This window comes from Melanostigma gelatinosum (assembly GCF_949748355.1).
Source record: "Melanostigma gelatinosum genome assembly, chromosome: 11".
NCBI classification, from domain to species: Eukaryota; Metazoa; Chordata; class Actinopteri; order Perciformes; family Zoarcidae; genus Melanostigma; species Melanostigma gelatinosum.
In genome coordinates this window covers 8,676,198-8,820,376 of record NC_136644.1, presented here as the reverse complement: position 1 = coordinate 8,820,376, position 144,179 = coordinate 8,676,198, and the positions used below count along the sequence as shown (strand labels likewise).

The 144,179-nt window shown below is 43.0% G+C and overlaps 3 protein-coding genes across 12 annotated transcripts; 2 read left to right on the top strand and 1 right to left on the bottom strand.

Moving 5' to 3' along the window:
• Positions 1-5,113: 5,113 nt before the first annotated feature.
• On the top strand, positions 5,114-6,288 carry cxcl8a (chemokine (C-X-C motif) ligand 8a). Its single transcript, XM_079279370.1, has 4 exons — positions 5,114-5,337; positions 5,445-5,577; positions 5,697-5,783; positions 5,894-6,288. The coding sequence occupies exons 1-4, from the start codon at positions 5,271-5,273 to the stop codon at positions 5,904-5,906; spliced, it is 300 nt and encodes a 99-aa protein (XP_079135496.1). The 5' UTR covers positions 5,114-5,270; the 3' UTR covers positions 5,907-6,288.
• A 1,151-nt stretch (positions 6,289-7,439) lies between these two features.
• camk2d2 (calcium/calmodulin-dependent protein kinase (CaM kinase) II delta 2) lies at positions 7,440-43,979 on the top strand. Of its 8 annotated transcripts, none has more exons than XM_079278877.1 (21): positions 7,440-7,894; positions 10,484-10,578; positions 26,200-26,259; positions 28,266-28,320; positions 29,730-29,795; positions 30,437-30,509; positions 32,098-32,200; positions 32,381-32,464; positions 32,664-32,758; positions 33,692-33,814; positions 34,099-34,182; positions 34,436-34,478; positions 35,669-35,706; positions 36,494-36,553; positions 37,842-37,886; positions 38,242-38,290; positions 39,164-39,239; positions 39,334-39,428; positions 41,221-41,449; positions 41,634-41,723; positions 42,318-43,978. In XM_079278877.1, the coding sequence occupies exons 1-20, from the start codon at positions 7,833-7,835 to the stop codon at positions 41,653-41,655; spliced, it is 1,557 nt and encodes a 518-aa protein (XP_079135003.1). In that variant the 5' UTR covers positions 7,440-7,832; the 3' UTR covers positions 41,656-41,723; positions 42,318-43,978. The 8 variants fall into 8 exon arrangements, with proteins under 8 accessions (XP_079135003.1, XP_079135002.1, XP_079135007.1 ...); XM_079278876.1 differs by having other exon boundaries at positions 35,666-35,706; XM_079278881.1 differs by lacking the exon at positions 36,494-36,553 and having other exon boundaries at positions 42,318-43,979.
• A 3,365-nt stretch (positions 43,980-47,344) lies between these two features.
• Positions 47,345-137,746, bottom strand: ank2a (ankyrin 2a, neuronal). 3 transcript variants are annotated; one of them, XM_079278452.1, is made up of 48 exons: positions 137,539-137,746; positions 136,621-136,719; positions 135,710-135,808; positions 135,486-135,584; positions 135,214-135,399; positions 134,796-134,819; positions 133,645-133,746; positions 133,126-133,224; positions 132,206-132,304; positions 131,884-132,081; positions 131,481-131,579; positions 131,259-131,357; positions 129,269-129,367; positions 128,875-129,072; positions 128,664-128,762; positions 128,389-128,487; positions 127,916-128,113; positions 127,556-127,654; positions 127,032-127,130; positions 126,847-126,945; positions 126,623-126,721; positions 126,417-126,489; positions 125,781-125,907; positions 125,563-125,641; positions 125,371-125,474; positions 124,964-124,999; positions 123,824-124,048; positions 122,985-123,139; positions 122,509-122,720; positions 122,203-122,410; positions 121,825-121,921; positions 121,506-121,734; positions 120,836-120,961; positions 120,588-120,710; positions 120,447-120,479; positions 120,316-120,337; positions 108,389-108,466; positions 108,077-108,208; positions 107,751-107,891; positions 107,432-107,639; positions 107,033-107,111; positions 53,057-54,871; positions 52,439-52,528; positions 51,891-51,974; positions 50,766-50,930; positions 50,486-50,659; positions 50,245-50,336; positions 47,345-49,323 (listed from the first exon to the last, which is right to left on the bottom strand). In XM_079278452.1, exons 1-48 carry the CDS (start codon positions 137,557-137,559, stop codon positions 49,122-49,124), a joined length of 7,422 nt encoding a protein of 2,473 aa, XP_079134578.1. In that variant the 5' UTR covers positions 137,560-137,746; the 3' UTR covers positions 47,345-49,121. The 3 variants fall into 3 exon arrangements, with proteins under 3 accessions (XP_079134578.1, XP_079134579.1, XP_079134580.1); XM_079278453.1 differs by lacking the exon at positions 129,269-129,367; XM_079278454.1 differs by lacking the exon at positions 134,796-134,819 and having other exon boundaries at positions 133,645-133,743.
• Between the last annotated feature and the right edge of the window lie 6,433 nt (positions 137,747-144,179).

The following is a 144,179-nucleotide window of genomic DNA, read 5'->3' as shown; positions in this document are numbered from 1 at the left end:
TCCTTCGTTCCTCTGTCCATTCATCATCGTAGTTGCAATGCTGTTTTCTTGTTTGCCTGCCTGCCAGACCTACTGCCATTTGCTGTGTGTTTAGCTCGGTTGGCTGTATTCGCCCTGTAAGCTCTGTTAGCCAAACTCACCACAGGACTCTGCTGCCCACCAGCTGCTAACGGATAACAAGCTCCACTCCTACTAACATGAGAAGTTGTAATCTGCCCTCGGTTCAGTTTGTCATTTGCTAAGCAATAGATATATACGTATACATAAAATGGTCTTACCGAGGCATGCAAATCAAGAGAGGAGCAATTCGTAAACTGCAGCGGAAACAAGAGTCCAAACTGAAGCCGATGTTTATCACTTGCAGCCCCTACCGGCTGGTTAAGTGTAATGAGGATTCAGCAGTTCATGACCTTAGAAAGGTCAATAGAAATGTGTCAATCCCTTCACCCACAAAAGGTCCTTGTGCATACGGTCATAAATGAGCACTAAAAATATTAGGCTGATGAAACGAGAGATTAGTCGTGGACAGACAGTCATAGGGAAGTGCACGCAGGCACCTCGGCTGAATACATGATCTCCTGGCGAAGATAAACAATCACTGAATTCATCCTGCCGCCTCCAACTCTGTCAGCATTTGGGTCCAATCTCTGTTGTCCTGCATTACCAACCGTGACAAAATTATATTCTGTGTACAACCACATGTAGATAATGGGTATATAATCTTATCAAAGAACACGAATAAGATAGTTTGTGAATTATTACTTTCAGTGTGAATGAGGTTGAAAGGCACAATCGGCTGTCATGCCATGTCATGCCGCCAAACTTGTCCTGGCATGATGTCAGAGATGCACATGTAGAATGTAAACTCCTGCAGGGTCACCCACCCACAGATAAATACCCCAACTCAAAGTTTTGTGTGAGGGGGATAAAAAAAGCAGTCAGTCTTCAACCCTTCCATGCTGTTTGTAAATCACAAAAAGTCCCTGACACTTCCTGGAGTCCCCAGAAACTGGCTGCCTCTGAGTCTTTGAGATTATCACTTCCTCATGTTCAACATTAACCTCAGTCCAATTCCTGAAACTAATTATTTGCTATTGTAAGCATGTTACAATGGAGCGAGCTTTCTCCAAAGTAATGCTTGAGCACACATAAGACTAAGAGCTTAACTCGGACACCAACGGGAAAAAAAGAAGTTCATGATTCATTCCTGGTTTTCCCAGCTCCTGCGGTTTGTATTCCGTATCAGTTTCGGTGTGTGGTGTCTTGTGTGCCTGTGTTTAGGTTGTAAACCATACTATGATAAGGCGGCGATAGTGAATGTTATCAGGCAGAATGCCATTCAAGATGGAGTGGGCAGTATTATACTCTATATCTGCTGTGTTACAGAATGCTGTGAAATGCCGTACCATTGCTGAAGAAGGTAATCTGTGCCAAAGACTTGACTTAACAAGACTTAAGGCCCTCTCTTCATGCCAGCACAAAGCCAGTGGTACAGCAGCAATTTTAGTTGTTGCTTTTATTTGGTATTTTCCTGGCTCTAAACCCACTTGTGCCACAGTGGGTTTAGTGGTGCAGCTGGTGTTCATATTGCTGTTTTGTTCTTTCAACTTTTTAATGCTAACACTGAAATAAAAGACATTCTGTGCATTCCAATACGCATACTACCCTACTTTTTAATATGCCAGAAAACAAGATTTAGCATGTCCCAATAGTATGTCAAATGCAGTATGCCAAAAATATCAGGATGTTCTACTACATGTGGTCGCATCATGCTGTATGCAAGCCAGCATGCTTCTCTGGCTATCCTGACCCACAATCCTTGTGAAGGGAAGTGAAAGGAAAAAGTATGCAATTTGCAATGCAGTTTAAGTCGGAGAACCCTGAATATGTGTACCAAATAGATGTAGAGATGTTGCCCTGAACCCACTGGTGGGGCTCGAGGAAGATCAGGGGATCCCCGTTGGGATTCATCCTCTGGAGATCCTGAATATCTTTTCATAATCTATTGTTTACCATTCATCCAATATTTACCAGCTGCTACAGCGACACTGGTATTTAGCAGGAACTACCACAGAAGCGGATTGCCAGGGGTTTATTTCTGTAGACAGATTTTGTCCCCGCGATAGCTTCGCAACCATCCAACACTTCACGCCCCTGTCCTGATTTGGCACCACGGCGATATCCCATTGGAAGATGGTCTCTAGATGTTTCAGTCTGGACCAAAGCGGTGTACCAACCTACCAGCCGATAATAGCCATCTCTTAACTGCTCCCTCCTTAGATTTAATAGAACATGCTATTCCACTAAATGATATATCCTCGATCACGTTGCAGGGTTCGTTGTGTCGTATTGGCTGAAGTCTGAAGTCATTTTAACCACACCTTTTCCCAAATGAAAGTTAAGCCGAGGCCAAGGGGAAGTTTTGCAATATCCAAACATCACATGCGTTGAATTTCGTCCTACTTCCTCTGTGATCCCTACAGACCCTACAGGGGGGGGGGGGGGGGGTGGGGGGGGGGGGGGGTGCGCGCGTTTGTGTGTGTGACTGATAATTCTCTTCAAAATGATCGGTTAATGGAATGAATGTCAATAAAATTAGTCAATAAAAACCACTGCCATGAATGCACCCTTCCCAAGCGCTTCTCTCTTCCCTTTATTAAAAAGTAGAAATGATCAGATTCTTAGCACTCAGCCCACACTGATCACAGGGTAAACTTGATAGATGAGAAATGGTCACATGTGTCCTAACTTATGTTGGTCAGGTGCTGCCTGTCACCTGTCTCCACACATCCACTGACGATAAATCCGAAACTTTCCAGCTAAATTCCTCACATCCTCATCAAATGTGATTCACATCTGCTTTTCATTTCTGTGTGGTCTGAGGAGAGATGACCATAAGAGGTCATGTACAATTCAGCATGAGATCTGAGCTTTTCATCAGTGGTGGAAAGTTACTTAAGCCGTGTACTTAATAACAAATTAGAGGTACTTTACTTATATTAAATAAAAGTAAATCAAATCATCTGGAAAAAGTAAATCAAATCAGCTGGAAAATGCTTCGTCACGAAGCTGGAAACAGAGCTGTTTTCCTGAGCTCATGAAAAGCTGACGTGATTCTCACAGGACAGAGGTGCTATAAACATGATCATCTTCTAGAATATGCTGCATTGCTGCAGATTAAACTAGCCAACAGTTTAGAAAGGTGTAAAAACGGGCACAACCTTAAACATCTACAGCAGTAAAATGCAACAGACACATTAATGCAGCAGCAATATTAATCGAAAAACATCATATATATATAATAGTAAAACAATGACGGGGAACATTTTACTGCACAACAAATACTCTTGGTACAATCTGCTGATAAGACATGCATACTGTTACTGAAGTAAGGTTTTGAAAGCAGGACTTGTGTGCAGTGGAGTGTTTTCAGTGTGAAGTTAGTTAAGTAAATGTTCTGCATACTTTTATTTTGTTAAAATAAAAATGGTTATACTCTGAAGAGACTCAATCAGCACGTATTGTTTGAGTGAGGCAACAATTGCAGCATTAGTGTGTCAAACATTAGCCCCCTTTGTTCAGAAGCCAGTCACATCCTTCACCTTAAGAAGAGTGACTGGAGTGACGTCGGGCAGATGTGTCTCAGCCTGTTGAAATTACATCAGACCTCATTCCCATGGAGGTTTTTGGCACATTGCCGGAGGCCTCTTCAGGAATGTCACACATTTCTTTGTATTTCTTGTCGCTGTATTTTTCCACCTGGTGGATTTTGTGCCTCTGTTTTGAAAAAGAGTTGAGAAGGAAACCTCTCTTTCTAAATCCGAAAAAAAATAAAATGCTTCATTAAGTTCTGGGAAGCATTTTGCTTCAACAGCTGCAGTGCATTCAGCTCAGTGTTTGGAAATTCTTGTTATTGTGTTTAAGTGGCTGTCCAGCTGCTGACATTTACACAAGTCGGTATATGCACTTACACAAAGGTCTTGAATGGACTCTTGCTACAACAAAGTCCACTTTCTCGAAGTAAAACTTTAGATGACTAAGCCAGGGATACATTCGTCAGCCGCTTATTAACGAGCACTATGTATTTTATGACACGCTTATCTGTGATTCAGCTGTATATGAGCAGCGGTGCATCACACTGTTAACGATCGAGTCTAACTCTCAACGAATTTCTGTCAAGCACACTCATCACATCACTGTGGTTTTCCAAACACTTCACGCCCCTGTCCTGATTTGGCACCACGGCGATATCCCATTGGAAGATGGTCTCTAGATGTTTCAGTCTGGACCAAAGCGGTGTACCAACCTACCAGCCGATAATAGCCATCTCTTAACTGCTCCCTCCTTAGATTTAATAGAACATGCTATTCCACTAAATGATATATCCTCGATCACGTTGCAGGGTTCGTTGTGTCGTATTGGCTGAAGTCTGAAGTCATTTTAACCACACCTTTTCCCAAATGAAAGTTAAGCCGAGGCCAAGGGGAAGTTTTGCAATATCCAAACATCACGTGCGTTGAATTTCGTCCTACTTCCTCTGTGATCCCTACAGACCCGTGTGTGACCCTCTTTTGAAGGGTGTGTGTGTGTGTGTGTGTGTGTGTGTGGTGGGGGGGGGGGGGGGGGGGGGTGCGCGCGTTTGTGTGTGTGACTGATAATTCTCTTCAAAATGATCGGTTAATGGAATGAATGTTTATTAGTCAATAAAAACCACTGCCATGAATGCACCCTTCCCAAGCACTTCTCTCTTCCCTTTATTAAAAAGTAGAAATGATCAGATTCTTAGCACTCAGCCCACACTGATCACAGGGTAAACTTGATAGATGAGAAATGGTCACATGTGTCCTAACTTATGTTGGTCAGGTGCTGCCTGTCACCTGTCTCCACACATCCACTGACGATCCACTATAATCCACTATAACTCTGCATTATTGACAAATGTCGACTCAAGTGCCCTCTTGATAAATCAGAGATATCAATCATCGAAAATTCCCGCTCGGCAGCAGACAGTCCCAGTTTGCGCAACATGCCCGAGCAAGGGAAGTGAGTCATCTCCGGGAGGCTATAAAGGGAGACGCGCTCCTCTCCACCGCCAGATTCAAACAGCCGAGGACAGAAGGAACTGAGCAGGATAAGAATTCAGTCGATTTTAAAAAACCTCCTCTACTTTTTTTTTCTTCACATTCAAACTTCATCGGACGGCCTTCTCAAAAGATCTACTGCGTCTTTAGTGTTAATCGTTGCAGTATTTTAAACAAAAAGAAAGAAAAATGATGAGCACCAAAGTCATTGCCTTGTCCGTCGGGCTGCTCCTGGCCTGCCTGGTCGTCAGTGAAGGTAAGATTCTTTCCTTATTCAGCAATTGGAACGTAACAGTATTTGCCGTGCAACATTCTCGTACTTGTGCACTTTGTGACCACCTGTGACTCCTTGTCTCCTCGCAGGGATGAGTTTGAGAAGCCTGGGATTGGAGCTGCACTGCCGCTGCATCGGTACAGAGAGCAAACCCATCGGCCGCCACATCGAGAAGCTGGAGCTGATTCCCGCCAACTCCCACTGCGACGAGACCGAGATCATGTAAGACCTCATCTCGAAGGCCTTCGCCTCCCATCTAGAGAGCGACGATGCTGACACATTGAGATTTGTTTCCATTGACACTTGTTCACTCTCTCTTTTTTTTTCGCTTGGTGTTGCAGTGCCACTCTGAAAAAGACCGGCCAAGAGGTTTGCCTGGACCCTGAAGCTCCCTGGGTGAAAAGAGTGATTAAGAGAATCATGTCCAAGTGAGTGCAGGTCAATCACATACAGTGCAACGGAACCAGCAGTCATGATTTAACTGCGTCACTTTTGATGCACAAAATAATCCTCTTCTCTCCTTCCTTTTCCTCTGCAGCAGAAGACGCTGAACAGACCGGCAGAGATGAGCTTCCCCGAGTCTGAGCCGTCACAAATGGAAAGTCCCGAAAAGTATTTGTTGTCATCGCCTCATTTTAACCGCGGCGGGCCACTGAATTCAACCACTACGGTTATGTTTGTATCAAACACGTTATTTATGAACGAGCCACGTGCTTGTTTATGTGTTACTTGTGCGTTGGAGTCATTTCCGCTCTGATGTCACTTGGCAAGTTGATGTTGATGGCAAGTGTAGCAGCCTGTGGTTTATAAAACTGCATAACTGTTGTTCAACATATTTATGGATGTATTTATGGAACGTTAATGTATTTTGGATTCAGGTGTGTAGCTATGCGGACTCACCTGTTTAATTAAAAGATTTTACACAAAATTCAAGATGGAATTTGTTTGTTCTTTTTTAAAATATGTATATTATTAGTTAGTCTTTCCTGCTGGGTCTCTTGTAAGGCTTCAGTCATTGGATGAGCTTTGACTTCAGGAACTAACACTTTCTGTGACGCAAGCTACTGTCGTGCATGATTCATTATTGATTGTCATTCAAATGTTCATGTTTTTCTTTAAGTACGGTGAAAAATATAATGAAATCCAAGCAGAGGAACAACACAGCATTAATCACTTATATCATATAATAATGTATCATAACGGTTATTATTATGCATCAGTCAAATATAATGATTTACGACTATGGGAATTATAATGTAATTCACTGATGATCCTTGCAAAAAAAGACATAATATAACTCATGAAATATTGTACTTGACCTGATGAGTCGTTATAAACTGCTTGATAATGTTTTATGATTATCAATGTCAACCATTATGGATATTTATGAGTGCTTAGAACTATTCTTATTCAGTGCTATGGGGCAGATGAACCACAAATAACCAACTACGTGCACAGTCGTTACAACAACGCAGGCTTGACAAACTGAAGGAAACGTTTACTTTAACTTTAATAGTTGTAAACCGTGGCTCCGGAGAGACCTTTGTCAACTGTGGATGAACAACCCTGATGACGTCATCCCGGTTATTCCGCCTTGGCCTCGAAGGTTTAAAAAAAAAAAAGAGAAAAAAAGGTTGCATTACAAACGAGCTGAAACCATCAATTATTTGCATTGTCGATTAGTCTGCAGATTATTTGGATTAAGGTAAAGTTTTGTGTATTCTCCCCATCTACGTGCCATACACTGAGATTACTAAGAACCAACTTTACATAAGAAAATATTGTCAGGCAAGAAACCAACAACTCCAATTGAAAACATGTAATAAACTGATTATTAACATTACATTAAAGGTAGGGGTATGTATAAAAAACGCATGGCACTGTTGTTAATATTGACATGATATAATACAATTAGTATTATTATTCATAATATTATTATTATTATCATCATATATTATTCTTTGTTTGTTATTGGCCTGTGTGAGGATGCAGGCAAAGGGGCGGGACTGAGCGCACAGCCGGTGGTAGGTGCGGTAGTGCGGCGTCTGATTGCGCGCAGAGCGACGACACTCACAGCGCTGGACGGGGACACACGCTCTCTCACACACTCACACACACATATACACACAAACGCGCCCCAGAGCTAACCGGAATGCACACAAAATGCTGCGTCTACGAGCTGTGACAAGCTGCTGCATGTGAAGACGATAGAGACACCGCGAACACCGGAAGCTCCCTTCTCCAGATTGAAGCTCAGACGCGCGCACGGGGCAGCCGTATTTGCCGCAGAAATCCTCCCCACCAGAGCGCTCTCTCCCTCCCGCCGATGCGCTTCGGCTGTGCATGAATCCCTCCGTTTGGCTTGCAGGGTCCAGGAGAAAAACCGGCGTTGACGACCGAGTGCGGCGGACAGCCATTCCGTTTGTGAGTGCACCTCATCCCGCGGCTCCGCGCACCCGTTTGGCACCTCCTTCAGGATGGCGTTAACGATCTGCACGAGATTTACCGACGAATATCAGCTGTTCGAGGAGCTGGGGAAGTAAGGAAGCATATATATTTGCCATCATCTGGCATCATCCCTGTAGCAAATGTCAGCCTGTTATGTAATGGGCCGCTTGGCTTATAGGGGACGCGGATTCCGGGCTCTCTGTGTGTCTGTCCCGTTTTTGGAGCCTGTGTGTGAGTGTGCGTGTATGCGCGGCTGATGGTGTACAAATAAAACCTGTGATGCAGGAGGGGGGGGGGGGGGGTGAATACGCTATCATGCATGTATGTGCAATGGCATCCTGTTTGTTGTAATCCTTCATTTGAAGCCCTGTTTACTAAACCGACCGAGCCTGTCGTCATTTGCCTCCATCCCGATCCCGTGTTGCATTTGGACCTCTGGTGGTGCCAGAAGCCCCCCATGTTGTAAACTGAACCGGGGTGAAATGCATCGGGGGTGTGTAAAACTGGTGACATTTTGTAACAACACCACTCTCTCTCGAGCTCCATCTCCCCAAATCATCCTCATCCTCATCCTCATCCTCCCCGCGTGACGGAAATACACGCTGGGTAATGCGACAGCAGACCATGTCGTTGGCGATGACACATTCCCTGAGCCGAGCACCGAGCTGCGGTCAATTATCAGACACAGACCAAGGGGATTCCTCACCCCCTGAGAGAGGGAGACATATTGAGAGAGAGAGAGAAGCGCGTACATGCGCGTGTGTTTGTTGGCGCACGCGCTGCGTGGTCATGACCCGCAGTCTGCCCAGCACCCCCAGTGGTTTAGCGCACACAAGTCAGTGAGATATATCTAGCCAAAAGCACAGAGAGAACTAGAAATGCCCTCCCAGTTACCCAGCTGTTCTCCTTCTAACTGGAGGAGTTCATCTCCTGCACCATCTGTTCGTTAATAATGCAGACATATGACTTTTATAGTAGCCTACCTTTTAGCTCACCTGATCCCTTTAATGTGAGCACCAACACACACACACTGACAGCTGTAAACTAGCTGGTAGGGATGAAGTGAATAGATCACACTTTTGTTTTTGAGTAGTCTGCTTTCAGCTGCGTAAGGGCCTTCGTTGCTCTGATTGGTGCTTCCCAATCAATACGGCACTGTTAATCAATACAATGATTGTAAATGACAGATACTGACTAGAGTTTCAAGAGTCTGCTAATAGTTTTTAATATTATATTGGAATTGTTTGGATTTTCAGTGAAATGAAAGAAGAAAAATAAAATCATTGACATTTCTAAAGGAGCTTCATCAGAGCAAACATGAAGCTCCTTTCGAGCAAAAGCTAAAATAAAGTGTACTCTGCAAAGATTCTATCAGTTTGTTGATACTTCCAGCACCTTATTTAAGATAAAGCCGAGTGGAGCGGTGGTTGCATGAAACCAATGTCTTGAAACTGTATACCATACTTCGTCTCATCATGTTTTTAAGTTTATGTGACCTTTGGTCGCCCATAAACGGCGTCTTCACCTCACTGCGCAAATATGTTGTCATCTTTGCGAAGCATTTTATTAAAATCCTTCCATAATTAGACGATCCAAGCTACAGTCATGCGCAGTGTTTTCCAAAACAAACACAACCACAGAATCGTCATAGTTCGGCCGCCAACCTGGAACCCGGTTTCATCAGCCCAGCTGGCCTCCTATTTGACCTTCCAATGCAAAAGCACACCGTGCAGCCACTGTACACACATTGTATCACGTAGCACTGTGCAGACTCAGCTAACAGACACAGTGAGCAGATGCACTTCTCAGTGCCGCGCTACCCAGCTATGCAGCGTACTCAAGTCAAATTCTTACATAACATGTTATGCTGTGATTTCCTTTACCAAATCCTCTATAAATTCGAGGTAAGCTTTAGTGGCAAGCTGCTCATTCCGGAAGATGTTAGATAACGTGTTTATGCTGCACATCATCTTGTATGCTCAGCAGCGATTGCATAGGCTCAAAGCTTCAGTTGTTGCACTGACTATACTACAACACAGTTGTCAGCCATTAGAAGTACAGTAAGTGAAAGAACGGGGGTTCATTTGCGGCAATGAGTGTCCTCACGTCTCTCCGGTGTCTGTGTCTCAGTGTGTCTTCACTGTTTTGCTGTATCTCTGATGTTGTTTTGATGCCAGACAGGAGACGAGAGCAGATTTGTTATTTGAAAGAAGAAAAAAAAGGCGTGCACGGACAGAGATGGAGGCTGAACAGCAGAGCGGCCTGCGTGGCTGCAGAGTCGAGGCGGATGCAGCACTCTGCTCTTCTCCTCCCTCAAATATAGCTGACCTAGTTTTTTGATCTTCATACATTGTGTACATTTGTGTACTTCAACGATACATTGGGACTGTAAAACTTCAAGTTGAGCACAGGCATGTTTGTTAATATTCACTTAGGACATGTGAGGGCTGTTTCAAGCTCCAAGGCATCAGAACTCGTCTTGTAAAGCGCTCTGAATTGCATTCAATCTGTGTGAAAGGCGCTACATAAATAAGATTGATTGATTGATTGATTTCATAAAGAAAAACGATCAGTTGAATCAGGTGTATTTCCATACATTTTGCTTATTTTCTTTATCATCACATGTTACTTTGAGATTTTTTTTCACCATTACGTATTTCTGCGTGTGTGTTACTTTCAGGGGCGCGTTCTCTGTGGTCCGGAGGTGTGTGAAGATCTCATCTGGACAGGAATTTGCTGCCAAAATCATCAACACCAAGAAGCTCTCTGCCAGAGGTAGGAACACATGAACATATGTACAGAAACAGGCAACGTGCACGTAGGCAAACACACACACACACACACACACACACGCCGCCCGCCACCGGCAGAGAAAGCACGCCCCAAAGTGTCACTGAGTTCCACGTGGGTGAGCTGTGATCGTAGCTGGCCCTCGAAACAGGCTTTGGGGCTGTGAGAGGAAAAACGTTTGTGAGAGTGAAAGTCAGTGAGTGAGAGACAGACGACCACACAGGGGCAGAGACTCATCTGGATCTTCATTTGCTTACGTTTTCAACGTGCGCAGAACAAAACAGCAAATGTTTCAAGTAAATGCTGTAGCTGCGTTTGCCCACTTGCACTTTTCTCTTTGTTATTTTGTGTTATTCATATCTGTCCTTTTGGTTTCTATGTAAATGTTTGCCACATACAACCTTGTGCGCTTTGTGTGCATGTGCACTGTATTGATTCAGGGGGCTCTGGCTGGTTTTGTCTTCCCAGGGGCAGCTCTCTTTGCGAAGCCGACCCAGTTCTTTCACATCCGTCACTGTAATTGTAGCCGTTGGCCTGGTTGCTGCGGGCTTGGGACACACACACACACACACACACATTCGCACGCACGCTCACACGTACCATGCCCGCACAAGCACGCATGTGACCCAGGAACCGCCAACAGCGTGTTCGTGATTACTAACCAATGGAGAGTTGTGCTTTTTGCTGTGGCCCTCTTCCCCTCAACCAATGGTGTGTTTTGTCACAGCTTGCTTGCCCGCGATGACCAATGAACTGCTGTCATACCACACAAGCAGTCGGGCCCCCGTAGATGTGAGCCGAGCCGTCTAATTTCAATTGTAATATTTTACTCGAAGTGACCTTGACTGTTGTTGTGCACTCGTTATGCCACTGCCTGTCGTTTCATTGTGTTAATACACATATATGTGTCTTATAGTGTTGTAGTATGTGAGTATTAACAAGCAGCTCCCTCCCACTCTTTGCAGTATTTTACCTTTTATTCCTTTCCAGCAGCTTCCTCCTCCCTCTGCATGTCCTCTGCTCCTTGGCATTTACTCTTCTTCGCTATTTTGCATTTTCTTTTTCTCCCTTTTTTTCATGTCGTCTCTCTCGCTCTCTTTTTCATTTACAATATGCTGTCATACTCCACATCAGGTTCCTCTTCCCGCCCCCTCCTTCCTGCACATTTTCCTACCTCACCCCCTCTCCTCCGCCATCGCTTCATTTCTTATCTCTCATCTTCCTTGCCCCCTTCATGCCGCTCCTCTCTTTTCTTTCTTTCTTTCTTTCTTTCTTTCTCTCTTCTTCCACCGATGCTGTCTCTCCTGCCCATGTTGACCCCTCCCGCTCGCTGAGCGCAGTGTTGGTAATAGACACCTTGGCAGACGGATCAGTGTCTCACCGCTTGCATGCTGGGACAGAGTTTCCAAAAATACTGCAAAGGGTTATCTCACCTTCTATGCATGAGGATCTGCGGGTGTGCACAGATGTGTGTGTGTGTTTGTGTATATAGAGGTTTACGTACCGGGCATGCTGTCGTGCCAGATATGGTCTTACCCTCTTTCCGCTATAAGCCCTAGCATTGCAACTCTGATTCCCTTCTCTCTGGCAGGACCATGACCTCCCCCCAACCCCACTCCACCACTGTGCGTTAGCCTATGCAAGAGAATGTGCATGAGTGTCAAATTGAAAAGGGTTTAGAGCAGAGCAATGCACAGTGTGTGTGTGTGTGTGTGTGTGTGTGTTTGGTGTTGCGTACACACATGTGCGGCGGGCCTATAGGACCAGTCAAAGTCCTGCAATCTGCAATCCTGATTATGCAGCATTTCATTAAGAGCAGCAGATGAGTGAATGAGAGGAAGCAGCGGAGAGAGAACGAGAGGAAGAGAGGGGGAAGAAAAGGATAGGAAGCAGAAGGGGGGGAGACGGATAATCAGAGAAAGAAAGAGAGAACGGAAAGTCAACATTGAAGTGTGTGTGTGTGGGTGTTAGTGCACGCCGTATCCCTCACAGCAGTTGAATATTTGCCCTCTCTCTTCATGCATGCGTCAGTGTCCTGTCACGATGACTCTGTCTGCTCTCTTTTGCCACTTTGTATTTGCTTGTGTGCATTGTTCTAGTTTGTGTGTCCGCGCACTGGCTTCATCTCCCACGCTGTGACCCTGTCAGCATGTCTGAACAGTTGGGTAGTTTTGAATCCAAATAGCAATAAAGATATTTTGAATTTTTTAGAAAAACAAAATATCTGCTCGTCTCGCTTTGTAAATATTGCATTGCATTGTGGGATTTAGGAAGCAGATAGAGTGACGAAATAGATTTCGTCACATTTACAAGGAGGGAGGAATCAAAAGAATCTGTAATTTGTGTGTTAAAACAGCTTTTTTTTTTTTTTTTTTTAAACGTTATTCTTATCCTTGCACTTCAATTTATTGGTAGTGTACCATGTCAATAAAGTCCAGTCGTTCGGTCCACCGGTCCAAACTGATTCATAGTGGACAGCTCCTGTGGCGAAAGCTGTTGTTATTTTTTTCATGTGGAAATGTCATGGAAACAGAGATGATAGCTGTTGCTGAGGTGTAAGCCAGTCTGCCTCTGTGGTGTGTGTACATCTATATATATATATATGTATTGTACATATACATATATTAATAATATGCATGTTTTCTTTTTGCATATCGAGAGTTTTCCCTCATTCGACGAGATAAAGATTTACCTTCCCTCCCTCCCTCTCTCATAGGTCTTTATTCCTGTGCTCCTTTCGGTGTCACTGTGACTCTGTTTCACCTCACGGGAGGGAGGAGAGGGAGAGGATGTGATTGTGGGAGAGAGAGAAAGATAAGGGGAGAGACAGAAAGATGGGAGGGGAGGAAAGGAAGGAGGGATGGGGAGAAGGGGGGGGGGACCACATGACTCACTGGGTGCTAAAAATAAATGTTGGTCATTCTCTCACTCTCAGTGTCTCTATCTCACACACACACACACACACACACACACACACACACACACACACACACACACACACACAGTATTGAAAATATTCCATCCTTTGAAAGGAGCTGTTGGTTTCAGTCGATGCTCACCTGTATAAGAACCACAAAATGCACGAGGCTCAGCCTGAGACAACTGTAACTGTGTTTTCGAATGGGTTTTTAAATTGTTTTGGTGTTAAGACCTCAGGGATGGACAATATGGGGAACCTGTCTTTACGTTTGTTGGACCGTTAATGCAAAAGTTAAACCTGCAATGACTGGTGTGGGCCACGTGGGATAAAATTGTCAAATAGTTTGTTCCGATTTTTTTTTTAAGGTCAAGAATGAAGCTGACAGGACAAGCTACCTCACAGGCCTAAAATAATGATATTATCTGATTAAAGGTTAAACGTAGAGATTCTGATTGCTTGCTCACAACCTTGATTCCTACCTATTCAGCTGTTACCTGCAGTAACTGTCTGAAAACGATGCTAGATTATTAAAGTAAAGACCCGTCCCTCTGTTGGTCGTATTGAACAGCGCGAAGACAGAGCCTTATCTATATTTCAAAAGGTCAAAATGATACAGAGGGGCGTGTCTTTCCTCGACGAAAACCACCTTAGGCCGATAGATACAGTAGATAAATAGTATTGAGTTGCAAAGAGCACACGAACCAGACCTCAGCCTAGTTTCATTTGCTTATTAGTTGCAGCTGTATACATTTTAGATGACAGTTTCAGATAAAATGTTAAAATGTCATTAATAATGTAAACCATACTCAAAACTGCAGCTCTTGCGTTTCTTAAATGTCCGGATTTTGATATAAGACGATCGGTCGCTCAGCCCAGAAAGAACCTACAGTATGATGACGACCAAGAGTAATGGACTCTGTAAAGAGAAAGCGAGGGCGGTCATAATTACAGAGCACTGCATCTCCTTCTCTCTCTCTCTCTCTCTCTCTCTCTCTCTCTCTCTCTCTCTGCCTCTGTCCTTTTCAACCTTTGTTTGATTTACCCTCCCCCCCAACAATTCCTCTCTGTCCTCCCTCTTCTTCTTCCTGCCTCACACGTTCCCTGCCAGCGTATTGCTTTAGTCTCAAGTGCTTCGAACCAAGAAATGGCGGTGAAACGGAGTGATGTTATAACATATTAACAGAAAGAGTCCACAGATAATAATGGCATCATTATTATTTATTCCCCGCAGAACCACATCGAGACTGGAGTATGTGCACTTAAGGAGGCATTAAAGTGACATCCACATTAAAAACACTTAATAACGAATGTGCCTCATTCATTCAAGCAGATGGAGATGGATATAGCACTGCTGCCAGGAAGTTGCAGAAACTTTTCCCATTCCTAAAACTTGTCAGTACTTGTCAGTAGCCCTCCACATGTTCCGTTTTGCATTTCGATGCTCCGGAATCTTGTAGACCAAAATCAAAAGCAGAAGATGGCAGAGATACCACTTTTTTTCTTCTTCTGACAAGCAGTAGGTCTGGAATGCAGTGTGTCTGCAAAACATCTGACATCTATTTGGAAGATCTGTGGATAAATGCAACAAGAACTTTGCTCCAGGACATGTAGAAAATGTGGAAAGTTCCTTTCAGTATTAAAAACAGAGGTGTGTAGGCTTGTATGTTGGTACTGTTTCAAAGTTTGCATCGGTGACCTTGCCTTGCATCCTTTGCTGGTTGCTATGCCAGCTCTTTTGGTAACCATGGAGCTACCTAATGATCTGCCCTCTTTTCTTTTTTATTAAGCAAAGGAACATTTACAAAGATGCTTTTATTACTGCTGTTTAAATAGCAGAAATGATATTCCCACGAAGACTCCTTTGTAATGTGATTAAATGCATTATTTTGGTACCGTTTTGCAACCAGTGTTCTTAAGCAGCGCTACTTCTTACATGACCGATGTAGCCATTATCGTAGTAAAAGCATTCACTGAGCCGTGGGGCTTCATTGCTGCATTTAAATCTGCAACTTTTTGTGTCAACGTATGCGTGATTATAAATGTGAGTTTGTGTCCCTCCTCGTAAAGGATTCATCCAGACCGCCACCCTCAGATTAAACCACTTTGACATATTAGTCTAATGTGTGCGCGGCTGCATTACGCCGGGTAAGATAAAGGCAGACATTACTCTACGTCACGAGGCTCCCGGCAATACTCCGGGGGCACTTTTATCTCTGACACCAGCCACCTTTTGTTTCTCCTCAGAAGAGGAAGCAAGGGAGTTATCAGTCTCATAATTCTACTTCTCTTGGGAACCAGCGGAGGTTGACGTGTCTCAGCATCCTGGATGGTTTCATTAGACCCTCGGGGTTCTGCAGGGGGGGGGGGGGGGGGGGGACTACTTAGCTGCTGTCCGCAGAGGATGTTACTTTCACCCCGCTACATCTTTTCAATTAAAACTCCTAATTAAACTGTTATAGCACCCTGTTGTGGTGTGTGTGTGTGTGGCAGGTCGATTTGTGCGCATGCATTAGGGTTAGGACTTCAATTCAACTTTATTTTCATGATCGATTGAATTGATTGTTCAAACTGATTCACTGAATTATGCCCATCATCATAATTTCCCAGAGGACGTTTTCAAACTGCTCATTTTGTCTGACCAGCAATCCAAAAATACCCAAAGCTATTAAATTGACAACGACGCAAGAAAGAGTCGATGTGAGACGCTGTAACAAGCAAAACGTTGGTATTTTTGACTTCTCAGACATGTTATTTAATTAATAATTTCCTATTTTGATGGAAAACGTAATCCGGCCAGCATTGTTGCCTTTAAACATATTTAGTTATATTAACAATACATAAATAATAATATTAATAAATGATTTGTTGCAGTCGAGGAGGGGCCACAGTATACAGCTTAACCGACCTGTCAACCTCAAGCATACAAGCTCGTTTTTAGCAGCATGTTTATTGTTGGCAAAATTGTCTGTATTATCATAATACTGCAAGAAGATTGTAGTGAACAGCAAAGTCGATGGTAACACATTTACCGTAGGTCTAAAAAAGCAACCTGGAGTCAAGCTATGCAATCCCAATGATATATTTGACAATGAGTTTGAACCAGTGTTTATATTAGTTATCAGAAAAAGAAATTGCATCCAGTTGTCAGTATGAGACCAAAATAACGTGTGTGTGTGTGTGTGTGTGTGTGTGTGTGACTTTTCAGTGAAGTGAAATTGTCATGTGGATCTGATTGATACAAGAGGCCAGAAATCAGATGACCACCATAACTTTGTCAATCAGACTGCAGATGTACACAGAGGACAGGAGGTTTAAAGTGTAAACACCACGCCACACGTTGCCCCCTTTGTCCGTCTCTTCCTTTTTGTGTATTTGACCAGCTTGTCTCTGTCAGGTGTTTGTTCTGTCTCTATTTCTGTCCCTTGCTTCTTTCTCCTCTCCTGCTTTCTATGACTTAGCTGTGTCTTCTCCGGCTGTCCCTAAATCTGGTATAGTTTTAGACTTACAGGACGACAAACTACAAAAGGCAAAAGAAAACGCACGCAGTACACACAGTATAGCAGTAAATGCTCTGCTGCAGTGCGGTTGCGGACGCGACACATCAGAAACTCACTGAAAGAGAAACAAGCAGCAGTGGAGAGAGACAGAGAGGAAGATAGAGGTGAGAGAGCTTGATGGGGTCTGGTTCGCTAATCTGCAATACTACACAAATGCAAGGCTAACGCGTCTCCTCGATTCCTTTCCTCGCTTCAAGGAGACGCAAGGAGAGAGGAGTTAAGGCAACAGCCATTTAACAAAATGAGACATCCTCGCCTCAGAGCCGTCATTTTAAAGAGATGACAATTAAATAAGACGTGTGACACAGCTGCATCGGCTGTCCACTGTTTTGTTATACCTCTGTATCTGATCATTTCTGACAGATGAGCATAAAAGTGTTCATAACTTATTCATATTTTTATTTAACGCACACATATATGTATATACACTACAAATGTTTGTTTGAAAAGTACTGTACAAATCAAGAGTGACGTATGATTCATGATAATATATTGTATACAAACAAACAACCCTGTCTATATGACATTATGAGAATAAAGCAGAGAATGAAGGTATATGCCTGTATATGCCAGTATATGCCTGCCATTTTGACATCAACATCCTCGAGAGCTTTTGGTGGTTATTTTGCAATAAGGACCACTTCCCTGTTGGCCTACAGCACATTTCCCTCTCCATATTCTTTCGTCATAGTAACATAGATTTTACAACATATTGTGTCACCCTTAAGCACATATGCAGATGTTCTTTAAGGTCTTAAATGTTTGCTTTTTATCATCCATTTTCTGACTTGCACACGCAGCACGGCTCTCTTGGTGTTACGTCTTTTTCTAATTAGTGGTTTATGACAGCAGGAAATTGCAGCATATCACACCATATGCTGCGTTCAGCAGCTTTTTAAAAACATTTTTTTAAACAGGACAAGTTTACAAGAAAAGTTGCCATTGCAATAGCAACTTTGCATTCCTCAAAAAAGAGAGCCAGTGCAAAGTAATGTGGTACATTTGTTCAGGACTTAACAAGGAAATGCAGTTCACCACAGTGTGGTACTGGCAGTTGACCTTTGACAATCATGTTTCTACAAGCCATGAAGGTTTACCATGACAAGTCACACAAAAGGATTGTCTCAAACGAGGTTTGAGTAACTCCTGTGGCAAGTTGATGCCTGTAGACTCTTAGCTAATCCTCGAGTCATAAATGTCTGTTGCTGAGACAAAAGAGAGATAAAGGAAGCTCCACTGCTGCTGCCGTCGACGAACCAACAAGGACGTAAATGACAACTAAGCCGTCCTAAATATGGTTAGAAGTGTGAAATCGTAATCTGGGCAGGGCGGAGGCTACATGTGTGCAATGCTGATGCTAAGGAATAGATTGTTTTCGACAAGACGGTTTATGATGCGACAAATGCTGGAGCTCAGAGTCCTGCAGACAGCGAAGCAGCTGACTGCCACACAGCGACCCGGCTGTGTGTAAATGAGAGCTGTGTGTTCATGCAGAGTTTGTCCATTTAAATGTGCTGCATCCATTATATAGATATATATCTGTGGTAATTAAATATTGATACATATATATATATATATATATATATATCGCAATATGTCTCTGCTAAATATATCTGCAGATATATATCTGCAGATATATATCTGCAGATATATATATATATATATATATATATATATATATATATATATATATATATATATATATATATATATATATATATATATATATATATGTATCAATATTTAATTACCACAGAAGCTTTTGAGACACTTTTGTGATTGCCGTAAACAAACTTCTTCCCGCCTCTTGTGGCTGCTGCACCGCATCGTAAGTTAGATTCCACATCTGTTCCAGATCTGTTGGATTGTTTTAGCAGAGACATATTGCGATATATTTTTTGGATTTAAAAGCAGAGTAACAATTAAAAACAACAACTTCCAACATGTTTATCTTTGTCAAAAAATGGAAAGAAAACAACTGAGACTGAAGGAAAATAAAGAACATCTACGATAACAGGAACTGCTCGCTATTCATAGTTTTCCTTACCACGGGTTGCTACGATATATTTCTGAATAGTTATTCTCTGCTCGACAGAGTAGCATACACACAGAATGCCTGAATGATAACAGCTGACTGGGGTGCCTTCACATTCGTCTCCATAATTACATCTGCTTCACACTGTGCAGAAATGCTGCTGTCAGTTATAACTATGTAAGCAAAAGGCCTCTCACCAGTGGCTGTGGCAGCAGGGCTCAAGCTTGCACACACACACACACACACACACACACACACACACACACACACACACACACACACACACACACACACACACACACACACACACACACACACACACACACGCTTGCACAGGTACATTGAAGTAACAATTTTGTCAGCCAGTCAGAACTCATTGTTGTCAGTCTGAGACTCTGCAGCGCCAGTCGCTTCAGGTATGGGTGTAAAATGTGATTTTCCACTCCATTCAAATGTAAAAAACGCTCCGTCAGGCGGAAATATGGACAGTCATACCCCTACTCGCACATGTGGGCATTTTTGTGCTCCAATCCAGTTGACTTGTATATCTTTGAATCAGGGAGAAGTTGCAATCTCCACACCAGGCAGCACCCTTATGACGCAATAGTGCTAAAACCAGAACAGACCTCAGCCAAAAAAAATGCATTAGAACTCGGGCTGAACCATTCTGAAAAGAAAATCGAAATGTCATCATTTTGACTGATATTGTAGTTGCGTTATGATTCGTGATATCAGAGGGAATGATCATTTTTACATCATTATTTTCATTTGTCATTGAAAAACATATTAAATGTGATCACGCTGTGATTTTTGCGGGGTACCGAACAAAGATGTTTTGTTAAGTAGGCCAGGACATCTCTGCAGCACCACAATGTTTCACTTAAAAATATTTCCACGACCATTTCGCCTTTGACAAATACTGTGCAACCTGCAATTTGAAAAATTGCAGTTTATGCCATTTTCATTTGATCAAATTCGAGTCATTGTGCGGCCCTAATTAAATCATTATCAAAGTTATTGACACATTGTCCAACAGAGCTAGGACACTAAAATTGTTACATTTCACAGCGACGGTGTCTATTTACTCTTTAAAATTACAGCATAAAAACAGTCGTGACATGTTTAAGTTTAGCAGAGCTTTCGGCAGCCTCCTGTATTCCACAACAACCGCATCATCTTTGCTGTCCAATGCATCTCGCAGAGGGCTAAAATTCAAAGTTGCTATTTTAACGTCATGCATGAGCAACTCTTGACTGTGGGCACACATTGCGTATGGGTTTTGCTATTCATTATAGTGCACTGTGTGCTCTTTTAACCATCTTGTAACTGTTGCAATTCATCTGCAAAGTTCCCTTTTCTACTTTGCATGTCCACAGTGTGCGCGAGATGGTTTGATGTTTCAGAGGAGATGTGTTCAAAGACGTGCATTTCATGAGTTGCGTGTGAACTCTTGATGTCGGCCATTTGCATGCAAGGCTGGTTCCACTGCAGAGGAGAGGAGAGGCCCCGACGCTCTGATTGGTGCAGGAGTTGCTAGACAACAGATGTCCAGCCGGCTGAGAGGTGGACTACCTGTGGAGGAGAGAGAGAGAGAGAGAGAGAGAGAGGAAAGTGGAGGTGGGAAATGATGGAGAGAGCGAGCTACGTGACAGACATTTACAGTGTTCAGTGAGTTGCAGCGCAAAATTAGAACCAACCTATCGTGACCGCCTTTGTATGTACCTTTAAGGCAGCGTTTGCATGATATTCTTTTATTGCTTTAAGGAAAGAATTATGTCATGAAGTATTAATATTATTATCTAGTAGTCTTCCTCCTGTAGACCTAAAACAACTAAAAATATTACTTATCGTGATACTCACATTTGATATAACTCACAAATATTCTGCGACAGATAAAAGCAATTATTGTTTTCAAACTTGTCAGTGACTGATAGATGGTGTAATACTGAGGGTCGGCTGCAAAACTTCATTATAACGATAGACTGTACAAACGGGATAACTGTTGATCTGAACGTCTACGTAAGTAAGTAATAATACCTAAATAAGCAAATCTGGATCAGTGAACCGCAAACTCAAAGTAATAAATACCTCAATACATATATGAATCTGTACCTGAACATCAAGGTCAAAGTAATTATTGGTAGGGATGGGTCATGATTGTCAAATTTGCAAATCGTCATTAAATTATAAAAAAAGGAAATAGTTTATGCAACTATCGTCTTATCTTTAAGCCAAGTTCTGGAGGACTTAAATATATTTTTAACACTTTCAAACACATCGCCAGAGAACACGATACAAATAAACAAATAAAAACACTTTTTTTGGGTGTGTGATGAGTGATGCATCTGTGTGGGATGCCAGATCTATTTTACAGTACGTAGGAGAACAGCTGGGGGCTAAACATGTGGACCGGCCTAACTTAAGCACAGTAGCTACTGTATGCTTTCTAGAAATGAGTCCGCTGAAGAATGCTGTCATGATGAATTATGAAGCGCAGCTTTTTCATGTCAGCCAGTGAGGAAGTGTTAAATGAACACACGGGATCTGATTGTTTACATACAACAAGACAAGATTGCGACGAATTATTGGTGTTTTCATCCATTTTTATGAATGTATTATGTATATTCGTATCCATACAAACCTCTTGTATAAATTATAGTATGCATTGGGGTGCTTCAACAATGCAATGCAATTTAATACTAGTAGAGTGAAAAAATGATTGATATACAACCAAAAACAAAAAAGTGACATAAAAATGAAAATGCTATGTTGAGAAAAAATGGCGTTTAGATTAAATACGAATGAAAAGATTGTGTGTCTTTCAGTGACACGGTGAGATGGAGAGATTGGTGACCTTGCCGATTTCAAGTTTTGAAATATATGTTTATCATTCGTGGTCCCTGTTAAATTAACTTGTAAACAAAACAAAAGGGTCCTGCTAACCATGAATTAATGGCCGCGCTGCCCTTGATTCTGGCTCTGCCTGTCAGGATGCCTTTCTGCCTCTCCGATATGCCGCCAGTCTGGAATCCTGGCACTTTACTTCAGACACAATCGAAATTGGCGTGTTCTCACAGGCAACATGGCGGGCTTGCGGCCACACGAAAGAGCAGCGTCGGTTTGTTGCAGCGCGTGCAGTCCTCTTTTCAGACCTGTTCACCCAGTCTTCTTCGCCACCCCTGAAGGTGGTTTACACTACCGTGGGATTAATTGTGCTCCACATTGTGGCTCGGGGGGGGGGGGGGGGGGTGCACGTCTCCAGTTTGTTTGCTGTTTATTTAAATCCTTTGTCACCTCTTATAGCATTGTGTTGTATGCTGTACTGATTTTACAGCACCCTTGAAGGAAATTTGTGGTATTGGGCTACAAAGAAAAAACTTGTTTCAGTAGATCATGAAAGTGACTGGCACACATCTACCTCTTCGTCCATGGTTTAGGGACTGATCATCTCCTTTTCTGGATGTTTTGTTGTGCTTGTAACTAACTGTACCAGGGCAGGTTTCGTCCTCCTGTATTTGTAGCTTTATCTGTAGTGCAGCCACCGCTCATCCTGCATTTGTTTTGCATTTCACTGTTGGGGTTTCATCCTGGCTTCCTCTCTTTCACTGCGACTGATAAACTCCACCCTCTGGTGGCATTGAACACACTGTACCGTGCTGGCATTTATTTTTGCCTGAGCATTTGAGAGCACACCAAGTTTTATTTTTGCTTAAAACACTGCCGCCCCAAGTTTGTCTGTGCGCCTGCTTGTGGATGCACCACAGCGACACACAACAAAGAGATACTTGTTTCTATAATGGGAACAGGCTGCCTGGTGTTCTTTGCTGGTCTTCAGTCCACAGTTTCCATAGCATCAAGAAGAGCAGAGGAAGGAGACACGGATGAGAGTGAAAAATAGGCGCCCTATTTTATTTGAAGAAAAAAAAGTTGAACCCGCTGCTCTTCTTTCTCTCCTTCGCTTTCTCTCTCTCCCTTACGCTCTCTTGTGTCCCGAGGCAACGCTGAAATGGGTCGCCTCAGCGCCGTGCTGCAACACTCCTGATAGCGACTGCTGCTATTACTCAGTTGTTCCGAATCAGAGTCACTGGACTTTGGCGTCTTCTGACAGGGAGATTTGAGAGTCCCTGCTTGTCTCGCCAGGTCAGATAGAATCCGTCTGGTGTCATGGAGGAGAGATGTGAGATTCTCTCTTGAGTCGGCGGTCAAATGGAAGGAGCATTAACCCTAATACCTGGTGTCCTTTCTATCTCTCCTTGAAGACGGGGTTGTTGTTCAGCTCATGAAGGTTTTTCTCTTCAGACGCATGCATTATAGATTCAAATAAGTAGAATATACAGTTTAGATTAAATACCCACTGCTGATATAAGCCCACAATTCTCACTACTCATGGTGTGTAGGTTAAAAAAGACATTTTAGACATTAGCCGACATTTTTCCAGTTTTGTTGCGCTCTTGCCACTCTAATAGTGTTGTTTTCAGCTTCAGTAAGCAGCTGTTTTCAGTAAAAAAAAAGCTTAAAAAAAACATTGTACGCTACTTGCTCAGCACCAAAGTGCAGAGACACATAGTTAGCAACTAACTGCTGAACATAGTGGAGCATTTAGCAGCTAAAGAGCCAGAGGTTGGTGGAGACCAAAAACAGAGCTAAAACAAGGGTGATTATGTCAGTGTTGTGTTCACAGCTTGTTGCGGCCAAAAAAACCCGAGTCATTGCAGGTTTCATGGTTTGTCTTTGGCTCACTGAATGAAATACCCGAGCAATCAAGAGCCTTCATCATGTGATGGATACAAAAATCCTTTCATGCAGTGACAATATTGTCATTTAGCAACCCGTTGCTTTGTAACTACAGTCTCTGTTTCGGTGTATATTATGACATCACCCATTCACTCTGCTGTAAGCGAGCGATGAAATATTTAGATCTAATGCTCTTTACATTGAAGTTGTGGATTTGGCTTTCGGAGATGTGGGATTAAATTCCATTTGCAGCCTTGCAAGTTCATTTTGTTCTCAGGGCTGCAAAAGCAACCTGCAAGCACATTGCGGGAGCTCATCTTAAGCCTGACACTGGAGGTCAGTATGAACCCACTGTGGCTGCTCCCTCTGTGTGCTGTCCACTGTTGCCGGCCTGTTTGTGGCACACCACCAGTGGTGTATAGTAACGAAGTAGAAATACTTCGTTACTGTACTTAAGTCGTTTTTTTGGATATCTGTACTTTACTTTGCTATTCATATTTCTGTTGACTTTTACTTTTACTTCATTACATTTTGCAAAGAAAACTGATACTTTTACTCCGATACATTTCCCCTGAAACCTTCGTTACTCGCTACAAAATCAAATCTATCTTTAGAAACAAAATGAATCATGAGAGCAGCGTCGGGGACTGTGGTGGAACACAGACTGCAAGCAAGCAGGTTTGGTGAATCAGTGGTCCTAGCAGCAAGTTAAATCATTGGTTAATCACGTTAATGCGCAATTGCAAACAAGTGCTCTCAAAGCCGCGGTGTTTTGATTCCCAGTGATGCTACATGCTATAGCATATAGCATCCTGGGCTAGCGAGCGACAACATGACGGGTGGGATGAGGAGAGGTGGATGGGTCAAACAAACACTGGTGTTTCCTCCAGGAGGCCGCAGTTTGTGCCGTGTGTGAAACGAGAAGCCAATGTTGATTTATTTGTGACGTAACTTCCGTACTTAAGCAACGCCACTTCCGTAGACTTCCGTAACGCAAACCACGATCTTTTCCTAAACCTAACTAAGTAGTAAACCTCAGTTGTTTCCTGTAAAGATGGAAGTTTATTTTGAAAAGACAGTATGCATGTAACAAGCGAAAACAGACTCATGTTGCTGGACTTTTGCAGGAAAAATGCACGAAAAATGAGGAGTAACTTTTCGTAAGATATTAATAAAACGGGGATGAATTTATATCATTGTATAAAGAGAGTGACATGAGAAGATCAATCTCATGTCTGTAAGTTAAATCAGCTATAATCATTCTTTTAAAGTGATTAGTGACTCGTCTAAAACATTTAAAAAAGGAATAACTTCAATAGAATCATTCTATACACTGTAGCTTCTTTACATTCTAATAGAATGTAAAGAAGTTACATTCTAATACAATGTAACTTCTTTACATTCTAATAGAATGTAAAGAAGATTCAGCTTGAGCAAAACCTTTGCCTATTGTACAAATCAGGCCCATAGGAGTTTACAAGGCAGGTGTCCTTTCTCAAAACACTGACCTGATGCATCAAGTGGATATGTTTTGCTGAACATAATATTATGCATTGGCCTCTACATCCTCTAGTCGGAATGAGCATTCTTATAAACGCACTGTTACAACTCCTTCATAGTGTCATATTGCTTTTCGGAGAAGTATGATGATAAGTTCATAGTAGATGCAAAAGTATACTTATGTACAACATATTATGTTGAACATTGTTGATCCTGAATGGATCACAGCTGACCCAATTATGTTCAACACAGCTCCATGTCCTTAGTCATGGTGCCACAGCACTTAAAAGAATAAACTTCATAATTCTCAAAATTCTGACCCTTTGCTTTTTTATTAACATCATTTTCTTGTACTTTTACTTTCAATACTTAAGTACATTTAATATCAGAAAATTACTTTTGATACTTAAGTCCAATAAATATCAGATACTTTAAGACTTTTACTCAAGTAGTATTCTAATAGGTGACTTTTACTTTTACTGGAGTCGTTTTCCAGTAAGGTATCTTTACTTTTACTCAAGTATGGCTTTTGGGTACTTTATACACCACTGCACACCACCAATACGTATCGGGTCACATTATTTTTGTCAAGCATTTCAGATCTGATAGGGAAAAGGACAGGGCCGACACAAAGCCAACACACACGCGCACACTTACATACTGTACATACAGAAGTGTGAATGTCAAGTACACAAACACACTCTGACGCTGACAACGTCCTCCACTGAGTCAAAACTAACTTGCAGCCAACTTCATGTTGGATGATTCAGAAAGCCAATCATAGCAGGGGATAATGAAGAGCATTAAAAATAACCTGTCTCTGTTTCTGTGTGTTTGTGTCTCGCGTTTCTTTCTTTCAGATCATCAAAAGCTGGAGAGAGAGGCGAGGATTTGTCGTTTACTGAAGCACACCAACATCGGTGAGATGCGAGTCCTCGATCTTAGAATACGCACGCACAAGTATACACACTAATACAAACACGTGCACACAAGTTGTTCAGGTCTCTGGTGAATCCTGCCACGGCTATTCATCTTCAAGACACAGTTATGAGGGAGACAAGTGTGTGTGTGTGTGTGTGTGTGTGTGTGTGTGTGTGTGTGTACACGGGTACAAACGTATCTAATGATGATGTATCTGTGTGCTCTCCCAGCTGAATCGTCAGAAATCCCTCTCTCTAAACTACTGACCCTTTAGCTCTCTCCTCCTCATTATACCTCGGATAGAATCCGTCTCTCCTCTTTTTTCAGTTCTGCAGTACAGCTGCCGTTTAGTTTTCCAAGATAACTTCTGCCCCTATAAAGTCTGAGGACAACATTTGACTCCCTGGCTTTGAAATCTTAAGGCGTTACATTACGGGCAAAAACATTGCTTTTCATGCACTGGTCCATTTTTAGATTTGGAACTGTTTTGATCCCTTGATGTCTTTTTCCGAAATGCACTTTTCAGGCGTCAATTCTACTACTTTGTCTATTTGTGTCTGTAGATTTCTCCTAAATTCACCAAAGGTTGCCGTCAGATAATGCCTCATTTGCACATTTAAACTTAAAATTGAGAAAACCTGTGATACAAAAAATAGTTGTCTTAATGTAAGTAATCAACTGAGGGAGTTTGATGCTGCTGTCCATTGGTTACATGTTCACCTGTGTCACACCTGTTCACCTGTGTCTTCAAAATGTATGTCATTTTACAATCCATACATTTAAAGGCCGTTTTCTCTAAATTAGTTGTTTTTTTTCACTTCAGTAGCACTTACATCCATCACACTCTCCAGTTGCATTCCTATCTTTATTCTGAAGGATTTCATAGAGGGATTCATTGATATGTCATTCATAGCCTGAATAATTTAATATTTTATTGCTAAACATATGGCAAAAATAGTTTTCTATTATTTTCCGATTTATGGAGCGATAAAACAAACATATCCATAGTGTAATTGGTTCTCAGGTTTCAACAAAATTCAACAATAATTTTAAACCTGGCTTGGTCCAATGTTCAGATTTCTGTTCTGGAAATAAAAGCACATATTTCAAAAGATAAAGCTTCATTTGAATACATAAACTTGTCTTAATGTAAGTAATCACTTGGGAAAGTTTCATGGTGGTATCTATCTATTAGTTACAACTTTTAGGTATTCACTTGTAGTGTCTCCTCTAAAATAACATGTTACAAATTGGAAAAAGGCAATCTATAATATATTGGAGATACTACAAAGAAATGACTTCGGATAATTCGCAAGTTTTAGGAGCCAAATGCTCAGTGGGCTTTGAGGGCATTGTTGACTTTCTAATGTCACGACTACGTATTGTGTATGTTAAGACCTTGGATTAAAAGAGCACATCTGGAAGGATCAAGGACCAAAGTGGCAGCCAGCACACTTTCCTTTTAAATATCTAAATGTTTGAGTGGATTCAAAGAGCTCTCACTGTGTTTAAATCAAATAGTTAATCAGCATGAAACATGTTTGATCATACACATTTTCCCCACACATAGGATTTTAATTGATATTCCTTTATAATACATGTTGAGCAGATGCTAGTTCAGATGTCAAAACAATGATGTACAAATCATTAACCCTGAAAATGTAATCTTAATGGTCCCAGGCTGGTTGTGTGAGTACAGGTTTGTGACAGCGGTTTGGTTTCATAAGCCAAACTTCTGTAGCCTAGCGTGTAGCTGAGGCTTTGTTATCTGCAAATAACGATGTATTGCTTGATTGACACTCCTTTGCATATTACTACTGTATTACTGATGACAACCTAACTCTGCGGCATTGCAGCACAAAGGAAAGTGTAAATATGGGTTTAAAATGAGTAATGGCAGTATTGGTATTGAGGTATTGACTGCTTGGTCTTTCATTTGGCTGTTTCTTATGTCTCTTTACCTTTTCCGTCCTGTGTTTCTGTTCCTACTAAATCTCCTCGACAGTACGACTCCATGACAGCATATCAGAAGAGGGTTTCCACTATCTGGTGTTTGATCTGTGAGTAATATTCTATCTCTCTCTCTCACACACACACACACACACACACACACACACACGTTCTCCCTTTCAATTGTAACCACCAATTACACATGTTTCTGCTTGTTTTACTTTCCCTTCTAACTGGTGTATTTGGGTACGTTCTGTGTGTAAAGTCCTTCCTATGTAGGTGGTTCAAGATGTACGATGTCAGGTTGCAAAACCAAAGGAATGTCTCGTAAAGACTTTGTCTGCATCCAAAATCGCATATTATGCACTTCATACTCAACAAGTGTGCTGTCGTTCAATATACTTATGTGTAAATAAACGGTAGTGTTTATCTTTTTGGACGCAAAAATGATTTGTGAGACTTATAAAGTCTGAACTGATTTAAAAAAGGAATTACGTAGCATATTACGTAATGTATTATGTCTGATAGTTTTCTGATAGAAAATTGTTGTTACTACCTCATTGTGGGATATTTATGCATCCACAGTGTCCAGTGTTTGCGTCCTGTAATATTTTACCAGAAATAGTATGTCATTTAACTAAAACATAATATTAATACAACATTTTCACGGATACTTTAGCGTACTAAATAGCATCTTTGTATGGAATTTCAACATTTATAAGACGTTATCTTAATCTGTTGCTTGGAAACATCTGTAGCTCTGTTCAACAAAAGCAACCGACTAGACAGGAAGTCACTGCAGCATCACAAGCTGTAACATAACGACCAAATATAATTGTTTCAGGGGGCCAAGTGATCGCTTGGCGTTTTTTAAATATAGGTATTACTTTGTTTTTTCGTTTCTATTTACACATGAACAACATTGGAGTGGGTGGGAAATAACGCTTTGTAATTCAAGTACTGTATCATGTTATTTCGGTGAAATGTTATTTAAAATCCCCCAGGCTTACATCATAATTCAACGGTATTTTGATTAAGGGTCAAGTAGGATGTGTGAACCATATTTCCTATTCATTAACAATACCTCTTTTATTCTCCAGCAAGATAAGGTTGTGTCACTTAGTTAGTTTGGTTAGCTAAGATTACACACCAGTTACACCTGGAAGTAACAACTAGCCTCTGCATACGAGCGAGCTGGTGTGATGCTCCCTGTTTTAATTTAAAAAATGCATTCATCTCGGCTACAACCAGGATATGGTACTTATAAAGAGCAAGTGTTATCGGCTCCTGACCTATATCCCCTTTCCTGCATGTGTGTGGTGGAGGATGTGTGTGTTTGTAGAAAGCTCTTTCGGCAAATCTGTGCCCAAATAAACCTTGATGAGATATGCGCACATGTAATGACTTTATGGTGTGTGTGTAAGGCTCTCTATCAATACAAGGAAAGTATTGTTTTAGTCATCGATACAGAGAGAAAGAAACATTCACTATGACGTGCACAATCTCTGTCCCTCCACAGGGTGACAGGAGGAGAGCTGTTTGAGGACATCGTAGCCAGGGAGTACTACAGTGAGGCTGATGCAAGGTAACACACACACACACACACACACACACACACACACACACACACACACACATGCGCACACACTGCTGAGAACAGCAGCTATTATCTCTGTCTGTTACTGGTGTGGGTGTGTGCTATATTTGTGCCTTTCACATGTGGTCTTCTTAGAGGGTGTGATACAGCTGCCTTGTCTCCAAAGCATGTCTTACAGTTATTTATAAAAGTGATTCACGACATATAGCCTGCGGTATTAATCATACACAGCCTAACTTACACTGCCAGCGTTGTGTTGAATTACTTCCTCCCCAGAGTGAGCGAGAGAGAGAGAGAGAGTGAGCGAGAGAGAGAGAGAGTTTTCTCGTCATACACACTGTATCACGGTGGTTTGTCTATATGGTGTAATACATCAAATCTTGTGAAAAATGACTTACCTTCACGGGACTTAATGTTACCCGTCAAGAACGCAGCATCACACATAAGAAGCCTAATGAGAGGCATGTGATACATAGTTATTGGGACTGTTTCCTCTTCTCTTCCCCCCCCCCCCTCGATTCATTTCCCTTGTCTTCTCTTCTGTCTCCTTTCTTCCTTTTCCGATCCTGCCTCCCCTTCCATTTGTGTTATCACAACCCTGTGCCTGTTCACCGCTCTCCCGCCCTCAGCCACTGCATCCAGCAGATCGTCGAGAGCGTCCACCACTGCCACGTTAATGGGATCGTCCACAGGGATCTGAAGGTTTGCGCGACCGCAGCCATGGATGCAGCCCATGTTCAGTCCTGACTCTGTGCGACAGATGGCAACATTCAGAAAGGCCCCGTGACTCCCCTCGCAGTCCTTACCCTTTGCATCCACACACTTTTTTCTTTTGTTTTTACGACATAAAACTGAAATCGATAATTGTCTTTTCATGTGAGAGCAAAAATACCGTCATTTGTCACATGATTCCACTCTCTTGTTTAAGCTTTAAAAAGCTCTGAAAAATTGCTGGAATCTGACCACAGCTATGAAATTTGCTGCAGTTCTGGTGTGCAGAACCAGATTGAAACACACCAAACTGCAGAGGCGGAGGAGGCTTGGCTGCTACATTGTTGCAGTAAAATCTTGTTGAGTTTAATTACCCATCCTGCCAATGTCAGGATGAAGGGTCCTCCTCTTAACACTTCCCCTGATGTTGCAGAGAGCTCGCTAGCATCTTAAGGTGCGTGTGTGATTGTGCAGCACTCCGAGTGTAGCGCTATGGTGACGGGAAAAGGAACAATCACGAGCCAGAACCTGAGGAGTGATCACCATTTGCATAATTTTGTAAAAATTATGTTGAGATGTGAAAGATTTCCCAGGTCATGAATATTCCAATGGTAGTCTGTAGCGTTTTTATGGGGAGGTATAGCATGAGAGTGAACATGTAACTGCACCATAAGAAACATTGAATGCAGAAATAACCAGAATAACCACTGTGGTTTATGAGATTTCTAATCCATGGACTTCATTAGAGTAGACATCCTCTTCTGAGGGGATTTTAAGTTTTCGGATGCTTCATAATCAGGAAGATTTATTCATTGCGATGGAGATGATTATGTAAATGTTGTCCAGTTGTCAGTTAGTGTCTTGTAGAGTCATATGTCTGCCATGAACTGACTGCTCACAGGTCATCTGCGTTTAGAGTCTCTAAATGTTAGGAAATGTATTATTCATTGGAGCACAATGTCTAACTGGCCTTAGGTCAGCAAAGACCTTTCTGCACCTGCGTGTGTCCGTGTGTGTGTGTTTGAGAGAGTGTGTGGCCGTGTGCTTGCTGATGTGCTTGCATATATTTGCGATTGTGCTAAACTGTGTCTGTGTGCGGCGTGCATTTTGTCTTTACCCATATGTGGCTGAGTCTCTTGTTTTCACAACCACGTCTCCCGTTACGCCACACCTCCCCTCCTGTATCCTTCTCCCACGCCGTGTGCACTTTGTTCCCACTCATGGATTTTAACAGCAGTTGTCATTGCGGATGGGGGCACACGGTGTCTGCTACCAATGAACTCTCTCACAATCCATGAGACCTGGGGGAACAAGTCCACAGCTCCAGCGGGGAGAAGTGTCCTTTGTCACATAGAGATTTGGTCCCGTGCCCATTTTATTATGTTTCTCTGTCATTTGTGTGGCAGAAAGGGAGTTGCCTCAGACACTGATTTAAGAGCAGTTTAGCATTGTTGACCCCTAATAGCTTGGATTAGGATTTGGTTTGGCTAACCTGGTTTTAGATCTGTGTCTGTGGGCGGCTTTTTCCCAGAGCGTGTGACCTCTCACCTCTAACCTGTTTGACTCCGCCCCCCCCCAGCCTGAGAACCTTCTGTTGGCCAGTAAGCTGAAGGGGGCGGCGGTCAAGTTGGCTGACTTTGGGCTGGCTATCGAGGTGCAGGGGGACCAGCAGGCATGGTTTGGTGAGTATTCATCCATCCATTTCTTCAACCTGAACCGGTTGGTCAATCAAGCAACCAACCAATAAGTCGATCAATCAATCAATCGCACTTTTAGTTCGTCGAGAAACATCCTCGTCACTGAATCGCCCACTCCTGCCTACCATTCCACATCTCCTCCCGCCCTCCATATCACTCCTCCAGGTTTTGCCGGCACCCCGGGCTACTTGTCTCCAGAGGTCCTGAGGAAAGACCCATATGGGAAGCCTGTTGACATGTGGGCCTGTGGTAAATAACGTTCAAATTCTCTCACCGCAACTGTTTGAATGAACTTGAAGAAGAGTGTTCTGCAACAACACTGCAGCGTCATGTTGTTTAAAGTGTTTAATCGTAAAGAATGCGATATCTTTTCTTATCACCATACTTTTCTATAGTATGTTGGTCCTTTCTGTTTACATGCTGAACTTACCATGTCTCTTCTCTGCAGGTGTGATTTTGTACATCCTGCTGGTGGGCTACCCTCCATTCTGGGATGAGGACCAGCACCGCCTTTACCAACAAATCAAGGCTGGGGCCTATGATGTAAGCGCTCACACGCATACAGTACAAACTAGGCCCAATCCTAGAATGTGTTGTAGAACGTTGTATTATTATTATTATTAACAGGCAATTTAGGATGTGTTGTCATGGTGACATCACTTGTAACTTGTAGTTACTGAATAAAAACTACTTTTGGAACGGGGGTATAGCAAGAGCACGTGGACAGCTGCTTCGTCCTTACTTGGTCCACTTTTAAAGTCCATCTCAACAAATTTGATACATCACCACATATCATCATATCACTCCAACCTTAACCAGTACTACAATCACAGCCAAAGTGCACCATGGCATGTTATGTAGTTCCCTGTCTAAATAAAAAACAAAAAACAGCATTCGTTAAATGATGCAAATAGTATTATTATAATATTATATATCTTATATTATGCAATAATAGACCTAAGAAGGTAATCTGTCAAATTTATCTTCACAAAAATAAGTCTCGTCTGACATTACCATGAGGCAGTGGCATTTCTAAATGTCGGCAAACAGCCTTACCTTTAGCCATTTGGTCATGTGTGGTGTCAAATCCAAAATGGTTCCACAAATTGCTTCTCAGATGGTTCGATGTCATGACTATTGTTAAGTGTGGCCCGCTCTACTGTGAATTTGGAATTTGGAAAATTAAGAACTATGTTTCCTCATCTGAATCAGCCAAAACCATTGCAATTGTAATTGTAAAAGGAACCTAATCTTCTTTGTGTACCTTGCAGTGAAAATCACACATCAACCATATTTGTAGCAAAAAATATGATAAAATCTAAATTGAATACACATATTGAGAGGATCGATGTTTCACTCATTTTCTGTATTTTCATTGATGTTTTCACTTTCCTTTTTCGTTCCTCTCTGATGATTTCGGCCCAATTACCGTTGTCTGTTACAATGCGTTTGACACTCTTTTTGTTTTTCTGACAGTTCCCGTCCCCAGAGTGGGACACTGTAACTCCTGATGCCAAAGATCTGATCAACAAGATGCTAACCATCAACCCCAGTAAACGCATCACTGCCACCGAGGCCCTCAAACATCCCTGGATCTGTGTATGTGACACACACACACACACACACACACACACACACCACAGACATGCAGAAACGCACACATAAACTCATATACAGACACAGAAGACACAAAAAGATAAAGACCCACACACTGACACTGATGAACTATTATAGATAACAGAGTGCCTCAGTAGCATCAGTTGTGCCATCAGATCCAACTTGTGAGAACACACAGTCGCCCACACATGCACATGCATACATTCCTCCCATCCATTATTTCTATTATCCCTTAATCCTCAAATCCTCTCATCTTCTTCCTGCAGCAACGGTCCACTGTAGCCTCCATGATGCACAGGCAGGAGACGGTGGAGTGCCTGAAGAAATTCAACGCCAGGAGGAAACTCAAGGTGGGACGTCTGGCAATCCTTCACGGTTCTATTCATACAGAACAAGCCATCCAGCCATCTCTCCTTCCCCACTCTAGACTTTGCACGCTAGAAATGATGACTTTGTTCTCTAAAACCTTCAAGTTGCCCTTTTGATGCTCTCCTCTTTCTTGCCGTGACCTTATAATCAATCTTCCTATTTCTGTCTCTCCGTTCCTGTCTCCCTTTCTTCCTTCCATCATCATTATTACTTCCCTCTTCTCCATCACTGCAGGGAGCCATTTTGACCACTTTGCTGGTCACAAGAAACTTCTCAGGTATGTCTCTCTCGGCCTGGTGTCCAAGACCTGGGTTACCCAAACATATCTTATGAACTTAAACCGCTTATGTTTGAAATAATCTGGAGGCTTGATACTTCTGGGCCTTAAATATTGGTGGTAGTCTGGTTAGGTTCGCTATGAAAAATGCATCTTCTAGTCATGAGGAGAACAGATCAGAGGCACCACACAGAAGGTAAAAAGGTGCAATTAATCTTGAACTTTTATATAGAATAGCAACCTTTTGAACCTATTTCTGAATGCCTTCGGTCTGTTTTCCTGTAGAACAAAGGCAAACAGAGCCATCGCTCTTTATCTCTCCAGCTGTAGCTCTTTCACTTTATCTCGATTTTGCGCTCTGCCATACCTTTCTTTTTGTTGACCTATCTCTTATTTTGTCATTTGTCATTTGTCATTTACCAGCCTGCTTTCTCTCTTCATTCTACAGTAAAATGCATCAGTGCATTTGTGTCTCTTTTTATTCATCATTTTCTTCCTTTTTCAAATTCCTTTCCTTCTTTTGTTTGGATTGTGGTTTCTGTTTTGAGGTAAGAGCTTTTTTTGGAATGACAGGGAAATATGCGGGTTTGGGCTCAACGAAATGATGTATTTAGGCCTTACTTAACTCTTATAAGAGCCAATCACATGTGCATGAAGATGAGATGTTTGGTATTTAAAAAAAAAAGCACAATTAAAGCTCACGCTTGCAAGAATGTCAAGATGAGATCAGAATGAAATGCAGACAAGGATACAGCATGCATTTTGAAATGCAATCTAGTGTGTTTGGATTATTCTATTCCGTGAGAAATGTGATGATGAGTGGCAGGATTGTGTGTGTGTGTGTGTGTGCTAGTTGTTAAGTGCATGTGTGCAAATGTCCATTTTAGAATGCTGTGTGGGTCTGATAGGTAGATTACCCCTTTCATCACTTGCTAAATACACACCCAATCCCCAATCAACCTCCAGCCCTTCACATGAGAAACAGTGTGTAGTCGGGAGAAACAACCAATCAATGAAGATGCCACTCTGAGCGTCTGTTGCATTGCATTATGGATCTTGCAGTTGGATTTTGCACCTGGAGTTTGAAGATAAGCGCATCTGACTGATATGCTTGCTTGCACGTTAGTGTAGCCTCAGGACTCTGTTTGAGATCCCTCACGCTGAAGTCTCTTTCTGTCCTTCTGCAGCAGCCAAGAGTTTGCTGAACAAGAAGGCGGATGGCGTTAAGGTGAGTCGCTTTGCACCGTGAAGAAACAATGCTTTGTTTACTTGCATTCGTTGTCTGGAACGTTCAGTGTCTGAGGAGCCTTCTGGATGATTGTTACGCATTGTGCACTCAGCAACATCATCATTCAGGGACAGTCACACCAAGCAGTGGGCAATGGTTGTTATTTCTTAGCTTGATCCCACAGCTCCTTCAATAGATGGTCAGACCAGTAAACATCTACAGTTATATACTGTAGATAGAAAGTTTTGTATTTTATTATTGGTCGGTCATTAAGCAAATGTTTTCTTTCCTGTTACTATATATCGGACCGGATGGGTGTTCAGAATGACAGATTATAACTCCTGATATCCTCCATGTTGTTACTAACAGCCTCCTTTGTGTTCTGCTGAGTCTAGCACTTTAGAATTAAATACAAATTTGCTCCCTGATAAAGGATTTTGGTTTTAGGAACATAAGCAGTTTCCCTCTGACTGACTGCTTTTTGATATGTGCTCCCTACTGTCAGCACAGCCTAGTTTAACTGACCTCTTCTGCTTCACTCGAAAGTGGAGCTTTCCTCAATGCATTCACCTTCCTGACTTAGTGCACTTCATAAAACCCACAGAGTTCATAAAAAGGTCTGGTTGGTAACAGTTTAACACTCAGTTACATCACACGAGTTGAGATGATCTCTTTGGAGTGGGCCGTAGCCAGAGTATGTGTGTCTGTGTGTGTGTGTGTGTGAGCACAAATGTGGGTCTGAAAAGTGTGCACGTGTGTCATGTCCCCTTTACACTGCCCCCTGCAGGTCAACAACAAAGCCAACACAGTGACCAGTCCCAAAGACACTGGCCCTGCCCCTGTGCTGGTATAAACACAAAACTTCTCCCACACCTGCACCTTCATCCTCAAAACCCTCTTTGACACCATCTCACCTCACATCCCCCCCCCCCCCCCCCCACTGCGGAGGAGGTACAGGTTCACCCTTTCACATCGGCTCAGATCATTTCCTGTGTGATGTCAGCCCTGCTTCTTGTGATTTAAAATTCTGAACCGGGTGTATAAGAACAGAGAGACGTGTGAAACGGATGTCTAGCTCAGTGTTAGGCTATCCCTGAATGACACAGCGTGTAAAAGCTTTTGTGGCCGCGGAAGCGTGTCACAGCTCCCAGCATATTAGATGAAAAATAAACGATTCATAATTCATTCTGAATTAGCATACGCCGTTTACACACGTTTGGATTTGACGAGTGTAGTTTAAAATCTGCAGTTAAGGGCGACCTCTACCTCATCAGCCACCCTCTTTCCCATTTTCATTTGCTTGAACCCTTCCCCTCTCCTCCTCCTTTACACACCTACACCAAGCATGTGCTCCTATCATGGACTGTACAACTGTACATGATCACTTTTGCACTTGATTTTTAAACGTAGCACGGATGTGTTATGCAGGTCTAGTTTGCCTGTGCATGGCTGGAGTGAGAGGATGTCGCCTCCTTAGGCTCATTATGACGCTACACCCCCCCTCCCCCCCCCCCCTCCCGTGATTTGGCTGTCACTCATTGGCTCAAGCATGGTGTGTGCTGACTGGCTATCTGAGTCAGGCCACATGACTGTTGCTCTGCATGATGTCAAAGCCCCCCCCCACTCTCTCTTTCTCTCTCTCTTTCTCTCTCCGTCATCATGTACAGACACACTTACACACACACACACACACACACACATAGATGCAGGCTGCTGATGTTATAATCTAGTGTAATCGGGGTGAGTGATTAGAGTGACTGATCTGGTCATCAAGATCGATTCCACAAAAGCCCGGACATCTGACTGCCGAGGCGAGGCGCTGCAGTGGGCTGGTGGGAGAAAAGCAGATAGAGGAAAGACATTGAGCAACAATGTCATGCGGGATGGGAGATAGAAGCATGAATGGTAGAAAAACACAAGTGGACACTTGCAATTCAATAATTGGAGGTTTATTTTGGCAGATGCATTGTGACAAATAGATGTAAAGATAAATAAATGTAGATAGATAGACAGACAGACAGATTCTGTAAATACACACATATACATTTCCTTTATCAGTGTCTGTGCCATCACACCTTTTCTGTCCTTCGATAGTTATTTCTTCCAACAGGTTCTCTGTCATTTGTTCTCTTTAGGAACCACAGACAACTGTGATCCACAACCCCATAGATGGAAATAAGGTATTGCAATTCGTAGTAATTGTCATTGTTGCTTGTATTTAATGAATTGAAGCAGTTCCTGTACGTCAGGCCTTGTCATTCTCCAATTTCAATTAATAAGAACAGTGTGTCTTTCCACCAACTGCCCTTATATTGTAGTGTTATATAATCAACTCGCAATAAATTATGTTCATATATATATATAGGGGTTTAAGACCCTAACCTTGTAATCTGGTTTAAGCCTAGCCGGGGACTTTTGTTGCATGTCGTCCCTCCGCTCTCGTATAACACAGAGCATTTTAAGCGTTTTATTTCAACACTCAGATATTACAAACATAAATTATACTGTATACAAACTGTTGTCATTCTCTGTCAGGAGTCCATTGAGAGCGGCAACACCACCATTGAGGACGAGGACGTAAAAGGTAAGGAAACTTGTGCTTGTGTCCACTCACAGTCCTCATCTGCGCTGCGAGGTCACATCAGTCGGTCCTCGCCGTGTCAACAGTCAGGCTGTTCGCTCTTGATTTTTCCTCGGTCTGTTTTCCTCTCCTGTTTACGGTTTGAGATTGTCCGTCCTCGCAATGCACCAACCATCGCTCCTCCAGTGAGATTAAACCTCCGTTTTTGATCCTTTTAATATTCTGCTCCCTCCATCCGATTTATTCCTCTGTATTTGAATTTGGAAGTAGGTGCTCTCCTGCTGTGTATTCGTGTCTTGTAGACACAGATGCTCTTTTCACTCCTCTCTTTGCCCTCTGTTCTGACTCACCCACACATCCACGCACACAGCAAAAAGCTGACTCGTACACGCACTCATGTACACACACGGTGTCGTGGCGTACGGCGGTGGCTTACTTATTTGACATGTCTTTTTGTTGCACAAATTAAGTGATTTTTTTTAACATCCCCCAGCCTGCACCAATAACCATAAAGGTAACTGTCAACATTACTTAGTTGAAACTGCTTTTGTAGCGAATACTTGCATTGGTCTGTTTTTGTTTCTTTTGAGCTTTGTCGGGTGAAAGGAATCGTGTCATCTTGCATTTTGCTGCCTGATATCACCATTAGTCATGGGAGGCTTTCTTGTCGTTTTGATACAACAAACATTTTGTCAAACACTTTTCTTGAGCGCCTTCCATTTCTAATAACTTTGAATTCCTGCAGACTAGAACCCATTAGAAGCTGATCTGATGTCCGGTTTTCCTTATCTGCACTTTGCCTGAAATGCAGTCACCACTACCCACTTTTGACATGCGTTCGTGTCGTTGATGATGTTCTCTGATCTTGTGTTGTAGCTCGCAAACAGGAAATTATCAAAGTCACTGAGCAGTTGATTGAGTCTATCAACAATGGAGACTTTGATGCCTATGCGTAAGTTGTATTCGCACTGTAACTGTCTAAATGGTTATACTGCTTTGCTTACATCTATGTCTGACTCTGTATCCTTTTTTTCCCGGTGCAACAGGAAGATTTGTGATCCTGGTCTAACTTCCTTTGAGCCCGAGGCCCTGGGCAACCTGGTGGAGGGACATGACTTCCATCGCTTTTACTTTGAGAACGGTAAAACATTAATCACGACTTGTATGGAGCCTGAAACTGTCTCGTTTTACAAAGTAGATAAATACAATTTCCACAGAATCGTCCAGTTCGGAGGGAAGTATTCAGAAGTATTCACGGTGTTTGTTCGTGCTACTGTTGCCCAGAGCAGTTGAGATTCGTTGTAATTGCAGGTCTGGGGTTGCTCCAAAAGGTGCAAGTAGCCAGCTGGCTCCGCACTAGACGCCCAGAAAGAGAATTTGGCTGGAAATTAACGGCAGTGTGTTATTCATTCACATCAATTTGTTAAGGTTTTTTTTTCCAGCTGCTCTGGAGATTTTACACTGTATGGAACCAAAAATGCACGCTGCACATTCATTCATGACAAAATGAAGGATACCGTACTCACAAGCAAGCATGTGGACTAAAATCACTTATTTTACAGAGAAAGACAGAACACCTAACCTTCTTCACAGAAACCTGTTTCATTGATTCAACTCCATTCGTAGGGTTCAAACAACACAGAACACAAAACATTGTGTTGGTATTAATATTCCGAGAATAAGGAAGATCCCCGACACAGTGAAAGTGGTATTGGGCATGTTGTTTCTATGAAAGAGAGTGTATTTGAGGGTATGGGCGAAATTGTTTGTTCTTTATCAATATTTCGTCCTATCGGTTTACAGTTCATGTTTGCTGGTGCACTACAAGGGCACGTCTGTGCAATGGACTAACCTTGGAGCAAAAAAAAGAAGCGACGAATGAACGACTGCTATAAATGGCAGAATGTCCTCAGTCAGGGTAAAAATAGTTCAGATAAACGAGATATGTCCTAGAAACCTCAATCACTTGGCGAGTCTGTGCTTGTCCACTATCCAACACCAACACATGGAGACTTTTACTGAATCTTGTTGTCATATCAGTTAGTGAGTGTGAGAAACACCTGGTGATCCCCTTTCTAGTGCTCCGTTGTTTTGCTACAGTCTTACACAGACTCAGTGCGCAATATAGGACCACAACTGTTCATGGATGTAAGCAAAAATACACGCATTACCAGGGCTAATATTGTAGACAATAAGGTCACTCGCACAACTGCACAACCACCCAACAACTAAGCCCTGCGACAGAATCCACACAGCACTCAAGAACGCCTCGTGTTTTCACCTGACGCATTGCAGGTCTCTCACAATTCAGTCACAGGAAACATATTCTAGCTTCCGTTATTAAACATTGGACCACACGTGGGAATATGTTGAAGAGAAAGCAAAGTTCACTACTTTGCTTTCTCTTCAACATATTCCCACGGCTCGATCCGCACCGATTATGTATTTTTAACCGGTGCGGAACCATGATGTTGAAGCAGAAAAATAATCCACTGCTTTTCAGTGTGTACGGGGTAACGTTAGGTTTTCTAAAATACACAACGTTTGCATGGCGGACCATTGGCAGCAGCGGCGCACATGGAAGAAGGCCTCACCGGAAAGACCGCAACGACATTTTTCTTCATTCCTATTTGGGAATACATGTTCTGTAGTTTGAATCATGAATGCTGCCGGTAATAGATTTTTCCATGGACCCCCAAAAAATGTGCGGTTGAGGCTTTTGTGGGCCCCCAAGTTTCGATCAAGCCCTGTATTCCACACACTGAGTTAGTATTCCTTTAAGAGGAAGGTCAGTGTATCGTTTTTGAACAATCATACAGCTGTATTAGAATTTCCCAAACCCAAGTGACATGGTTGATATCCATCTTATTCGTTTAGTGTGTGTTACTAAGTGCAGTTGCTCCCTGTAATCAGCCATTGTGTCACCCTTCCAGCCCTGTCCAAAGGGAACAAGCCAGTGCACACCATCCTCTTGAATCCACATGTGCACCTAATTGGGGAAAATGCAGCGTGTATTGCCTATATTCGACTGACCCAGTACATGGATACCAGCGGCATGCCCCGCACCATGCAGTCCGAGGAGACCCGTGTGTGGCACCGCCGCGACGGCAAGTGGCAGAACATCCACTTCCACCGTTCGGGCTCGCCCACCATCCCCTCCCAGTAAGTAAGCAACAGTAAGAAACACACAGTCGAAAGCTTGAATGAAGAGAAACTAAACAGCAGCTGAAAATCTTGTTTTTCGCTGACCTCAAGGGGTTAAAATTCTCCACCTTGCTACAGTGTAGCAGGTGTGCTCCAGGGTGTGGTCAGTACATTGTGACATCACTGTTGGGTGTGGTTACAGGTTCAAAGGAGCACACTTCTGACCATACCCAACCACATCTATCAATTCGTGGTCAATGGTGCCACAGAGTTGAAACCTTCAACCAGAGAGGTCAGCGAAATAATGCATTTCAGTTTACTTCACCCTTAAAATTACATTTTGTATGTCAATTACTCACTGGGAATTACCTTGAATTCTTGAAAAAAAAAAGCATTTTTCTTGCATGCCTCCACGGTGAACGGAGAAATCCTTTATGAATTGAAGTAAATGGCCACTTTTAACAGTGAAACCTACATCAAAACATCCGTTTATAAACGCCGACACATTCTTGCAGGAATATCGAAGTCTCGTTTTTCTAGTCGTAAGATGTCCCGACTTAACAGGTGCAACAAGAGTGACAAGAGAGTGAGCAAAGCACAGTCTGTACTCTGTACACACGCACATACGACTGAAAAAAGGTGTCATTGGGCAAAATAATTGGGTGGACAATCATTTGTTACGGGCTTTTCCCAGTGAGTAATACTAGATACTCGTGAGCCAGCATGCACAGTGATACTGTGATGTTATTAATGAGACCAGTGCTTCCTGCTTTCATGCTATTACATGTAATATTGTCTGTGAAAAAGTTCCCATTATTATTTCTTTACGCAGTAAACATTGTCATTGTCTCATGTATTCTCTCTCTCTCTCTCTCTCTCTTTGCAGTTAATGGAATATCGACATGGGCTCGGGAAAAAAAATCTCTAGTCGGGCAGCCAACTAGCCAACCCCCATGACTGCCGACCCTTGACCCTTCTATAAGGACACGGCATTGCAGGATACAAGTATTAATACATTTTATTGTTATGGCATTTTATTAATGCACATCATTCGAGACCCACCACCGGGTGGCTGCACACTGTATTTGGACATTATGAAACGAGCATATTGACATTTCTTTGTTTGTTTTTTAAGATGTTTTGGTATGCATTTTAAATATAAAATAGAGACGTTTGAAAATCTACTACTGTAACCGCTCCCAAAAATTAGTTGTGTATTTTTAAGTGTATTTATGTGTGTGTGCAATACAGAAACATTTGGAAGATCAGAATGTTAAAATTGAGCTTGCTTTAGTTCTGGTGATGTATATATATATATATTGTGATTGTTGATGAAAAAACAAACATTGAAATTGCTATTCTTGCTATCAGAGGAAATAAGAGTTTACTTAAAATCCAGTTTATGAGCTACATTTATGTTTGCTATGAGCTAAGTCATACTGTTTGAATTGTCAGATTTCAATCTACAATACTAATTTCAATGTGAAGAAAAGCAGAGCAGCTTACACTTTGCATCGAGATATGTTTGCCTTTATATCAGTGAAATAAGAAATAAGAGAATGTAGCATATATGTAATATATGAAAATTCAAGACTATTGTGTAGTGCATGGGGGGGGGGGGGCATATTGTAAGTAAGATCATATGAAACTATAATATCTTCTGTTTGATTTGTGAATCACTGACTTGTTTGTTTGCGTTTGTTAATGTTGTGCATCAGTCCCGTCCCAAATGTTTCTAATGTCCTCCAGCATCACACAGCTTTCGTAAAAACAACAACACAGTTATGGTGAACATCCAGCGTAAATATCAAAAGCTTATATCCAAGAGGAGGGAAAATAAACTCCTGCTTGCTGAAGCACCCCTTACATTTTGTATAAAATTGAGAAGAAAACAAAGGCATTTTTCATAATGTTTGTACTTGTATTGTATGACTGTATGTATAGGGTTTCTGTTATTTTATTCTTCGTCATTTCCAGTGTGATACTTAGCCAATTGCACAGAGAAGGTGGAGATGATGAAGATGGCTTCAAAGGCACCATATGCTCTGCCTTCAGTGTTCACCTGAAGGTTGGGCTAATGAGTCTGGAAGCATTGGACTGAAGAACATCGCAGTCAGACAAGAGGATGGTGGTAAGACAGCAGGAGGGAGGAGTCAAATGAGAGTCGGACTGCGATAAATGTCTTCCTTGACGTTCAGTGCTTCTACCAGCCGGTGGCCTCCTTGCCACAGCAGGACAATGCCAGTGTCTTCGTCATCCTTACTGTTTGCTCTTTTCAATTGGTTGGTCTCTTCTTTTCTAAGGGGAAAATATGATAAACATTTCTTTTGACGAAACATATGATGTCAATGCGGTGCACCACTCCTTATATGGTGTGAACCTGTTGCCAGCACGGCAATGGATGGCTTAACATGTTTAAGAAATAAATAAATCAGCTTAAAGGTGTGATAATGAAAGACCTTCAACTTGTTCTGTGTTTTGTGCCCTCTGCTGAGGTGGAGGGAAGCTGCTGTGTGTGTGTGCATAGGCACTGCATAGTTCAATTATATTATTAAATCTGTCATATTTACATATCAATGTAAATACTGATATTTATGGAAGCCCATAGGGGACTTAATGAAATAATGTAAACTTGTAAGTTTTCACACATCTGAAAGAGTCAAAAAAGTTATCAAAAGTCAGTGTGTATGTCAAAATACTTAATAAAAATACATATATATATATATACATTTTTATATACATAATAAAAATTATAATGTCAAAAAAGTCAAGATGTAGTATTTAAAAAGCGTTATTGTATCGTATGACAAAAGTAAGTGTCAAACAGATATGATGGTACGGCAAAAAGTCATGAAAAAGCACAATATAGTATATCGACAAAAATCATCAAATAATATGTTCAAAAAAGTGAAATATTTTGGAATGCAGTCATATTGTATATCGAAGAAAGCCATGAAAAAAAGTGATGGAAAAGTGATAGTATATTTCGTCGAAAAAAATGTATTAAAAAGTCATAGTATGTATGTCGAAAAAAGTCATACTATAATATGTAAAAACAAAGTCATGAAGAAATCATAGCAAAGAATGTCAAAAAAGTCATACAAAAGTCAGTATGTTGAAAAAAAATGGCACATGTCGAAAAAAGTCATAAAAAAGACACAAGGACACACATTAACCATGTAACTGCAAGCACCTTTGTTGTTTGAGTGAATGTGTTTCTTAAACTGTACAAGCTTACACTAATTGTGAGTATTTCGTTTTTACCCCCTGCCCATCCCGAACTATCTTTTTCTCTCCTGCTGATGTTGTTCCTGAGACTGGACACACGGCTGCCGTTGATTTCCTGTGCGGGGTCAGGGAAAGGTTGGGACAAAGAAATAGTAGAACACAGACACACACAGATATAGATACACATCAGTTTGGGCAAGAAGCCACGAATATAAAGTGGTGTATAAAGTACCCAAAAGCCATACTTGAGTAAAAGTAAAGATACCTCACTGGAAAATGACTCCAGTAAAAGCAAAAGTCACCTATTAGAATACTACTTGAGTAAAAGTCTTAAAGTATCTGATATTTATTGTACTTAAGTATCAAAAGTAATTTTTTGACATTAAATGTACTTAAGTATTGAAAGTAAAAGTACAAGAAAATGATGTTAATAAAAAAGCAAAGGGTCAGAATTATGAAGTTTATTCTTTTAAGTGCTGTGGCATCATGACCAATGACATGGAGCTGTATTGACAATAATTGGGTCGGCTGTGATCCATCCAGGAGCAACGATGTTCAACATAATATATTGTACATAGTATACTTTTGCATCTACTAAGAACTTATCATCATAATTCTCCGAAAAGCAATATGACACTATGAAGGAGTTGTAACTGCGTTTATAAGTATGCTCATTCCGACTAGAGGATGTAGAGGGCCAATGCATAATATTATGTTCAGCAAAAAATATCCACTTGATGCATCAGGTCAGTGTTGTGAGAAAGGACACCTGCCTTGTAAACTCCTGTGGGCCTGATTTGTACAATAGGCAAAGGTTTTGCTCAAGCTGAATCTGCAATTGGGCGACTGCTACCATCATAACTCCATCTGATCAGAGGAACAACGTGACTTAAATATCAAAACATGATCAATACTAAAGCAACACCGAAAGTAACAACCCAGTCGTTACTTGAAACTGAAAAATGTCCTGTTCATCTTCAAAAGACAATTCTAGAATGTAAAGAAGTTACATTGTATTAGAATGTATTCTTTACATTCTATTAGAATGTAAAGAAGTTACATTCTATTGCAATGTAACTTCTTTACATTCAATTAGAATGTAAAGAAGCTACAGTGTATAGAATGATTCTATTGAAGTTATTCCTTTTTTAAATGTTTTAGACGAGTCACTAATCACTTTAAAAGAGTGATTATAGCTGATTTAACTAACAGACATGATATTGATCTTCTCATGTCACTCTCTTTATACAATGATATAAATTCATCCCCGTTTTATTGATATCTTACGAAAAGTTACTCCTCATTTTTCGTGCGTTTTTCCTGCAAAAGTCCAGCAACATGAGTCTGTTTTGGCTTGTTACATGCATACTGTCTTTTCAAAATAAACTTCCATCTTCACAGGAAACAACTAAGGTTTAGGCGATGAAACTACTGAGTTAGGTTTAGGAAAAGATCGTGGTTTGCGTTAAAATATCTACGGAAGTGGCGTTGCTTAAGTACGGAAGTCACGTCACAAATAAATCAACATTGGCTTCTCGTTTCACACACGGCACAAACTGCGGCCTCCTGGAGTTAACACCAGTGTGTGTTTGACCCATCCACCTCTCCTCAGCCCACCCGTCCTGTGTGGAATTATACTCATGTTGTCGCTTGCTAGCCCAGGATGCTATATGCTATAGCATGTAGCATCACTGGGAATCAAAACACCGCGGCTTTGAGAACACTTGTTTGCGCATTAACGTGATTAACCAATGATTTAACTTGCTGCTAGGACCACTGATTCACCAAACCTGCTTGCTTGCAGTCTGTGTTCCACCACATTCCCCGACGCTGCTCTCATGATTCATTTTGTTTCTAAAGATAGATTTGATTTTGTAGCGAGTAACGAAGGTTTCAGGGGAAATTATCGGAGTAAAAGTATCAGTTTTCTTTGCAAAATGTAGTGAAGTAAAAGTAAAAGTCAACAGAAATATGAATAGTAAAGTAAAGTACAGATATCCAAAAAAACGACTTAAGTACAGTAACGAAGTATTTCTACTTCGTTCCTATACACCACTGCTAATATATCCAAAAAGAAGAAAGCCAATGATAACATGATTTTGACACCAAAAAAGCCTATTGACATGGATTGGGGGGGTTGTTTCGCTTATTGCAGTTAAATAGTGTCCGCTGTAGGACTACAGCAGTTCTTTCAAAATGTCAAATTCCATTTTAATTTTTTAAATGATCAGAAAAATTGCATTTTAAATTTGATTGCGACTTACATACTACTACTCGCACAAATGGAAAATTAGGTGAGATTGTTTATGTTGCATTTTAAGTTTTACATTTGATTGAACATTTGTATATTGTCCCCTGGACAGAAGATTAAGTGTTTAAAATTAAATCTCAAATGCCATTTTCATTTTGACTCATACATTGCTTCCATGAATGGAACATCTGGTTACTTTGTGTTCGTAAGATTCACATACACATGTGGAAGATTATAATGCTATTGGGAAATTACATTGTAATTTGAATAAAGTCCCTTAAGGTCTTCTATGGGGTGTTAACAAGAATCGGGTGCTGACGTTCCTTCACTATTGCACTACCTCTAAGGCCCACATGGGGGCAGCACCAGGCTGTGCAGATGGTGAATTGTTCATGAATGTTAGCGAGTGAACAAGAGACACAACGACACAACACTATAGATTTGTCGACTTTTATTCTCTATCAGCCATAGACACACTGCAGCCATTTTGTTTTTGTCTTTTTCAGCTTTGATACAGTAATACATGCCCTAATAGATATTTGAATATGCATTGTATATGTATATAACTGTCATCACAGAAAAGGGATGCTGATTTTCAAATTAAAAGCATACCTGTCACAGTGAACTTCCACTAGTTTGCATTTGACATTTTTCAACAGTGACAGTGAAATAAATACATTACACGTTGTAGATACATAGAGTAGCGATGCTCATGAGCTGTGAATAATGGTTTAAGCTCAGTGTGTGTGTGCCTGGTGTATCACTATCTTGTATTTAATCATCTGCCCTGCCAAAATGAAACTATCGATGTGGATAACTTATACTCTACCTTATATCCTGTGCACAAAAAGCAAGGAGGTGCTCCCTCCTGGCGTTCAGGAGAGTAAACGCAGTTTGTGTAAAATAAATGTTTCTTTTCTTTGCTGACAGAAACTGGCACACACTCTCTGACAAGACTCCCCACTCATAAACACACGGCACACAACTGGTCCAACACTCACTCTAAAGATAAACCGATAAAACAATTAATAAAGCAGAAACACTGAATCACCTGACCACTGTCGGCTTATCAGATTGTGACTTATTCACTCGTGGCAAACAAAAAAAATGGAATACGCTATCGAAATCAAAAATATATCTTCAAAAAAACCCATAAAACCAGCTTATAATAATTCTGACAATACCCTCTCCAAAACCAGCTGACAATGCAGTATTTAGCTCACACTCTTACAGCACACAGAGTACCTAGAGTACAACCTCACTCACATATTCACCATTCATACATTATGACTCAAGAGCAACCATTTCAGAGAAAAAGACAGAAAAAATGAATACAATGAAACATAACACGGAGAGAAAGACAAAAAAAGGAAAGCGAGACAGAAGGGCATTCTATAGAACTACAAAGCAGTCAAAGCTTAGGATCACTATGACATATTGATGTTGATTAGTGGTGCCTGCTCTACTTCACATGAGTCATTGTTAATTCCTAGGCTACTGATGTCCGTAATGTCAAGATTATAGATAATATATAATTCCCAAAAGACCGGTTACACATGGCCTACACAAAACACAGCAGCAGCAGCAGCAGCAGTTAAATTCAGTGTCGATACAGTCTGGTTTCCTCTGTGTGACATCTTCACCACCTGAATGGAAAGAGCGGAGAGGCTAGTGTAGTGAGTGAGACTGTTTTTAAGTGAGGAATATGTGAGAAACTCTGGCTGTGAGAGGCAGTGCAGTGTGAGAGATATTGTCTTTCAGTCCAAGCACCTACTCAGAGACTAGTAACCAGCATGTTGCAGGTAAAGTGTTCTTTACCTCCAGGAGGTTTGTAAGTAAGCTGATGTGAATAGTGTCCCTTTGTGGTTTCTATGTTGCTCTACCACAGCGTCAAGACAAAAATAGCAATTCTGAAATGCAAAGTTAAATGAATCAGATAAAACAACGGACGACTTTCTTTGGTCACAAAAAAAAGGCAAAAACAACATCAGAACATGAAAAGAAAAATCATGAAGACATTATAGCAGCCGGGGAAGAAAACAAACTGTGAACTAAAGGTCATCTTCCAGGACTTAAATGGGAAGACAGTGGTAGCTTGGAGTTTGCGTGGTGCACACTGGGATTGCATGTGGCTAATGCATAGGATTAGGGGGGGACTTTAGCATGGGCAGAGCCAGGGACTCGAGGAGAGCGTAACACATTCCTCGACTCTCACTCCTCCTCCTCCTCCTCCTCATCGTTGTCCTGTTCTTCTTCGTGGTAGCGGTGAAAGAGCTGGTGGAGATGCTGCTGGAGGTCACGTGGTTTTGACCCTCTTCCGGGGTTGTCCACTTGCTCTAGAAGGACCTGTTTGCGCTTCCCAGCTCCCTTCACCACTGTTCGTCTGTGGGTGCGACCTTTACGCATGTGGGCCCTGGAGGGGGAGCAAAGGGGGGGGGGGGGGGTGAAAACAAACCGAATAAGACAGCTCAGCATCATCAAAATATGCACCCGCCGGTCTGCGGCAATTTACGAGCAGCTGTTGCTGTACTAGTAGGCATGTTATGGAACGGAAAGCAAAAAAAAAAAAAAACACTCGCAAATGACATCATGCTCTGTAAATCCAGCATTCAATTGTGATCACATGCACAGCATACCAAGTTTATAGCTGCAGAAAACTATAGATCATGTTATAAAACACTTTAAACAGACTAAGGATGTCTCTGGATCGCTACACTTGGAATGAGATGTGTTGACTGTGAAGGCCATAGCGTGTGATTTACATATTTTCATGGATCCCTGCCCGTCATGCAGGAATCTACATTTATGTTTGTCAACTTCATTATTTAGAGTTTTTCTTGGATTTGTGTACACCTGTTCGTACATCTTATGACGAACAGCCTTCATTTGTGTGGGCTCGCCTCTTGTTTGGCTCACATGGAATATTTTTGTCTCTCTGGTACATGCAGCACGCTTGTTCTGGTTCGTCCTCTCTGAGGCTAAAGGTGTCACAATTAATAACAATACTCAGTAAACATAATTATAATAATGATAGAAATAACATCTGTCTTACCTGGTGCAATGAATAAATACAATTTTAATGAAATTTAAAATTAAATGAAATTTCTTTTTTTTAAATTAAATTAAATGAATAATAATATTTTACAGTTATGCTACTTGACAAAGTGGTTAATGATGTCCACATAAGCAAACATTAGTCAATATTAGTAAAAGTGATAAACCTGCAGCTCTTCACACTCACAGAATACAGCACACACACACACACACACACACACACACACACACACACACGCACACACACACACACACACGTTCACTCCAAGCACTCACACACCTCCTGACCACAGTTCCATCTTCTTTGACAGTCTCTCTCTCTACCACACGAGGGAGCTCTGTTCTGCTAAAACCGCTTATATAACCCAGTGCCTGGTGGCATGAAATGGAGAAAACAGTATTCACTGATTTTTGGAATGATTGGATGATGAAAAAAAAACAAAAAAACGGAGACTAGGTATCTGTCAATACGGATGTGAGCTACAATATGTACAATACTGGTGATGAGGTCATCAGCAAACCTGTTCGAAGTCTTTTTGGGCAGAGGGGAGGTCGGAGGCCAAAGACGGGTCACCGTGGTGTGTCATTGTCCTTTCACCTTCCACCACCATTGTTCTTTCTACGCAGCTGACCGTACTGCCTTCAGCTGTCTCCTGACTTGATGCTGAGAAACCCTCAAATTCAGCAAACGTTACCTAAACCATAAGAAAGAGTTATTTGTTTGGTATTGAATGGTCTTTTATATACAACTACCACAAGAAATGTTGCTATGGAAGACACAAATCAATACAGGACACACACCTCTGTGTGGTCTCCCTCACTCTTCAGTACGGTTCGCTTCACAACCTTGGAGTATCCGTCTCCATCCGTCACACGGATGGAGGCCTGGGGAGCTCCTTCTGATGACACCTCTTCACGCTCCACGCCGTCGGCGGAAACACACTTGCGAATAATTGTCCGCGTAACCTGAGGAAGATCATGTGTTTAGAGGAGTGAAGCATTTGTGTAAAGAAAAAGTGGTAACACTTCATATTCACCGTCATTATGAATGGGAAACTGACAGTTACTTAAACTTTAGTTTATACATTTATTACTTTCAACAAACAATTAAATTGGAATTAATAATGTCTATGAATTACTAGTGATACTATTATTTATGTTATTCTAACAGTTTATTGTTGCACATTTGTTAATGATTACAAAATGATTTGTAAACCTTTAAGAAATCATTTGGAAATCATTTATAAACATTACATCGATAGACGGACCAGATATTTGTAACACTTTGTTTATGGTTAATAACTGGTTTGAAAACCCACCATTAACATTATTTGGATGGTTATTATAAAGCCATCACAGATTATTATTGTAATACTTTGTTAAATGCTGAATAAATACTTCTCCCAACATTACTAAGATACATAGTAAATAATTGTCGATTGGTTTCTGGTCCATCTATCGCAGTAATATTTATATATTTTTACAAACAAAATCTGAAAGTTTTACAAATCACTTGTTAATCAAATAAATAGATAAATCTAATGTAATCAGAATGTAATTGTTATCATCTCTTATCAGCTATGACACAATATTGAATTTATGAAGTAATTATTAATGAACTCATTCATTATTTCATATTCCACAATCTAATGATTAAATAACATCAATTATATTACTAATAATTAGTTAACACCATTAATTAACATATTGTTTGTTAACAGTAAAATAACTAGAAGTTAAAGTAATTGACTATCAACTGTGTTCTGTCTCTGAATGAGATGGAACAGTTATACACAAAGAGATTTTGGTATTGCTGCAAACAATCCCAAGTGTGTCGTGTTTCGCTGTACAGCCTGTTGACACTTCCTGTTGAAATACTGCCATGTGATATGTGCATGACAGTATACATATAGAACCTTGCTTTACCTTTTTGACAACAATGTGTCCATTTTCATCCATGTACTTTTCTTCCGTCACTGACTGAGGGGGGAGGTCTGGCATTTCATCAGCCTGTGAGGGAAACAAAGACAAACCATAATCAGGAGTGCTAAGTTGGGTTATTGTGAAGTTTAGGTGTTTAATTCTCCACTTCAAAAAAACACACGAAAACACGTTAGAGATGATTAGGACACAAAACGTACATTTTAGGCAGTATTTTGGTGAGAGAACAGGGACTTTTGGGATACAGGAAACAAAACTAGCGTTTGTCAAAAAAAGTGAAGAAGTGCTCACAGCAACATAAAACATCTCCATGAGGTTCAGCCATCTATGCAAATCATGTAGCAGGTTCATATTATCAATCCTTAATTATTTTAATCTTCAAACACCAATTTTTCACCCATTTTAATCAAAGGTTGTTAGACAGTTAACATTGTAACTCGAACAGTGAGGACCTAGCCTGGTTAAAGTTGCACCCTGGAAGTCACACCCTCCATGCTTATTTAAAAGGCCATGAATCATGCTGAATCAGATACCTGAATGACAACTCTTCTTCGAACTATTCTGGTGGTCAAAAATTCATCATCAGAACTTTCTGACATTGATCCGAGCTCTGCAACGATATCCTGACCAAGCAACACAAGTCCATTAAGATTTAATAGAGGATATATATATATATAGATATAATATATAAATGCAGTTTGCAGCAAAGCAAGCAATAAGCAGAGTGATATGGTGAACTTTCCATTGACTTTCAGTGTTAAAATTAAAACTTTCAATTCATTTTCATATATTACATTGGAAAGTACAACATGGCAGTCTGTCACTTGGAAAAATGTTTGCAAAACATTCCATGCCTTATTTCAATTGAAGAATAAACGTGCTTACTGCTGATATAAAAACAAACAAACATGTAACTTATTACTGTGAGTGATACAGCCAGTTACAGGCAGCACAGTGACATGCCGAGTTAGGACTGGTTCAAATCTAAAATCAAAATAAAATCAGGGTTATGAGGAGTTTTAGATCCCATCCATGTAGCTAGAGGGTTAGCAGTCATTCTTCTCTGAAGCAAATATAAGATTTGGTTAAACTCAGCTCCAGGAAAAACAAAAAGCTTGCAAGTTGGGGTGGTTTACCAAATCTCATCTTACCCTCGTCAGAGACTGAACAGTATCATCATATGCCCCAACACAGACAGGGGGCGGCTGTGAAGCCTCACACAAGGTGAATTCCTCATCCGATGCTTCTGAATAGTGTAACAATTCTTCTTTCTGTTCATGTACATTATAAGGAGGCTCCTGGACAAAAGGAGCGTCCTCATAATCTTCACTTCCAGAGGACAACAGAATTTTTTGATTCACTTTTTCCAGCACTCTAAGATGGCAGAGATGACCTTGGGGCTGATCTCCGTTTGACCTAGTACTGGCCTCAGGTTCATCAGCCTCAGTCTCTGAGAAATCTGATCCAGCTTGTATGCAGTCAAAGAAAGGCTCTGGGTCAGAGTATTGTAAGGTTGGGCTGTCTGCACCACTATGCACAACTTCTGCATATTCTGGAGGCATGTGGGTATAAATGGTTGTGGTAGAAGAGATCTCTTGATACCCAGATGGGATGCTATACCCCTCATCGGAGGTGGAGGAAGCCCTCTCTGCTTTGGGTTTCACTGGAGGAGGCTGAGAGGCAAAACACTCAGACTCTACTAGAGTCAGAGATTCTTCTGAATGCTGTCCACTGGTCTTTGGCCTATCCTCCTCTGAGGATGCCTCCAAGTTCCCTGGGGAGGGGTATGACATTATCTCCTCAAAGCTAAAATGTCTTGCAGATGTAACCGTCTCCGGAGTCAAATCAGAGAGAGACAGGGAAGAGACGTCTTCAGCTTCAACAAAAGTTACCTCCCATAAATGTGTAAGTTCATCTTGGATATTCTCTGTTGATATTTCTCCTGTCACACCCATTGAGTCTTCAGATGATGTAGCTGATTCAAGTTTTTCTGGACTTTGAAGAATGTTAGTTGTAGAATCTTCCTCACAGAGATTTGCCAGATGTTCCTCGGGTATGTCAGATGGACCCTTGGTTGCTACTGACACTGAAGAAAGTATCTTGGTAGCATTTTCATCACATGTGCTGGACTGGATCATGTCCACAGGAAAACTTGGGTTCAGTGATACCATCACTTCACAAAATCTTTGGGGACATTCTGGAGTTGAAAGGAACTCAGCAGGAGATAAAGGGCCATCCTTACGACTCTCAATGTTTGAGGGTACACTTGTCTCAGAGGTTTCTGTTAGATCAGGAGTGACTGTGACAACCTCAGGTTCATCTTGAATGGATGTCTGGAAATGTGCAGGCTCTATGACTGCTACATCTGTGAGGTTAGTATCTTCAGCAAACTGCTTAGCAGATGACAGGCTGACTCTTAGGTTATCACTTTCTTCTGTATGGCATTGATCTTCAGGTGAAAGGTCATCAAACTCACACATTTGATCACCTTCAGAGCTACCATCACTGCAGTCTAACAGAAGTGGGTCGGGTGTGTCTGTTCTAAATTTAAGGTTCATCTCCTCCAGATCTGACAACAGCTGGTCAAGCTGAGGGGACCCAGATTTGGGTGGTGTTGGTGTGGACTCTGAGGATGTGATGACTTGGTCATCGGGAAGTTCTTGAGCTGTTTGACAGAACGGGTCTGGAGTCGCTGAGATTGTTTCAGATAATCCATAACTTTCACTTTGTTTGGCAAATGACATCCTTTTATCTTTTTGCTCTGGTGCGTTACTATGAGTGGTCAATGTGATTTCAGATAGGTCAAAGGTACCTGGAAATGGTAACTCTAGTTTTTCAGTGGAAAGTGTGTTTGAAAGATGTGCCATGGAGGGTGTCTCGGTTGGAAAGACCTGTCTCTGTCCTAAATTAACATTTGTTTGTCTTGAAGATTCTGAAAGACTTGTCCTGGAAGATGCTGGTGATACCTGCAAGAAATGATACAATGGAGTGGAAAAATATAAATAAATATGATTGATGATTTATTTTGGTGATGAAAAGAATAGTCAAATGAAGCATGCGTTTGTCAAATGGTCTGTTTTTTACATATAGGAGTAGTGTCTCAAATGAGGAAATTCACTTGTAGCCCACTTGTGTTTAGGTCACTGCAGTAGTATCTAATATATGCTAAAAACATTTGTCTTACAGATTACAATTTAAACACATTATATTCATGTAATGATTAAGATGCTGCTAAAATTGAGAAACTCTCAAAAAATAGTCTTCAATTTTAGCATATATTACAAAATATTACATTGACAACATCACTGAAAAACACTAACATTTTACGATAATAAAAGCAGGGTACAAGTGAACTTCAGACAAAATCAGGATTTGGTGTAAGATGAAGGTGGACATGCGTCATTTTACACCCATTCAAGTTAGTGTTTGCTGCCTTGTCAAAATATAAGGGCAGGAAGCACTGCACTTTGAATGACAATGCTAAACGCACTATTCTATTTGTCACAGTCAAAAACTACTACTGTCTGTTCTACTGCAGGTCTGCTCCATCTTCCAAAATGTAGATAACTTGCTATTACAGTAATGACAATAGCCAACAGAACACTTCATTAACATAATCAAATATTTATGAAAAAGCACAATGCAATACTGTAAAAAAGTGATGTTGGGTCTTCTACCAAGACATTTCAGATGACAGAATGTGGGAGAAGGGTAGTAGCGGGAGAAGATGTCTAAGCTACAGACATGCAATTATGTCATCACATTAAATTTCGCAACTAAACTGAATTCTAAATTCTTGGAAAGGGGTGTCGTTGGGGCATAGTCATGTTTGGGAAAATGATGGGCACCATTGTATGTATGTCTCTGTAAGCTGTTTTTAGTTTGGAAGACTGTGCATAACAGACAGCACAGGATTAGAGCGGTGGCAAAGCACATAAGTTGGTTTAGAGTTGTATGTCCGTTAGGCAAAGCTCTAAATGGCTCAACTTATCGCAACTACAGTAGATTGTAATCTCATACAAAGACTGTCTGGCACCTTAAGATATAATAAAGCCCATTGAATGTCCTTATAGGCTTGAATTGTTCAGGCCAGGCAGTTTAAGGGGATCACAAAGTCCATTGGTTAGCTACTAAGCTATGTAGCTTATGAGAACATTCCTTACCAGCTGGACAAAAAGCTTACGTCACTAAGAAAGGGTCACTCATTTCCTATATTTGCCCTTCACCAAAATACATTTTCTTTTGTTCGAATGCAAACATGCCACAGCAAGACAGTGAAGCCTCTGGGCATTATTAGTAAAAAGGTTGAGGCATAAGTTCTACATTCACACTTATTAATTTAATGCAAAAATTTATTACTTTTAAAAGCAACACTGCATTCACTGCTGAGCAAGAGCTTGTGCTGTCTTACCGACACCAAGGAGCCTTGCTCTCATCCTCGCTCATGGTTTTCTTTTCATGTTGATGGAAAACAAATCTTGGGCTTGTGTCATCTTTAATTGTGATTGAGGGTCTGTCCATTTCAGTTTGTGCACATGGGATCTTCATTTCGCTGATTCTCTTTTTGCTTGAGTTTGCTCATGGGAAGCTTCCACCAGCCAGACAGCATCATGACATTCAAAAATTGAGTTCTACAGATGGCATGTGACTCAACTCATTGCAAAACTGGCTAATCCCGTATGATCTGTTATGATCTAGTCTAGGTTATTTTCTGTCCAGGCAAGAGGCTTGACCAAAAAAAGACTGGTTAGTTGTGTTTGAGGAGGAAGCTATGGGTCCTGTCTTAACTGCTGAAGTTAGTAGCATTAGCATTCCAGGATGTGAAATTGTTACTGTAAGATCAAATACTTTTCAGTGGGATACTGATGATTCCTGTAATGGTTTGGAGTCTGGTATGATGCTTTAATAATGACAAGATTTGACTGAGCTATGTGGGTCTCCCCTTCTGACTTATACATCTTTGAATTTGTCTGCAGTAGAAGTCTCTTCTGGCAGACTTTGCCCACATGGCAGCTGGTTTGAAACGTCATCTAAATCTCCTATTGATTCAAGAATTTGAGGAGAAGATGGTCTTACCTCAGATAGCCAGTAGTGAAGAAATGACTGTGTGTACTCACTGTCCGATGGCATATCTCTGAAGGACTCCTGACATTCACTGTCAAACACAATGGACTCAGGAGAATCCGGTCTGATCTCGTCAAATAAAGTATCAAGACATGAATTAGTACAATCTCTCTCCAGCATTATGGAGTCCGGTGAAACAGATCCATTTTCTGACAAATGAAAGTAAGGTCGACAGTCGAAATGAGGAATTTGTGAGTCAGGAGATAGGGCGGTGAACTCATCAAATGAGGAAAATGATTGTGGAGAAGGCGGCCTCTGGTGATTGAATATTTCAGGTGATGGTAGCCTATACGCTGAAAGTGTGGGACTGAAATTAAATTCACTTGCAGCTGCATGCTGGTGAGCACTTGTGGATCCTGTTCCAGAATGTGATATGCCAGAATCGCTTTGACATGCCGGAGAAACAGAACCAGTGGCCACAGCACCTGAAGACAGAAACTCATCAGCTCTTTTGTCATCTGATGAGCTATGAAAAGTTAAAGTATCATTTGAAAAATGTTGCTGTGCACACCAGGCGGTTGATATGTGATGTTTTTGTGGTGTACCACTGTCCATGCAAGACGTATTTTTTATTATGAAACAAGAACATTTTCCCTGATAGAGTGGATCGTACAAATGTGACATTATGGTCTTAACAAAAGGCTTGTGTGTTATCCTGTGTTCCTGAGTATGTTTTGTGGAATCTGATGATTGAAATTCAGCAGGGATAAGTTTGAGCTGGGTCAGTTTTTTCTGTGACTCATGTGCTGAGGCAGAGTTTTCAGAAGATAATTGTTTGATTTCAGAGAAAAATAAGTCGTGGGCAGATGTTTTTTCTTAAAACTAAAAATGTGCTTGTTTTTCAACACGAATGCATCGCACAGCATCTGTATATGTAAGGGGTCTTACAGCAGAAAGCAGGTGACATTCAGGTGCACTTAATCTAGTTTGCTTAGCTTCAATCGGTGACGAAAGTGAATCTGGTAAATCTGGTCTGTGGTCATCAAACAATTCCTCAATAGACAATCCAGAATATAAAGAACGATGTTTAACTGACACCACAGATTCTGGGGAAGATGCTCTAAAATCTACTAACCAGTCCGGAAGGAGAAAAAAGTCAAGATCGGAAGACACGGATTCTGAGGACAACACCCTGCTACTAAATAATTCATCAAGGTCAAAGTCTGATGAAGCTGACTGTGGGGACTCTGGTCTGGTTTCATCAAACAGGGTTTCCAGACAAAAATCAGTGTCTTCCCAGTCTGAAAATATTGATTGTGGTGTAAATGACAGGTGCCGGGACCGTTCCACTTCGTAACCGATTTGAGAAGATCCGAACTGAGGAACAGGTGAATCAGGGGAGAGGGGCCTATGTTGACTTTGAGACGCCACTGACTCAGGAGACAGTGGTCCTACATTGGTGTCCTCAGATTTTGGTGTCAGTCCTCAGTAAAGGAGTAAGTGGACTCCATGTGTGACGACACTGATGGACGGCGGATAAGCGTGAAGACAAATGGTTTGCAAACCAAAGAAGCGTCTGCTTGTCTTTCATGTGTAATGCCCAGCACAACATCTGCATATGTAAAAGGTCTTGCAGTGGCCAATGGTGGGGCCGCAGTTACATTTACACTCGTGTGTTTAGCGTTAACTTGTAAAGGAAGTGAATCTGGAGAATCTGGTCTGTTGTTGCCAAACAATTCCTCGAGACAAAATCCGGAATACTCAACATCTAACAGTGTTGAAAGAGGTGATACTGGTCTACTTTCACAGTACTGTAAGTAATATTTACAATGTTGACTCTTCATGTTGTTAAATGTCATGGATGTAGAAAAAGACTGCTGCTCAACTGACACCACAGATTCTGGGGAGGATGCTCTAAAGTCTACCAACCAGTCCTGAAGGAGCAAAAAGTCCAAATCGGAAGACACAGATTCTGGGGACAAAGCCCTGCTACTAAATAATTGATCAAGTTCAAAGTCTGATGAAGTTGACTGTGGGGACTCTGGTCTGGTTTCATCAAACAGGGTTTCCAGACACAAATCAGTGCCTTCCCAGTCTGAAAATGTTGATTGTGGTGTAAATGACAGGTGCCTACACGGTTCCACAATGTAACTGTTCTGGGAAGATCCGAACTGAGGAACAGGTGAATCAGGAGAGAGGGGCCTATCATCACTTTGAGACGCCACTGACTCGGGGGACAGTGGTCTGACATTGGTGAGCCAGTCCTCAATGGCGGAATGAGTGGACTCCATGTGTGACGACACTGATGGACGGCGGATAAGCGTGAAGTCAAATGGTTTGCAAACCAAAGAAGCGTCTGCTTGTCTTTCATGTGTAATGCCCCGCACAACATCTGCATATGTAAGAGGTCTTGCAGTGGCCAATGGTGGGGACGCAGTTACATTTACACTTGTGTGTTTAGCATCAACTTGTGAAGTAAATGAATCTGGGGTATCTGGTCTGTTGTTGCCAAACACTTCCTCGAGACAAAATCCAGAATACTCAACATCGGACAGTGTTGAAAGAGGTGATACTGGTCTACTTTCAGAGTACTGTAAGTAGTAGTTACAATGTTGACTCTTTATCTGGCCAATTGTCCTGTGCAGAGAAGAAGACTGCTGCTCAACTGAAACCAGAGATTCTGGGGAGGATGCTCTAAAGTCTACCAACCAGTCCTGAAGAAGCAAAAAGTCCAAATCGGAAGACACAGATTCTGGGGACAAAGCCCTGCTACTAAATAATTGATCAAGTTCAAAGTCTGATGAAGTTGACTGTGGGGACTCTGGTCTGGTTTCATCAAACAGGGTTTCCAGACACAAATCAGTGTCTTCCCAGTCGGAAAATGTTGATTGTGGTGTAAATGACAGGTGCCTAGACGGTTCCACATCGTAATAGATTTGGGAAGATCGGAACTGAGGAACAGGTGAATCAGGAGAGAGGTGCCTATGTTGACTTTCATATGCCACAGATTGTGTGGAGGACGCTCTAAAGTCTGATAGCCACTCCTGCAGATGCAAAAAGTCAAAATCGGAAGACACAGATTCTGGGGACAACGCCCTGCTTGTAAATAATTCATCAAGGTCAAAGTCTGATGAAGTTGACTGTGGGGACTCTGGTCTGGTTTCATCAAACATGGTTTCCAGACACAAATCAGTGCCTTCCCAGTCTGAAAATGTTGATTGTGGTGTAAATGACAGGTGCCTACACGGTTCCACAATGTAACTGTTCTGGGAAGATCCGAACTGAGGAACAGGTGAATCAGGAGAGAGGGGCCTATCATCACTTTGAGACGCCACAGATTGTGTGGAGGATGCTCTAAAGTCTGATAGCCACTCCTGCAGATGCAAAAAGTCAAAATCAGAAGACACGGATTCTGGGGACAACGCCCTGCTTGTAAATAATTCATCAAGGTCAAAGTCTGATGAAGTTGACTGTGGGGACTCTGGTCTGGTAACATCAAACAGGGTTTCCAGACACAAATCAGTGCCTTCCCAGTCTGAAAATGTTGATTGTGGTGTAAATGACAGGTGCCTACACGGTTCCACAATGTAACTGTTCTGGGAAGATCGGAACTGAGGAACAGGTGAATCAGGAGAGAGGGGCCTATCATCACTTTGAGACGCCACTGACTCGGGAGACAGTGGTCTGACATTGGTGAGCCAGTCCTCAATGGCGGAGTGAGTGGACTCCATGTGTGACGACACTGATGGACGGCGGATAAGCGTGAAGTCAAATGGTTTGCAAACCAAAGAAGCGTCTGCTTGCCTTTCATGTGTAATGCCCCGCACAACATCTGCATATGTAAGAGGTCTTGCAGTGGCCAATGGTGGGGACGCAGTTACATTTACACTTGTGTGTTTAGCATCAACTTGTGAAGTAAATGAATCTGGGGTATCTGGTCTGTTGTTGCCAAACACTTCCTCGAGACAAAATCCAGAATACTCAACATCGGACAGTGTTGAAAGAGGTGATACTGGTCTACTTTCAGAGTACTGTAAGTAGTAGTTACAATGTTGACTCTTTATCTGGCCAATTGTCCTGTGAAGAGAAGAAGACTCCTGCTCAACTGAAACCACAGATTCTGGGGAGGATGCTCTAAAGTCTACCAACCAGTCCTGAAGGAGCAAAAAGTCCAAATCGGAAGACACAGATTCTGGGGACAAAGCCCTGCTACTAAATAATTGATCAAGTTCAAAGTCTGATGAAGTTGACTGTGGGGACTCTGGTCTGGTTTCATTAAACAGGGTTTCCAGACACAAATCAGTGTCTTCCCAGTCGGAAAATGTTGATTGTGGTGTAAATGACAGGTGCCTAGACGGTTCCACATCGTAATAGATTTGGGAAGATTGGAACTGAGGAACAGGTGAATCAGGAGAGAGGTGCCTATGTTGACTTTCATATGCCACAGATTGTGTGGAGGATGCTCTAAAGTCTGATAGCCACTCCTGCAGATGCAAAAAGTCAAAATCGGAAGACACAGATTCTGGGGACAACGCCCTGCTTGTAAATAAATCATCAAGGTCAAAGTCTGATGAAGTTGACTGTGGGGACTCTGGTCTGGTTTCATCAAACAGGGTTTCCAGACACAAATCAGTGCCTTCCCAGTCTGAAAATGTTGATTGTGGTGTAAATGACAGGTGCCTACACGGTTCCACAATGTAACTGTTCTGGGAAGATCCGAACTGAGGAACAGGTGAATCAGGAGAGAGGGGCCTATCATCACTTTGAGACGCCACTGACTCGGGAGACAGTGGTCTTACATTGGTGAGCCAGTCCTCAATGGCGGAGTGAGTGGACTCCATGTGTGATGACACTGATGGACAGCGGATAAGCATTAACTCAAATGGTTTGCAAACCAAAGAAGCGTCTGCTTGTCTTTCATGTGTAATGCCCCGCACAACATCTGCATATGTAAGAGGTCTTGCAGTGGCCAATGGTGGGGACGCAGTTACAGTTACACTTGTGTGTTTAGCGTCAACTTGTGAAGTAAATGAATCTGGGGTATCTGGTCTGTTGTTGCCAAACACTTCCTCGAGACAAAATCCAGAATACTCAACATCGGACAGTGTTGAAAGAGGTGATACTGGTCTACTTTCAGAGTACTGTAAGTAGTACTTACAATGTTGACTCTTTATCTGGCCAATTGTCCTGTGCAGAGAAGAAGACTGCTGCTCAACTGAAACCACAGATTCTGGGGAGGATGCTCTAAAGTCTACCAACCAGTCCTGAAGAAGCAAAAAGTCCAAATCGGAAGACACAGATTCTGGGGACAAAGCCCTGCTACTAAATAATTGATCAAGTTCAAAGTCTGGTGAAGTTGACTGTGGGGACTCTGGTCTGGTTTCATCAAACAGGGTTTCCAGACACAAATCAGTGTCTTCCCAGTCGGAAAATGTTGATTGTGGTGTAAATGACAGGTGCCTAGACGGTTCCACATCGTAATAGATTTGGGAAGATCGGAACTGAGGAACAGGTGAATCAGGAGAGAGGTGCCTATGTTGACTTTCATATGCCACAGATTGTGTGGAGGACGCTCTAAAGTCTGATAGCCACTCCTGCAGATGCAAAAAGTCAAAATCTGAAGACACAGATTCTGGGGACAACGCCCTGCTTGTAAATAATTCATCAAGGTCAAAGTCTGATGAAGTTGACTGTGGGGACTCTGGTCTGGTTTCATCAAACATGGTTTCCAGACACAAATCAGTGCCTTCCCAGTCTGAAAATGTTGATTGTGGTGTAAATGACAGGTGCCTACACGGTTCCACAATGTAACTGTTCTGGGAAGATCCGAACTGAGGAACAGGTGAATCAGGAGAGAGGGCCCCATCATCACTTTGAGATGCCACTGACTCGGGAGACAGTGGTCTGACATTGGTGAGCCAGTCCTCAATGGCGGAGTGAGTGGACTCCATGTGTGACGACACTGATGGACGGCGGATAAGCGTGAATTCAAATTGTTTGCAAACCAAAGAAGCGTCTGCTTGTCTTTCATGTGTAATGCCCCGCACAACATCTGCATATGTAAGAGGTCTTGCAGTGGCCAATGGTGGGGACGCAGTTACATTTACACTTGTGTGTTTAGCGTCAACTTGTGAAGTAAATGAATCTGGGGTATCTGGTCTGTTGTTGCCAAACACTTCCTCGAGACAAAATCCAGAATACTCAACATCGGACAGTGTTGAAAGAGGTGATACTGGTCTACTTTCAGAGTACTGTAAGTAGTAGTTACAATGTTGACTCTTTATCTGGCCAATTGTCCTGTGCAGAGAAGAAGACTGCTGCTCAACTGAAACCACAGATTCTGGAGAGGATGCTCTAAAGTCTACCAACCAGTCCTGAAGGAGCAAAAAGTCCAAATCGGAAGACACAGATTCTGGGGACAAAGCCCTGCTACTAAATAATTGATCAAGTTCAAAGTCTGATGAAGTTGACTGTGGGGACTCTGGTCTGGTTTCATTAAACAGGGTTTCCAGACACAAATCAGTGTCTTCCCAGTCGGAAAATGTTGATTGTGGTGTAAATGACAGGTGCCTAGACGGTTCCACATCGTAATAGATTTGGGAAGATTGGAACTGAGGAACAGGTGAATCAGGAGAGAGGTGCCTATGTTGACTTTCATATGCCACAGATTGTGTGGAGGATGCTCTAAAGTCTGATAGCCACTCCTGCAGATGCAAAAAGTCAAAATCGGAAGACACAGATTCTGGGGACAACGCCCTGCTTGTAAATAAATCATCAAGGTCAAAGTCTGATGAAGTTGACTGTGGGGACTCTGGTCTGGTTTCATCAAACAGGGTTTCCAGACACAAATCAGTGCCTTCCCAGTCTGAAAATGTTGATTGTGGTGTAAATGACAGGTGCCTACACGGTTCCACAATGTAACTGTTCTGGGAAGATCCGAACTGAGGAACAGGTGAATCAGGAGAGAGGGGCCTATCATCACATTGAGACGCCACTGACTCGGGAGACAGTGGTCTTACATTGGTGAGCCAGTCCTCAATGGCGGAGTGAGTGGACTCCATGTGTGATGACACTGATGGACAGCGGATAAGCATTAACTCAAATGGTTTGCAAACCAAAGAAGCGTCTGCTTGTCTTTCATGTGTAATGCCCTGCACAACATCTGCATATGTAAGAGGTCTTGCAGTGGCCAATGGTGGGGACGCAGTTACAGTTACACTTGTGTGTTTAGCGTCAACTTGTGAAGTAAATGAATCTGGGGTATCTGGTCTGTTGTTGCCAAACACTTCCTCGAGACAAAATCCAGAATACTCAACATCGGACAGTGTTGAAAGAGGTGATACTGGTCTACTTTCAGAGTACTGTAAGTAGTAGTTACAATGTTGACTCTTTATCTGGCCAATTGTCCTGTGCAGAGAAGAAGACTGCTGCTCAACTGAAACCACAGATTCTGGGGAGGATGCTCTAAAGTCTACCAACCAGTCCTGAAGAAGCAAAAAGTCCAAATCGGAAGACACAGATTCTGGGGACAAAGCCCTGCTACTAAATAATTGATCAAGTTCAAAGTCTGGTGAAGTTGACTGTGGGGACTCTGGTCTGGTTTCATCAAACAGGGTTTCCAGACACAAATCAGTGTCTTCCCAGTCGGAAAATGTTGATTGTGGTGTAAATGACAGGTGCCTAGACGGTTCCACATCGTAATAGATTTGGGAAGATCGGAACTGAGGAACAGGTGAATCAGGAGAGAGGTGCCTATGTTGACTTTCATATGCCACAGATTGTGTGGAGGATGCTCTAAAGTCTGATAGCCACTCCTGCAGATGCAAAAAGTCAAAATCAGAAGACACGGATTCTGGGGACAACGCCCTGCTTGTAAATAATTCATCAAGGTCAAAGTCTGATGAAGTTGACTGTGGGGACTCTGGTCTGGTTTCATCAAACAGGGTTTCCAGACACAAATCAGTGCCTTCCCAGTCTGAAAATGTTGATTGTGGTGTAAATGACAGGTGCCTACACGGTTCCACAATGTAACTGTTCTGGGAAGATCGGAACTGAGGAACAGGTGAATCAGGAGAGAGGGGCCTATCATCACTTTGAGATGCCACTGACTCGGGAGACAGTGGTCTGACATTGGTGAGCCAGTCCTCAATGGCGGAGTGAGTGGACTCCATGTGTGACGACACTGATGGACGGCGGATAAGCGTGAATTCAAATGGTTTGCAAACCAAAGAAGCGTCTGCTTGTCTTTCATGTGTAATGCCCCGCACAACATCTGCATATGTAAGAGGTCTTGCAGTGGCCAATGGTGGGGACGCAGTTACATTTACACTTGTGTGTTTAGCGTCAACTTGTGAAGTAAATGAATCTGGGGTATCTGGTCTGTTGTTGCCAAACACTTCCTCGAGACAAAATCCAGAATACTCAACATCGGACAGTGTTGAAAGAGGTGATACTGGTCTACTTTCAGAGTACTGTAAGTAGTAGTTACAATGTTGACTCTTTATCTGGCCAATTGTCCTGTGCAGAGAAGGCTGCTGCTCAACTGAAACCACAGATTCTGGGGAGGATGCTCTAAAGTCTACCAACCAGTCATGAAGGAGCAAAAAGTCCAAATCGGAAGACACAGATTCTGGGGACAAAGCCCTGCTACTAAATAATTGATCAAGTTCAAAGTCTGATGAAGTTGACTGTGGGGACTCTGGTCTGGTTTCATCAAACAGGGTTTCCAGACACAAATCAGTGTCTTCACAGTCGGAAAATGCTGATTGTGGTGTAAATGACAGGTGCCTAGACGGTTCCACATCGTAATAGATTTGGGAAGATCGGAACTGAGGAACAGGTGAATCAGGAGAGAGGTGCCTATGTTGACTTTCATATGCCACAGATTGTGTGGAGGATGCTCTAAAGTCTGATAGCCACTCCTGCAGATGCAAAAAGTCAAAATCGGAAGACACAGATTCTGGGGACAAAGCCCTGCTACTAAATAATTGATCAAGTTCAAAGTCTGATGAAGTTGACTGTGGGGACTCTGGTCTGGTTTCATCAAACAGGGTTTCCAGACACAAATCAGTGTCTTCCCAGTCGGAAAATGTTGATTGTGGTGTAAATGACAGGTGCCTAGACGGTTCCACATCGTAATAGATTTGGGAAGATCGGAACTGAGGAACAGGTGAATCAGGAGAGAGGTGCCTATGTTGACTTTCATATGCCACAGATTGTGTGGAGGATGCTCTAAAGTCTGATAGCCACTCCTGCAGATGCAAAAAGTCAAAATCAGAAGACACGGATTCTGGGGACAACGCCCTGCTTGTAAATAATTCATCAAGGTCAAAGTCTGATGAAGTTGACTGTGGGGACTCTGGTCTGGTTTCATCAAACAGGGTTTCCAGACACAAATCAGTGCCTTCCCAGTCTGAAAATGTTGATTGTGGTGTAAATGACAGGTGCCTACACGGTTCCACAATGTAACTGTTCTGGGAAGATCGGAACTGAGGAACAGGTGAATCAGGAGAGAGGGGCCTATCATCACTTTGAGATGCCACTGACTCGGGAGACAGTGGTCTGACATTGGTGAGCCAGTCCTCAATGGCGGAGAGAGTGGACTCCATGTGTGACGACACTGATGGACGGCGGATAAGCGTGAAGTCAAATGGTTTGCAAACCAAAGAAGCGTCTGCTTGTCTTTCATCTGGAATGCCCCGCACAACATCTGCATATGTAAGAGGTCTTGCAGTGGCCAATGGTGGGGCCGCAGTTACATTTACACTTGTGTGTTTAGCATCAACTTGTAAAGTAAATGAATCTGGGGTATCTGGTGTGTTGTTGCCAAACACTTCCCCGAGACAAAATCCAGAATACTCAACATCGGACAGTGTTGAAAGAGGTGATACTGGTCTACTTTCAGAGTACTGTAAGTAGTAGTTACAATGTTGACTCTTTATCTGGCCAATTGTCCTGTGCAGAGAAGAAGACTGCTGCTCAACTGAAACCACAGATTCTGGGGAGGATGCTCTAAAGTCTACCAACCAGTCCTGAAGAAGCAAAAAGTCCAAATCGGAAGACACAGATTCTGGGGACAAAGCCCTGCTACTAAATAATTTATCAAGTTCAAAGTCTGGTGAAGTTGACTGTGGGGACTCTGGTCTGGTTTCATCAAACAGGGTTTCCAGACACAAATCAGTGTCTTCCCAGTCGGAAAATGTTGATTGTGGTGTAAATGACAGGTGCCTAGACGGTTCCACATCGTAATAGATTTGGGAAGATCGGAACTGAGGAACAGGTGAATCAGGAGAGAGGTGCCTATGTTGACTTTCATATGCCACAGATTGTGTGGAGGACGCTCTAAAGTCTGATAGCCACTCCTGCAGATGCAAAAAGTCAAAATCGGAAGACACCGATTCTGGGGACAACGCCCTGCTTGTAAATAATTCATCAAGGTCAAAGTCTGATGAAGTTGACTGTGGAGACTCTGGTCTGGTTTCATCAAACAGGGTTTCCAGACACAAATCAGTGCCTTCCCAGTCTGAAAATGTTGATTGTGGTGTAAATGACAGGTGCCTACACGGTTCCACAATGTAACTGTTCTGGGAAGATCGGAACTGAGGAACAGGTGAATCAGGAGAGAGGGGCCTATCATCACTTTGAGATGCCACTGACTCGGGAGACAGTGGTCTGACATTGGTGAGCCAGTCCTCAATGGCGGAGTGAGTGGACTCCATGTGTGACGACACTGATGGACGGCGGATAAGCGTGAAGTCAAATGGTTTGCAAACCAAAGAAGCGTCTGCTTGTCTTTCATCTGTAATGCCCCGCACAACATCTGCATATGTAAGAGGTCTTGCAGTGGCCAATGGTGGGGCCGCAGTTACATTTACACTTGTGTGTTTAGCGTCAACTTGTAAAGTAAATGAATCTGGGGTATCTGGTGTGTTGTTGCCAAACACTTCCCCGAGATAAAATCCAGAATACTCAACATCGGACAGTGTTAAAAGAGGTGATACTGGTCTACTTTCAGAGTACTGTAAGTAGTAGTTACAATGTTGACTCTTTATCTGGCCAATTGTCCTGTGCAGAGAAGAAGACTGCTGCTCAACTGAAACCACAGATTCTGGAGAGGATGCTCTAAAGTCTACCAACCAGTCCTGAAGGAGCAAAAAGTCCAAATCGGAAGACACAGATTCTGGGGACAAAGCCCTGCTACTAAATAATTGATCAAGTTCAAAGTCTGGTGAAGTTGACTGTGGGGACTCTGGTCTGGTTTCATCAAACAGGGTTTCCAGACACAAATCAGTGTCTTCCCAGTCGGAAAATGTTGATTGTGGTGTAAATGACAGGTGCCTAGACGGTTCCACATCGTAATAGATTTGGGAAGATCGGAACTGAGGAACAGGTGAATCAGGAGAGAGGTGCCTATGTTGACTTTCATATGCCACAGATTGTGTGGAGGACGCTCTAAAGTCTGATAGCCACTCCTGCAGATGCAAAAAGTCAAAATCGGAAGACACAGATTCTGGGGACAAAGCCCTGCTACTAAATAATTGATCAAGTTCAAAGTCTGATGAAGTTGACTGTGGGGACTCTGGTCTGGTTTCATTAAACAGGGTTTCCAGACACAAATCAGTGTCTTCCCAGTCGGAAAATGTTGATTGTGGTGTAAATGACAGGTGCCTAGACGGTTCCACATCGTAATAGATTTGGGAAGATTGGAACTGAGGAACAGGTGAATCAGGAGAGAGGTGCCTATGTTGACTTTCATATGCCACAGATTGTGTGGAGGATGCTCTAAAGTCTGATAGCCACTCCTGCAGATGCAAAAAGTCAAAATCGGAAGACACAGATTCTGGGTACAACGCCCTGCTTGTAAATAATTCATCAAGGTCAAAGTCTGATGAAGTTGACTGTGGGGACTCTGGTCTGGTTTCATCAAACAGGGATTCCAGACACAAATCAGTGCCTTCCCAGTCTGAAAATGTTGATTGTGGTGTAAATGACAGGTGCCTACACGGTTCCACAATGTAACTGTTCTGGGAAGATCCGAACTGAGGAACAGGTGAATCAGGAGAGAGGGGCCTATCATCACTTTGAGACGCCACTGACTCGGGAGACAGTGGTCTTACATTGGTGAGCCAGTCCTCAATGGCGGAGTGAGTGGACTCCATGTGTGATGACACTGATGGACAGCGGATAAGCATTAACTCAAATGGTTTGCAAACCAAAGAAGCGTCTGCTTGTCTTTCATGTGTAATGCCCCGCACAACATCTGCATATGTAAGAGGTCTTGCAGTGGCCAATGGTGGGGACGCAGTTACAGTTACACTTGTGTGTTTAGCGTCAACTTGTGAAGTAAATGAATCTGGGGTATCTGGTCTGTTGTTGCCAAACACTTCCTCGAGACAAAATCCAGAATACTCAACATCGGACAGTGTTGAAAGAGGTGATACTGGTCTACTTTCAGAGTACTGTAAGTAGTACTTACAATGTTGACTCTTTATCTGGCCAATTGTCCTGTGCAGAGAAGAAGACTGCTGCTCAACTGAAACCACAGATTCTGGAGAGGATGCTCTAAAGTCTACCAACCAGTCCTGAAGGAGCAAAAAGTCCAAATCGGAAGACACAGATTCTGGGGACAAAGCCCTGCTACTAAATAATTGATCAAGTTCAAAGTCTGGTGAAGTTGACTGTGGGGACTCTGGTCTGGTTTCATCAAACAGGGTTTCCAGACACAAATCAGTGTCTTCCCAGTCGGAAAATGTTGATTGTGGTGTAAATGACAGGTGCCTAGACGGTTCCACATCGTAATAGATTTGGGAAGATCGGAACTGAGGAACAGGTGAATCAGGAGAGAGGGGCCTATCATCACTTTGAGATGCCACTGACTCGGGAGACAGTGGTCTGACATTGGTGAGCCAGTCCTCAATGGCGGAGTGAGTGGACTCCATGTGTGACGACACTGATGGACGGCGGATAAGCGTGAAGTCAAATGGTTTGCAAACCAAAGAAGCGTCTGCTTGTCTTTCATCTGTAATGCCCCGCACAACATCTGCATATGTAAGAGGTCTTGCAGTGGCCAATGGTGGGGCCGCAGTTACATTTACACTTGTGTGTTTAGCGTCAACTTGTAAAGTAAATGAATCTGGGGTATCTGGTGTGTTGTTGCCAAACACTTCCCCGAGATAAAATCCAGAATACTCAACATCGGACAGTGTTAAAAGAGGTGATACTGGTCTACTTTCAGAGTACTGTAAGTAGTAGTTACAATGTTGACTCTTTATCTGGCCAATTGTCCTGTGCAGAGAAGAAGACTGCTGCTCAACTGAAACCACAGATTCTGGAGAGGATGCTCTAAAGTCTACCAACCAGTCCTGAAGGAGCAAAAAGTCCAAATCGGAAGACACAGATTCTGGGGACAAAGCCCTGCTACTAAATAATTGATCAAGTTCAAAGTCTGGTGAAGTTGACTGTGGGGACTCTGGTCTGGTTTCATCAAACAGGGTTTCCAGACACAAATCAGTGTCTTCCCAGTCGGAAAATGTTGATTGTGGTGTAAATGACAGGTGCCTAGACGGTTCCACATCGTAATAGATTTGGGAAGATCGGAACTGAGGAACAGGTGAATCAGGAGAGAGGTGCCTATGTTGACTTTCATATGCCACAGATTGTGTGGAGGACGCTCTAAAGTCTGATAGCCACTCCTGCAGATGCAAAAAGTCAAAATCGGAAGACACAGATTCTGGGGACAACGCCCTGCTTGTAAATAATTCATCAAGGTCAAAGTCTGGTGAAGTTGACTGTGGGGACTCTGGTCTGGTTTCATCAAACATGGTTTCCAGACACAAATCAGTGCCTTCCCAGTCTGAAAATGTTGATTGTGGTGTAAATGACAGGTGCCTACACGGTTCCACAATGTAACTGTTCTGGGAAGATCCGAACTGAGGAACAGGTGAATCAGGAGAGAGGGGCCTATCATCACTTTGAGATGCCACTGACTCGGGAGACAGTGGTCTGACATTGGTGAGCCAGTCCTCAATGGCGGAGTGAGTGGACTCCATGTGTGACGACACTGATGGACGGCAGATAAGCGTGAATTCAAATGGTTTGCAAACCAAAGAAGCGTCTGCTTGTCTTTCATGTGTAATGCCCCGCACAACATCTGCATATGTAAGAGGTCTTGCAGTGGCCAATGGTGGGGACGCAGTTACATTTACACTTGTGTGTTTAGCGTCAACTTGTGAAGTAAATGAATCTGGGGTATCTGGTCTGTTGTTGCCAAACACTTCCTCGAGACAAAATCCAGAATACTCAACATCGGACAGTGTTGAAAGAGGTGATACTGGTCTACTTTCAGAGTACTGTAAGTAGTAGTTACAATGTTGACTCTTTATCTGGCCAATTGTCCTGTGCAGAGAAGAAGACTGCTGCTCAACTGAAACCACAGATTCTGGGGAGGATGCTCTAAAGTCTACCAACCAGTCCTGAAGGAGCAAAAAGTCCAAATCGGAAGACACAGATTCTGGGGACAAAGCCCTGCTACTAAATAATTGATCAAGTTCAAAGTCTGATGAAGTTGACTGTGGGGACTCTGGTCTGGTTTCATCAAACAGGGTTTCCAGACACAAATCAGTGTCTTCCCAGTCGGAAAATGTTGATTGTGGTGTAAATGACAGGTGCCTAGACGGTTCCACATCGTAATAGATTTGGGAAGATCGGAACTGAGGAACAGGTGAATCAGGAGAGAGGTGCCTATGTTGACTTTCATATGCCACAGATTGTGTGGAGGACGCTCTAAAGTCTGATAGCCACTCCTGCAGATGCAAAAAGTCAAAATCGGAAGACACAGATTCTGGGGACAACGCCCTGCTTGTAAATAATTCATCAAGGTCAAAGTCTGATGAAGTTGACTGTGGGGACTCTGGTCTGGTTTCATCAAACATGGTTTCCAGACACAAATCAGTGCCTTCCCAGTCTGAAAATGTTGATTGTGGTGTAAATGACAGGTGCCTACACGGTTCCACAATGTAACTGTTCTGGGAAGATCCGAACTGAGGAACAGGTGAATCAGGAGAGAGGGGCCTATCATCACTTTGAGATGCCACTGACTCGGGAGACAGTGGTCTGACATTGGTGAGCCAGTCCTCAATGGCGGAGTGAGTGGACTCCATGTGTGACGACACTGATGGACGGCGGATAAGCGTGAAGACAAATGGTTTGCAAACCAAAGAAGCGTCTGCTTGTCTTTCATGTGTAATGCCCCGCACAACATCTGCATATGTAAGAGGTCTTGCAGTGGCCAATGGTGGGGACGCAGTTACATTTACACTTGTGTGTTTAGCGTCAACTTGTGAAGTAAATGAATCTGGGGTATCTGGTCTGTTGTTGCCAAACACTTCCTCGAGACAAAATCCAGAATACTCAACATCGGACAGTGTTGAAAGAGGTGATACTGATCTACTTTCAGAGTACTGTAAGTAGTAGTTACAATGTTGATTCTTTATCTGGCCAATTGTCCTGTGCAGAGAAGAAGACTGCTGCTCAACTGAAACCACAGATTCTGGGGAGGATGCTCTAAAGTCTACCAACCAGTCCTGAAGGAGCAAAAAGTCCAAATCGGAAGACACAGATTCTGGGGACAAAGCCCTGCTACTAAATAATTGATCAAGTTCAAAGTCTGATGAAGTTGACTGTGGGGACTCTGGTCTGGTTTCATCAAACAGGGTTTCCAGACACAAATCAGTGTCTTCACAGTCGGAAAATGCTGATTGTGGTGTAAATGACAGGTGCCTAGACGGTTCCACATCATAATAGATTTGGGAAGATCGGAACTGAGGAACAGGTGAATCAGGAGAGAGGTGCCTATGTTGACTTTCATATGCCACAGATTGTGTGGAGGACGCTCTAAAGTCTGATAGCCACTCCTGCAGATGCAAAAAGTCAAAATCGGAAGACACAGATTCTGGGGACAACGCCCTGCTTGTAAATAATTCATCAAGGTCAAAGTCTGATGAAGTTGACTGTGGGGACTCTGGTCTGGTTTCATCAAACATGGTTTCCAGACACAAATCAGTGCCTTCCCAGTCTGAAAATGTTGATTGTGGTGTAAATGACAGGTGCCTACACGGTTCCACAATGTAACTGTTCTGGGAAGATCCGAACTGAGGAAAAGGTGAATCAGGAGAGAGGGGCCTATCATCACTTTGAGATGCCACTGACTCGGGAGACAGTGGTCTGACATTGGTGAGCCAGTCCTCAATGGCGGAGTGAGTGGACTCCATGTGTGACGACACTGATGGACGGCGGATAAGCGTGAAGACAAATGGTTTGCAAACCAAAGAAGCGTCTGCTTGTCTTTCATGTGTAATGCCCCGCACAACATCTGCATATGTAAGAGGTCTTGCAGTGGCCAATGGTGGGGACGCAGTTACATTTACACTTGTGTGTTTAGCGTCAACTTGTGAAGTAAATGAATCTGGGGTATCTGGTCTGTTGTTGCCAAACACTTCCTCGAGATAAAATCCAGAATAGTCAACATCGGACAGTGTTGAAAGAGGTGATACTGATCTACTTTCAGAGTACTGTAAGTAGTAGTTACAATGTTGATTCTTTATCTGGCCAATTGTCCTGTGCAGAGAAGAAGACTGCTGCTCAACTGAAACCACAGATTCTGGGGAGGATGCTCTAAAGTCTACCAACCAGTCCTGAAGGAGCAAAAAGTCCAAATCGGAAGACACAGATTCTGGGGACAAAGCCCTGCTACTAAATAATTGATCAAGTTCAAAGTCTGATGAAGTTGACTGTGGGGACTCTGGTCTGGTTTCATCAAACAGGGTTTCCAGACACAAATCAGTGTCTTCCCAGTCGGAAAATGTTGATTGTGGTGTAAATGACAGGTGCCTAGACGGTTCCACATCGTAATAGATTTGGGAAGATCGGAACTGAGGAACAGGTGAATCAGGAGAGAGGTGCCTATGTTGACTTTCATATGCCACAGATTGTGTGGAGGACGCTCTAAAGTCTGATAGCCACTCCTGCAGATGCAAAAAGTCAAAATCGGAAGACACAGATTCTGGGGACAACGCCCTGCTTGTAAATAATTCATCAAGGTCAAAGTCTGATGAAGTTGACTGTGGAGACTCTGGTCTGGTTTCATCAAACAGGGTTTCCAGACACAAATCAGTGCCTTCCCAGTCTGAAAATGTTGATTGTGGTGTAAATGACAGGTGCCTACACGGTTCCACAATGTAACTGTTCTGGGAAGATCGGAACTGAGGAACAGGTGAATCAGGAGAGAGGGGCCTATCATCACTTTGAGATGCCACTGACTCGGGAGACAGTGGTCTGACATTGGTGAGCCAGTCCTCAATGGCGGAGTGAGTGGACTCCATGTGTGACGACACTGATGGACGGCGGATAAGCGTGAAGTCAAATGGTTTGCAAACCAAAGAAGCGTCTGCTTGTCTTTCATCTGTAATGCCCCGCACAACATCTGCATATGTAAGAGGTCTTGCAGTGGCCAATGGTGGGGACGCAGTTACATTTACACTTGTGTGTTTAGCGTCAACTTGTGAAGTAAATGAATCTGGGGTATCTGGTCTGTTGTTGCCAAACACTTCCTCGAGACAAAATCCAGAATACTCAACATCGGACAGTGTTGAAAGAGGTGATACTGGTCTACTTTCAGAGTACTGTAAGTAGTAGTTACAATGTTGACTCTTTATCTGGCCAATTGTCCTGTGCAGAGAAGAAGACTGCTGCTCAACTGAAACCACAGATTCTGGGGAGGATGCTCTAAAGTCTACCAACCAGTCCTGAAGAAGCAAAAAGTCCAAATCGGAAGACACAGATTCTGGGGACAAAGCCCTGCTACTAAATAATTGATCAAGTTCAAAGTCTGATGAAGTTGACTGTGGGGACTCTGGTCTGGTTTCATCAAACAGGGTTTCCAGACACAAATCAGTGTCTTCACAGTCGGAAAATGCTGATTGTGGTGTAAATGACAGGTGCCTAGACGGTTCCAAATCGTAATAGATTTGGGAAGATCGGAACTGAGGAACAGGTGAATCAGGAGAGAGGTGCCTATGTTGACTTTCATATGCCACAGATTGTGTGGAGGACGCTCTAAAGTCTGATAGCCACTCCTGCAGATGCAAAAAGTCAAAATCGAAAGACACAGATTCTGGGGACAACGCCCTGCTTGTAAATAATTCATCAAGGTCAAAGTCTGATGAAGTTGACTGTGGGGACTCTGGTCTGGTTTCATCAAACATGGTTTCCAGACACAAATCAGTGCCTTCCCAGTCTGAAAATGTTGATTGTGGTGTAAATGACAGGTGCCTACACGGTTCCACAATGTAACTGTTCTGGGAAGATCCGAACTGAGGAACAGGTGAATCAGGAGAGAGGGGCCTATCATCACTTTGAGATGCCACTGACTCGGGAGACAGTGATCTGACATTGGTGAGCCAGTCCTCAATGGCGGAGTGAGTGGACTCCATGTGTGACGACACTGATGGACGGCGGATAAGCGTGAAGTCAAATGGTTTGCAAACCAAAGAAGCGTCTGCTTGTCTTTCATGTGTAATGCCCCGCACAACATCTGCATATGTAAGAGGTCTTGCAGTGGCCAATGGTGGGGACGCAGTTACATTTACACTTGTGTGTTTAGCGTCAACTTGTGAAGTAAATGAATCTGGGGTATCTGGTCTGTTGTTGCCAAACACTTCCTCGAGACAAAATCCAGAATATTCAACATCGGACAGTGTTGAAAGAGGTGATACTGGTCTACTTTCAGAGTACTGTAAGTAGTAGTTACAATGTTGACTCTTTATCTGGCCAATTGTCCTGTGCAGAGAAGACTGCTGCTCAACTGAAACCACAGATTCTGCGGAGGATGCTCTAAAGTCTACCAACCAGTCCTGAAGGAGCAAAAAGTCCAAATCGGAAGACACAGATTCTGGGGACAAAGCCCTGCTACTAAATAATTGATCAAGTTCAAAGTCTGATGAAGTTGACTGTGGGGACTCTGGTCTGGTTTCATCAAACAGGGTTTCCAGACACAAATCAGTGTCTTCACAGTCGGAAAATGCTGATTGTGGTGTAAATGACAGGTGCCTAGACGGTTCCACATCGTAATAGATTTGGGAAGATCGGAACTGAGGAACAGGTGAATCAGGAGAGAGGTGCCTATGTTGACTTTCATATGCCACAGATTGTGTGGAGGATGCTCTAAAGTCTGATAGCCACTCCTGCAGATGCAAAAAGTCAAAATCAGAAGACACGGATTCTGGGGACAACGCCCTGCTTGTAAATAATTCATCAAGGTCAAAGTCTGATGAAGTTGACTGTGGGGACTCTGGTCTGGTTTCATCAAACAGGGTTTCCAGACACAAATCAGTGCCTTCCCAGTCTGAAAATGTTGATTGTGGTGTAAATGACAGGTGCCTACACGGTTCCACAATGTAACTGTTCTGGGAAGATCGGAACTGAGGAACAGGTGAATCAGGAGAGAGGGGCCTATCATCACTTTGAGATGCCACTGACTCGGGAGACAGTGGTCTGACATTGGTGAGCCAGTCCTCAATGGCGGAGTGAGTGGACTCCATGTGTGACGACACTGATGGACGGCGGATAAGCGTGAAGTCAAATGGTTTGCAAACCAAAGAAGCGTCTGCTTGTCTTTCATCTGTAATGCCCCGCACAACATCTGCATATGTAAGAGGTCTTGCAGTGGCCAATGGTGGGGCCGCAGTTACATTTACACTTGTGTGTTTAGCGTCAACTTGTAAAGTAAATGAATCTGGGGTATCTGGTGTGTTGTTGCCAAACACTTCCCCGAGACAAAATCCAGAATACTCAACATCGGACAGTGTTAAAAGAGGTGATACTGGTCTACTTTCAGAGTACTGTAAGTAGTAGTTACAATGTTGACTCTTTATCTGGCCAATTGTCCTGTGCAGAGAAGAAGACTGCTGCTCAACTGAAACCACAGATTCTGGGGAGGATGCTCTAAAGTCTACCAACCAGTCCTGAAGGAGCAAAAGGTCCAAATCGGAAGACACAGATTCTGGGGACAAAGCCCTGCTACTAAATAATTGATCAAGTTCAAAGTCTGATGAAGTTGACTGTGGGGACTCTGGTCTGGTTTCATCAAACAGGGTTTCCAGACACAAATCAGTGTCTTCCCAGTCGGAAAATGTTGATTGTGGTGTAAATGACAGGTGCCTAGACGGTTCCACATCGTAATAGATTTGGGAAGATCGGAACTGAGGAACAGGTGAATCAGGAGAGAGGTGCCTATGTTGACTTTCATATGCCACAGATTGTGTGGAGGATGCTCTAAAGTCTGATAGCCACTCCTGCAGATGCAAAAAGTCAAAATCGGAAGACACAGATTCTGGGGACAAAGCCCTGCTACTAAATAATTGATCAAGTTCAAAGTCTGATGAAGTTGACTGTGGGGACTCTGGTCTGGTTTCATCAAACAGGGTTTCCAGACACAAATCAGTGTCTTCCCAGTCGGAAAATGTTGATTGTGGTGTAAATGACAGGTGCCTAGACGGTTCCACATCGTAATAGATTTGGGAAGATCGGAACTGAGGAACAGGTGAATCAGGAGAGAGGTGCCTATGTTGACTTTCATATGCCACAGATTGTGTGGAGGATGCTCTAAAGTCTGATAGCCACTCCTGCAGATGCAAAAAGTCAAAATCAGAAGACACGGATTCTGGGGACAACGCCCTGCTTGTAAATAATTCATCAAGGTCAAAGTCTGATGAAGTTGACTGTGGGGACTCTGGTCTGGTTTCATCAAACAGGGTTTCCAGACACAAATCAGTGCCTTCCCAGTCTGAAAATGTTGATTGTGGTGTAAATGACAGGTGCCTACACGGTTCCACAATATAACTGTTCTGGGAAGATCGGAACTCAGGAACAGGTGAATCAGGAGAGAGGGGCCTATCATCACTTTGAGATGCCACTGACTCGGGAGACAGTGGTCTGACATTGGTGAGCCAGTCCTCAATGGCGGAGTGAGTGGACTCCATGTGTGACGACACTGATGGACGGCGGATAAGCGTGAAGTCAAATGGTTTGCAAACCAAAGAAGCGTCTGCTTGTCTTTCATCTGTAATGCCCCGCACAACATCTGCATATGTAAGAGGTCTTGCAGTGGCCAATGGTGGGGCCGCAGTTACATTTACACTTGTGTGTTTAGCGTCAACTTGTAAAGTAAATGAATCTGGGGTATCTGGTGTGTTGTTGCCAAACACTTCCCCGAGACAAAATCCAGAATACTCAACATCGGACAGTGTTAAAAGAGGTGATACTGGTCTACTTTCAGAGTACTGTAAGTAGTAGTTACAATGTTGACTCTTTATCTGGCCAATTGTCCTGTGCAGAGAAGAAGACTGCTGCTCAACTGAAACCACAGATTCTGGGGAGGATGCTCTAAAGTCTACCAACCAGTCCTGAAGGAGCAAAAGGTCCAAATCGGAAGACACAGATTCTGGGGACAAAGCCCTGCTACTAAATAATTGATCAAGTTCAAAGTCTGATGAAGTTGACTGTGGGGACTCTGGTCTGGTTTCATCAAACAGGGTTTCCAGACACAAATCAGTGTCTTCCCAGTCGGAAAATGTTGATTGTGGTGTAAATGACAGGTGCCTAGACGGTTCCACATCGTAATAGATTTGGGAAGATCGGAACTGAGGAACAGGTGAATCAGGAGAGAGGTGCCTATGTTGACTTTCATATGCCACAGATTGTGTGGAGGATGCTCTAAAGTCTGATAGCCACTCCTGCAGATGCAAAAAGTCAAAATCAGAAGACACGGATTCTGGGGACAACGCCCTGCTTGTAAATAATTCATCAAGGTCAAAGTCTGATGAAGTTGACTGTGGGGACTCTGGTCTGGTTTCATCAAACAGGGTTTCCAGACACAAATCAGTGCCTTCCCAGTCTGAAAATGTTGATTGTGGTGTAAATGACAGGTGCCTAGACGGTTCCACATCGTAATAGATTTGGGAAGATCGGAACTGAGGAACAGGTGAATCAGGAGAGAGGTGCCTATGTTGACTTTCATATGCCACAGATTGTGTGGAGGATGCTCTAAAGTCTGATAGCCACTCCTGCAGATGCAAAAAGTCAAAATCAGAAGACACGGATTCTGGGGACAACGCCCTGCTTGTAAATAATTCATCAAGGTCAAAGTCTGATGAAGTTGACTGTGGGGACTCTGGTCTGGTTTCATCAAACAGGGTTTCCAGACACAAATCAGTGCCTTCCCAGTCTGAAAATGTTGATTGTGGTGTAAATGACAGGTGCCTACACGGTTCCACAATGTAACTGTTCTGGGAAGATCGGAACTGAGGAACAGGTGAATCAGGAGAGAGGGGCCTATCATCACTTTGAGATGCCACTGACTCGGGAGACAGTGGTCTGACATTGGTGAGCCAGTCCTCAATGGCGGAGTGAGTGGACTCCATGTGTGACGACACTGATGGACGGCGGATAAGCGTGAAGTCAAATGGTTTGCAAACCAAAGAAGCGTCTGCTTGTCTTTCATCTGTAATGCCCCGCACAACATCTGCATATGTAAGAGGTCTTGCAGTGGCCAATGGTGGGGCCGCAGTTACATTTACACTTGTGTGTTTAGCGTCAACTTGTAAAGTAAATGAATCTGGGGTATCTGGTGTGTTGTTGCCAAACACTTCCCCGAGACAAAATCCAGAATACTCAACATCGGACAGTGTTAAAAGAGGTGATACTGGTCTACTTTCAGAGTACTGTAAGTAGTAGTTACAATGTTGACTCTTTATCTGGCCAATTGTCCTGTGCAGAGAAGAAGACTGCTGCTCAACTGAAACCACAGATTCTGGGGAGGATGCTCTAAAGTCTACCAACCAGTCCTGAAGGAGCAAAAGGTCCAAATCGGAAGACACAGATTCTGGGGACAAAGCCCTGCTACTAAATAATTGATCAAGTTCAAAGTCTGATGAAGTTGACTGTGGGGACTCTGGTCTGGTTTCATCAAACAGGGTTTCCAGACACAAATCAGTGTCTTCCCAGTCGGAAAATGTTGATTGTGGTGTAAATGACAGGTGCCTAGACGGTTCCACATCGTAATAGATTTGGGAAGATCGGAACTGAGGAACAGGTGAATCAGGAGAGAGGTGCCTATGTTGACTTTCATATGCCACAGATTGTGTGGAGGATGCTCTAAAGTCTGATAGCCACTCCTGCAGATGCAAAAAGTCAAAATCAGAAGACACGGATTCTGGGGACAACGCCCTGCTTGTAAATAATTCATCAAGGTCAAAGTCTGATGAAGTTGACTGTGGGGACTCTGGTCTGGTTTCATCAAACAGGGTTTCCAGACACAAATCAGTGCCTTCCCAGTCTGAAAATGTTGATTGTGGTGTAAATGACAGGTGCCTAGACGGTTCCACATCGTAATAGATTTGGGAAGATCGGAACTGAGGAACAGGTGAATCAGGAGAGAGGTGCCTATGTTGACTTTCATATGCCACAGATTGTGTGGAGGATGCTCTAAAGTCTGATAGCCACTCCTGCAGATGCAAAAAGTCAAAATCAGAAGACACGGATTCTGGGGACAACGCCCTGCTTGTAAATAATTCATCAAGGTCAAAGTCTGATGAAGTTGACTGTGGGGACTCTGGTCTGGTTTCATCAAACAGGGTTTCCAGACACAAATCAGTGCCTTCCCAGTCTGAAAATGTTGATTGTGGTGTAAATGACAGGTGCCTACACGGTTCCACAATGTAACTGTTCTGGGAAGATCGGAACTGAGGAACAGGTGAATCAGGAGAGAGGGGCCTATCATCACTTTGAGATGCCACTGACTCGGGAGACAGTGGTCTGACATTGGTGAGCCAGTCCTCAATGGCGGAGTGAGTGGACTCCATGTGTGACGACACTGATGGACGGCGGATAAGCGTGAAGTCAAATGGTTTGCAAACCAAAGAAGCGTCTGCTTGTCTTTCATCTGTAATGCCCCGCACAACATCTGCATATGTAAGAGGTCTTGCAGTGGCCAATGGTGGGGCCGCAGTTACATTTACACTTGTGTGTTTAGCGTCAACTTGTAAAGTAAATGAATCTGGGGTATCTGGTGTGTTGTTGCCAAACACTTCCCCGAGACAAAATCCAGAATACTCAACATCGGACAGTGTTAAAAGAGGTGATACTGGTCTACTTTCAGAGTACTGTAAGTAGTAGTTACAATGTTGACTCTTTATCTGGCCAATTGTCCTGTGCAGAGAAGAAGACTGCTGCTCAACTGAAACCACAGATTCTGGGGAGGATGCTCTAAAGTCTACCAACCAGTCCTGAAGGAGCAAAAGGTCCAAATCGGAAGACACAGATTCTGGGGACAAAGCCCTGCTACTAAATAATTGATCAAGTTCAAAGTCTGATGAAGTTGACTGTGGGGACTCTGGTCTGGTTTCATCAAACAGGGTTTCCAGACACAAATCAGTGTCTTCCCAGTCGGAAAATGTTGATTGTGGTGTAAATGACAGGTGCCTAGACGGTTCCACATCGTAATAGATTTGGGAAGATCGGAACTGAGGAACAGGTGAATCAGGAGAGAGGTGCCTATGTTGACTTTCATATGCCACAGATTGTGTGGAGGATGCTCTAAAGTCTGATAGCCACTCCTGCAGATGCAAAAAGTCAAAATCAGAAGACACGGATTCTGGGGACAACGCCCTGCTTGTAAATAATTCATCAAGGTCAAAGTCTGATGAAGTTGACTGTGGGGACTCTGGTCTGGTTTCATCAAACAGGGTTTCCAGACACAAATCAGTGCCTTCCCAGTCTGAAAATGTTGATTGTGGTGTAAATGACAGGTGCCTAGACGGTTCCACATCGTAATAGATTTGGGAAGATCGGAACTGAGGAACAGGTGAATCAGGAGAGAGGTGCCTATGTTGACTTTCATATGCCACAGATTGTGTGGAGGATGCTCTAAAGTCTGATAGCCACTCCTGCAGATGCAAAAAGTCAAAATCAGAAGACACGGATTCTGGGGACAACGCCCTGCTTGTAAATAATTCATCAAGGTCAAAGTCTGATGAAGTTGACTGTGGGGACTCTGGTCTGGTTTCATCAAACAGGGTTTCCAGACACAAATCAGTGCCTTCCCAGTCTGAAAATGTTGATTGTGGTGTAAATGACAGGTGCCTACACGGTTCCACAATATAACTGTTCTGGGAAGATCGGAACTGAGGAACAGGTGAATCAGGAGAGAGGGGCCTATCATCACTTTGAGATGCCACTGACTCGGGAGACAGTGGTCTGACATTGGTGAGCCAGTCCTCAATGGCGGAGTGAGTGGACTCCATGTGTGACGACACTGATGGACGGCGGATAAGCGTGAAGTCAAATGGTTTGCAAACCAAAGAAGCGTCTGCTTGTCTTTCATCTGTAATGCCCCGCACAACATCTGCATATGTAAGAGGTCTTGCAGTGGCCAATGGTGGGGCCGCAGTTACATTTACACTTGTGTGTTTAGCGTCAACTTGTAAAGTAAATGAATCTGGGGTATCTGGTGTGTTGTTGCCAAACACTTCCCCGAGACAAAATCCAGAATACTCAACATCGGACAGTGTTAAAAGAGGTGATACTGGTCTACTTTCAGAGTACTGTAAGTAGTAGTTACAATGTTGACTCTTTATCTGGCCAATTGTCCTGTGCAGAGAAGACTGCTGCTCAACTGAAACCACAGATTCTGGGGAGGATGCTCTAAAGTCTACCAACCAGTCCTGAAGGAGCAAAAAGTCCAAATCGGAAGACACAGATTCTGGGGACAAAGCCCTGCTACTAAATAATTGATCAAGTTCAAAGTCTGATGAAGTTGACTGTGGGGACTCTGGTCTGGTTTCATCAAACAGGGTTTCCAGACACAAATCAGTGTCTTCACAGTCGGAAAATGCTGATTGTGGTGTAAATGACAGGTGCCTAGACGGTTCCACATCGTAATAGATTTGGGAAGATCGGAACTGAGGAACAGGTGAATCAGGAGAGAGGTGCCTATGTTGACTTTCATATGCCACAGATTGTGTGGAGGATGCTCTAAAGTCTGATAGCCACTCCTGCAGATGCAAAAAGTCAAAATCAGAAGACACGGATTCTGGGGACAACGCCCTGCTTGTAAATAATTCATCAAGGTCAAAGTCTGATGAAGTTGACTGTGGGGACTCTGGTCTGGTTTCATCAAACAGGGTTTCCAGACACAAATCAGTGCCTTCCCAGTCTGAAAATGTTGATTGTGGTGTAAATGACAGGTGCCTACACGGTTCCACAATGTAACTGTTCTGGGAAGATCGGAACTGAGGAACAGGTGAATCAGGAGAGAGGGGCCTATCATCACTTTGAGATGCCACTGACTCGGGAGACAGTGGTCTGACATTGGTGAGCCAGTCCTCAATGGCGGAGTGAGTGGACTCCATGTGTGATGACACTGATGGACGGCGGATAAGCGTGAAGTCAAATGGTTTGCAAACCAAAGAAGCGTCTGCTTGTCTTTCATCTGTAATGCCCCGCACAACATCTGCATATGTAAGAGGTCTTGCAGTGGCCAATGGTGGGGCCGCAGTTACATTTACACTTGTGTGTTTAGCGTCAACTTGTAAAGTAAATGAATCTGGGGTATCTGGTGTGTTGTTGCCAAACACTTCCCCGAGACAAAATCCAGAATACTCAACATCGGACAGTGTTAAAAGAGGTGATACTGGTCTACTTTCAGAGTACTGTAAGTAGTAGTTACAATGTTGACTCTTTATCTGGCCAATTGTCCTGTGCAGAGAAGAAGACTGCTGCTCAACTGAAACCACAGATTCTGGGGAGGATGCTCTAAAGTCTACCAACCAGTCCTGAAGGAGCAAAAGGTCCAAATCGGAAGACACAGATTCTGGGGACAAAGCCCTGCTACTAAATAATTGATCAAGTTCAAAGTCTGATGAAGTTGACTGTGGGGACTCTGGTCTGGTTTCATCAAACAGGGTTTCCAGACACAAATCAGTGTCTTCCCAGTCGGAAAATGTTGATTGTGGTGTAAATGTCAGGTGCCTAGACGGTTCCACATCGTAATAGATTTGGGAAGATCGGAACTGAGGAACAGGTGAATCAGGAGAGAGGTGCCTATGTTGACTTTCATATGCCACAGATTGTGTGGAGGATGCTCTAAAGTCTGATAGCCACTCCTGCAGATGCAAAAAGTCAAAATCGGAAGACACAGATTCTGGGGACAAAGCCCTGCTACTAAATAATTGATCAAGTTCAAAGTCTGATGAAGTTGACTGTGGGGACTCTGGTCTGGTTTCATCAAACAGGGTTTCCAGACACAAATCAGTGTCTTCCCAGTCGGAAAATGTTGATTGTGGTGTAAATGACAGGTGCCTAGACGGTTCCACATCGTAATAGATTTGGGAAGATCGGAACTGAGGAACAGGTGAATCAGGAGAGAGGTGCCTATGTTGACTTTCATATGCCACAGATTGTGTGGAGGATGCTCTAAAGTCTGATAGCCACTCCTGCAGATGCAAAAAGTCAAAATCAGAAGACACGGATTCTGGGGACAACGCCCTGCTTGTAAATAATTCATCAAGGTCAAAGTCTGATGAAGTTGACTGTGGGGACTCTGGTCTGGTTTCATCAAACAGGGTTTCCAGACACAAATCAGTGCCTTCCCAGTCTGAAAATGTTGATTGTGGTGTAAATGACAGGTGCCTACACGGTTCCACAATATAACTGTTCTGGGAAGATCGGAACTGAGGAACAGGTGAATCAGGAGAGAGGGGCCTATCATCACTTTGAGATGCCACTGACTCGGGAGACAGTGGTCTGACATTGGTGAGCCAGTCCTCAATGGCGGAGTGAGTGGACTCCATGTGTGACGACACTGATGGACGGCGGATAAGCGTGAAGTCAAATGGTTTGCAAACCAAAGAAGCGTCTGCTTGTCTTTCATCTGTAATGCCCCGCACAACATCTGCATATGTAAGAGGTCTTGCAGTGGCCAATGGTGGGGCCGCAGTTACATTTACACTTGTGTGTTTAGCGTCAACTTGTAAAGTAAATGAATCTGGGGTATCTGGTGTGTTGTTGCCAAACACTTCCCCGAGACAAAATCCAGAATACTCAACATCGGACAGTGTTAAAAGAGGTGATACTGGTCTACTTTCAGAGTACTGTAAGTAGTAGTTACAATGTTGACTCTTTATCTGGCCAATTGTCCTGTGCAGAGAAGAAGACTGCTGCTCAACTGAAACCACAGATTCTGGGGAGGATGCTCTAAAGTCTACCAACCAGTCCTGAAGGAGCAAAAGGTCCAAATCGGAAGACACAGATTCTGGGGACAAAGCCCTGCTACTAAATAATTGATCAAGTTCAAAGTCTGATGAAGTTGACTGTGGGGACTCTGGTCTGGTTTCATCAAACAGGGTTTCCAGACACAAACCAGTGTCTTCCCAGTCGGAAAATGTTGATTGTGGTGTAAATGACAGGTGCCTAGACGGTTCCACATCGTAATAGATTTGGGAAGATCGGAACTGAGGAACAGGTGAATCAGGAGAGAGGTGCCTATGTTGACTTTCATATGCCACAGATTGTGTGGAGGATGCTCTAAAGTCTGATAGCCACTCCTGCAGATGCAAAAAGTCAAAATCAGAAGACACGGATTCTGGGGACAACGCCCTGCTTGTAAATAATTCATCAAGGTCAAAGTCTGATGAAGTTGACTGTGGGGACTCTGGTCTGGTTTCATCAAACAGGGTTTCCAGACACAAATCAGTGCCTTCCCAGTCTGAAAATGTTGATTGTGGTGTAAATGACAGGTGCCTACACGGTTCCACAATGTAACTGTTCTGGGAAGATCGGAACTGAGGAACAGGTGAATCAGGAGAGAGGGGCCTATCATCACTTTGAGATGCCACTGACTCGGGAGACAGTGGTCTGACATTGGTGAGCCAGTCCTCAATAGCGGAGTGAGTGGACTCCATGTGTGACGACACTGATGGACGGCGGATAAGCGTGAAGTCAAATGGTTTGCAAACCAAAGAAGCGTCTGCTTGTCTTTCATCTGTAATGCCCCGCACAACATCTGCATATGTAAGAGGTCTTGCAGTGGCCAATGGTGGGGCCGCAGTTACATTTACACTTGTGTGTTTAGCGTCAACTTGTAAAGTAAATGAATCTGGGGTATCTGGTCTGTTGTTGCCAAACACTTCCTCGAGACAAAATCCAGAATATTCAACATCGGACAGTGTTGAAAGAGGTGATACTGGTCTACTTTCAGAGTACTGTAAGTAGTAGTTACAATGTTGACTCTTTATCTGGCCAATTGTCCTGTGCAGAGAAGACTGCTGCTCAACTGAAACCACAGATTCTGGGGAGGATGCTCTAAAGTCTACCAACCAGTCCTGAAGGAGCAAAAAGTCCAAATCGGAAGACACAGATTCTGGGGACAAAGCCCTGCTACTAAATAATTGATCAAGTTCAAAGTCTGATGAAGTTGACTGTGGGGACTCTGGTCTGGTTTCATCAAACAGGGTTTCCAGACACAAATCAGTGTCTTCACAGTCGGAAAATGCTGATTGTGGTGTAAATGACAGGTGCCTAGACGGTTCCACATCGTAATAGATTTGGGAAGATCGGAACTGAGGAACAGGTGAATCAGGAGAGAGGTGCCTATGTTGACTTTCATATGCCACAGATTGTGTGGAGGATGCTCTAAAGTCTGATAGCCACTCCTGCAGATGCAAAAAGTCAAAATCAGAAGACACGGATTCTGGGGACAACGCCCTGCTTGTAAATAATTCATCAAGGTCAAAGTCTGATGAAGTTGACTGTGGGGACTCTGGTCTGGTTTCATCAAACAGGGTTTCCAGACACAAATCAGTGCCTTCCCAGTCTGAAAATGTTGATTGTGGTGTAAATGACAGGTGCCTACACGGTTCCACAATGTAACTGTTCTGGGAAGATCGGAACTGAGGAACAGGTGAATCAGGAGAGAGGGGCCTATCATCACTTTGAGATGCCACTGACTCGGGAGACAGTGGTCTGACATTGGTGAGCCAGTCCTCAATGGCGGAGTGAGTGGACTCCATGTGTGACGACACTGATGGACGGCGGATAAGCGTGAAGTCAAATGGTTTGCAAACCAAAGAAGCGTCTGCTTGTCTTTCATCTGTAATGCCCCGCACAACATCTGCATATGTAAGAGGTCTTGCAGTGGCCAATGGTGGGGCCGCAGTTACATTTACACTTGTGTGTTTAGCGTCAACTTGTAAAGTAAATGAATCTGGGGTATCTGGTGTGTTGTTGCCAAACACTTCCCCGAGACAAAATCCAGAATACTCAACATCGGACAGTGTTAAAAGAGGTGATACTGGTCTACTTTCAGAGTACTGTAAGTAGTAGTTACAATGTTGACTCTTTATCTGGCCAATTGTCCTGTGCAGAGAAGAAGACTGCTGCTCAACTGAAACCACAGATTCTGGGGAGGATGCTCTAAAGTCTACCAACCAGTCCTGACGGAGCAAAAGGTCCAAATCGGAAGACACAGATTCTGGGGACAAAGCCCTGCTACTAAATAATTGATCAAGTTCAAAGTCTGATGAAGTTGACTGTGGGGACTCTGGTCTGGTTTCATCAAACAGGGTTTCCAGACACAAATCAGTGTCTTCCCAGTCGGAAAATGTTGATTGTGGTGTAAATGACAGGTGCCTAGACGGTTCCACATCGTAATAGATTTGGGAAGATCGGAACTGAGGAACAGGTGAATCAGGAGAGAGGTGCCTATGTTGACTTTCATATGCCACAGATTGTGTGGAGGATGCTCTAAAGTCTGATAGCCACTCCTGCAGATGCAAAAAGTCAAAATCGGAAGACACAGATTCTGGGGACAAAGCCCTGCTACTAAATAATTGATCAAGTTCAAAGTCTGATGAAGTTGACTGTGGGGACTCTGGTCTGGTTTCATCAAACAGGGTTTCCAGACACAAATCAGTGTCTTCCCAGTCGGAAAATGTTGATTGTGGTGTAAATGACAGGTGCCTAGACGGTTCCACATCGTAATAGATTTGGGAAGATCGGAACTGAGGAACAGGTGAATCAGGAGAGAGGTGCCTATGTTGACTTTCATATGCCACAGATTGTGTGGAGGATGCTCTAAAGTCTGATAGCCACTCCTGCAGATGCAAAAAGTCAAAATCAGAAGACACGGATTCTGGGGACAACGCCCTGCTTGTAAATAATTCATCAAGGTCAAAGTCTGATGAAGTTGACTGAGGGGACTCTGGTCTGGTTTCATCAAACAGGGTTTCCAGACACAAATCAGTGCCTTCCCAGTCTGAAAATGTTGATTGTGGTGTAAATGACAGGTGCCTACACGGTTCCACAATATAACTGTTCTGGGAAGATCGGAACTCAGGAACAGGTGAATCAGGAGAGAGGGGCCTATCATCACTTTGAGATGCCACTGACTCGGGAGACAGTGGTCTGACATTGGTGAGCCAGTCCTCAATGGCGGAGTGAGTGGACTCCATGTGTGACGACACTGATGGACGGCGGATAAGCGTGAAGTCAAATGGTTTGCAAACCAAAGAAGCGTCTGCTTGTCTTTCATCTGTAATGCCACGCACAACATCTGCATATGTAAGAGGTCTTGCAGTGGCCAATGGTGGGGCCGCAGTTACATTTACACTTGTGTGTTTAGCGTCAACTTGTAAAGTAAATGAATCTGGGGTATCTGGTGTGTTGTTGCCAAACACTTCCCCGAGACAAAATCCAGAATACTCAACATCGGACAGTGTTAAAAGAGGTGATACTGGTCTACTTTCAGAGTACTGTAAGTAGTAGTTACAATGTTGACTCTTTATCTGGCCAATTGTCCTGTGCAGAGAAGAAGACTGCTGCTCAACTGAAACCACAGATTCTGGGGAGGATGCTCTAAAGTCTACCAACCAGTCCTGAAGGAGCAAAAGGTCCAAATCGGAAGACACAGATTCTGGGGACAAAGCCCTGCTACTAAATAATTGATCAAGTTCAAAGTCTGATGAAGTTGACTGTGGGGACTCTGGTCTGGTTTCATCAAACAGGGTTTCCAGACACAAATCAGTGTCTTCCCAGTCGGAAAATGTTGATTGTGGTGTAAATGACAGGTGCCTAGACGGTTCCACATCGTAATAGATTTGGGAAGATCGGAACTGAGGAACAGGTGAATCAGGAGAGAGGTGCCTATGTTGACTTTCATATGCCACAGATTGTGTGGAGGATGCTCTAAAGTCTGATAGCCACTCCTGCAGATGCAAAAAGTCAAAATCAGAAGACACGGATTCTGGGGACAACGCCCTGCTTGTAAATAATTCATCAAGGTCAAAGTCTGATGAAGTTGACTGTGGGGACTCTGGTCTGGTTTCATCAAACAGGGTTTCCAGACACAAATCAGTGCCTTCCCAGTCTGAAAATGTTGATTGTGGTGTAAATGACAGGTGCCTACACGGTTCCACAATATAACTGTTCTGGGAAGATCGGAACTCAGGAACAGGTGAATCAGGAGAGAGGGGCCTATCATCACTTTGAGATGCCACTGACTCGGGAGACAGTGGTCTGACATTGGTGAGCCAGTCCTCAATGGCGGAGTGAGTGGACTCCATGTGTGACGACACTGATGGACGGCGGATAAGCGTGAAGTCAAATGGTTTGCAAACCAAAGAAGCGTCTGCTTGTCTTTCATCTGTAATGCCACGCACAACATCTGCATATGTAAGAGGTCTTGCAGTGGCCAATGGTGGGGCCGCAGTTACATTTACACTTGTGTGTTTAGCGTCAACTTGTAAAGTAAATGAATCTGGGGTATCTGGTGTGTTGTTGCCAAACACTTCCCCGAGACAAAATCCAGAATACTCAACATCGGACAGTGTTAAAAGAGGTGATACTGGTCTACTTTCAGAGTACTGTAAGTAGTAGTTACAATGTTGACTCTTTATCTGGCCAATTGTCCTGTGCAGAGAAGAAGACTGCTGCTCAACTGAAACCACAGATTCTGGGGAGGATGCTCTAAAGTCTACCAACCAGTCCTGAAGGAGCAAAAGGTCCAAATCGGAAGACACAGATTCTGGGGACAAAGCCCTGCTACTAAATAATTGATCAAGTTCAAAGTCTGATGAAGTTGACTGTGGGGACTCTGGTCTGGTTTCATCAAACAGGGTTTCCAGACACAAATCAGTGTCTTCCCAGTCGGAAAATGTTGATTGTGGTGTAAATGACAGGTGCCTAGACGGTTCCACATCGTAATAGATTTGGGAAGATCGGAACTGAGGAACAGGTGAATCAGGAGAGAGGTGCCTATGTTGACTTTCATATGCCACAGATTGTGTGGAGGATGCTCTAAAGTCTGATAGCCACTCCTGCAGATGCAAAAAGTCAAAATCAGAAGACACGGATTCTGGGGACAACGCCCTGCTTGTAAATAATTCATCAAGGTCAAAGTCTGATGAAGTTGACTGTGGGGACTCTGGTCTGGTTTCATCAAACAGGGTTTCCAGACACAAATCAGTGCCTTCCCAGTCTGAAAATGTTGATTGTGGTGTAAATGACAGGTGCCTACACGGTTCCACAATGTAACTGTTCTGGGAAGATCGGAACTGAGGAACAGGTGAATCAGGAGAGAGGGGCCTATCATCACTTTGAGATGCCACTGACTCGGGAGACAGTGGTCTGACATTGGTGAGCCAGTCCTCAATAGCGGAGTGAGTGGACTCCATGTGTGACGACACTGATGGACGGCGGATAAGCGTGAAGTCAAATGGTTTGCAAACCAAAGAAGCGTCTGCTTGTCTTTCATCTGTAATGCCCCGCACAACATCTGCATATGTAAGAGGTCTTGCAGTGGCCAATGGTGGGGCCGCAGTTACATTTACACTTGTGTGTTTAGCGTCAACTTGTAAAGTAAATGAATCTGGGGTATCTGGTGTGTTGTTGCCAAACACTTCCCCGAGATAAAATCCAGAATACTCAACATCGGACAGTGTTAAAAGAGGTGATACTGGTCTACTTTCAGAGTACTGTAAGTAGTAGTTACAATGTTGACTCTTTATCTGGCCAATTGTCCTGTGCAGAGAAGAAGACTGCTGCTCAACTGAAACCACAGATTCTGGGGAGGATGCTCTAAAGTCTACCAACCAGTCCTGAAGGAGCAAAAGGTCCAAATCGGAAGACACAGATTCTGGGGACAAAGCCCTGCTACTAAATAATTGATCAAGTTCAAAGTCTGATGAAGTTGACTGTGGGGACTCTGGTCTGGTTTCATCAAACAGGGTTTCCAGACACAAATCAGTGTCTTCCCAGTCGGAAAATGTTGATTGTGGTGTAAATGACAGGTGCCTACACGGTTCCACATCGTAATAGATTTGGGAAGATCGGAACTGAGGAACAGGTGAATCAGGAGAGAGGTGCCTATGTTGACTTTCATATGCCACAGATTGTGTGGAGGACGCTCTAAAGTCTGATAGCCACTCCTGCAGATGCAAAAAGTCAAAATCGGAAGACACAGATTCTGGGGACAACGCCCTGCTTGTAAATAATTCATCAAGGTCAAAGTCTGATGAAGTTGACTGTGGGGACTCTGGTCTGGTTTCATCAAACAGGGTTTCCAGACACAAATCAGTGCCTTCCCAGTCTGAAAATGTTGATTGTGGTGTAAATGACAGGTGCCTACACGGTTCCACAATGTAACTGTTCTGGGAAGATCGGAACTGAGGAACAGGTGAATCAGGAGAGAGGGGCCTATCATCACTTTGAGACGCCACTGACTCGGGAGACAGTGGTCTGACATTGGTGAGCCAGTCCTCAATGGCGGAGTGAGTGGACTCCATGTGTGACGACACTGATGGACGGCAGATAAGCGTGAAGTCAAATGGTTTGCAAACCAAAGAAGCGTCTGCTTGTCTTTCATCTGTAATGCCCCGCACAACATCTGCATATGTAAGAGGTCTTGCAGTGGCCAATGGTGGGGACGCAGTTACATTTACACTTGTGTGTTTAGCGTCAACTTGTAAAGTAAATGAATCTGGGGTATCTGGTGTGTTGTTGCCAAACACTTCCCCGAGACAAAATCCAGAATACTCAACATCGGACAGTGTTAAAAGAGGTGATACTGGTCTACTTTCAGAGTACTGTAAGTAGTAGTTACAATGTTGACTCTTTATCTGGCCAATTGTCCTGTGCAGAGAAGAAGACTGCTGCTCAACTGAAACCACAGATTCTGGGGAGGATGCTCTAAAGTCTACCAACCAGTCCTGAAGGAGCAAAAGGTCCAAATCGGAAGACACAGATTCTGGGGACAAAGCCCTGCTACTAAATAATTGATCAAGTTCAAAGTCTGATGAAGTTGACTGTGGGGACTCTGGTCTGGTTTCATCAAACAGAGTTTCCAGACACAAATCAGTGTCTTCCCAGTCGGAAAATGTTGATTGTGGTGTAAATGACAGGTGCCTAGACGGTTCCACATCGTAATAGATTTGGGAAGATCGGAACTGAGGAACAGGTGAATCAGGAGAGAGGTGCCTATGTTGACTTTCATATGCCACAGATTGTGTGGAGGATGCTCTAAAGTCTGATAGCCACTCCTGCAGATGCAAAAAGTCAAAATCAGAAGACACGGATTCTGGGGACAACGCCCTGCTTGTAAATAATTCATCAAGGTCAAAGTCTGATGAAGTTGACTGTGGGGACTCTGGTCTGGTTTCATCAAACAGGGTTTCCAGACACAAATCAGTGCCTTCCCAGTCTGAAAATGTTGATTGTGGTGTAAATGACAGGTGCCTAGACGGTTCCACATCGTAATAGATTTGGGAAGATCGGAACTGAGGAACAGGTGAATCAGGAGAGAGGTGCCTATGTTGACTTTCATATGCCACAGATTGTGTGGAGGATGCTCTAAAGTCTGATAGCCACTCCTGCAGATGCAAAAAGTCAAAATCAGAAGACACGGATTCTGGGGACAACGCCCTGCTTGTAAATAATTCATCAAGGTCAAAGTCTGATGAAGTTGACTGTGGGGACTCTGGTCTGGTTTCATCAAACAGGGTTTCCAGACACAAATCAGTGCCTTCCCAGTCTGAAAATGTTGATTGTGGTGTAAATGACAGGTGCCTACACGGTTCCACAATATAACTGTTCTGGGAAGATCGGAACTGAGGAACAGGTGAATCAGGAGAGAGGGGCCTATCATCACTTTGAGATGCCACTGACTCGGGAGACAGTGGTCTGACATTGGTGAGCCAGTCCTCAATGGCGGAGTGAGTGGACTCCATGTGTGACGACACTGATGGACGGCGGATAAGCGTGAAGTCAAATGGTTTGCAAACCAAAGAAGCGTCTGCTTGTCTTTCATCTGTAATGCCCCGCACAACATCTGCATATGTAAGAGGTCTTGCAGTGGCCAATGGTGGGGCCGCAGTTACATTTACACTTGTGTGTTTAGCGTCAACTTGTAAAATAAATGAATCTGGGGTATCTGGTGTGTTGTTGCCAAACACTTCCCCGAGACAAAATCCAGAATACTCAACATCGGACAGTGTTAAAAGAGGTGATACTGGTCTACTTTCAGAGTACTGTAAGTAGTAGTTACAATGTTGACTCTTTATCTGGCCAATTGTCCTGTGCAGAGAAGAAGACTGCTGCTCAACTGAAACCACAGATTCTGGGGAGGATGCTCTAAAGTCTACCAACCAGTCCTGAAGGAGCAAAAGGTCCAAATCGGAAGACACAGATTCTGGGGACAAAGCCCTGCTACTAAATAATTGATCAAGTTCAAAGTCTGATGAAGTTGACTGTGGGGACTCTGGTCTGGTTTCATCAAACAGGGTTTCCAGACACAAATCAGTGTCTTCCCAGTCGGAAAATGTTGATTGTGGTGTAAATGACAGGTGCCTAGACGGTTCCACATCGTAATAGATTTGGGAAGATCGGAACTGAGGAACAGGTGAATCAGGAGAGAGGTGCCTATGTTGACTTTCATATGCCACAGATTGTGTGGAGGATGCTCTAAAGTCTGATAGCCACTCCTGCAGATGCAAAAAGTCAAAATCAGAAGACACGGATTCTGGGGACAACGCCCTGCTTGTAAATAATTCATCAAGGTCAAAGTCTGATGAAGTTGACTGTGGGGACTCTGGTCTGGTTTCATCAAACAGGGTTTCCAGACACAAATCAGTGCCTTCCCAGTCTGAAAATGTTGATTGTGGTGTAAATGACAGGTGCCTACACGGTTCCACAATATAACTGTTCTGGGAAGATCGGAACTGAGGAACAGGTGAATCAGGAGAGAGGGGCCTATCATCACTTTGAGATGCCACTGACTCGGGAGACAGTGGTCTGACATTGGTGAGCCAGTCCTCAATGGCGGAGTGAGTGGACTCCATGTGTGACGACACTGATGGACGGCGGATAAGCGTGAAGTCAAATGGTTTGCAAACCAAAGAAGCGTCTGCTTGTCTTTCATCTGTAATGCCCCGCACAACATCTGCATATGTAAGAGGTCTTGCAGTGGCCAATGGTGGGGCCGCAGTTACATTTACACTTGTGTGTTTAGCGTCAACTTGTAAAGTAAATGAATCTGGGGTATCTGGTGTGTTGTTGCCAAACACTTCCCCGAGACAAAATCCAGAATACTCAACATCGGACAGTGTTAAAAGAGGTGATACTGGTCTACTTTCAGAGTACTGTAAGTAGTAGTTACAATGTTGACTCTTTATCTGGCCAATTGTCCTGTGCAGAGAAGAAGACTGCTGCTCAACTGAAACCACAGATTCTGGGGAGGATGCTCTAAAGTCTACCAACCAGTCCTGAAGGAGCAAAAGGTCCAAATCGGAAGACACAGATTCTGGGGACAAAGCCCTGCTACTAAATAATTGATCAAGTTCAAAGTCTGATGAAGTTGACTGTGGGGACTCTGGTCTGGTTTCATCAAACAGGGTTTCCAGACACAAATCAGTGTCTTCCCAGTCGGAAAATGTTGATTGTGGTGTAAATGACAGGTGCCTAGACGGTTCCACATCGTAATAGATTTGGGAAGATCGGAACTGAGGAACAGGTGAATCAGGAGAGAGGTGCCTATGTTGACTTTCATATGCCACAGATTGTGTGGAGGATGCTCTAAAGTCTGATAGCCACTCCTGCAGATGCAAAAAGTCTAAATCAGAAGACACGGATTCTGGGGACAACGCCCTGCTTGTAAATAATTCATCAAGGTCAAAGTCTGATGAAGTTGACTGTGGGGACTCTGGTCTGGTTTCATCAAACAGGGTTTCCAGACACAAATCAGTGCCTTCCCAGTCTGAAAATGTTGATTGTGGTGTAAATGACAGGTGCCTACACGGTTCCACAATATAACTGTTCTGGGAAGATCGGAACTCAGGAACAGGTGAATCAGGAGAGAGGGGCCTATCATCACTTTGAGATGCCACTGACTCGGGAGACAGTGGTCTGACATTGGTGAGCCAGTCCTCAATGGCGGAGTGAGTGGACTCCATGTGTGACGACACTGATGGACGGCGGATAAGCGTGAAGTCAAATGGTTTGCAAACCAAAGAAGCGTCTGCTTGTCTTTCATCTGTAATGCCACGCACAACATCTGCATATGTAAGAGGTCTTGCAGTGGCCAATGGTGGGGCCGCAGTTACATTTACACTTGTGTGTTTAGCGTCAACTTGTAAAGTAAATGAATCTGGGGTATCTGGTGTGTTGTTGCCAAACACTTCCCCGAGACAAAATCCAGAATACTCAACATCGGACAGTGTTAAAAGAGGTGATACTGGTCTACTTTCAGAGTACTGTAAGTAGTAGTTACAATGTTGACTCTTTATCTGGCCAATTGTCCTGTGCAGAGAAGAAGACTGCTGCTCAACTGAAACCACAGATTCTGGGGAGGATGCTCTAAAGTCTACCAACCAGTCCTGAAGGAGCAAAAGGTCCAAATCGGAAGACACAGATTCTGGGGACAAAGCCCTGCTACTAAATAATTGATCAAGTTCAAAGTCTGATGAAGTTGACTGTGGGGACTCTGGTCTGGTTTCATCAAACAGGGTTTCCAGACACAAATCAGTGTCTTCCCAGTCGGAAAATGTTGATTGTGGTGTAAATGACAGGTGCCTAGACGGTTCCACATCGTAATAGATTTGGGAAGATCGGAACTGAGGAACAGGTGAATCAGGAGAGAGGTGCCTATGTTGACTTTCATATGCCACAGATTGTGTGGAGGATGCTCTAAAGTCTGATAGCCACTCCTGCAGATGCAAAAAGTCAAAATCAGAAGACACGGATTCTGGGGACAACGCCCTGCTTGTAAATAATTCATCAAGGTCAAAGTCTGATGAAGTTGACTGTGGGGACTCTGGTCTGGTTTCATCAAACAGGGTTTCCAGACACAAATCAGTGCCTTCCCAGTCTGAAAATGTTGATTGTGGTGTAAATGACAGGTGCCTACACGGTTCCACAATGTAACTGTTCTGGGAAGATCGGAACTGAGGAACAGGTGAATCAGGAGAGAGGGGCCTATCATCACTTTGAGATGCCACTGACTCGGGAGACAGTGGTCTGACATTGGTGAGCCAGTCCTCAATAGCGGAGTGAGTGGACTCCATGTGTGACGACACTGATGGACGGCGGATAAGCGTGAAGTCAAATGGTTTGCAAACCAAAGAAGCGTCTGCTTGTCTTTCATCTGTAATGCCCCGCACAACATCTGCATATGTAAGAGGTCTTGCAGTGGCCAATGGTGGGGCCGCAGTTACATTTACACTTGTGTGTTTAGCGTCAACTTGTAAAGTAAATGAATCTGGGGTATCTGGTGTGTTGTTGCCAAACACTTCCCCGAGATAAAATCCAGAATACTCAACATCGGACAGTGTTAAAAGAGGTGATACTGGTCTACTTTCAGAGTACTGTAAGTAGTAGTTACAATGTTGACTCTTTATCTGGCCAATTGTCCTGTGCAGAGAAGAAGACTGCTGCTCAACTGAAACCACAGATTCTGGGGAGGATGCTCTAAAGTCTACCAACCAGTCCTGAAGGAGCAAAAGGTCCAAATCGGAAGACACAGATTCTGGGGACAAAGCCCTGCTACTAAATAATTGATCAAGTTCAAAGTCTGATGAAGTTGACTGTGGGGACTCTGGTCTGGTTTCATCAAACAGGGTTTCCAGACACAAATCAGTGTCTTCCCAGTCGGAAAATGTTGATTGTGGTGTAAATGACAGGTGCCTACACGGTTCCACATCGTAATAGATTTGGGAAGATCGGAACTGAGGAACAGGTGAATCAGGAGAGAGGTGCCTATGTTGACTTTCATATGCCACAGATTGTGTGGAGGACGCTCTAAAGTCTGATAGCCACTCCTGCAGATGCAAAAAGTCAAAATCGGAAGACACAGATTCTGGGGACAACGCCCTGCTTGTAAATAATTCATCAAGGTCAAAGTCTGATGAAGTTGACTGTGGGGACTCTGGTCTGGTTTCATCAAACAGGGTTTCCAGACACAAATCAGTGCCTTCCCAGTCTGAAAATGTTGATTGTGGTGTAAATGACAGGTGCCTACACGGTTCCACAATGTAACTGTTCTGGGAAGATCGGAACTGAGGAACAGGTGAATCAGGAGAGAGGGGCCTATCATCACTTTGAGACGCCACTGACTCGGGAGACAGTGGTCTGACATTGGTGAGCCAGTCCTCAATGGCGGAGTGAGTGGACTCCATGTGTGACGACACTGATGGACGGCAGATAAGCGTGAAGTCAAATGGTTTGCAAACCAAAGAAGCGTCTGCTTGTCTTTCATCTGTAATGCCCCGCACAACATCTGCATATGTAAGAGGTCTTGCAGTGGCCAATGGTGGGGACGCAGTTACATTTACACTTGTGTGTTTAGCGTCAACTTGTAAAGTAAATGAATCTGGGGTATCTGGTGTGTTGTTGCCAAACACTTCCCCGAGACAAAATCCAGAATACTCAACATCGGACAGTGTTAAAAGAGGTGATACTGGTCTACTTTCAGAGTACTGTAAGTAGTAGTTACAATGTTGACTCTTTATCTGGCCAATTGTCCTGTGCAGAGAAGAAGACTGCTGCTCAACTGAAACCACAGATTCTGGGGAGGATGCTCTAAAGTCTACCAACCAGTCCTGAAGGAGCAAAAGGTCCAAATCGGAAGACACAGATTCTGGGGACAAAGCCCTGCTACTAAATAATTGATCAAGTTCAAAGTCTGATGAAGTTGACTGTGGGGACTCTGGTCTGGTTTCATCAAACAGAGTTTCCAGACACAAATCAGTGTCTTCCCAGTCGGAAAATGTTGATTGTGGTGTAAATGACAGGTGCCTAGACGGTTCCACATCGTAATAGATTTGGGAAGATCGGAACTGAGGAACAGGTGAATCAGGAGAGAGGTGCCTATGTTGACTTTCATATGCCACAGATTGTGTGGAGGATGCTCTAAAGTCTGATAGCCACTCCTGCAGATGCAAAAAGTCAAAATCAGAAGACACGGATTCTGGGGACAACGCCCTGCTTGTAAATAATTCATCAAGGTCAAAGTCTGATGAAGTTGACTGTGGGGACTCTGGTCTGGTTTCATCAAACAGGGTTTCCAGACACAAATCAGTGCCTTCCCAGTCTGAAAATGTTGATTGTGGTGTAAATGACAGGTGCCTAGACGGTTCCACATCGTAATAGATTTGGGAAGATCGGAACTGAGGAACAGGTGAATCAGGAGAGAGGTGCCTATGTTGACTTTCATATGCCACAGATTGTGTGGAGGATGCTCTAAAGTCTGATAGCCACTCCTGCAGATGCAAAAAGTCAAAATCAGAAGACACGGATTCTGGGGACAACGCCCTGCTTGTAAATAATTCATCAAGGTCAAAGTCTGATGAAGTTGACTGTGGGGACTCTGGTCTGGTTTCATCAAACAGGGTTTCCAGACACAAATCAGTGCCTTCCCAGTCTGAAAATGTTGATTGTGGTGTAAATGACAGGTGCCTACACGGTTCCACAATATAACTGTTCTGGGAAGATCGGAACTGAGGAACAGGTGAATCAGGAGAGAGGGGCCTATCATCACTTTGAGATGCCACTGACTCGGGAGACAGTGGTCTGACATTGGTGAGCCAGTCCTCAATGGCGGAGTGAGTGGACTCCATGTGTGACGACACTGATGGACGGCGGATAAGCGTGAAGTCAAATGGTTTGCAAACCAAAGAAGCGTCTGCTTGTCTTTCATCTGTAATGCCCCGCACAACATCTGCATATGTAAGAGGTCTTGCAGTGGCCAATGGTGGGGCCGCAGTTACATTTACACTTGTGTGTTTAGCGTCAACTTGTAAAATAAATGAATCTGGGGTATCTGGTGTGTTGTTGCCAAACACTTCCCCGAGACAAAATCCAGAATACTCAACATCGGACAGTGTTAAAAGAGGTGATACTGGTCTACTTTCAGAGTACTGTAAGTAGTAGTTACAATGTTGACTCTTTATCTGGCCAATTGTCCTGTGCAGAGAAGAAGACTGCTGCTCAACTGAAACCACAGATTCTGGGGAGGATGCTCTAAAGTCTACCAACCAGTCCTGAAGGAGCAAAAGGTCCAAATCGGAAGACACAGATTCTGGGGACAAAGCCCTGCTACTAAATAATTGATCAAGTTCAAAGTCTGATGAAGTTGACTGTGGGGACTCTGGTCTGGTTTCATCAAACAGGGTTTCCAGACACAAATCAGTGTCTTCCCAGTCGGAAAATGTTGATTGTGGTGTAAATGACAGGTGCCTAGACGGTTCCACATCGTAATAGATTTGGGAAGATCGGAACTGAGGAACAGGTGAATCAGGAGAGAGGTGCCTATGTTGACTTTCATATGCCACAGATTGTGTGGAGGATGCTCTAAAGTCTGATAGCCACTCCTGCAGATGCAAAAAGTCAAAATCAGAAGACACGGATTCTGGGGACAACGCCCTGCTTGTAAATAATTCATCAAGGTCAAAGTCTGATGAAGTTGACTGTGGGGACTCTGGTCTGGTTTCATCAAACAGGGTTTCCAGACACAAATCAGTGCCTTCCCAGTCTGAAAATGTTGATTGTGGTGTAAATGACAGGTGCCTACACGGTTCCACAATATAACTGTTCTGGGAAGATCGGAACTGAGGAACAGGTGAATCAGGAGAGAGGGGCCTATCATCACTTTGAGATGCCACTGACTCGGGAGACAGTGGTCTGACATTGGTGAGCCAGTCCTCAATGGCGGAGTGAGTGGACTCCATGTGTGACGACACTGATGGACGGCGGATAAGCGTGAAGTCAAATGGTTTGCAAACCAAAGAAGCGTCTGCTTGTCTTTCATCTGTAATGCCCCGCACAACATCTGCATATGTAAGAGGTCTTGCAGTGGCCAATGGTGGGGCCGCAGTTACATTTACACTTGTGTGTTTAGCGTCAACTTGTAAAGTAAATGAATCTGGGGTATCTGGTGTGTTGTTGCCAAACACTTCCCCGAGACAAAATCCAGAATACTCAACATCGGACAGTGTTAAAAGAGGTGATACTGGTCTACTTTCAGAGTACTGTAAGTAGTAGTTACAATGTTGACTCTTTATCTGGCCAATTGTCCTGTGCAGAGAAGAAGACTGCTGCTCAACTGAAACCACAGATTCTGGGGAGGATGCTCTAAAGTCTACCAACCAGTCCTGAAGGAGCAAAAGGTCCAAATCGGAAGACACAGATTCTGGGGACAAAGCCCTGCTACTAAATAATTGATCAAGTTCAAAGTCTGATGAAGTTGACTGTGGGGACTCTGGTCTGGTTTCATCAAACAGGGTTTCCAGACACAAATCAGTGTCTTCCCAGTCGGAAAATGTTGATTGTGGTGTAAATGACAGGTGCCTAGACGGTTCCACATCGTAATAGATTTGGGAAGATCGGAACTGAGGAACAGGTGAATCAGGAGAGAGGTGCCTATGTTGACTTTCATATGCCACAGATTGTGTGGAGGATGCTCTAAAGTCTGATAGCCACTCCTGCAGATGCAAAAAGTCAAAATCAGAAGACACGGATTCTGGGGACAACGCCCTGCTTGTAAATAATTCATCAAGGTCAAAGTCTGATGAAGTTGACTGTGGGGACTCTGGTCTGGTTTCATCAAACAGGGTTTCCAGACACAAATCAGTGCCTTCCCAGTCTGAAAATGTTGATTGTGGTGTAAATGACAGGTGCCTACACGGTTCCACAATGTAACTGTTCTGGGAAGATCGGAACTGAGGAACAGGTGAATCAGGAGAGAGGGGCCTATCATCACTTTGAGATGCCACTGACTCGGGAGACAGTGGTCTGACATTGGTGAGCCAGTCCTCAATAGCGGAGTGAGTGGACTCCATGTGTGACGACACTGATGGACGGCGGATAAGCGTGAAGTCAAATGGTTTGCAAACCAAAGAAGCGTCTGCTTGTCTTTCATCTGTAATGCCCCGCACAACATCTGCATATGTAAGAGGTCTTGCAGTGGCCAATGGTGGGGCCGCAGTTACATTTACACTTGTGTGTTTAGCGTCAACTTGTAAAGTAAATGAATCTGGGGTATCTGGTGTGTTGTTGCCAAACACTTCCCCGAGACAAAATCCAGAATACTCAACATCGGACAGTGTTAAAAGAGGTGATACTGGTCTACTTTCAGAGTACTGTAAGTAGTAGTTACAATGTTGACTCTTTATCTGGCCAATTGTCCTGTGCAGAGAAGAAGACTGCTGCTCAACTGAAACCACAGATTCTGGGGAGGATGCTCTAAAGTCTACCAACCAGTCCTGAAGGAGCAAAAGGTCCAAATCGGAAGACACATATTCTGGGGACAAAGCCCTGCTACTAAATAATTGATCAAGTTCAAAGTCTGATGAAGTTGACTGTGGGGACTCTGGTCTGGTTTCATCAAACAGGGTTTCCAGACACAAATCAGTGTCTTCCCAGTCGGAAAATGTTGATTGTGGTGTAAATGACAGGTGCCTAGACGGTTCCACATCGTAATAGATTTGGGAAGATCGGAACTGAGGAACAGGTGAATCAGGAGAGAGGTGCCTATGTTGACTTTCATATGCCACAGATTGTGTGGAGGATGCTCTAAAGTCTGATAGCCACTCCTGCAGATGCAAAAAGTCAAAATCAGAAGACACGGATTCTGGGGACAACGCCCTGCTTGTAAATAATTCATCAAGGTCAAAGTCTGATGAAGTTGACTGTGGGGACTCTGGTCTGGTTTCATCAAACAGGGTTTCCAGACACAAATCAGTGCCTTCCCAGTCTGAAAATGTTGATTGTGGTGTAAATGACAGGTGCCTACACGGTTCCACAATGTAACTGTTCTGGGAAGATCGGAACTGAGGAACAGGTGAATCAGGAGAGAGGGGCCTATCATCACTTTGAGATGCCACTGACTCGGGAGACAGTGGTCTGACATTGGTGAGCCAGTCCTCAATAGCGGAGTGAGTGGACTCCATGTGTGACGACACTGATGGACGGCGGATAAGCGTGAAGTCAAATGGTTTGCAAACCAAAGAAGCGTCTGCTTGTCTTTCATCTGTAATGCCCCGCACAACATCTGCATATGTAAGAGGTCTTGCAGTGGCCAATGGTGGGGCCGCAGTTACATTTACACTTGTGTGTTTAGCGTCAACTTGTAAAGTAAATGAATCTGGGGTATCTGGTGTGTTGTTGCCAAACACTTCCCCGAGACAAAATCCAGAATACTCAACATCGGACAGTGTTAAAAGAGGTGATACTGGTCTACTTTCAGAGTACTGTAAGTAGTAGTTACAATGTTGACTCTTTATCTGGCCAATTGTCCTGTGCAGAGAAGAAGACTGCTGCTCAACTGAAACCACAGATTCTGGGGAGGATGCTCTAAAGTCTACCAACCAGTCCTGAAGGAGCAAAAAGTCCAAATCGGAAGACACAGATTCTGGGGACAAAGCCCTGCTACTAAATAATTGATCAAGTTCAAAGTCTGATGAAGTTGACTGTGGGGACTCTGGTCTGGTTTCATTAAACAGGGTTTCCAGACACAAATCAGTGTCTTCCCAGTCGGAAAATGTTGATTGTGGTGTAAATGACAGGTGCCTAGACGGTTCCACATCGTAATAGATTTGGGAAGATTGGAACTGAGGAACAGGTGAATCAGGAGAGAGGTGCCTATGTTGACTTTCATATGCCACAGATTGTGTGGAGGATGCTCTAAAGTCTGATAGCCACTCCTGCAGATGCAAAAAGTCAAAATCGGAAGACACAGATTCTGGGGACAACGCCCTGCTTGTAAATAAATCATCAAGGTCAAAGTCTGATGAAGTTGACTGTGGGGACTCTGGTCTGGTTTCATCAAACAGGGTTTCCAGACACAAATCAGTGCCTTCCCAGTCTGAAAATGTTGATTGTGGTGTAAATGACAGGTGCCTACACGGTTCCACAATGTAACTGTTCTGGGAAGATCCGAACTGAGGAACAGGTGAATCAGGAGAGAGGGGCCTATCATCACTTTGAGACGCCACTGACTCGGGAGACAGTGGTCTTACATTGGTGAGCCAGTCCTCAATGGCGGAGTGAGTGGACTCCATGTGTGATGACACTGATGGACAGCGGATAAGCATTAACTCAAATGGTTTGCAAACCAAAGAAGCGTCTGCTTGTCTTTCATGTGTAATGCCCCGCACAACATCTGCATATGTAAGAGGTCTTGCAGTGGCCAATGGTGGGGACGCAGTTACAGTTACACTTGTGTGTTTAGCGTCAACTTGTAAAGTAAGTGAATCTGGGGAATCTGGTCTGTTGTTGCAAAACAATTCCTCGAGACAAAATCTGGAATACTCAATATCTGACAGTGTTGAAAGAGGTGATACTGGTCTACTTTCAGAGTACTGTAAGTAGTAGTTACAATGTTGACTCTTCATCTTGTTAAATGTCATGTATGTAGAAAAAGACTGCTGCTCAACTGACACCACAGATTCTGGGGAGGATGCTCTAAAGTCTACCAACCAGTCCTGAAGGAGCAAAAAGTCCAAATCGGAAGACACAGATTCTGGGGACAAAGCCCTGCTACTAAGTAATTGATCAAGTTCAAAGTCTGATGAAGGTGACTGTGGGGACTCTGGTCTGGTTTCATCAAACAGGGTTTCCAGACACAAGTCAGTGTCTTCCCAGTCTGAAAATGTTGATTGTGGAGTAAATGACAGGTGCCTAGACGTTTCCACATCGTAACAGATTTGGGAAGATCGGAACTGAGGAACAGGTGAATCAGGAGAGAGGGGCCTATCATCACTTTGAGACGCCACTGACTCGGGAGACAGTGGTCTTACATTGGTGAGCCAGTCCTCAATGGCGGAGTGAGTGGACTCCATGTGTGACGACACTGATGGACGGCGGATAAGCGTGAAGTCAAATGGTTTGCAAACCAAAGAAGCGTCTGCTTGTCTTTCATGTGTAATGCCCCGCACAACATCTGCATATGTAAGAGGTCTTGCAGTGACCAATGGCGGGGACGCAGTTACATTTACACTTGTGTGTTTAGCGTCAACTTGTGAAGTAAATGAATCTGGGGTATCTGGTCTGTTGTTGCCAAACACTTCCTCGAGACAAAATCCAGAATACTCAACATCGGACAGTGTTGAAAGAGGTGATACTGGTCTACTTTCACAGTACTGTAAGTAGTAGTTACAATGTTGACTCTTCATTGCGCCAAATGTCATGCAAGAAGACAAAGAACACTGCTCATCTGACGCCACAGATTTTGGTGAGGATGCGCTTCGGTCGGGGAAAAATGCAGACTTTGGAGAATCCTGTTTTGTTTCATCCAATGTGTTTTCAAGGAATAAATCCTTATATGTTTCTCCCAAAAATGTTTTTGACTTATGGGACTGCGCTCCTAATATTTTCAAGCCATCTTCACATCTACAATTGCCTTCTCTGTTTTCAGTCCTAATTAAAAACGTCTCTGTGTTTGACATTGAAACTATGTTATTTATAAACTCTAAAATGTATTTTGGTCTCTTTACCAAGTTAAAGACCATTGGTTTGGATGGAGGTAGTTGCTTGAGCGCATGATAAGTTTCTTCATATTGTTCGTGACTTTTGTAATTCATGGCATCTTGCATTTCATTGTGTTGTAAGGTGTTTTGTGTAATGTTTGTTAAATCATTATGTGACTGACCTTGTGATGGCAAGCATTCAAATGACTTTTCTGTTTGACTGGAACAGCCTGAATCTGCAATTTGGGTACTTTTGACATCTGCATATGTAAGATATTTTGCTGTTGAAATAGCAGTTGTTAACAGAGATGCCCTTTCTTCAGCTTTTGCATGAAATGTCAATAAATCTGGTGCATCTGTGCTTTTTTCATCCAACCATTCATTAAGAGGTGATGAAGGAGCATTCATAGAATATTGCACGTGATCTGAAGCTACTAATTCTGGTGTCAAATGGCTCCCCTGATCCAGTTCGTTGTAGACTGTAGTGTAAGAAGCTAAGGTCAGTAGTGGTGAGGGTGGATTCCCTCCTGAATATACTAAATAATAATCACAGTACTGACTCATAAGTTGGGTGCGTATAGGTTCTGAGAGCAAGAGTTCAAGAAATGAGAAACTGCACTGAGAAGTCTGTGAGTCTGGTGAGAATGGTCGGCAATCCCCTTCTAAAAAGTCATCAGATTCAGTATCTGATGTCACAGATGAGAATACCCTAAAATCTCTCTTTATCTGTACACCTTCCGGTATAGGTAAACTATATTTAGGTACTTGAGAGTCAGGGGTTAGTGACATATAGTCATTCCAATATTCTAATGACTCCGAACAAAAGGAGTGTGTGGCAGAATCTCTCAAACCAAACAGTGGTGCACACTCATTTGTATTTGATTGACTGAGGTCAAATTCATTTTCAGTGAAATTATTGTTAACATCTTGTAAACTACAAGGATCAGACCTTGAAGAGAGTGCCCGGCTGCCATCCAACATACTTGAACATTCTGCAGGTAAGGTGACAAAATTAGGTGACATTGCCCGAGAACAACTGAATGACATTAAAGATTCAGGGGACGTCGGTCTAGCTATGGGGTCATTTAATATCCATGCCTCTACAGGGAATATACCCCTTTCTTCAACAGGTGAAAATGAGCCACATTGCTTTTTATTTGCCAAAGAATCAGGGGTCAAAGGGCTGTTCGCTATAAAAGTGCAACGTAATGTCACATCTTTCTTAGGTGACTGTTGTGCAAGATGGTTGATATCAGTTGAGTCATAAGCCATGTGAGCAGGGCCACTTGTCAGACTGTGTGGCAAATTGGTCTTTGGTACCTTCATTTTGAATGGTTTCACCATGCTGTACTTGGCTGTAGCAATAATGGGTTCAATCAAATCATCAATGAAGGGCATGTTTTCCAGATACCCATCACTGTCCACTTGGGATTTCGTATTTTCTTTCTTGCTTGACTTGAAGGGTTTACAGTCCATGTTCACACCTAAAGCCTGCGGTATCTTGTCATGACCAGACAGTACTTCTGCTGTGATCTCATCAGTACACTTCTGAGAGAGCTTGCTTTTTTGAGCTACATCTATGTCATCTTCAGTCATGGCCAGAGTTGATTGGTGGAACAGGCTAGGGTTGTCAGAAATTCTTCTGACAATGGTTTTAGCTGCGTCTGTGTATTGTGGTGTATAGGAAAACTCATCACAAATCTCACTGAAGTCAGTCTCAGCTTGGTCTGACTCTGATAGGCTCAAACCAAAGTCTTTGATAGATATAGATGATGGTAACTTCAGAATTGCAGGTGATTGCCCTTGCTCATCCTCACAACCACACTGCTTCAATGGTAAGGATTGGCTGGAGTCATCTTTGACTTGGCACTGAGTGCCATCTTGGTACGGCATGATGGCATGAACTTCAACACTGCAGCAATCTTGCTGGTCTTTCACTTTGGGGTCAAAAACCTGAGTTACTTGGCTCCCGAGTGCTGCTTCTTTTGAAGTAGCAAGCATACTTACTTGCTCATCCAAGTTGTCATAACTTGTAGTTCCCGCTGTAATTACATCCTCAGAGGTCCACAGGTTAGGGTTCAATTCACTGTAACACAAGAGGAAGGCTAGGTCACAAAATATGCCTTGGATGAATGTGATATGCCAAAGCTCTAATCTAACAAGACTAAAGGGCAACCCGCATAAACAATGGGCATGGGGCAAATATCTGCAACCTCCTTGTGTCAGGATATGACACTGTTCTATTTCCCAGCATCAACATGGTTTGTGTTTTTTTGTCTCCATGCCTATATTGCGTGTCTGGTGTGTGCCATGGCTGTCAGTTGAAGCACGTCGAATGATGTGGCACTATATTATGCTGCTAATGTGTGCTGCAGAATCAGGAATAATTTCAAATCAATCATTTACTGTGGGATCTCGAGCTCCTCCAACAGGTCACCATGCATGCTCTCTGAGTGGGTGTATCCAACAGGCTCTGCCCAGGATGGAATATCCAGTAGGGAAGCAACTGAGAGGTCCTCCTCAGAAACAGCTGGGGGTGGTCTGCGGTCAGACTCAACCCTTCTCACTCTGGGGCTGTCTGCATCATCTTGCACTGAAGATAGGGCTACTGACACTGAAAAACCAACATGATGTATAAGAGTGCTAGCAGACACACAAATACAGCCTGGTGTTAGATAGAGCTTTCAAACAGTTTGCTGAGTTGAGTGGTTGGAGATGTTACTACCTTCACTGTGATCCAGTGTCTTCTCTATCTCTGCATAAGTTCTAGACGTCTGCTCTTGAACTGACTTGTTCATCTGGGTTTCAATGAGATGGACGATGTCCATGCGGTTGATCTTGGTTAGTCTCTTAATCAGACAATCCTCTGTGGAAGAATTTATCACTCATGAATATACTGTTAAAGAAAATGAAATCATTTAAAAATTGCAAATGTGTTCTCATAAATTACCTGGAGCGTATGAAAGTAAAAAGCTAATAGAGCATTCAGTATCTTCCAACAAATCATGGAAAAATGTCGATTCAAATCTGTCAGATCTACAAGCAATGTACCTGTGGCATGTTTGCCTTCTCGCTCAACCCAGCGTTGCAGCAAGGCATGGCTCTGCTCTTGGAGGGAATTAGGATTCCCTGTTCTCACTAATTGGATATCAACCTCACTGAATTCCAGTTCTCTTGCCAGTTCTAGAGTGATGGGTAACAAAACAAGGGATTAAAATGTTTTTTTAAAATTAACTATAATGTGCGTGTTTTTGTACTAGAACATGGATTCATTTTTAGCTATTCCCCCAGTTCTGAGAACAAATAAACAGTTCCAATTCAAACCAAATACTTGAAGAACGATTGCATTGTTTGACAGCTTACCAGTCCAGCTGAAGCCAAGAAGATCTGCAACGATAGCCAATGTCTCCTCTTTCCTGTCAGCATCATCCTGCCAATCCACTAAAAAATACCGTCAGAGCCAAACATTACATTTTAATATCATGGTCTACAGTTCAAAGCATAGAATACCATTACCTACATTTTTCAAAGTAATCTTTTTTCACATTGCAGGTACCAATGGTAATATACTTTGTAAGTGTAGATCTACAATGTTATTTCCTGAAGATTCTATGTTATGGGCTGTAATACTCTCAAATGAAATGTGGGTCTGTGATGTTTACATGGATGATAACGCGAAGGTTGGATTTGTCATTGAGGAGAAGTTGACTTGTATATATACTATGATTATTTGGTCACAATTAGCACATCATGCTTTTAATCATTCGTGTAAGCATTGACATTATTGTGCTTATTAAGCGATGTGGATGCTAAGATTAGTAAAGCCGTATTAGTAGAGCAGATCCCAATACGATGGAAGTCTGCATCCAAATTGTTGAAGCTACAACTTCTTTAACAACATGGCCATTCAATCTTGAGATTGCATATACACAAACACAGATGGGAAAGTGACTTACCAATGTGCAAAACACCACAACAAACATACACACACACGCACAAAATACGAAAACACAATGAAAGATGGGACAATACAAATCACAACGAGTGAAAACCACACAATAATAACTAATGGTGGCATTACGTTCTTAGGAAGAGGAAAAGGCTCTTGCTGCCAAGGAGAAGAAATAGGAAAGCAAAAGCTCATGTAGTTCTGGCCATACCTGGCGTACAGTCTGGAGCTGGCTCATCGAAGATTCTCTGCATCTGAGTTTCCACCGTAGCATCCCAGGCAGGCCTGGATTGAAATACATCTTCTCTCCCAGAAGATGGTTGCACACCTGGCAACGGGTTGACCTCTGAATCAGTACTGCGTAAGACCACAATGTCATATGTGGAGATAACAGAGTCTGGACTCCTGTGACTAGCGCTGCTTATATAATCAGCATCCAAAGATGACCTAGCCGATGTTTCAGTTGTCGTAGAGAGTTGGATTTCTTTCCTTTGGGGAGAGGAGGAGATTGCCTGAGCTGGAGGTTTCTGTTGCATCGTGACAGAAAGTTGGAATGGAGAAAGGTTGGATTTATCAGTGGGTTCGCTGCTGTCAGAATAACTCCTAAAGTCTTTATTAGAGGCTTTACTTGTGCCACTATCAGCCTCAGATCTAGTCCTACGATCCAAAGTTGAGCTTTTTTCTGCTTTTCTTTGAACCTGATCAAGCTGAGATTTCTGTGAGTCTTTCATAGTCATTTCCAAAGATGGGGATGAATCCTGATGATATGCTGGGATGCCAACCTGTGCAAAGGACATCTCTATAACTGAGCACTGGTCTTCTTCATCTTCCTCATCATCATCATCAGGAGAGGAGTCTGAGGAATCATGGCTCTGCTCTGAGTACGCTGAATGGGCAACTGTGGATGTGTCTGATTGAAGGTCAGCTATGGTAGAGTCTAGGTAGCCTAGACCAAGGCTTTCAAAGTTTTCGACCTCACTTTGAATATTGGTTAGTCTCTCCAAAGCACTGGGGGAACCAAGCTGAACCTCTACGGAGCTGCCAAGATCAGCTTCAGAAAGTAGCATCTCTCTTTGTGACTTGTCACTTGAGGGTTTGACGAGAGTTCTGGGTTTGGGAGTAGGAATTGTGTCATTGACACCATGAGTCAGATATGATTTGGGGATCTCTTCAAGGGTTGTATCTGTACTATAATCACTACTCTCTAAAGCTAAATAAGTTGTTTGACATTCCTCAGTCTCCTCTTGCACAACTTCATCAACTGGATGTTCCCCAATATGAAAAAATGCATAGCCTTCCCCTTCATCAAAACTTCTTCTTGTCATATCAATAGCTCCCCCTCTGGTCATTTCAAAAAGCTTCCCCTCTTGAAACTGAAATGGGTCGAGGGTTCTCTCATTACCTGATGTTCGAACAAGTGTTTCATCTGGTGGGTTTCTGTCCTTTGCAGGACAAAGATGAACCTGTTTCTCAGCTTCAAGCTGTGCAAAATCTTTTAGATCTGGCTCGTCGTTTCTGAGATCAACTGTCTCTGATTTGTCTCTCTTTATTTTAGCCTCCTGTTCCATCTCCTCATATGTTTTGATCTTTGCAGCCATCTTAAACATCTCTTCTTCTGGGGTGAACTGTTTATTGGTGGTATCATCCTCACTATCATCTGCATCGAGAGAGTCTTTCCTTATGAGCAAGTGAAGATTCTCACTGTCACATATTTTGGTGTCGGAATACATTCTGCCATCGGGCACTGTCTTTGCTGAGAAGGAATGTAGGTAATTTATCTCACTTTCCATTTGGATGTTCCCACAGTCATTTCCTTGTTCTTCTTGCTCACTTTCATCCCCGTAAAAACTTTTGTCAGAAGAATAACATGCTTTCAGCTGGGAGGCATAATCCTCGTACACAGCTGTCTTGGCTGGCATCTTAAGTTCTGTATCCTTTGATTGAGTGGGACTTCCCTCAAGAGAGTCTGGACTAGGGGATTCTCCGGTTGGGCTTGGCTCAATTGAATCAGGGGATTTTTTTGAAGATCCATCCTCCAGGAGAGGACTTGACTCTAACGAGTCTTGATGACAAAGCTCTTTAGCTGGGTCACCAGAAAGCACAGTGTTTAGGTTCATCAAATTGTCCGGTCGTTGTAACGTGTCAGACCTATTTGTTAGTTGCAGGAAATCGTGTATTTTGAGAATTGAATCAGCAACAATATCTTTAGAGTCATCCATTGTCACATATGGCTTTGTAATGCCCACTGCCCCTTCAGTTGAGTCATTAATATGCGACGCTGCACATGGTGAGCTTTTCGCCTCACCCTCCTCAGATGAAAAACTCTTCAGTCTTTCATCTTCATGGGAACTTATCTGCCATCCACTCTCTATAGCTCCCTTTTTATCGAGGTTCACAAAGTCTGCATTTTTATCTTGTGACATCATCTTATGTTCAGGGGAGAATGAAAGAGTTTCTCTGTTAGTGTCTTTTGTAAGTATAACTTCTTCAAATCTCTCATGGACTACCTCCTCGTTTGACTGGCAATGTATCATCACTGGCCTTTCCTTTAAGTACTGATTTAAGTCAGTACTGAGCAGTGACAACATACCTGTCACATCCCTCTCAGTTGCAGACTGTTGTTGCTGTAACTTTCGCTCCATGCACACTTCTTGGAATGGTGTCTCCAATACAGAACTTGTTGACAATTCTGTGACTCCAACTGCATTGGACTGTAGGTGTTCCTCTGCCTCTACATCTATATTATCCTCCAAATTACTGCTTGTCAGAAAAACTTCTTTGCAGCTCTCATGGACTAGATGCTCTTCTGGGTGGAGTTGACTTGCCACTGGCTTTTCCTTTAAGTACTGATTTAAGTCAGTACTGAGCAGTGACAACATGCCTGACATATCCCTCTCAGTTTCAGACTGTTGTTGCTGTGTCTTACTCTCCACGCAAGCTTCTTGGAATGGTGTCTCCAATACAGAACTTGTTGACAATTCTGTGACTCCAACTGCATTGGACTGTAGGTGTTCCTCTGCCTCTACATCTATATTATCCTCCAAATTACTGCTTGTCAGAAAAACTTCTTTGCAGCTCTCATGGACTAGATGCTCTTCTGGGTGGAGTTGACTTGCCACTGGCTTTTCCTTTAAGTACTGATTTAAGTCAGTACTGAGCAGTGACAACATGCCTGACATATCCCTCTCAGTTGCAGACTGTTGTTGCTGTGTCTTACTCTCCACGCAAGCTTCTTGGAATGGTGTCTCCAATACAGAACTTGTTGACAATTCTGTGACTCCAACTGCATTGGACTGTAGGTGTTCCTCTGCCTCTACATCTGTATTATCCTCCAAATTACTGCTTGTCAGAAAAACTTCTTTGCAGCTCTCATGGACTAGATGCTCTTCTGGGTGGAGTTGAATTGCCACTGGCCTTTCCTTTAAGTACTGATTTAAGTCAGTACTGAGCAGTGACAACATGCCTGACATATCCCTCTCAGTTGCAGACTGTTGTTGCTGTGTCTTACTCTCCACGCAAGCTTCTTGGAATGGTGTCTCCAATACAGAACTTGTTGACAATTCTGTGACTCCAACTGCATTGGACTGTAGGTGTTCCTCTGCCTCTACATCTATATTATCCTCCAAATTACTGCTTGTCAGAAAAACTTCTTTGCAGCTCTCATGGACTAGATGCTCTTCTGGGTGGAGTTGACTTGCCACTGGCTTTTCCTTTAAGTACTGATTTAAGTCAGTACTGAGCAGTGACAACATGCCTGACATATCCCTCTCAGTTGCAGACTGTTGTTGCTGTGTCTTACTCTCCACGCAAGCTTCTTGGAATGGTGTCTCCAATACAGAACTTGTTGACAATTCTGTGACTCCAACTGCATTGGACTGTAGGTGTTCCTCTGCCTCTACATCTGTATTATCCTCCAAATTACTGCTTGTCAGAAAAACTTCTTTGCAGCTCTCATGGACTAGATGCTCTTCTGGGTGGAGTTGAATTGCCACTGGCTTTTCCTTTAAGTACTGATTTAAGTCAGTACTGAGCAGTGACAACATGCCTGACATATCCCTCTCAGTTGCAGACTGTTGTTGCTGTGTCTTACTCTCCACGCAAGCTTCTTGGAATGGTGTCTCCAATACAGAACTTGTTGACAATTCTGTGACTCCAACTGCATTGGACTGTAGGTGTTCCTCTGCCTCTACATCTATATTATCCTCCAAATTACTGCTTGTCAGAAAAACTTCTTTGCAGCTCTCATGGACTAGATGCTCTTCTGGGTGGAGTTGACTTGCCACTGGCTTTTCCTTTAAGTACTGATTTAAGTCAGTACTGAGCAGTGACAACATGCCTGACATATCCCTCTCAGTTGCAGACTGTTGTTGCTGTGTCTTACTCTCCACGCAAGCTTCTTGGAATGGTGTCTCCAATACAGAACTTGTTGACAATTCTGTGACTCCAACTGCATTGGACTGTAGGTGTTCCTCTGCCTCTACATCTATATTATCCTCCAAATTACTGCTTGTCAGAAAAACTTCTTTGCAGCTCTCATGGACTAGATGCTCTTCTGGGTGGAGTTGACTTGCCACTGGCTTTTCCTTTAAGTACTGATTTAAGTCAGTACTGAGCAGTGACAACATGCCTGACATATCCCTCTCAGTTGCAGACTGTTGTTGCTGTGTCTTACTCTCCACGCAAGCTTCTTGGAATGGTGTCTCCAATACAGAACTTGTTGACAATTCTGTGACTCCAACTGCATTGGACTGTAGGTGTTCCTCTGCCTCTACATCTGTATTATCCTCCAAATTACTGCTTGTCAGAAAAACTTCTTTGCAGCTCTCATGGACTAGATGCTCTTCTGGGTGGAGTTGAATTGCCACTGGCTTTTCCTTTAAGTACTGATTTAAGTCAGTACTGAGCAGTGACAACATACCTGTCACATCCCTCTCAGTTGCAGACTGTTGTTGCTGGGACTTTCTCTCCATGAAAACTTCTTGGAGTGGTGTCTCCAATTCAGAACTTGGTGACAATTCTGTGACTCCAATTACGTCTGCGTGCATATGTTCATTGGCCTCTACATCTACCTTATTGTTTAAATCACTGCTTGTCAGTCTAACTTGTTTGTAGCACTCAATGACTAGTTCATCTTCTTCTGGGTGGCATTGCATTGCCGCTGGCCTTTCCTCGAGATATTGATCCAAGTCACTACTGAGAAGTGACAACATGCCTGACATATCCCTCTCAGTTGTAGATGGTTCATGGCCTATCCTCTCGATGCAAACATCTTGGCTTGATGTCTCCAGTAAAGAACTTGGTGTAAGTTCTTTGAGTTCAACCACACCACTCGGTTCATATGTCTCTCCACTTATATTATCCTGCAAAGCAAAACCAGCTACTTTTTGAGTTTTTTCACATGTTGTTATTGTTTGCTCCTCCCTGGAGGATATATGGATTTCGGTGAGATTAACTTCTTCAAATTTCTCCTGGATAACGTCCTCTTCTGGATGCGTGAATTTCACTGGCCTGTCCTCGAGGTACCTGTCTAAGTCACTGTTAAGCACTGATTGCATGCCTGACATGTCTTTTACTTTTGAAGATGGCTGATATGAAGCCTCTCTCTCTACCCACTCTTCCTTCATTGGGAGTTCTTCAATCAAGGTTGCTTTGGTTTCTCCAAATTCCCTCACCATTTCTTCAACTTTCCTTGTGACCTTACATTCCACTGCTGCGCAATCTGTTTCTTGTATTGTGCCATCTACTGTCACTCCTTTATTTTCATCAGTGAAAGATGGGAAAGTTTCAAATTTTTCCTGCACATTATCTTCCTTTATTGTTCGACTAGCCACAGGCATAGCCTCTTCATACTGATTCCAGTCGTTGACTGACAACAACCCTGATGTATTGTTTACTTCTTCAAATTCACTCTCTTCTTCTTCTTCTTCTTCACCTCCCCATGTAAGTGGATGTTCTTCTGTCGGCGCATGATCTATTTCTTTTGTTTTGCCACCAGCTGTTGCGCCGTTATTTTCATCAGTGACAAATGCAAGATTTTCTTTATCTTTGTCTTTTATTAGAATTGTTTGTTCAAATTTCTCCTGAACAATATCCTCTCCTGGTGGCTGACGTGCCACAGGCCAAGCTTTTAGATACTGATCCAACTCACTGCTCATTAAGGACAACATCCCTGACATATCCTTTACTGCAGTGGATGCCTGGCTAGAGGTGTTCCTCTCAATGTGGACTTCTTGAGGTTGTGGCTCCCCAATTTTGACCTCTGTTACTTCAGTGTCAGTTTGTGTGAAGAATATTTTGCTTCCATGATCAATTGTTGTGCTTTCTTTGCTTGCTTTATGAAGTCTCTCCTCCTGTGAAAGTATGACGTAGTTTTCCTTTCTCCTAGTAGTGTAAGTAAACATTTCATTCGTCATTTGATCCGTCACTGTGAGTCCTTCATAATTCTCGCCCTCCTCTGAGCTGGAACGAGGGGTCCTAATATCAACACTCGGGTTTGAGGATTCAGCCATACATTCATGCTTGGGACTCTCAGAACTTAGATAATCATCTTTCATTTGATTCTCAAGAAGAGAAGCTTCCCCAAAATAACTTTTTATACAGGGACTGGAGATGGAAGCTGGATTTGTGTCAAAATCAGCCAAGGATTCCTCCTGAGGTGCCTCCAGCTGATTGCTTAAATCTTCAGCTGTTGAAGTCTGCTTGAAAAGCTGGTACTCAGGACTGTCTTCCAGCTCAGCCTTTATATCAGCACTGAAGTCCTCAGAAGGTCGGCGATCAGGGCTGATCTGTAGGTCTTCAGATAAACTCCTACCAGTGCCTATGACCGGTTCCTCTAACTGCATTCTGCCCTTTCCTGACAACTCTGGCTCTTCTCTCTGAGGGTAAACCCTTACATGATCAAACTGAATTGTATCATCAATTTCTATTGTTTCTCCAAAATAAGCAATATCTGAAATTAGCTGTAATTCCTCAGAGTTATCGCTCATTAAGTTTATTGTTTGAGCTTCTAAGTCCAATGTTCCACATATGTCGTTATCACTTTGGGGATGGAAAATTGTGACATTTTGTATTTGGGATTGCGATTTAGGCTCCTGTGTGGGACTGTGTTGAGTCATCCGTATCTCTTCAGGACCCACTGATTCAGATATCAGTGTTGAAATACACGAAGAAGCGCTGGCATTGTGTTCACCCAAACCAGCTTTACTTTTAAAAGGGTCCTGTCTAGTCTGGAATGCTTTCATCAGCTCCTTAACAGATGTAGTCTCTTTCTCTGACAACTCTGATGCCTCTCTCTGTGGGATAACACCTCCATCCTCACACTGAACTGTATCAGCAAATGTTACTGTCTTTCCAAAATAAGCGCCATCTGAAATGAACTGTGACTCCTCAGAGTCATCTGGGGTTAAGCTTACTGGTCGATCCTCTAAGTATGTTTTGTCAAATTTCTTGACATCACTCTCTTGATAGACAATTGTGACGCTCTGAGTTTGGGTTTGTGGCTTTGACTCCTGCATAGGACTTTGCTCAGTCGTTTGTGCAGTCGTATGTATCTCTTCAGAATTTCCTGATTCAGATATCAATGTTGAAATGGAAGAAGCCATAACGTTGTGTTCATAAAGCCCAGCTTGAGATTCTGAAGGATCATGCCCAGTCTGGAAGGCTTTCATCAGGTCTTTAACAGACACACTTTCCTTCTCTGAATCTGATGCCTCTCTCTGTTGGCTAACATTTTCATTGTCACACTGAATTGTATCAGCAAATGTTACTGTCTTTCCAAAATAAGAACGATCTGAAATTAACTGTAATTCTTCAGAGTTATCTCTTCTTAAGCTTACTGGCCGATCCCTTAAGTCTGTTGTATAACATTCCTTGCCATCACTCTGTTGGTGGAAACTTGTGAGATTCTGAGTTTGGGATTTTGGCTTCTGTGTAGCACCTTGCTCAGACATCTCCATCTCTTCAGAATCTCCTGATTCAGATCTCAATGTTGAAATACAAGAAGAAGCAACAGCTTCGTGTTCATAAAGCCCAGCTTTATTTTTTGAGGGATCATGCCCAGACTGGAATGATTTCATCAGCTCCTTAACTGACAAAGTCTCCTTCTCTGACAACTCTGAAGTCTCTCTCTGTGGGCTAACACTTCTGTCATCACATTGAACTGTATCAGCAAATGTTACCATCTTTCCAAAATAAGCACTATCTGAAATGAATAGGGATTTCTTTGAGTTATCTCTGATAAGGCTTACTGGCTGATCCTCTGTGTCTGTTTCGTCACATTTCTTGACATCACTCTGTTGATAGAAAATGGTGAGGTTCTGAGTTTGGATTTGGGATTTTGGCTCTTGCAGAGCATTTCGGTTAATGGAGTTTATTTCTTCAGAATCTCCTGATTCAGATATCGTTGTTGAAATGCAAGTAGACACACCAGCTTTGGTTTTTGAGGGATCATGCCCTGTCCCGAATGCTTTCATCAGCTCCTTCACAGACATAGTCTCCTTTTCTGGCACCTCTGTCTGTGGGCTAACTCTTCCGTCGTCACATTGAATTGTATCAGCAAATTTGACTGTCTTACCAAAAGAAGCACTATATGACATTAACTGTGATTCCTCTGAGTTCTCGTTAATTAAGCTTACAGGTTGATCGTCTACATCTGTTTTGTCAGATTTGTTGACTTCACTCTCTTGATTGACATTTTTGAGCCTCTGAGTTTGGGAGTTTGGCTCCTGCATAATACTTTGTTCTGTCCTCTGTATCTGATCAGAATCTCCTGATTCAGATATCAATGTTGAAATACAAGAAGAAGCCACTGCTTTGTGCTCAAAAAGGCCAGCTTTGCTTTTTGAAGGGTCCTGTCCAGTCTGAAATGCGTTCATCAGTTCCTTAACAGACATAGTCTCCTCTAATCTCTCCGTCTGAGATCTGGGGGATTTAGGGGACTTGGGAAGTCTGGGAAGTTCTGGCATGTTTGCCTCATTCTTCCTTTTGGCAATAGAATATTTTGCCTGAGGAATTACTTCCTGAGTATCTTTGTTCACCCCCTCCTCTTCAGCTTTGTTCTGTAAAGCTTTAAGTCTTTCCTTTATTGATCCTATAGGTGTCTCAACCACTGAAGGAGAAGTTGGAGGATCCATGACTGTGGTGGGTAAAAGAGCACTCTCCTTAAGAACAACATCGCCATCTAAAGACTCTTCAGAGCTCATCATTTCCAGCTCACCCTCAGAGCTACTACATCCAGAACGCTCTCTGTCTCTAAGTTTCTTTCTAATAGGTTTCTTGATGTCTGGTGGACGCCGTTTGCCATTGCGCTTTACAATAACCTGATCAAATTTATCTTGGACAAGGTCTTCTAGAGAACTACATGTCACTACAGATCTCTCCTCAAGGTATTGGTCCATGTCGAGGCTGAGTTGTGAGACCATGCCTGTCATGTCTCTGACCTCTGTGGCAGATCTACTTGAAGTCGTCCCCTCAATGCAAATCTCCTGGAAAACTGGTTCTTCGACAGGGGGATACTTTTTTTCAACAGACCTAGTCTCAGAGAGTGAACTCCATTTCTCTTTTGTAGCATCCTGTCCTTGTACTTGTCCTTGTACCTGTCTATTTTCATTGATGCCACTTCTTTGAATACCTTCAACCTTTTCCAACCTGTCTTTGAACACAATAGCCAAAGGCTCTTTTTCGTCCAACCCTCTACCTCCAGCTCTCTCTTCATATGATAAGTGCTCAATTTGCTCTGCAGTTAAAATAGCAGATGATCGGACGTCCGACTTGTCTGAGAGAAGGTCCGGGCTTGCAAGGGTTGCAGGGTCAAGAGGTTGGTTAGTTCTCAGGGAGAATGTCTCAGTTGATTCAGACTCATCATCTTCAATTGAAAGAGTTTCATAACCAAAAAGGGTAAAGATCATAAGGGACAAATGAAGTGGGGAAGAGAGACATCAGAAAACTGTGATCAAGACAATGCGATCAAAAATCCATCTTCAGTTCACAGAGTATGGAGAAGAATGACACAGGATAAGGAAGTCTTGAAAATAAGACCAAAAAGAAGATGACAAAGTGATCCAGAAGAGTTTGGAGGGGAGAAGAGCAGCAACAGCATAAGCAAAGCCAGGAGGAGGAACAAAACAGGTAAAATATGGGCGAGAATAATATCAATATAATTTGTTTCACTACATATGAAGAGAATATAAAAGAACCAAAGAGAACAGATATGTCTACATATGGAACAAATGCACAGGAAGTAAGGATAACAGACAAACAAAACTTCTCAAGATTGTTGCTGACATGAAGAGTCATGTCTGCCTATAACATTAAAGTTAAACCATAGAAAGCACAATTAACTTTGAATCCAAACAAATAATAGGGTGTTGAATAGAAGGGGGTGTAAAGTAAGGAAATAATATCAAGCAATATAGTCTTTGTTACAGGTTATTAGATGGTCAGTTTTAAAGTTTATAATTATTTGTAAGGAAAGTATTTTACTTTCCTTACAAATAAGTCAATTATGTTATATAAAAACGTGAATAGGGATTTGATTTGTTGTGGAACTCGAGTGAAAGAAACTCGGGAATGTTGGTATGAAAGTAGTGGCCAAATTCATACAAAATGAGTGATAATGAAAAAGAAATCAGCAATAAATCAACGCACTTTAAAAAGAACAAACAAAATGATGTCTTTTAATTATTTCTCAGCATGCCACTGGTAAAAATTTTAAATGAATGGGATGAGAGAAAATGAGTGGTCAAAATGGATACTTTTCATACTGCATATTATTACCACAAAGCAAAATTATTTTCAGGATAATATGGAATTTTAACATCAATACCTTAAAAATCTAAGCGATTTTAAGCAGATTTGAATAAAAAGTATTATTTTGACCTTCATTTATGATTAAAAGAAAAAGGTTATGTAGAAAATGTTATGGGTGGGAGAAAGTCAGTGGGATTTGGAGTGAGGGAAATGCAGAGTACATCAGCCATAGCATAGCTTTCAGTAACAATACAGTGTTAGTAGAGCAAAATAAGAGAGCAGGGTTAATCCAAATGGAAAGTAACATGTTTCAATCAGTGCATTTCTTAGCACATAAAGGTGTAAATATGTCTAAACTAATACTTTACAACCTTTATGATCTTATGTCAAGTGATGTGACCCCAATTTAGATTGTGTTGTACTTGACAAAATATTTATAGAATAACTATATAGTGGCACCCTCAGTACAGACACAGCAACCATTGAAAAATGGATTGCAAAATGTCTCAAATTAATGGGCCCATTTCTGAAAGATTTGTGAAAATAAATCACAAAATTCTAAAAATGTTTAACACAAAACAAGAGTTCAGCTTACATTTCTTGTCACTCCTCTCGCTCTGCAAAAAAACAAAAAAAACAAAAAAAAAGCATAGTTAGCTACAACCTAATTATTATCCAATTATTTTTCCTTTGTTGGGGGTACTATATCAAGTACATTTTATTTACCTCATCATCTGCATCTTGGTCTGAATCAGACTCCTGAAGAGAAGAATAAAACAGAGAAAGAAAACAATGCAGTTACACAATGAAACAAAAAATGTTGCACTATTGTTATGTAAATACAACTTGAGATGTATTAAAACTGACCTTTGAGTATGTTGGGAGAGTGATGTTAAGGTTGCAGATAGCATTGTGGTTTAGTGTACGATATGTGCGCGGTTCCTTGGTGAAGGACAAGCGACCACAAGGCTCCTGTGCTGTGTCTCTAATCTGTCCAATAATTAAACAACAATTAAGCCCATTATTACATATATTTTCATGTACAGATATCGTTTCGGATTCTCTGAGTAAATAAGTAGAAATTTCAGAAATTTTTATCCAATGTTGAGTCATACTTTGATGAAGAGGGCCAGTCTGTTCTCTTTGAAGGCAAAGAAGCTAAAGACATGGTGCTGTCCGCTCTTGGTTAGAGGCACCACGTTTCCAAAGCAGTCGGCAAATATGGGTTTTCCTTCCAGCACCTGTGTGGAGATATGAAAGACGTTTTCTTGATTCAAACAAACCGTTAAAATCGTCAAATCTCAAACAGTGTTGTCAGAATTTTTAAAGGACATGAAATGTATTAAGTAAGAACCAGTTGGTAGGCAGTGTCTGCACTAACCTCTTTTTGAGTCCCTGACACCCACTCTTCACTATCCAGTGCACTTATTCCACAATATGCTTCTATACTTCTTTATACCCTCGAGGTATCCTTCCTCACACTTCCATCCTTCATTATATCCTTGAGGAATCCTTTCTCACACTTCTATCCTTCATCCTCGAGGAATCCTTCCTCACACTTCTATCCTTCTTTATATCCTCGAGGAATCCTTCCTCACACTTCTATCCTTTATATCCTCGAGGAATCCTTCCTCACACTTCTATCCTTCTTTATACCCTCGAGGAATCCTTTCTCACACTTCTATCATTCTTACCCTCGAGGAATCCTTTCTCACACTTCTATCCTTCGTTATATCCTACATAAATCCTTTCTCACACTTTGCCCTCTTCTTATTTATTCCCCACCTCAACATCTCGGCTCCGGGCAACTTCAGTGAAGTTCTCTTGCTGCTCTAGGGTCTTGTCCATCTTGTCGTCCGTCATGCAGAAACAGCGCAGACGGGCCTCAATGGGGTCCAGTGTCTTGGCAAAGATGACAAACTTGGCCATGTATGGAACACAGATGATTTCTCTGTACAGCTGAGTGCCAAAGCTAACCGACTCCTGGATCTGTCTGCAGTCTATCAGCCAGAACCTAGGAATATGAGGACATATTTAGTCAAATCACCTACATCAAGAAAGTGTTAAGCTTCGATGTGACGGAAACTTTAGAGGGAGAATTTACCTCGCCGACACGTTTGTGGTGAAGGACACACATTGGTTAACAAAGGTGAGAGGCGTGGAGCCGGTTATGTCCTCCCATTGGGCGGGAGTCGTTCCACCTGAAACACAGACCCATGATTTGTTCCCCAGCCTGTCACGTTTGTTCACTTTTTTTTGTATTTATAGAAAACAAAAATGATGACAGGATTTCTGGATCCAAGCATGCATTGATGGAAAATGCCCAAATGACAATTGCATTGGAAAACATTAGAATACAGAGGTAACATTTTGAGTATTTATTTTGACTGTCCTACATTACCACAAACTAGTGATAGCTGAAAATGCTTTTATTTATTTTATTGTTTGCTGATTCTGCTGATTGATTATTCCCACTACTTACCTGTAATGCTACAAAGCAAACGTAAGGTGGGGGTCTCCCCACTGTACACTCCGCTTGGCTCCTCACTATTGGAGCTCTTGGGAATAGGGATTGTCATCGTGATCGGTTTGTGGAACTTCCTCCTTCTTGGCTCCAATGTGACAATTGAGCTGAACGTGGCTTTGTTACCCAGAATCTTTCTCACCACCTCGACATCAATGGGCTGAGCCTGGGACAATGTGTAATGCGTATCAACATAACTTTATCGGTTGCCATAACTTTGAACATTTGACTCGTGTCTGGCTAAGAAATATGCACTGTACTTACCTGTAACCCAACTCTGATCTTTTTGGTGAGGGCTCCCTCGGGGAAGACAGCCTGGACCTGGGGCACGAGAGTGCTACTGAGGACCCCGCCCTCTGGTCCAATCAAATGACTGTCCTGCTTTATCCGTGACACCACCGCAAAATACTGCGGGAAGTCTCGGGTGATGATGCGGCATATTCTTTTCTTTTCAAGCTCCTCAGGAGAATCAAGTTCTGTGAAGAGTAGAAATATTGAGAATAAAATACTACATGAGCGGTCAATTGTGTGAAGTTTAGAGAATGAAGGTTCAAGTGTAAAGGTGTTGCAAAGGTGTTTTCCTTCATGCATTCGTTCCTCATGGCTTAATGTTATCGTATTATGGCTTCTGTGCTGCTGTGTTTTCATGTATTGGTTGCATCAAAAAATGCTGTGATGCAAGATATCAAACCCTATCAACAACCCTTGATTAGCATCCCAGTCTACATAAGATCCCGTACTTTCATCCATGCCGTTAAGTATCTGGTTCAGTTCCTCTTCGGTGAAGTCACAGTGGTGTTCCCTCCAGCTCTCCCCCGTCTCACTCCTCAAGATCACCAGCTCTCTCTCTGTTCCCCGCAGGGCTGCAAAATGGGGGATCTCTACAATCACGGGCCTAAAAATGGTGACAAGGTAAAGTCACAAAATTGGAAACACAAATTGGACTTGAAAGTATGTGGTGGCTTTATCGTAGACAATATGATGTCTGGGTTGATTTATGCAATAACAGAAAAAAACTAAACAAAAAAGAACACAAGATTTAAATTTCAGTTTGAAAACACCAGATGCATTTCATGTCTAATAAAACAAACATATTCATGAAAAACATATTTGAAAAATATTCAAACACAACGAGAAAATCAATTCTACATCAGGAGCAGAATCCAACTAGTGTGGGGATTGGTACTATGGAGGAAAAGCACGGGGATAACGCAACAACACAAGGCAACGGGTCGGGGGATTTCAGACAAAGGCTTGCACTTTTATAGTAAATAATAAAAAAATCTCGGGTTGGACACGGTGGAAAAATATGGGTGAGTATGTAACCACTTCCGGGATGGTGTTCCCCAACCATGGTCCTACCCGAGGAACTTGGTTCCTGGAGGACCCAGCTGCAGGATGCGACTGACCAGGCTCTCGCCCTCATTTAGAGGGGGCGGAGCTGTGGGAAGGTGGAGCTTACTGATCCATGCGCAGCACAGAGGGGGAATGAAGAAGAAAATATGAACACAACAGTGTAAACACACACACACACACACACACACACACACGTAGTACAGACACTCAAACACACACTTACCCCAGGAACTGGGCTCCAGTGGGTCCCACTTCGATGATGCGACCAGCCAGCCCCTCACCCTCCACCATAGGGGGCATGGAGGCCAGACGGTGTCTCTTCACCAGCCTGCACGTCACCCGCGTGGGTGCAGAACACTTTCTTGGCGGCACAATGATTCGCAGACCGTTGTGACGGCAACCACGCATGGCCCCGCCCCTGGCATCTACCATGAAGCTGACCAGGAAGCTGAGAACAAAAGGGTCCGGCAAGAAATCCAACAATTGTTTTTATTTTTAAAATCGGTGGTTGATAAATGCAACACTTCTGGCACAGATGTTAAATCTGTTGATCATGAGCCTCCATGCAGACAAAGCAAATTCCGTTACATTAAGAAGGAACTGTCTTCATGACACCATTCATTTCTGATATAACAACAAGCATAGTGCAGCAGATTACATTTCATTCCAGCCCGTTGTCTTTCCAGTTTCATTTGCAAGCCAGGCAAGCAAAGAGGAGGGCATTGAACAAGATTATTTCTGGATAATCTTGTGTTTTAAGGAGCAAATATGTATCAAATATTAGGCATCTTCAGGCAAGCAAGTGCTTACAGAAATACTCAAGGTTGCTGTACATGAAATGTTGACACGCGGAAACTTAAAGATGTCTCGAGTAAAATTGCAAGATCAGTGCTTTACTCCTGCTTGAGTTTTAGGAAATTAAAAAAATGGAACTATATATTTGTGAACAGTTTTTAAAGTCTTCACTAGGGAGAAATGGGCTAGTTTTGTGCTACAGACAGGGCAGAAAACTCAGAAGTCGTTACTAGCCTTATTCTTTAAGGACATAAACGCCCCGCTGTGCTATTCTCAACATACAGTGCTCTTATATAAGGTAGAAAAAATATGAAGAGTATATTAGGTCTCTGTGTCAGCAGATGCGCAAGATTAAAAGGAGTCAGATCTGCATCAAGGATACAAAAAACTTGGTTAGAAGGTCTCTAGTCAACAAAACCTGAACTCTGGAAATGTAAAGTCGTGCATTATGATTTCATGCAGACAGATAGGATGGAAATGAGAAGATCATTTAACGGTGAATGAGAAAAAAAAGTACGGGGGAGAGAAGAAAGAGAGGGGAACCAAAATAAAGAATAAAGAGCATCACCTGCTGTTGTCATGGTCTAGGCACGGAGAGGAACGGCTAGAAGCAGAATACAACAACCAAATACACACACACACACACACACACACACACAGCCAAGACAATAAAGTGCACAAAAAGGCAACAGAACAAACAAAAGGAGAAAAAGAGAATAAAGAATAAGTAAAAGTGAGAGAAACCACACCAGAGACAGACAAAGACACAGCAGCAAAGATTTAAAAAGAAAATGATAAGAGTGTAGAAAACACAGACGTGAAGGAGTGAAAAATAATGATTCAGAGGTGACTCATATACTCCAGATAGTGAACAAAAGCATGTGACAGATGGAGTCTCTAATTCAAGAATAAATTAACATCTTTCATGTCACTTATACACTAAGGAACAGTGTGAATGTGTGTGTGTGTGTATACCCAGAGTGTAGCAGACTGGAGGACAGCACCACATTATCAAGGTGCTCAGCACCCCAGCTCAGCCGGAACGAGTCCTTATCGTGTTCTTTAGACAGCGCTGACACCTACAGAGCGACAAGCAGGCCGGTTTGGGTCACAAAAGCCAAAATATTATAAAGTAAACCGTAAACTTTTTGATTGCTTTGTCCTCACCTGGTGGCTTGTGAGCATGTCTTCGATGAGAACTCCGTCTCTCTGACAGAAACTTTGGTGAATGGGAGTGTACTGCGGCCTGTTGGAAAAGCAGGTTGGATCGTATGTATTTGTCTTTTTATTCATGTGCATCACGGCAGGTCGGCACCTGCTCTACACGTGTGCTGTCATTTACTCGTTGTTGTTTTAAGTGTGAGTATGTGTGTGTTGTTCGAGACCTGTCCAGGTTGTGGCTCATGTAGCTGAAGCTGTCCAGGTAGTGTCCCGGCAGAGAGTCATCTCCCAGCTCTCTGAGATCCTCCGCTCTCAGGTACTCCCCTCCATCCCCTGTCATAGTGTCCTCACCTGGGAAACAAAGACGAGAAGCATCGATTTAAAAAAAATCATCTTTATGCAGAACTTAAATTGTCCACCTGACCAGGGAGTTTGGGCTCTTTTATGATATCACGCTGTTTGTCTTTTCAGTCACAGCTCATCGAATCATGTGAGAACCTCCAGTCTCGGGGCCATTTTCACCAAATTTGCAACATACTCGGTGAAACGTGAAATTATTTTATCCTTGCTTATTTTGGCACGTTTCACTCCTCAGAATAAACGATACTGAAAAGACAAGCATTCGAGTCCTGTAGTAGGACTCACAAATGACCCACGGCTGCAAAACTACATCACCCACAATACACAGCTATTCGTGACTGCTGAACAAAGGGAAGGAGAGCTAGCGTGTTTTTATCCAAGGTCAGCTTTGAGTTATGGTGTCTGATGATAGGGGTAGCCTAAAAAGCGTTGCCAGTCCCTTTGTCTGTAAACGGGACGTTCTTTTTCTTTTTTTTCTTTTTCAGTATCAAGTAACTCACCTTCTTCATCAGACACATCAAGGATCTCAGTCATGGTCTCGGGAACATTGAGCTTGTGTTTCTCTGTGACCGTCTGACGTGATTACCATCCACAGTCATGGGGAAAGAGACAACCAAAATAGAGAAAAGTTCATTCGTTTTTCTGGGAAATTTCGGACAAAACCTACTGGTTCCACATCTGGAGTCTAAAAGTACCACAAGCCTACCGTTGTGGTAGTGATGACCTCCTCAGTGACGACTTTCAGTGTGTCCACTACAGAGATGTAACCCAGACGTCTGGCAATAGACAGAGCAGTGTTTCCATTCTAACAAAAAGACAGAGAGAGATAGTTTTCATGTGACATAAAAGAGAGATCCCTCTTTCTTTTTTTTTTTTTAGCTTATTGTCTGTTAAAGTGAAGAGAGTAAATACATGCTTTTTTTTTCTTACCACTGTAGTAGCATTGGGCTTGGCGCCATGTTGTAGCAACATATTGATGATGTGTGTATTCCCTTGTTGTGCTGCTTGGTGAAGGGGCGTGTATCCATTCTATAGAACGAAAGATCGTATCACTGAGCACAGATTTTAAAATGATCAGCGTTACGAGACTTCCGAGTTTGCCATTTAAATTCTACCTTGGTTTTGGCGTTGACACTGGCACCTTGCTGTAACAGGAAGTTCACCATCTTGGCGTTTCCATAGTGACAGGCCATTATCAGAGGGGTATATCCGAGCTGAAGAAGTAGTAGAGAGGATGTGGACATAAAAAGGTTAAAAAGAAATAGTTCTTTCCAAATGTACCTGCTTTGTTTTACTTGTTTGTGGAGTAGCTGTGTATATAGAGCAACAAACGGACATAAAACCCCTAATGATGTAGATATTGTCATGCTTTCCTAAAGCCAGCAGGTGGCAGATATGCTGAATTTGTGTTGAGATTCCTTACATTTACTGTAAACACAACAACGTCCACTAAATGCATACAAATTAAGCTACATAACACACCTGGGGGATTTCCATTAAATAGCCAGCATGTATCACACAATGATATTCTAGGACACGTTTAAAAAAAAAAAAAAAAAGGTTTAATCCTTGTCTCCACTTCTGTATAATCACATCACCAGTAATTAGTGTTTAAATTCAAGTGTATGTGTGTTTGTACCTTAGTTTGCTGATCCAAGTTGGCATCATGTTTGGCCAGCACTTCTGCTGCGCTGACTCTGTCCTCTTGGGCTGCCAGATGCAGCGGCGTCAGTCCGGCCTGTAACATACAAAGCATAGAGTTACCTTACTGTCTTTGTGTCTAACTACTTGGGTGAATCACTTGATTTGTAAATCATTCATGCAGTTATTGGGCCACGACAGAAAAAAAACCTGTGACTCAATCCCTGTCGCATATTCTCAGTGGTTGCAAGAGTCATAACATGCGTTTCTCTGCTTATGTCCTGTGAAAATGGGAGAACTGATGGGGTTGTGTCCAAAACAAGTGGCTGCAAGAAGTATGAACACGTTTGTGTGCGACCTTGGTGGCTGTGTTGGCGTGAGCTCCTTTGCCCAGCAGCAGGCTGGCCATCTCAGCGTGTCCTTCCTGGGCCGCCAGGTGCAGAGGGCTGACTCCCTGCTTGGTCAGAACGTTGGTCTCCGCTCCGTACTGCAGCAGCGCCAACGCGATGTTCGTCTGGTTCTTTTTGGCGGCAATGTGGAGAGGAGTGTAGCCGTTCTGGAGAGGTAGGAGGCGGAACAGTTAGGTGCTGTAACCACATCGCTCAAAAATAACCCGATAAACCGTGGCTACAGATAAACAGGTGCAGCTAAAATCTAAAACATCAAGAATGTCTCAGGTTTTGGTATCAGCTCTTAAAAATCGAAGGACTTCTCAGCGTCAGTCTGAACCTCTTAGTATCACAACTGTAATGCAAAAACCATGACAAGATCTTGAAACTAACTGCTACGGCAGAATGCAGCACACATTGTGAGAGTGTCTGACGTACTAACCTTTGCAGTGGCATAAGGCGACGCCCCTTTATCCAGCAGCAGCAGAGCTACTTCTTGGTTGTCATAATGAGCTGCCACATGTAGCGGAGTCAGGCCATTCTGTAACAGGTAGGACTTTGATTAAATGACTGAAACCTTGATGATTTTGTTGAGTTTCGTCCTGCTTACAACAGTTGTATTGTCTATAATGAGTCTATTTCAGAGACACAACAGCCCTGGAACAAGCTCACACTTTGTTTCTATTTAAACAATGTGTAGAAATAATCCAGATTCACCTTGCCGGCATCATCAGGGAGAGCATTGCGTTGAAGGAGAAGTTTTGCTACATCGAGGTTTCCATACTTAGCTGCTACATGTAATGGAGTGAATCCTTTCTGTGGAGGGACAAGGGGGAAGAGGTTTGTTTCAAACCCGCATGTCCAAACTGTTTAATTGATATTTGTGAGTCTGTGTAAGAATCTGTTTTGTTTTTTTGTGTGTGTTCACCTTCGTGGCCAGCGAGTGTGAGGCTCCGGCCTCCAGCAGCACGGCAGCGGTCTCGATCTGGCCCTCCCTGGCTGAGATGTGGAGGGGAGTGTAGCCGTTGGTGGTGGCGGCGTCCGGGTGAGCCATGTGCTGCAGCAGCAGCTGGACAATATCGGTTTTCCCCAGACGGGACGATATGTGGAGGGGGGTCTGGTTCTCCTGTGGTTGAGGGATGAGACGGCAGAGAGAGAGAGAGAGACGGGTCGAGGCAGTTATATTAGAAAAGACAGCAGCTGAAGCAGAGGCAGGCGACGTGACCCGTGAGTATGCGTATGCGAGCCGTATGAAATATTGCTCGTCTGCGATAAACAGAAGGAAAGAGAGGTGAACTCTGATGATGCCACAGCTGACTCACCCTGGCTATAGCATCCACCAACGCTCCGTTCCTCAGCAAACAGCGAACCACTTCCATCTGACCCGCTCGTGCTGCCATGTGGAGAGCTGTCTCACCACGCTGGCATGCAAAGACATGACGTTTATGAGCATTAAGATGCTGAAAGAAACATGCTGTTTGCTTTATGCCATACGGTGGTTTCTGACTACTGACTACAGAGAGCTGAACAAACTATTTGTCAGTACCAGTGGTGTATAAAGTACCCAAAAGCCATACTTGAGCCTGGAAAACGACTCCAGTAAAAGTAAAAGTCACCTATTAGAATACTACTTGAGTAAAAGTCTTAAAGTATCTGATATTTATTGTACTTAAGTACAAAAGTAATTTTCTGATATTAAATGTACTTAAGTATTGAAAGTAAAAGTACAAGAAAATGATGTTATTAAAAAAGCAAAGGGTCAGAATTTTGAGAATTATGAAGTTTATTCTTTTAAGTGCTGTGGCACCATGACCAAGGACATGGAGCTGTGTTGACAATAATTGGGTCGGCTGTGATCCATTCAGGAGCAACGATGTTCAACATAATATATTGTACATAAGTATACTTTTGCATCTACTATGAACTTATCATCATAATTCTCCGAAAAGCAATATGACACCATGAAGGAGTTGTAACAGTGAGTTTATAAGTATGCTCATTCCGACTAGAGGATGTAGAGGGCCAATGCATAATATTATGTTCAGCAAAAAATATCCACTTGATGCATCAGGTCAGTGTTGTGAGAAAGGACACCTGCCTTGTAAACTCCTATGGGCCTGATTTGTACAATCGGCAAAGGTTTTGCTCAAGCTGAATCTGCAATTGGGCGACTGCTACCATCATAACTCCATCTGATCATCCACAACATGACTCAAATATCAAAACATGATCAATACTAAAGCAGCACCGAAAGTAACAACCCAGTCATTACTTGAAACTGAAAAATGCCCTGTTCATCTTCAAAAGACAATTCTAGAATGTAAAGAAGTTACATTGTATTAGAATGTAACTTCTTTACATTCAATTAGAATGTAAAGAAGCTACAATGTATAGAATGATTCTATTGAAGTTATTCCTTTTTTAAATGTTTTAGACGAGTCACTAATCACTTTAAAAGAGTGATTATAGCTGATTTAACTTACAGACATGAGATTGATCTTCTCATGTCACTCTCTTTATACAATGATATAAATTCATCCCTGTTTTATTGATATCTTATGAAAAGTTACTCCTCATTTTTCGTGCGTTTTTCCTGCAAAAGTCCAGCAACATGAGTCTGTTTTCGCTTGTTACATGCATACTGTCTTTTCAAAATAAACTTCCATCTTCACAGGAAACAACTAAGGTTTAGGCGATGAAACTACTTAGTTAGGTTTAGGAAAAGATCGTGGTTTGCGTTAAAATATCTACGGAAGTGGCGTTGCTTAAGTACGGAAGTCACGTCACAAATAAATCAACATTGGCTTCTCGTTTCACACACGGCACAAACTGCGGCCTCCTGGAGGAAACACCAGTGTTTGTTTGACCCATCCACCTCTCCTCATCCCACCCGTCCTGTGTGGAATGCTACTCATGTTGTCGCTCGCTAGCTTAGAGCAAAGGAATCAAAACACCGCGGCTTTGAGAGCACTTGTTTGCGCATTAACGTGATTAACCAATGATTTAACTTGCTGCTAGGACCACTGATTCACCAAACCTGCTTGCTTGCAGTCTGTGTTCCACCACAGTCCCCGACGCTGCTCTCATGATTCATTTTGTTTCTAAAGATAGATTTGATTTTGTAGCGAGTAACGAAGGTTTCAGGGGAAATGTATCGGCGTAAAAGTATCAGTTTACTTTGCAAAATGTAGTGAAGTAAAAGTCAACAGAAATATAAATAGTAAAGTAAAGTACAGATATCCAAAAAAACGACTTAAGTACAGTAACGAAGTATTTCTACTTCGTTACCATACACCACTGGTCAGTACTCACAACGTTACGGACGTCAGGAGATGCTCCATTCTGCAGCAGAAGTAAAACGATGTTGAGGTGGCCCATGAAGGCAGATACATGGATGGGCGTCAGACCAGACTAGAAAGACCGAGCGAGAGAGAGAGAGACAGAAAAATGAGCATAAAAGGCAAAGTTCCATCCAGTTAAAGTGATCCATATTCACAGGTGCTGGTCTGAGACGCGGCCCGCAGAGTGTCTCACCTCAGTAATGGCCTGAATGGAGGCTCCATATTTGACCAACAGTTCCATCACCTTCACCCTGTTCTTCTTGCAAGCAATATGGAGAGGAGTGAAACCATTCTGGCAGAGAGAGGGGAAGAGAAACTGATAAATACTACATCCACGGATTTTTATTGCCCCTTTATCTGATTCTTACAGGTGATGTGGCTCTTGTCAGGAGCATTTACATAGTAAGTAATGAAGAATGAATGAAATGTATACTGGTAAATGATCACTAAATTTACAGTATGACCGTATGACTTTGCTTCCACTGTTGTGTAACGGTCTCATGTCTTACGAAGGATTGAATTTGATATGGTATTATAGGAATCATTCCCTAACCCTGTATCATCTACCTGCATGAGTAATATTTGTGAACCCCTACCAGAGCTCTGATATTAGGATTGGCCTTCTTGTCCAGCAGAAGCTTTGTGACTCTGTAGTGGCCGCAGTGAGCTGCGACGTGCAGCGCCGTGAGGTAGTCCAGTGTGACGTCATCTACCGGTGCCTTGTGCTGCAGCAGCAGCTTCACACACTCCACGTGGTCTCCCTGGGCCGACATGTGCAGCGGCGACAGTCCGTTCTGTGTGAGGAGGAAAGTGACGACGCGCGACGAGAAGCAAAAGGGGGAGAAAACACAAGCCTGAGGTTTCTAGTTGCAGCACAACTGCGTGTTGAACCTGGAGCTGAAATTACACATACACTACCTTGGTTCTGGCTAAGATGGGAGCTCCTCTATCCAGCAGAATTTCCACTGCTGGGTCATGTCCACTTCTGGCTGCACAGTGCAGGGGGGTCAGCCCGTCCTGCGGGACAATCACACACAACATACACAAAGTGTGACAATGACAAAAAGTAAAAGGCAGTTGACAAATGGTTGGTAGATTCTACTAAAGGGACAGTTCACCCCAAAATCAAAACGACATATTTACGCTCCTACCTGTAGATGTATTTATAGATTGTTTTGTGTGAGTGGCCTAGTTTTAGAGACATCAGCTGTAGAGGTGTCTGCCTTCTCTTCAATATCAGCTTGAGATGCTCAAAAGGGCCAAAAATACATTTGAAAAACTTTCTTTTTCCAGAAATCATGACCTGGTTCAGCAAGAAAATCCAAGGACCTTGTTGTGATAAGTTTCAAGTAGGAACTATTTCATCAGCCACAGCTGAGTTGCCATATGGTCCTGATATATTCAAGAGAAGGCAGACATCTTTACGGCCGACATCTCCAAAACTAGGCAACTCACACCGAAACAATCTAGATTGATAAATAGCACTACAAGTAAGAGGGAAATCTAATGTGAAGGAATGTGAGAGGGATCCCTCCTCTCTTGCTCGCCCTAAGGTCTCTTCCTCTTTTCTGCCCGTTAAAGGGTTTTTTGGGGGAGTTTTTCCTGTTCTGATGTGAGGGTTCTGGGACAAAGGATGTCGTATGCGTACAGATTGTAAAGCCCTCTGAGACAAATTTGTAATTTGTGATTTTGGGCTATACAAAAATAAATTGAATAGTATTGAAATATTTATTTGGATTTTTGGTGAACGGTCCCTCTTAAGCACTCATTAAGGGGAAGCTGCAGAATTATGACTATTGAGTAAGAGCTAATGTCCAGACGTTAGATAAGAGTCTCACCCTGGTTTTAGCATCTATCTGACCCCCTCGGTCCAACAGCAGGACCACCATGTTGGTGTTGCCTCTCTTGGAGGCCACGTGGAGAGGCGTTATCCCATTCTGACAGGGCAGGCAAAAAAAAAAGAAGAAGAAAGTTACGAGAACGAAACCATACCACAAATATTCATCATCTTAACAGCAAATATATTTAAATCCCATTCCAATTCTGCATCACAGAGGAAGTCCTACAATCCGTCTTAATAATTGTTTGCATGGTTTTAATCTTTTTGCTTGTGAGTAGAGATCAATGGTGGACAGTTACATCACCAACTACACAACTGCATCTAAAGGAAGCTGAACCTAACTTCATGGACCGATCTTTGACAGGCTGGGTAGTAGCTGTCAATAAAGGCTAAGATTAAAAGTGAAATGATATCGGTTAAACACACTGCTTTGCAAGCCTTCAAGTGGAAACACAAACGTCAAGTTTTAACAGACAGCAGTACAGAAAATGTCTTGATTTGTTAAAATGGGCGATACCCTGGCTGTGAAGTCCACAGCGGCTCCTCTGTTCAGCAACAGGGTGGAGACATTCACGTTGCCGTAGTGAGCCGCGATGTGCAGAGGGGTGAACCCACTCTGCTTGAGACGGACAAAGAGAGAGGAAGGGAAGGAGAGAGTGAGAGGGAAAGGAAGAGGGAAAATAGGACAAAAAAAAGGAAGAAAATGCAACATTGGTTGAAACAGCAGGTGAGGGAAAAAAAAGTAAGAGTTGCAAAAGAAGCGCAAAGTAAGACGAAATGAGATGAAAGACAGAAAGAATAAATGAATGATCCGATTCATCTGTGGCGGTTACCAGAAAGAAACCTGACTCTGCTGATGCAGTATAACGATGAGGTGGCATGCTGGAAAAAGAAAACGACACACAATTGGTGTCGGAAGTAGCATACAAAAATTTGCATACCCCCCAAAATCGCGCAGGCAATACATAATGCGTGCAACAACCATGCAATTCTGCCATGCTCGCTAAGAAAAACCCCAAAACAAGTGGTGAAAAAAAAATCGAAGCACCTCACAAAAAAGTGAAATACACAAAGCAAATACACACTATGTGTATCTGCAAATGGACATTTATAGATGAGCCATAAATATACATATAAATAAGTACCTACAGTACACAGTTAAGTGGGTTCACTCCTTACCTTCCCATTCTGATAGACATGATTGCAATTTAATTGAGAAACAGAGTTAACTTAAAGATCAACAACGTGTGTCAGAGAGGAAAAACAGTGCTTTCAATGTGCTATCAAGTACACATGCTGCAGGTTATGCACAGAAAAAGCAGTGAGTGAAGAATGTGATCGTAATGTGATTTCGGTCAAGTATTGAAATCTGTAAGGCTAATACATTTTAAAGAGAGAGATTCATTGATTAAAATATAAAATAAACGTACAATTGAAATGCAATAAACTTCATTATCTGGGGGATCTGTTGATACAACACAATGCCTTTTGCTGTCAGCCATGCAGGAGTGTGTGGTACAGCACTGTCAGCTGCATGCATTTGAAATGGCACAGAATTCTGACATGCAGGACGTCTTAAGTCCTCGCTAAACGAGGGAAAGATCAGGACAGAAGAGCTGAAAGATGACGGAAAGGGAATTAAATGAAGAGGTGATAGAGTCTATATACCTCCGTGGTTCTATTGACCATCATCTGGTTGGGATGCATAGAGAGAGAGAGGGGGGGGGGAATAGGATGTAGGTTTGTTAGGGAAAGGGGCTCATCACAAGAATCACATAAAACACAGGGTGAGTTTATAAGGTCACACAAACAGAAAAGAAAAAGACGAGGAGGCAAACAACAAAGCCCTCTGAGAGAGGTTCTGTCCATTAATATGATCGTATTCCTAGACGGCAGGCAAATAATCGATTCCAATAAATAAAACTGTCGACATGAAACATCCTCCATTCAGTCAGATTCATTACCATACACTTCCTGTTTCCCTCTCCCATTATGTAACAGCACTCTCCCCTGCTTACTGTTCCTATTCTCCCCTCTGCCTCCACTACTTCTCCTCCCTCCGTCAATTCCCCGCCCCCCCCCTCACCTTAGACTGGACGTCGGCGTTGTGGTCGTTCTGGAGCAGCAGCGCGGCCGACTTGGTGTCGTCTTTGCGGGCGGCGATGTGCAGGGCCGGGAGGCGGACCTTACCCTTGGTGTCGTGCTCCAGCAGCAGGGAGACCACCGAGTTGTGGCCCTGCTGGAGAGCGATGGCCAGCGGAGTGAAGCCGTCCTGGAGGAGGCGGAGAAGAAACAACCAAGGATAAATGAACACAATCAATTTAGAGACAAGCAAAGGAAAAACGGGGATATTCGTACCTCTGTTGCAATGCTTTGGTTCCCTTCGTTTTCCAACATGTATCGCACCACCTCCAAGTGGTTCTCCTGGGCTGCCATGTAGAGCGGAGTGAAGCCATTCTGTGGCGGCAAATGCACGCGGTCAGTACTTGCACACGCATGTAATGTACAATTTCTCTGAGTAGGCGTTCTGCACATCTCGAATGCATCATCTGATAGCTTTTGATGATTGCAAAGCTTCTCACCTGTGACTGAAAGTTGACGTCTGCTCCTCTCTTCACCAGTAGTCGGACTACTTCTTTTTGTCCGGCCAATGAGGCAATATGGAGGGCAGTGTTTCCTTTCTGCAGAGATAAAAGAAAGAAAAAGACAGGGTTAATGCCACCAGGTGAGCGTGCATCTTGTGTGGGTATAAAGGGCCTTAGAGCTGCTCGAAAGGGGTGCAAACATCTATGAAGGTTCTGCATTCTTAAAAAGCAAATGATGCAAATTGCTACTACACAAGACATGTGTTTTTATCTTGCATCCGTTTTTATTTTCAAGACTAACTGACTGATTAATACCAAATTCATGTCAATCCAAGGACATGGGCAGTCAGTGTCAGATTCAGATGTCGGCTGTTTACTGCTGCTCGTTGTTAAGCCTGACACTTTAGACATCCACAGAGTCACATGACGGACAGCTTGCCAAGTAGCTTACCCTCGCACTGGCTCTCATCCCTGCGTCTCCTTTCCAGTAAAGACAGAACATCTAATCAGGGCAGCACTGTGACTTGGACTAAACTGATTCAAAATGCTGTCGCAATTCGAAAGAAAGAAGTTTATTGTGAGTGTATAAAAGTTGGAACTCTTTTCACGTAACATTAAGCCTCTTAAATCACCCTCAGGTCCACCACCACCACCCTTTGCGAATCAAGTTTCACAGGAGAGAGAAGCAGTGATTTACGTAGAGCTGACAGCATCATATTACTGACACTCACGTGCACTATTTCCCGTAATCTCCCTCTTCCTCCATCTATTACCCAGCTATCACTATCATCCCGCCCTCCTTTCTCCCCCCCAACCCCACATCTTCCCCCACGTGTGGCTAAAGATCGAAACTGTGATCTGTCAGCATCTGTAAAGTCGATAATAATTAACGTGACATTAATATGTACCTTGGTGGGAGAGTTGACATGCGCTCCTCTCTCCAACAGCTCCTCCACTAAATCCTTGTGTCCTTCCTTCGCTGCCAGATGCAGCGCATTCAGACCGTTCTGGAGAGAAAAACAAAAAGGAAACAAACAGGGCGAAGTCATTATTGCGTGACAGAAGTGGTGCAATTCTGCAGAGGTTAATGTGTAGTTGTCAAAATCACATTGTAACAATGTTATATATAATGGGAACATAAGGATCCCCCCCAAAAAATGATTGTGTGTGAAATATGCACTTAAAAACAATAAAAAATGACATGATGATGAAATAAATTCTTACAGTGGGATGATTTGCAAAAATACAAAAGAAAAGGAAAAATTATGCTTTTTTCTAAAATGCTTTGGGAGATCAACATCCAGCCAATTAATCACGAGAATGGTAAATGGACTTGTGCAGCTCTTTTCTAGTCTTCCGACCACTCAAAGCGCTTTGACACTACATGACATCATTCACCCATTCACACAACTATCTAACATTCACACCCACACGGCACAGCCTACGGGAGCAATTTTGGGGGATAGGCATCCTGCCCAAGGACATATCGACGTGGACTAGCAGAGCCGGGGTTCGAACCATCTGATTGAAGGACGACCCGCCCTCCCATTGAGCCACTGTCACCCAGAGAAGTACTGCATCAGTTACAGAAAATATGGCAGATTTGTTTTCCTCAAGGCAGGTTTACTGCGAACATTACACATCAAAGGCCTCTGATCCATCAGCCAGAGCTCCACGCTGGGAGCAGCACAAGAGGAGGAGAGCGTAAACGTTTCACAGTGACAGGCAGTCGCAGCACAGCTGATGTATTTTTCCACAAACGCGTACAGAAACACATTTCCTCTGAGACGGACACGTATGAACACACACGGAGAAGGATGATTCACCTCGTCTTCCTCTTCGTCCATTCTGCGCCGTGTCTCTCTGAAACTAAGAGAGTATCTTAAACCGTAACCTGGTTTTTAGTTCAGGTTTCCTGATCTCTTTCCGTCTTCTTTTCTTTCTTTCTTTTTATCTTCCACCTTTTTAAATGGTGTTTTAAGCGCGATTTAGAAGTGATGGAGCTCCAACCATCAACAGCGGCACTCTTCCTCCTTCCTCTACTCCCCCCACCCCCCACCCCGTCCACCCCCCGGTTTAGATCCAAGCTTCTGGGTCTCTCTGCCTTCTTCTCCCCCCCTTGCAGACTCTATCAGATGGGTTGAAGAGAAGAACTGTTCCTCCTGGCTCTGAAAGCTCTCCTGGCACTGATGTAAAAGAGGAGCCGTTATGTTGCTTACACCGCTATCATTGCCGCCTTCCTTCCCTCGCGCACGTACAACACGCATGCACACACACAAATAAGTTAACACACACTCACTCCCTCCCTCCCTCCCTCCCTCTCTCTCTCTCTCTCTCCCTCCCTCCCTCTCTCTGATTTGCCAAATGCCAAACAACTAAAAGGGGTGTCATGTTTCTGCACAGCCACAGGGGCTATGTAGAACACAACACACGTACACACAAACATGGATCAAATTTAGAAGCTGCTGAAAATGTCAACCTTTCAAAAAGAAAAAAGAAAAGTGGGCATTCATCAGAGGCCAAAGTATGTAAGCGAGTGTCTGGTCAAGTGTGTCACAGGCATGACTTTAAAAAGGGTAAAAATGAGGGCCACCATTGCATATGTATCTTAATGCAAAAAGTTCCTAAAAAAAATAAATAGAAGACGAGAAGACAATCGGTGCTGGGCCACATGGTCAACATCTTTTATCACCAGGTAGGTCATTCATATCTCTAAATAGTCTATAATAACCACAGCTATTCCTGTTAACTCCTTTGTCAATTCAGTTTTTTCTCATTTAATTAATAACTTTTCATCAATCTATCCATTTTTAGTTTGTTTTTCCAAATAATAATAGTATCATTATGTCACCATTTCACGGAACCCTGTGAAACAGAGGCAGAAGCAGCAAATCTTAAAACAACAAAATCTTCACATTTGAACATCTTGAACCAGTAAATCGTTAACATTTCTTCTGGAAAAAAAAACACACTTAAACAGTTAGTCAATCATCAAGATTGTTGTCCGTAAATCAGCTGATCGATTGACTGACTAATCCTTTCAGCAGTATATCACGGACATCACCGTCATCAGGTGATGGGTGTGGTTGCACTGAGCTGGAGATGCTCGTCATTCTCTCCCACGGAGAAATATTCATCGGGCATTTATCTTCAGCAGACTGGACTACTGTAACGGTGTGTTTACAGGTCTCTGTAAAAAGTCCGTCAGAAAGCTGCAGCTCGAGTCCTCACTAAGACCAGGAGGGTGGATCACATCACTCCAGTTCTGAGGTCTTTGCACTGGCTTCCTGTCCAACAAAGAATTGACTTTAAAATCCTGCTGTTGGTTTACAAAGCACTGAATGGTTTAGGGCCAAAATACATCTCTGATCTGCTGCTACCTTATGAACCATCCCGACCCCTCAGGTCGTCTGGGACCGGTCTACTTTCTGTTCCCAGAGTCAGAACTAAACATGGAGAAGCAGCGTTCAGTTTTTCTGCTCCACATATCTGGAACAAAGTCCCAGAAAGCTGCAGGTCTGCTGAGACCCTCAGCTCATTTAAATCAAGATTGAAGACCTTTCTGTTTGCTGCTGCCTTTAATTGAACCACATTCAATTCATATATTAATCAAGTTCCTGCATTTCTGCATTTTACTACTGCATTTTATTTCTTACACTGTTTTTTAATTGTTTTTAAATCTCCTTTTCTTTTGCCTTGTGTTTTGATGCTTTTAATGGTTTTAAGTGAAGCACTTTGAATTACCTTGTTGTTGAAATGTGCGATACAAATAAACTTGCCTTGCCTTGCCTTGTGAGGTCGCAATGCCAACGCTTCTAATGTCATCACTCCAGTAAATCATGACTTGCATTTTCACTGCGGTGCCAACAGGCGAGGGAGGAAACAACCTCCAAATGTGGGACTAGAACAGGGCTCTCAAACTCATTTACACTCCGGGCCACATCAGCATCATGTTCGCCCACAAAGGGCCGGTTGTAAATGTAACTACTCGTAACATATTGTTAAATAACTCTCTGCATTTGATTATTGTTTATTCAAGTGTAAAAATATTGTACATGCAGTTATATAAATGTAAACATATATTTAAGCACATTTCTGTTATTATAACTTAAATCCTTTGAATTTAGGGTTAATAAACCCACATTACTTTATCAAACTGTTAAAGAAAATAGCAAAGACAAATATCAAACACGTTATTACAATAGCTTTGCTCAATGCTTAAAATCCTTTCAAGGGTGCGTTTGCACAATCCCACATGAAGTATTTCACGTGTTTTAAAGCCACGTTTAAAGTAGTCTTCAATGTACTCACAATACATTTCCATGTCAAATGTACAGTAACCAGCCAAAGAGCTGCTTCTGTGACTGTGTGTTTAAGTATCTCTCATTTTGACTTTCAATCTCAGAATTTTGACTTTCTAGATATGACTTTCTATCTCATAACTTCGACTTTCTGTCTCATAATTTCGACGATGGGGATATTTTTATTATCAAGTCTAACTTACGGATTCGCGGGCCACATAAAATGACGTGGCGGGCCGGATTCGGCCGGCGGCCGGGAGTTTGAGACCCCTGGACTAGAAGCTCTTTGCTGCGGTTTGAACATTGCAAAAAAAAAGTTGCGTTTCGGCTTTAGCTGTCACTTCTGAAATGGTGGACCCACTGTCACAGCAAGAATTATGCAATCCTATTTTCGAGTTTCAATCACATCTCAACCGTTATGTATTCCAGGAGAGACCAGCAAAGCCCACAACAGACTCACACATACACGCGGCCCGTCGCATAACCGGATCCAAATCTCCTTTCCCTCTGAGCAGCAAGTGAAAGCTTCATTTAGCTAATGGAGGTCCAGCCCAACGCAGTGAATCCTGGCACTTTGTAGTGCTTCCTGGTTGAGCCACATCCAACGCAGATTAATATTCACGTCCCGTTTGATCGCTGACCTTTGTTATAATCACACGTGGTAATGAATGGTCACGTACATTTGGTGTTGTTGTTATCGGCCAAAATGTCAGAGGGGATGAATGTTGGGAGGGAAAAAAAAGAGGAAATAATGTAAATGCGTGCAGATTAAAAGAGTAATATCACTCATCGAGGATTAGCATTTGGGTAGATTAGAGGGGGAAGCCTTAAATTATGAGGACATGGAAACGAAACCGTTCGCATACACAAATACAAAGATCTTTTATTCATTTTCAATAACTAATCATACCAAACATTTGGTACAGTCTGATGAGCTAATGCCAGCACAGGGTCTCTATAAGGTAAACCCCTTCCTGTCTGAGTGAGTAAAGCTCTTTCTCCAATGCAAATCAAGCAGGAGCTTTGATAACTGACAGAGTGAGAGGATCCCAGAACACCCTCCTCCACTGGCGGAGTGAAATCTAGAGGTATCATGTATGTTTAGTGATATAATTGGTTTTTAGGGCAAGTCAATCATCTTTAAGAGACACAATATTGACTAGTTAAGGAGATTATTTTAAACTGTTTGGAATAGGAGGTAGTAAATTCAATCCAGATAGAAACCATTTAAATCGCCAGTTACTACAAACACTCGGGGGACAGAATAAAAGATAAAGAAATAGCTTCAGACAAAAAAATGGTATATCCTGATATAAAAAGGAACCAATCAAAGAAAGAATCGGTGGCGCTGTAGTTTCTGGGTTGCTTGCAGCAGTAAAATATCATCTGCATAGAAAAATAACTTGTGTTCTTTTTTGCCCGGTGGACATCTACGCCAAAGGTTCACCCATTTCATGTATGAACTACCAAACAGCGCAAATATCGCAAACTAGTTCTTACTAACAGTGTCTACACTGTAATAATAACAGCTGACTGACAAAAGTACAATTTGTACTCTGATACAAACCTTCATTTTAAAGTCACTGCAGATTAATTGATTGTTACTTCCAATTACGAGACCGCACGTTTCAGATTAAAACTATGTCATGTCTGTTGGTGTTCTGACTCTATTGACTGCAATGCTGACAGAGCTATTATAGATAATGGCTCTGTAATTGTGTGGAGTGCTTTTCCACTTTGATCCACTCATTTCCTTTGGAACAATTTTGCTGCTAATCGCAGGTAACGTGATACTTCTGAATCATCAACTAGGCCTCCTACTATCACTCTGGTGGTTGTGGAAATTAGTACCTCCTCGAAATACCATTACGGTTCAAATAGCAACACATCTGGGGCATCTGCCGCCATCAGCATGAACCACAGTGTGGTGCGTTGGAGTGGCGGGTAGAAATGTGTCCTCGGCTGCCGTCAACACAAAAACGTATGGAACTAACTTTTAAAACATGCCTGCAATACATGGACTGGACTTGTAAGAATGAGTGCATGTGTGTGTGTGTGTAAGCTTGTGCATGCATTTAAGCATGTTTAAGAAACACACGCGGGAACATGCACACATTGCTTTACATTTATGTGATGTAAATTTGAATGTGAAACGAAGAAATATGTTGGGGAATGTGTACGTTTTCAATTGTTGAATTTAACGGCAATTAAGTTTGTCAATGTGAGATCTGAGTGATGAGTTAATCGGTAAAATGAGCGACAGTTAAGTGAGCCGAGTGGTATTTATCTCCCTAATAGGTTACATCTACTGTATTACAGGATATTGACCACTCTTTCTCAGAAACCGTCACACTCACACACGAACACACGCATACACACACAGTGAGAGCATCATGGGATATAAATGAAAATGTCACTTGCATTTTTGGGCACTTGAAAAGGGCTCGAATGTTATCATCTGACAGATACTGTGAAGGGCAGGGCTCTCCTGTTGCAGGGAGGGAGTGTGTGTGTGTGTGTGTGTGTGTGTGTGTGTGAGAGAGAGAGAGACTGTATGTCTGTGAGAGAGAGAGAAAGAGACTGTGTGTGTGTGTGTGTGAGAGAGAGAGAGACTGTATGTCTGTGAGAGAGAGAGAAAGAGACTCTGTGTGTGTGTGTGTGTGTGTGTGTGTGTGTGTGTAGAGTCCCAGACCTGAATAGTCAGGCTTCGATGGTACACAAAACAAAACCCCTGGTGCCCAGGACAACAAATGGGCAGTTGCCACTTCCTGTCTGACAACCAATTACTGCCCAGTGTATAAATAGTTGCTATTAAACTGAGAATTACAAAAGGCCAATGGCAATGAGACAACATATGAGGAGACTCACGTAAGCACTATCCCCGTGCTCCTTTAAGCTACCTTGTGACTACTGTGTAAATCACATTGACATAGACAGGGCGGGGCAGGGGGGCAGCTGTACAGAGATCTAGGGGGAAGTATTTTGTACCCTCCCAAATCCCCCACTCTTCTGTGGAATGTGGGGGGGGAGGGGGGGGGGGTCAGCGCAGCTGTCAGAGGGACGTAGATACGTCGAACACAGCCGAGGTTGGAGGGAAGGGAGGCTGTGGTGTGAGGGAAGAGGAGGGGGGTGATTGTAGATGTGAGGGGCGATATGATCTCGAGGGCTTAGACTAAAGACGAAATCTTCCCATGACCTTTTGACCCTATATTGTTCTCCGATGTGTGTTGCTGCACAATACACAAAGAGCAGCGTGAGCGACAGCGGAAACAGAATCAAAGTTTCCTTACCTGGTTACAGGTGCTGATGTCTACTCCATTTTTCAGGAAGTCGAGGACTTTGTCGATGTTCCCCGCTCTGGCAGCCCGCAGGAAACTGGTGTTACTGTCAGACTGGAGGGAAGAGCACAGAGAGGAGGCTAATATCAGCAACAGGAATCCAAATGCTTTTAGGTTTTTTTGTTTCATTAATTCAGGTTTACTTCTGGTACTTTCTGGTGGAGGTGGAATGTATATAGGTCACAGTAAGGGTTAGTTCAGAACAAAGTTAGGTCAGACTGTATTAGAATGTATATGCAAACTAACGTGTATATAAACCCAGCACCTACACAAAAACAATATAAAAAACATTTACATTTTGACAGAACGTGTAGACATTTGCAATCTATATACAGATCTCATTTTCATTTCTCAATTTCATTTTTTCACCCCGCGTTATGTTTTTTGTCCGATTTTTAGGTATACATCTGCATTTTAAATCTATCTAGAAAGATAACAGGAGCTTGTTTTTATTGTCAATGACTTCCTGCTTGTGTCAATACTTTGTCTGAGTCGGCTATTCTAAATTGAACCGCCAGACATCGGCTGCACAAGCAGCTGCAACACACACACACACACACACACACACACACACACACTATGTTTTGCTGCATGTATGTGCCCACAGAATCTTAAGCGACGCACTGAATTTCTCAATAATCTTGACAGCATGTGCTCAGGGAGGATGTGTTGAAGTTGAACCTTACTACCAAAGCTGAGTGTAGTGACATCACAGTACATTTAGCTAATGGACCTTCATATACTGTATATAAAAAAAAATAAGAATGTTGAAGTAAGAAAAATAAGGGTTAAAAAAAATACATTAAAAATTATAAAATGAAAGTAAGC

Bases quoted from the DNA above. Each gene is read 5' to 3' on its own strand.
- cxcl8a (XM_079279370.1), top strand. From the start codon at position 5,271: ATGATGAGCACCAAAGTCATTGCCTTGTCCGTCGGGCTGCTCCTGGCC. The intron at 5,338-5,444 runs GTAAGATTCTTT...GTCTCCTCGCAG, and splicing joins CTGCCTGGTCGTCAGTGAAG to GGATGAGTTTGAGAAGCCTG. The intron at 5,578-5,696 runs GTAAGACCTCAT...TTGGTGTTGCAG, and splicing joins TGCGACGAGACCGAGATCAT to TGCCACTCTGAAAAAGACCG.
- camk2d2 (XM_079278876.1), top strand. From the start codon at position 7,833: ATGGCGTTAACGATCTGCACGAGATTTACCGACGAATATCAGCTGTTC. The intron at 7,895-10,483 runs GTAAGGAAGCAT...TGTTACTTTCAG, and splicing joins CTGTTCGAGGAGCTGGGGAA to GGGCGCGTTCTCTGTGGTCC. The intron at 30,510-32,097 runs GTTTGCGCGACC...GCCCCCCCCCAG, and splicing joins TCGTCCACAGGGATCTGAAG to CCTGAGAACCTTCTGTTGGC.
- ank2a (XM_079278452.1), bottom strand. From the start codon at position 137,559: ATGGACGAAGAGGAAGACGAG. The intron at 134,820-135,213 runs GTGAGGGGGGGG...CATCCCAACCAG, and splicing joins ACGCCGACGTCCAGTCTAAG to ATGATGGTCAATAGAACCAC. The intron at 108,467-120,315 runs GTAAGCTGAACT...GGTATTTTTTAG, and splicing joins CGAGAGGAGTGACAAGAAAT to TGGATTGGCAGGATGATGCT.